Source organism: Callionymus lyra, chromosome 12 (assembly GCF_982586985.1).
Source record: "Callionymus lyra chromosome 12, fCalLyr1.hap1.1, whole genome shotgun sequence".
In the NCBI taxonomy this organism is placed as follows: Eukaryota; Metazoa; Chordata; class Actinopteri; order Syngnathiformes; family Callionymidae; genus Callionymus; species Callionymus lyra.
The window spans coordinates 4,159,599-4,302,156 of record NC_141829.1 but is presented as its reverse complement, the minus strand read 5'-3'; the positions used below and the strand labels follow the sequence as shown (position 1 = coordinate 4,302,156).

The 142,558-nt window shown below is 42.0% G+C and overlaps 10 protein-coding genes and 1 pseudogene across 21 annotated transcripts in view; 5 read left to right on the top strand and 6 right to left on the bottom strand.

The window, feature by feature from the left end:
* Positions 1-7,921: 7,921 nt before the first annotated feature.
* dnajb2 (DnaJ heat shock protein family (Hsp40) member B2) lies at positions 7,922-21,149 on the bottom strand. Of its 3 annotated transcripts, none has more exons than XR_015713157.1 (11): positions 20,955-21,149; positions 20,721-20,894; positions 14,655-14,735; positions 14,423-14,532; positions 14,314-14,367; positions 13,272-13,385; positions 13,138-13,209; positions 12,911-13,043; positions 12,726-12,796; positions 8,095-10,549; positions 7,922-8,028 (listed from the first exon to the last, which is right to left on the bottom strand). XR_015713157.1 is itself a non-coding variant. In XM_087803607.1 (11 exons), exons 2-10 carry the CDS (start codon positions 14,717-14,719, stop codon positions 8,141-8,143), a joined length of 909 nt encoding a protein of 302 aa, XP_087659733.1. In that variant the 5' UTR covers positions 14,720-14,735; positions 20,721-21,149; the 3' UTR covers positions 7,922-8,028; positions 8,095-8,140. The 3 variants fall into 3 exon arrangements, 1 of the variants encoding a protein (XP_087659733.1); XM_087803607.1 differs by having other exon boundaries at positions 8,095-8,169; positions 10,289-10,549; positions 20,721-21,149; XR_015713156.1 differs by having other exon boundaries at positions 20,721-21,149.
* Positions 21,150-21,726: 577 nt separating this feature from the next.
* Positions 21,727-24,942, bottom strand: LOC148068020 (tubulin alpha chain-like). The gene is made up of 4 exons (XM_087803608.1): positions 24,911-24,942; positions 24,091-24,310; positions 22,873-23,021; positions 21,727-22,804 (listed from the first exon to the last, which is right to left on the bottom strand). Exons 1-4 carry the CDS (start codon positions 24,911-24,913, stop codon positions 21,827-21,829), a joined length of 1,350 nt encoding a protein of 449 aa, XP_087659734.1. The 5' UTR covers positions 24,914-24,942; the 3' UTR covers positions 21,727-21,826.
* Positions 24,943-41,739: 16,797 nt separating this feature from the next.
* Positions 41,740-55,385, top strand: LOC148068019 (tubulin alpha chain-like). Of its 2 annotated transcripts, XR_015713194.1 has the most exons (5): positions 41,740-41,769; positions 48,869-49,085; positions 50,446-50,594; positions 50,854-51,855; positions 55,368-55,385. XR_015713194.1 is itself a non-coding variant. In XM_087804359.1 (4 exons), the coding sequence occupies exons 1-4, from the start codon at positions 41,752-41,754 to the stop codon at positions 51,793-51,795; spliced, it is 1,326 nt and encodes a 441-aa protein (XP_087660485.1). In that variant the 5' UTR covers positions 41,740-41,751; the 3' UTR covers positions 51,796-52,052. The 2 variants fall into 2 exon arrangements, 1 of the variants encoding a protein (XP_087660485.1); XM_087804359.1 differs by lacking the exon at positions 55,368-55,385 and having other exon boundaries at positions 50,854-52,052.
* Positions 55,386-67,282: 11,897 nt separating this feature from the next.
* Positions 67,283-77,362, top strand: LOC148068018 (tubulin alpha chain-like). The gene is made up of 4 exons (XM_087803603.1): positions 67,283-67,315; positions 70,265-70,481; positions 75,900-76,048; positions 76,309-77,362. The coding sequence occupies exons 1-4, from the start codon at positions 67,298-67,300 to the stop codon at positions 77,272-77,274; spliced, it is 1,350 nt and encodes a 449-aa protein (XP_087659729.1). The 5' UTR covers positions 67,283-67,297; the 3' UTR covers positions 77,275-77,362.
* A 2,273-nt stretch (positions 77,363-79,635) lies between these two features.
* LOC148068012 (tubulin alpha chain-like) lies at positions 79,636-129,006 on the bottom strand. 2 transcript variants are annotated; one of them, XM_087803604.1, is made up of 4 exons: positions 87,007-87,486; positions 85,521-85,734; positions 80,956-81,104; positions 79,636-80,695 (listed from the first exon to the last, which is right to left on the bottom strand). In XM_087803604.1, exons 1-4 carry the CDS (start codon positions 87,010-87,012, stop codon positions 79,724-79,726), a joined length of 1,341 nt encoding a protein of 446 aa, XP_087659730.1. In that variant the 5' UTR covers positions 87,013-87,486; the 3' UTR covers positions 79,636-79,723. The 2 variants fall into 2 exon arrangements, with proteins under 2 accessions (XP_087659730.1, XP_087659731.1); XM_087803605.1 differs by lacking the exons at positions 85,521-85,734; positions 87,007-87,486 and adding an exon at positions 127,075-129,006.
* On the bottom strand, positions 92,600-97,319 carry LOC148068017 (tubulin alpha chain). Its single transcript, XM_087803602.1, has 4 exons — positions 97,201-97,319; positions 93,996-94,218; positions 93,764-93,912; positions 92,600-93,672 (listed from the first exon to the last, which is right to left on the bottom strand). Exons 1-4 carry the CDS (start codon positions 97,201-97,203, stop codon positions 92,695-92,697), a joined length of 1,353 nt encoding a protein of 450 aa, XP_087659728.1. The 5' UTR covers positions 97,204-97,319; the 3' UTR covers positions 92,600-92,694.
* LOC148068016 (tubulin alpha chain pseudogene) lies at positions 99,108-100,459 on the bottom strand (annotated as a pseudogene). The gene is made up of 2 exons (XR_015713155.1): positions 100,311-100,459; positions 99,108-100,079 (listed from the first exon to the last, which is right to left on the bottom strand). The product of XR_015713155.1 is annotated as a tubulin alpha chain pseudogene (transcript).
* On the top strand, positions 105,772-110,019 carry LOC148068015 (tubulin alpha chain-like). The gene is made up of 4 exons (XM_087803599.1): positions 105,772-105,908; positions 108,113-108,341; positions 108,416-108,564; positions 108,920-110,019. The coding sequence occupies exons 1-4, from the start codon at positions 105,906-105,908 to the stop codon at positions 109,895-109,897; spliced, it is 1,359 nt and encodes a 452-aa protein (XP_087659725.1). The 5' UTR covers positions 105,772-105,905; the 3' UTR covers positions 109,898-110,019.
* LOC148068014 (uncharacterized) lies at positions 110,553-117,816 on the top strand. Of its 6 annotated transcripts, none has more exons than XM_087803592.1 (9): positions 110,553-110,701; positions 111,152-111,297; positions 111,363-111,432; positions 111,987-112,044; positions 113,338-114,063; positions 114,964-115,171; positions 116,160-116,282; positions 116,350-116,399; positions 117,766-117,816. In XM_087803592.1, the coding sequence occupies exons 1-9, from the start codon at positions 110,631-110,633 to the stop codon at positions 117,799-117,801; spliced, it is 1,488 nt and encodes a 495-aa protein (XP_087659718.1). In that variant the 5' UTR covers positions 110,553-110,630; the 3' UTR covers positions 117,802-117,816. The 6 variants fall into 6 exon arrangements, with proteins under 6 accessions (XP_087659718.1, XP_087659717.1, XP_087659719.1 ...); XM_087803591.1 differs by lacking the exon at positions 117,766-117,816 and adding an exon at positions 116,446-116,549 and having other exon boundaries at positions 116,350-116,378; XM_087803593.1 differs by lacking the exon at positions 117,766-117,816 and adding an exon at positions 116,449-116,549 and having other exon boundaries at positions 116,350-116,382.
* LOC148068013 (uncharacterized) lies at positions 117,567-122,282 on the bottom strand. Of its 2 annotated transcripts, XM_087803613.1 has the most exons (8): positions 122,183-122,282; positions 121,809-121,861; positions 120,507-120,769; positions 120,351-120,430; positions 119,884-119,902; positions 119,495-119,782; positions 118,669-118,855; positions 117,567-118,357 (listed from the first exon to the last, which is right to left on the bottom strand). In XM_087803613.1, the coding sequence occupies exons 3-8, from the start codon at positions 120,537-120,539 to the stop codon at positions 118,263-118,265; spliced, it is 702 nt and encodes a 233-aa protein (XP_087659739.1). In that variant the 5' UTR covers positions 120,540-120,769; positions 121,809-121,861; positions 122,183-122,282; the 3' UTR covers positions 117,567-118,262. The 2 variants fall into 2 exon arrangements, with proteins under 2 accessions (XP_087659739.1, XP_087659740.1); XM_087803614.1 differs by lacking the exon at positions 118,669-118,855.
* Positions 129,007-139,974: 10,968 nt separating the features above from the next.
* The window catches only part of pofut2 (protein O-fucosyltransferase 2), a 12,686-nt gene continuing 10,102 nt past the window's right edge, over positions 139,975-142,558 (top strand). Inside the window, exons 1-4 of the mRNA XM_087804056.1 lie at positions 139,975-140,141; positions 141,043-141,296; positions 141,365-141,509; positions 142,375-142,485. Coding sequence (XP_087660182.1) covers positions 139,975-140,141; positions 141,043-141,296; positions 141,365-141,509; positions 142,375-142,485 — 677 coding nt within the window. The remainder of the gene's footprint in view (positions 140,142-141,042; positions 141,297-141,364; positions 141,510-142,374; positions 142,486-142,558) is intronic.

Genomic DNA, 142,558 nt, shown 5'->3' with positions numbered 1-142,558 from the left:
GGTAATGCCACTGAACGTTCCCCCTGAAAGGAGGGCTGCAACTGTCCCCTGTATGGAGCCAGTCGGTCTCTGTGTAGGACCACCTTTCTGCCTTTAGGGGGTAACTGCACTCGATAGACCACCTCCCCCACCCTCTCTAGGACTCTACAAGGACCAACCCAGTGACTGTCGAATTTGGGGCACCGACCCTTCTTTCTTCTGGGACTGAAAACCCACACCAGCACGTCAGAACAGAAATGTCTCCCTTTAGTGGTCAGGTCATAGTTCCTCTTTTGGCGTATTCCCGCCTTCTCCAACTGGTTCCTTGCGAACGTATGAGCCGTCTCCATACGGTCCTGTAGTTTCCGGGCGTAGTCAGGACCGGGTGCTGCAACTGGTGTTTCTGGTGGCACCTGGAATGCCAGTTCTGCCGGTGTCCTCAGCTCTCGACCCAGCATCAGCAGTGCCGGTGTGCAAGCTGTGGAATCTTGTACAGCAGAACGGTAGGCCAAGAGGACGAGAGGTAGGTGCACATCCCAGTCACGCTGATGCTCCGCAGTAAGAATGGCCAGCTGTTGAGCCAGAGTCCTGTTGAACCTTTCCACAAGGCCATCACTCTGGGGGTGCAGGGGTGTAGTATGAGTTTTTTGTATCCCCAGGCGTTCGCACATGGCAGCAAATGCCCGAGACTTGAAATTTCTACCCTGATCACTGTGCAACGTGGCCGCAGTCCCAAATCGGCTAAACATGCCTTCTACCAAGGCATCCGCCACTGTCTCTGCCTCTTGGTCCGGGATGGCGTATGCCTCCGGCCACTTGGTGAAATAGTCCATCGCTGCTAGGACGTAGCGGTTGCCCCGTTCTGAGCGAGGAAAGGGGCCCATGATGTCTACTGCTACCCTTTCCATCTTTCAGCCACAACGAGTCAAACTTAGACCACAGTCCTTTGGTGGCAGTAGAGAGCCCAGATATATCATCCCATGACGGCTTCTGACTGACCGTGCACCACTGAAGCACTGGCTGTAAATCTGGATCTTCTTCCTGCCTTGTTCTCCACTCAAGTGCTTCAACAACTTGCAGGGCCCTGCATGAGAATTGTCCAGTACTCTCTGCCTGTGTAAGCTCCTTCTCTTTCACCTCTCGCTTATCACAGTAGCGACAGCCTTCTGAGGCACATGGTCGACGGGACAGTCCATCTGCATTTGAGTGTTGTGTACCTGCCCTGTGTGCTACCGTAAAGTCGAAGAAGGTCTGCAGCTCCTCCAACCAACGAGCAACCTGTCCCTCGGGCTCCCTGAACGACATCAACCACTGTAGAGCAGCATGATCAGTTCGAACGACAAATGGTGTTCCACAGAGGTAATATTTGAAGTGTTTTACAGCCATCACAACAGCCAACAGTTCTCTTCGAGTCACACAGTAGCGGCGCTCACTTTTGTTGAGTATCCGACTGAAGTACGCCACTACTTTCTCTCCGTCCGGTCCAACCTGAGACAGCACAGCTCCTACTCCAACATTACTGGCATCTGTATCCAGAACAAAAGGCAGAGCAGGATCAGGTGGGGCGAGGACCGGCGATTCAGTCAGGGCTTTCCTCAGGTTGTCAAATGCATGCTGGCATTCCTGGTTCCAAGAGAAAACAGAGTCTTTCTGTAGCAGTTGAAACAGTGGGGCTGCAATGGAAGAAAATCCCTGAACAAACTTCCTGTAATAAGAAGCCAAGCCAAGGAAGCTCTTAAGATCAGTCTGATCCACAGGGATTTGACAGTCTTTAATGGCAGCGACCTTCTCCTCCAGCGTCCCTATGCCCTCACAGTCCAGTTTGTGTCCTAGGAACTCTACCTCTCGCCTTAAGAAGTGACACTTGTCAGGGTGCAGCTTCAAACCCGCAGCAGCCACTCTGCTCAGCACTAGTCGTAGGGAGTTAAGAGCTTCTTCACACGATGCCCCATGAATTAGAAGGTCATCTAAATACACAAGGCACTGTTGACGCGGGACACCAGCTAGCATGCCATCCATTAGTCTCTCAAAGATGGCGCTGCACGAGCAGCAGCTGGTTACAACAGCTCCCTCTTTCTTCTTACTTTTTATCACACTTTTTCCATTTTTTTGGCGTCTTTTTAATTTTTTCTTTAGAATGGTCGGATCTTGTTGCCGTTGTGCACAAAATGAGACCACATTCACAACTTTTGCCTACAGTTTTCTACTACTTTCATCACTTTTGGGAACTCCGTCGACAGACACGCTCAGCGGGTCTATTGTTTACACAAGGGATCAGCTGTTGGGGTTGCGCAATACCGCTCTCCGCCCGTATTACATCCCGAGGGAGTTCTCACATGTGATTGTGTTCACTGTTTACATTCCTCCCTCTGTGGACGCAGCCGCAGCGAGCGAGAGGCTGAGCGCCTCAGTGTCTGACCTGCAGCTCAAACACCCGAACTCTCTCCTGCTCATAAACGGGGATTTTAACTATGCCTCTCTTTCCTCCATTTTTCCCACCTTCACACAATACGTGAAGTGCCACACCCGGGAGGACAAGACTCTGGACCTTTTGTATGCAAATGCAAAAGGTGCTTACACCTCCACCCCCCTACCCTCCCTCGGCCGCTCTGATCACAACCTGATACGTCTGCGACCTGAATACACTCCCATGGTGAGGAGGCAGCCTGCACAGAAAATAACTGTTAAGATGTGGAATTATGAAGCCAAAGAGAGGCTGAGAGACTGCTTTGAGTCTACAGACTGGAGCGTGTTCTCTCATGGTGATGACATCGACACCTTCAATGGCCATTCCACGGATTACATAAAGTTCTGTGAGGGCAACGTCACGCCAACCCGCAAGGTGCGGTGCTTTGCCAACACCAAGCCATGGGTTACCCCTCAACTTCAAGTTCTGCTGAACAAGAAGAAGAAGGTGTTTGCTTCAGGGAGCAGAGAGGAGCTTAAAGAGGTCCAGCGAGAGATCAAGAAGGCGATCAGGATGGCCAAGGAGGAGTACAAGAGGAAACTGGAGGAGCAACTGGCGCAGGGCAACACAAGGGATGTGTGGAAAGGCCTGAAGAACATCTCAGGTCATGGCCAGAGTGGAGCCAGAGCCACAGCAGGGGGAGACCAAGGATGGGCCACTGAACCTAACCAGTATTTCAACCGGTTTGATCAGGGCCCCCCTCCCCCCTCCACCTCTGCCCCCCACTCTTCACAAAGCTGCTTCTCCTCTGCTTCAGCCCCCTCCCCCCAACTGTTCTCACCCCCAAGCCCCCCCCCCCAACATGCCCTACTGCCTCAGCTGCCCAAACCCCCACAGCCACCTCTCTCTGTTACATCTGAACAGGTGAGGAGAGAATTAAGGCGACTGAAGATCAGGAAAGCTGCTGGACCAGATGGACTCAGCCCCAGACTGCTCAGGGACTGTGCTGATCAACTCTGTGAGCTGGTCACACACACTTCTCAAACTGGAGAAGGTCCCGGTCCAGTGGAAGACCTCCTGTGTGGTTCCGGTTCCCAAGGCGGTGCAAGCGAAGGAGCCAAGCCACTTCAGACCAGTCGCCCTGACCTCCCATCTGATGAAGACCTTGGAGAGGCTGGTACTCCGCCATCTACGCACGACGGTGAGCTCTGCGTTGGATCCGCTGCAGTTCGCCTACAGGCCAAAGATTAGGGTGGATGACGCCGTCATCTACCTGCAGCACCGGGCACTGACTCATCTGGAAGCCGCCGGTAGCACTGTGAGAGTCATGTTTTTTGACTTCTCAAATGCTTTCAACACCATCCAGCCGGCGCTGCTAAGGAAGAAGATGGAGGACGCAGGAGTTGGGACACAGCTGACAGCATGGACGATGGACTACCTCACCAACAGGCCGCAGTATGTGAGGCTGCAGGACTGCAGGTCTGAGGTGACCATCTGCAGCACCGGGGTGCCTCAAGGGACAGTGCTGTCACCTTTCCTCTTTTCCCTCTACACGGCGGACTTTACCTATGACTCCAGCAGCTGTCACCTCCAGAAGTTTTCTGACGACTCGGCCATTGTGGGCTGCGTGTCTGGGGGGGGGGCGAGCTGGAGTACAGGTCAGTCATCAAGGACTTTGTCGACTGGTGTGAGAGCAACTACCTATGCTTAAACACCGGTAAGACAAGGGAGATGGTGATTGACTTCAGGAAAAAGTCCCCACCACATCAACCGGTGAGCATCCAGGGCTCGGACATTGAGCTGGTGGACAGCTTCAAATACCTGGATGTTCACCTCAACAATAAACTGAACTGGTCTACACATATCAACGCCGTGTACAAGAAGGGCCGAAGTCGCCTCCACCTCCTGGGGAGACTGAGGTCCTTCGGAGTGTGCAGACCACTATTAAGGACCTTCTATGACTCCGTGGTAGCCTCTGCTATCCACTACGCTGTGGTCTGCTGGGGAGCAGGCAGCACGGACCGGGACAGGAAGAGACTGAACAGGCTGGTCACGAGGGCCGGCTCTGTCCTGGGCCGCTCGCTGGACTCGGTGGAGGAGGTGGGAGAGAGGAGGACACTCTCCAGACTATCCTCCATTAGGGACAACACTCTCCACCCACTGCACCTGACCGTGGAGGAGCTGGCCAGCTCCTTCAGTGGCAGGCTCAGGCACCCCCAGTGTAGGACGGAGCATTATAGAAGGTCCTTCATAACGCATTCACCAACTGGTGTCAGGATATTTAACTCTTTACTTTAAATATCCTGATGCTAATCCGTAGTGTGTTTTCCTTCTCGTGTGTTTTCATTTTTTGTTTTTATCTTATTTTTTTTTATTTTATTTTATTTTATTTTATTTTACTTTATTTTATTTTATTTTATTTTATTTTATTTTATTTTATTTTATTTTATTTTACTTTATTTTATTTTACGTTATTTTATTCTGTTAATAGTGCTAATTTTCTAATACTGTAAATAATTTGTATATTTTTAAGATCGTTTTATTTTATTTTATTTTATTATCTCTTGGCCGTGGGCACAGGTGCTCTCGAATGCATGGGAAGGGATGTTAACGGTAAACACTGCCCTCCCGGAAATGCCAGGGAACTATTCCCCAAGTTCAGGATGCATCCCACCGTGCGTAAGAAGTCCAACCCGAGGATGCAGGCATCTTGTATATCAGCCACCCAGGCTGTAAAAGGAACAGTCAGGTCCCCCACCTTGAACTGGAACACACACTTTCCCTTCATTGGAGCCAAGTCGCCAGTCACTGTCCTCAGACACACCGTCGTTGCCTCCAGTGAAGCCCCTGCAGGGACTATGTCGGGTCGCACCAGCGTTGCGTTAGACCCAGTGTCCACCAGAGCCGTGCAGGATGTTCCCTCTACCGTCACTGGAACATGGCAAACTCCCCAACTTGGGTCCAACCCACTGCGATGACTTGGCTTGAGGGGGTTGTTGATGGTGTGTGGGTGGTTGCGCTTTGGGCTACTGTGTCCCCACTTACACAGGCCCTTGGCCGTTTCCCTGCTGTGTAGCGAACCTGGGGCATTGTCTGAGTAGGTGTCCAGGTTGTCCACACCCCCAGCAGTTCTGTAGTCGACAGCGGGGACGCAGAGTAGAACCTCCAGCCTGCAGAGCTGCTGCTTGGATCACCTCCTGCTGCCATTCTCGGTCCTCAATCTCTCTGCCCGGCACTGCCAGCATTCTTACTGATGTTGACCCATTCGTCTCGTCAAAATCTTTGCCTAGCATCTCTCTCTCCACAGCTAATTCCAGAGCTTCATTCAGCGTGGCAGGACGAGTAAGAAGCGTGTGGATCTGCAGCTCTTTAGGACTGAGAGCCTGCAGGAACTGATCTCTTGCCCGCTCTTTCTGAACCGCTGGCGGCATGGCATCATAGGCGCGCTTGCACATATACTCAATGTCACTTGCAAGGATTGGGAGGGGTTCACCAGGTCGTCTGCGTCGGTTATGAAACTCCGAACGCAGGAGAACTGACTGTCCATGTTGTCCAAACCGCCTCTGTAGCGCCCCCACTAGGGCACACTAGTCGTCTCTCTCCTCACGACTCAGCAGCAGCAGACATGAAGCAGCATCCTCCGTCAGACACAAGGCAAGCTGAAGTGCTCTGTGTTCAATGTTCCACCCAGCAGCGTCAGCAAGCAGTTCAAACTCGGCTTTGAACACCTCCCATGGTGTTTTCCCATTAAATGTAGGCGTTTTGACGTTTATCGGAGACGTTTAAAATGGAGCAGCGTCTCCCATGTTGAAATCACGTGACATACCGGGTCCACGTGGAGAAGAACTCACGTTTCTCGCCGAGCCCGGAGAAAAACCAGCTTCTTCTGAGAGTTGTAATACAGCGTCTCTTAACTGTTGAGCATGGTCCCGTCATCTCGCACCAACGTCCATCTCCTCTTTCTCGCTCTTCACTTTTCCGTACATACCGGAGGCGTTCAATGTTCGTTAGCAAAGTTCGTTGCTAATAGCCGTTAGCTTCGCCTCAGGAGCAGGTTCGAAAAAGTCGCTTCTGACACCAATGTAACGTTTGATCCTCTACACAATGACCAGACGGTTGTCTTGCACAGATATTGATTCTTTATTCGCTGTACTCACAGAGAGGTTATTGTTTCGGCCACAACCAACGCCGCCAGTTCTTCACACACAAGTTGAACGCGAACTCTCTCTAACAACATCTGCGCATGCGCAGACTCACCTTCTTAAAGTGCCCGCTACATTAATGAACAGAACATACAGGATCGTTACAGTATTATGAAATATCGTTGAAAACAATCCTTAATTAGCGTCGAATTAAACATTGTTTTTATGTGCAAGAAATAATACTTTTCACATTAAATACACAAACAATAGCATCTTTACTGTTTCTCTTAAACGTTTTTTTTAACATGAAATATCATTGAAAACAATGCTTAATAAGCGTTGAATTAAAAACGTTTTTTATATGCAATAAATAATACTTTTCACAGTAAATACACAAACAATAGCATCTTCACTGTTACTCTTAAACGTGAATTATGAAATATCGTTGAACATAATGCTTAATTAGCGTTGAATTAAACATCGTTTTTTATATGCAAGAAATAATACCTTTCACATGAAATACACAAGAAACTAACGTCTTCACTGTTAAAAGTTAACTTAAAAGTTTATAAGCATGAAATATCGTCGAAATAATACATACTCAAGAGTTTATTAACAAACAATTGCTAACGTGCTTCACCGTTGTTTATATTTTATCAACATGGAATATCAGTAAAAACAATGCTTTCACATGGATTTTATGAAGAAACACTAGTTTTAATGCAAGAATACTCACATTTATGTACTGTGTCGCTCGCCATTGTTCTCTCCGTCAGCACTCGGTTGCGAAGTGTGCCTCCGACATCACTACCTCTTGTAGGGAGACCTGGCACTACCTTGAACACTATCCCTACGCCGAAAGTAGAATTGGCCCAATTCTATTTTCGGCGTAAAACACACCAACTAAAAGACACACAGATACACTCACATCACAACAACTAAAACACACACAGATACACTCACATCACAACAACTAAAAGACACACAGATACACTCACATCACAACAACTAAAACACACACAGATACACTCACATCACAACAACTAAAAGACACACAGATACACTCACATCACAACAACTAAAACACACACAGATACACTCACATCACAACAACTAAAACACAGATACACTCACATCACAACAACTAAAACACAGATACACTAACATCACAACAACTAAAACACACACAGATACACTCACATCACAACAACTAAAACACACACAGATACACTCACATCACAACAACTAAAACACAGATACACTCACATCACAACAACTAAAACACACACAGATACATTCACATTACATCAACTAAAACACAAACAGAAAGATACACATGGTCGTCAGTCAAGGCTGAAGGGGGCGTGGCCAACACAAAAACAAACACCAACTATAAACTTAACTCTTTATTTCTCATATATTCTCTCATAAATACTTAAATACATCAAAGTGTCTCGTAGCGACTGAAGCAGCTCGTCCTGTCACAGGTTGACCTTTGACCTGTCGACAAAGAAGAAAGCGTTTGGCGGACACGTCAAGGTGTTTCACGGCTTTCCATTGGTTTACCTCAGGAAGGGGGCGGGACTAAGAGCCGCACGAGCCAATCAGGTCATTAGCTTGTGTAGGCTTCAAAGTCTGAATCTGCAACAGGAAGAAGATTTTATTAAGATCAACAAGGAAGTTATAATTATTAGTTTTAATTTGACGATTCAGATGTTTATAAATAAAATTAAACTGTACAAATAAATTATTATTAAAATAATTACAATGATTATCAAAATAATGTCATTTAACATCAAGTTTTGAACAAAAATAAAACAAAAATGTGAAGAAAAAGAACTTACATTAAAAAAGTCAAATATACCAACATGAATTTTAACTTGTTTTTATTAACAATTATTAACACAAATGTACAAAAACTAGTTTAAGAGTGAAAAACCTGTGACAAACGTCGTAAACAAACACTTGTTTGTAAACAAACACACGTCAGTTTTGTTGTTTTGGCAAAAACGAAGCTTCAGACACGAGTTCAACACGTTTGACTTGGTTGGTTCTACTTAATTTGATGCGAAGCCCTCTCACCGCTTCGCTATTTGTTAGAGGGCTTCGCATCAATTCGTAGAACCTGAGACTATGATCAGAACTCAGGGCTTTGTCACTTGTTCAATCTCACTTTTTATTCAAGAAATAACAAAAATAAAGTGAAAATACTGATCAAATAACAAGTTCGATCAATTGATCAAGAAAATGTTTTAATTCTCGTGATAGTTAGAATGAAAATCATTATTCATCGATTATTTGTCTTTAAAACACAAAAACAAAATTGTTTGAATCAAGGTGGAGATATTTAGGAACACGTCAGTGTCATCACAATATTTCATGGTCACAGCAAATATTTGAAACTTTATTGATATGTTGCCGTTTTACAGGCATTTACGTTTTTTGCATTAAACTGAAATTAATAATTTCTACATTGAATTCGTTTTTAACGAATGATTACATTTTAAAAATTCAAAGTGAATGAATGTTTTTACACATAGTTTGATATATTCCAATAACTTAAAAATAAATTCTGTAAATTCAATATTTTCTAAAAAATAGTCACTTAAATTCAATATATAAATGTTATAAAGTCTCCCGACTAAAGCAACAGAGCTCAGAGCTACTGATAAAACTCTCGGCCAATCACACGACGCACAGACGATCACGTGACTGTTTGAAGTTTCAAACTTTTATACAAACATTTTCATATTGAATTTAAAGACCTATGAATTAAAAAATATTGAATTTAGAAAGTGTATTTTTGAATTATTGGAACAAGAATATTAAACCCAGTTGTAAAATAATAATTCTGAAATATTTTTTTTTGTACTATTATTAAATTATTTTCAAAAGAATAAAACCTTTATTATAGAAATAAGTTACTTTAAAATTAACGTAATATTCTGACGACACTGACGAGTCAAGGTTTGAACCATTAACATACAAAAGTACTTGTTACTACTTCTGTGTCGTTTTCATCAAGAAGTTTTATTACCATTTATTTAAATGAGGTCATAATGTGAAGGTTGTTCAATGATCTGCTGTCAATCACAGCCGTCAGTCATATTTCAAATGCTCAAAAAGCATTGAATGAAATAAATACAATCAATTAATATTAAATACAATTAAATATGTGAGCAGAAATGAGTGACTTTTAATACTAACGTTTTATTTTACGACCCACGATATAGATATAACTATGTTAAGATTCATGAAATATAAATATGTTAATATTATTAAATAGGTTAAGATTTTAAAAAGTTATAAACAGTCCGACACATGGAGGATGATTTGAGTTTTTTTTTACTTAATTGTTACGTAAAAATAGATAAAAATGACAAATATTATTAAAATAGTTTTGAGTTTGTAAGTAGTAAAGTTTAAAAATCAACTAACTGTCATTAGTTTCTGGCGGTTTGTTAGCATTAGCTTTAGCATTAGCATTAGCATTAGCTTTAGCTCAGCGTGCAGAAACACATGTTCCTCGACTTCCTGTCTGTGTCGTCAGAGTCGAGGTCATGTGACCGTCTGTGTGGCGTCTCATTGGCTGTTGTGTGTGAAGTAGATGTGGACCCTGGCTCCCTGTTTGGATGTTTGTCCTTGCTCTTCCCACCCAACACCTGCTTCTCAGGGCCCCTGACTGTGTCTGTGTGGACCCCGGACCCGGACCCAGACCCGGACCCAGACCCGGTCCTGGTGGTGTCCCCTCCCGCAGCACCTGGTATGAAGTCGGCCGCAGCCGTTCTCATGCTTTCTGCCAGCGCCGCCTGAATGTCCTCGTTCTCGTCGTCGTCGATGCTGCCGCTGTAGCCGTAGAAGGGGGCGGAGCTAAAGGAGCGAGGCGTGCCGGCGCCGTGAGGGTTCGTCCGAGGCCGCTCGGGACCCGTCGACAGTCGGTCCAAGGGTGGCGCCCTCTGCTGGCCGGGCTGACTTTCTCGTTTACTCAGCTCTATGGCCAGAGCCATCTCGTCCTCGACACCTGCAGACACACACAACACAACTATATCTCAAGTAACACAATGATATCACACACGACACAACTATATCTCAAGTAACACAATGATATCACACACGACACAACTATATCTCAAGTAACACAATCATATCACACACGACACAACTATATCTCAAGTAACACAATCATATCACACACGACACAACTATATCTCAAGTAACACAATCATATCACACACGACACAACTATATCTCAAGTAACACAATCATATCACAAACAACACAACTTTATCTCAAGTAACACAATGATATCACAAACAACACAACTGTATCTCAAGTAACACAATTATGTCACAAACAACACAACCATATCTCAAGTCACACAATCATATCACACACGACACAACTATATCTCAAGTAACACAATCATATCACAAACAACACAACTATATCTCAAGTAACACAATCATATCACAAACAACACAACAATATCGCAAGTAACACAATTATATCACAAACAACACAACTGTATCTCAAGTAACACAATTATATCCCAAACAACACAACTATATCTCAAGTAACACAATCATATCACACACAACACAACTATATCTCAAGTAACACAATCATATCACAAACAACACAACTCTATCTCAAGTAACACAATTATATCCCAAACAACACAACTATATCTCAAGTAACACAATCATATCACAAACAACAAAACTATATCTCAAGTAACACAATTATATCACAAACAACACAACTATATCGCAAGTAACACTATGATATCACACACAACACAACTATATCTCAAGTAACACAATCATATCACAAACAACACAACTGTAACTAAAGTAACACAATTATATCACAAACAACACAACTATATTTCAAGTAACCCAATTATATCACAAACAACACAACTATATATCAAGTAACACAATCATATCACAAACAACACAACTATATTTCAAGTAACCCAATTATATCACAAACAACACAACTATATCTCAAGTAACACAATTATATCACAAACAACACAACTATATATCAAGTAACACAATTATATCACAAACAACACAACTATATTTCAAGTAACCCAATTATATCACAAACAACACAACTATATATCAAGTAACACAATCATATCACAAACAACACAACTATATCTCAAGTAACACAATCATATCACAAACAACATAACTATATATCTAGTAACACAATCATATCAAAAACAACACAACTATATCTCAAGTAACACAATCATATCACTAACAACACAACTATATCTCAAGTAACACAATTATATCACAAACAACACAACTATATCTCAAGTAACACAATTATATCACAAACAACACAACTATATTGCAAGTAACACAATGATATCACACACAACACAACTATATCTCAAGTAACACAATCATATCACAAACAACACAGCTGTATCTCAATTAACACAATTATATCACAAACAACACAACTATATCTCAAGTAACACAATTATATCACAAACAACACAACTATATATCTAGTAACACAATCATATCACAAACAACACAACTATATATCTAGTAACACAATCATATCAAAAACAACACAACTATATCTCAAGTAACACAATGATATCACAAACAACACAACTATATCTCAAGTCACACAATCATATCACAAACAACACAACTGTATCTCAAGTCACACAATCATATCACAAACAACACAACTATATATCTAGTAACACAATCATATCAAAAACAAAACAACTATATCTCAAGTAACACAATCATATCACAAACAACACAACTATATCTCAAGTCAAACAATCATATCAAAAACAACACAACTATATCTCAAGAAATACAATCATATCACAAACAACACAACTATATCTCAAGTAACACAATCATATCACAAACAACACAACTGTATCTCAAGTAACAATAATAATAATAGTATCAATACAAATATGTAATAATAATTATAATAACAATAATAATAATAATAATATAAATAACAACAACAACAATATTTAATAATAATAATGAAAATAATCATAATAATGATAACAATAACAATAACAATAAAAATATATAATAATAGTAATAACAATAACAATAACAATAACAATAAAAATATAATAATAGTAATAATAATAATAATAATAATAATAATATTAATTAATGATACTTCTCTCTTACCGTTGATCAGAACAGTCTTCAAGACTCCGTCCTCCTCGATCTCTGTTCTTTCCTGACCGTTCTCTTTAATCCTAGAAAAACAAATGAACAAAAACGTCATAGTTTCTCGTACCACAGGAAACTGAGATCCGGACAGGAAGTGACACGAAGGACCAATGAGAGACGAGCATGAAAACCGGACCCACTTTTTCGTCGTGGTGCGTCTGCCATTGACCACTTGAGTGCTGGTCGACACGGATCTGACGCCGGATCCGCCGCCGCCGCCGCCGCCGTAGCTCCCGGAGAAGCTGCAGATGTTGGAGAAGCTGGTGAAGTCGTCTGGAGAGAACGACATGGATTAGTCGTGTCTGGATCCACCTGTGATCTGGATCCACCTGTGATCTGGATCCACCTGTGATCTGGATCCACTCACTTCGTGCTGCAGGGAAGGAGAAGAAGCGACTCGGGCCCTGACGAGAGGACGTTCCGAACGATGAGAAATCATCTGAGGAAACACGCCATCACTCGTCGCCGACTCATAACACGCGTCACAAACGCACAACTCACCGAAGCCGAACATGTTGGCGAACGGCTCCTGGTCGAAGAAGTCCCTGAACACGTCCTCTGGGCTGCGGAATGTGAAGTTGAAGCCCGGGAAGTCTGAGGGGAAGTCGGAGCTTCCTGGAGGGTTTGGGAGAAGATCAGGAAATTATATTATTTATTTATTTATTTATTATATCACAAAAAACACAACTATATCTCAAGTAATACAATTCTATCACAAAAAACACAACTATATCTCAAGTACCACAAATATATTACAAACAACACAACTATATCTCAGTAACACAATCATATCACAAACAACACAACTATATATCAAGTAACACAAGTATATCACAAACAACACATATCAAGTAAAACAATCATATCACAAACAACACAACTTTATCTCAAGTAACACAATCATATCACAAACAACACAACTATATATCTAGTAACACAATCATATCACAAACAACACAACTATATCTCAAGTAACACAATCATATCACAAACAACACAACTTTATCTCAAGTAACACAATCATATCACAAACAACACAACTATATCTCAAGTAACACAATTATATCACAAACAACACAACTATATATCTAGTAGCACAATCATATCACAAACAACACAACTATATCTCAAGTAACACAATTATATCACAAACAACACAACTATATATCTAGTAACACAATCATATCACAAACAACACAACTATACAGTATATCTAGTAACACAATCATATCAAAAACAACACAACTATATCTCAAGTAACACAATCATATCACAAACAACACAACTATATCTCAAGTAACACAATCATATCACAAACAACACAACTATATCTCAAGTAACACAATTATATCACAAACAACACAACTATATCTCAAGTAACACAATGATATCACAAACAACACAACTATATATCTAGTAACACAATCATATCACAAACAACACAACTATTTATCTAGTAACACAATCATATCACAAGCAACACAATCTTTTCACAAACAAGAGCGGATCAGGAAGTGACATCATCAAAGATGGACGCTCTCACCCGCTTGTCTGCTTCTGTCGCTGCCGAACCTGTCGTACGCGTCACGCTTGTCGCCTGCAAACACAGGAAGTCAAAGCAGGAAGTGACGAGAGCAACGACGCCTTCTTACTGTCGGACAGAACTTCGTACGCTTCGGCCACTTCCTTGAACCTTCTCTCCGCCTCCTCCTTGTTGTCCGGGTTCTTGTCCGGATGCCACTTCAGCGCCAGTTTTCTGTAGCTGCGACACGAACGCACACAACGTCAGCAACACAACGTCAGCAACACAACGTCAGCAACACAACGTCAGCGACACAACGTCAGCGACACAAAAGAAAGACACACAACAGAACACACACTCACGCCTTCTTGATCTGGTCCGGCGTGGACGCTCTGGACACGCCCAGGACGTCGTAGTAGTCGACCATCGTCGTGTCTTCACACCTGAGACGTGAACATGTTGTCGTCAACATAACGACACAAACTATTGTCATCATCAGATACACAACTCAAATAGAAGTAAACACAAGTTTGACTAGAATTATACTCAGTTTAATATTATTATGATCATCATCACTTGATACTTACAGAAGTTTGTACCAATAGTTAGTAATGTTACTTCCATGTAACTTTATTATTACTATTATTACAATAGTTAGTAATGTTACTTCCATGTTACTTTATTATTACTATTATTACAATAGTTAGTAATGTTACTTCCATGTAACTTTATTATTACTAGTATTACAATGGTTCGAAATGTTACTTCCATGTAACTTTATTATTACTAATATTACAATAGTAAGTAATGTTACTTCCATGTAACTTTATTATTACTAGTATTACAATAGTTCGAAATGTTACTTCCATGTAACTTTATTATTACTAATATTACAATAGTTAGTAATGTTACTTCCATGTAACTTTATTATTACTAGTATTACAATAGTTCGAAATGTTACTTCCATGTAACTTTATTATTACTAATATTACAATAGTTAGTAATGTTACTTCCATGTAACTTTATTATTACTAGTATTACAATAGTTCGAAATGTTACTTCCATGTAACTTTATTATTACTAGTATTACAATGGTTCGAAATGTTACTTCCATGTAACTTTATTATTACTAATATTACAATAGTTAGTAATGTTACTTCCATGTAACTTTATTATTACTAGTATTACAATGGTTCTAAATGTTACTTCCATGTAACTTTATTATTACTATTATTACAATAGTTGGTAATGTTACTTCCATGTAACTTTATTATTACTATTATTACAATAGTTAGTAATGTTACTTCCATGTAACTGTATTATTACTAGTATTACAATAGTTAGTAATGTTACTTCCATGTAACTTTATTATTACTAGTATTACAATAGTTTGAAATGTTACTTCCATGTAACTTTATTATTACTAGTATTACAATAGTTCGAAATGTTACTTCCATGTAACTTTATTATTACTAGTATTACAATAGTTAGTAATGTTACTTCCATGTAACTTTATTATTACTAGTATTCATGTTACTTCCATGTAACTTTATTACTACTATTATTACAATAGTTAGTAATGTTACTTCCATGTAACTTTATTATTACTAGTATTACAATGGTTCGAAATGTTACTTCCATGTAACTTTATTATTACTAGTATTACAATAGTTAGTAATGTTACTTCCATGTAACTTTATTATTACTAGTATTACAATGGTTCGAAATGTTACTTCCATGTAACTTTATTATTACTAGTATTACAATAGTTAGTAATGTTACTTCCATGTAACTTTATTATTACTATTATTACAATAGTTAGTAATGTTACTTCCATGTAACTTTATTATTACTAGTATTACAATAGTTAGTAATGTTACTTCCATGTAACTTTATTATTACTAGTATTACAATAGTTCGAAATGTTACTTCCATGTAACTTTATTATTACTAGTATTACAATAGTTCGAAATGTTACTTCCATGTAACTTTATTATTACTAGTATTACAATAGTTAGTAATGTTACTTCCATGTAACTTTATTATTACCAGTATTACAATAGTTCGTAATGTTACTTCCATGTAACTTTATTATTACTATTATTACAATAGTTCGAAATGTTACTTCCATATAACTTTATTATTACTAGTATTACAATTGATCTTAATGTTACTTCCATGTAACTTTATTATTACTAGTATTACAATTGATCGTAATGTTACTTCCATGTAACTTTATTATTACTAGTATTACAATAGCTAGTAATGTTTCTTCCATGTAACTTTATTATTACTAGTATTACAATTGATCGTAATGTTACTTCCATGTTACTTTATTATTACTAGTATTTCAATAGTTGGTAATGTTACTTCCATGTTATTTTATTATTACTAGTATTACAATAGTTAGTAATGTTACTTCCATGTTGCTTTATTATTACTAGTATTACAATAGTTAGTAATGTTACATCCATGTTACTTTATTATTACTAGTATTACAATTGATCGTAATTACTAGTATTACAATAGTTCGTAATGTAACTTCCATGTTACTTTATTATTACTAGTATTACAATTGATCGTAATGATACTTCCATGTAACTTTATTATTACTAGTATTACAATTGATCGTAATGTTAATTCCATGTAACTTTATTATTACTAGTATTACAATTGATAGTATTGTAACTTCCATGTTACTTTATTATTACTAGTATTACAATTGATCGTAATGTTACCTCCATGTTACTTTATTATTACTAGTATTACAATAGTTAGTAATGTTACTTCCATGTTGCTTTATTATTACTAGTATTACAATAGTTAGTAATGTTACATCCATGTTACTTTATTATTACTAGTATTACAATTGATCGTAATGTAACTTCCATGTTACTTTATTATTACTAGTATTACAATTGATCGTAACGTTACTTCCATGTAACTTTATTATTACTAGTATTACAATTGATCGTAATGTTACTTCCATGTTACTTTATTATTACTAGTATTACAATTGATCGTAATGTTACTTCCATGTAACTTTATTATTACTAGTATTACAATTGATCGTAATGTTACTTCCATGTTACTTTATTATTACTAGTATTACAATTGATCGTAATGTTACTTCCATGTAACTTTATTATTACTAGTATTACAATTGATCGTAATGTTACTTCCATGTAACTTTATTATTACTAGTATTACAATAGTTCGTAATGTTACTTCCATGTTACTTTATTATTACTAGTATTACTAATTATTATGAATAAAGATTTTCTATTCTATTACAATAGTTAGTAATGTTACTTCCATGTAACTTTATTATTACTAGTATTACAATAGTTCGTAATGTTACTTTCATGTAACTTTATTATTACTAGTATTACAATAGTTTGTAATGTTACTTCTATGTAACTTTATTATTACTAATATTACAATAGTTCGAAATGTTACTTCCATGTAACTTTATTATTACTAGTATTACAATAGTTCGTAATGTTACTTCCATGTAACTTTATTATTACCAGTATTACAATTGATCGTAATGTTACTTCCATGTAACTTTATTATTACTACTAGTATTACAATTGATCTTAATGTTACTTCCATGTTACTTTATTATTACTAGTATTACAATTGATCGTAATGTTACTTCCATGTAACTTTATTATTACTAGTATTACAATTGATCTTAATGTTACTTCCATGTTACTTTATTATTACTAGTATTACAATTGATCGTAATGTTACTTCCATGTAACTTTATTATTACTAGTATTACAATTGATCGTAATGTTACTTCCATGTTACTTTAATATTACTAGTATTACAATTGATCGTAATGTTACTTCCATGTAACTTTATTATTACTAGTATTACAATAGTTAGTAATGTTACTTCCATGTTACTTTATTATTACTAGTATTACTAATTATTATGAATAAAGATTTTCTATTCTATTACAATAGTTAGTAATGTTACTTCCATGTAACTTTATTATTACTAGTATTACAATAGTTCGTAATGTTACTTCCATGTAACTTTATTATTACTAGTATTACAATAGTTTGTAATGTTACTTCCATGTAACTTTATTATTACTAATATTACAATAGTTTGAAACGTAACTTCCATGTAACTTTATTATTACTAGTATTACAATAGTTCGTAATGTTACTTCCATGTAACTTTATTATTACTAGTATCACAATTGATCGTAATGTTACTTCCATGTTACTTTATTATTACTAGTATTACAATTGATCGTAATGTTACTTCCATGTAACTTTATTATTACTTGTATTACAATAGCTAGTAATGTTACTTCCATGTAACTTTATTATTACTAGTATTACAATAGTTAGTAATGTTACTTCCATGTAACTTTATTATTACTAGTATTACAATAGTTTGTAATGTTACTTCCATGTAACTTTATTATTACTAGTATTACAATAGGTCGAAATGTTACTTCCATGTAACTTTATTATTACTAGTATTACAATTGATCGTAATGTTACTTCCATGTAACTTTATTATTACTAGTATTACAATAATTTGAAATGTTACTTCCATGTAACTTTATTATTACTAGTATTACAATTGATCATAATGTTACTTCCATGTTACTTTATTATTACTAGTATTACAATTGATCGTAATGTTACTTCCATGTTACTTTATTATTACTAGTATTACAATAGCTAGTAATGTTACTTCCATGTTATTTTATTATTACTAGTATTACAATAGATCGTTTTGTTACTTCCATGTTACTTTATTATTACTAGTATTTCAATAGTTGGTAATGTTACTTCCATGTTATTTTATTATTACTAGTATTACAATAGTTAGTAATGTTACTTCCATGTTACTTTATTATTACTAGTATTACAATAGATCGTTTTGTTAATTCCATGTTACTTTATTATTACTAGTATTTCAATAGGTGTTAATGTTACTTCCATGTTATTTTATTATTACTAGTATTACAATAGTTTGTAATGTTACTTCCATGTAACTTTATTATTACTAGTATTACTATTAAATGTTTAACAATGACTGGTATTATTTTATTATTTGCATTATTATTGTTATCATTTGAATTATGAGTAACAGTATTAGTATCATTTTGAAATGGATTATTATCTTTATCACATTAAATATAACTTATGATTTAGCAACAGCTTCTTTCCTCTGGACAATGACTGGTGAATGAAAATATGACTAGAGCTATGTACTATTTAAAATATGATGTATTTATTCTATTTATAACTTATTAGCCCTATTGTTAACTTATTTGTATTTATACTTGAATATACATTAATTATTATAGCAATATTTATAATTGTATTTATTTATTCTGTTTAAACTATATTGTACTATTTTTAATTTATTATTATTTATATTTATACTTTTTATATATATATCTCTCTGCTGTGTTTTTTAATGGTTGCCAAGCAACGGAATTTCGTTGCCAGTTTCACTTCTGTTTTCTGTGCAATGACAATAAAAGAAAGTCTAAAGTCTAAATCTATAAGTAGCACCAGTATTAAGTATTATTATTGTTAAAATATTGTTTTCATCATTTATTTAAATATTTATTATTAGAATTACTTACTTATTTTTATGAATAATATTATTAACTAAAATTAGCAGCAGTAGTAGTATTGAGTAGTTGTATTTTATTAGCAGTAGTAGTTGTTGTTGAAGTAGTATTAGTACAGTTTAAATTATTGGTGGTAGTAGTAGCATTTTTATTATTAGTATTAGTTGTAGTAATAGTATAGTTTTAAGTATTGGTGGAAGTATTGGTATTTTATTAGCAGTAGTAGTTGTTGTTCAAGTAGTAGTAGTAAAGTTTAAATGTTAAATGTTATATTAATAATAATATTATTGTTGTTTAATGGATTTCTTTCTGTGTCACTTTACCTCAGTAAAAAAAAAATTTAAGTAAAACATTAAATTAAATGATACTAAAAACTGAAGATCGATCAGTAAACTATACTGTAGTAAAGTAGTAATATGTAGTATATACTGTGAGTTTTTATCGTGTAAATATGCTCTAAACTGACCTGTGACGTCACTCTGTGTCTCTTCTCCGTGTCAACATGAAACACTAACACTGACTCAGTTTGTCTCTAAATATAAACACAGCGTGACGTTGGTGACGTCACGGATGGTTGTTTGCAAACGTCATGTGATTATTAAAGATTTGGGGTTTTCCGGGGCTCGGGTGTAATCCTGAACTCGACCTTCAGGGGACAGCAGTGGGCGCCGTTACTTATTTATATATGTGACACTATTTACAAGTTTTTCTGTTAGTTACACGTTTGTAGAGCCGCGTTACCTGGAGCGATGACGTCATAATCAATTCAACAAAACGAACCGTCTTCAATGTTGACGAAGTGAAAAGTCGGTACCTTCAGAACCAGAACTCTGCGCGGGGATCCAGTCGTCGTCGCTCCGCCTCTACGTCACCAGCAGATATTTTTATTTATTTATTATTAATTATTTTATTTCAGTCCGTGCGCGTCTCTGCTGCGCGTCCGTGTCTCCGGGCCGGACTGTCGGGCCCTCGGGCCGGTACCGCGGGTCTGTGGACGTGTGACGTCACCGCCAGAAAATAGAGCGTCCAGAACTTGCTCGCGTCCTACGTCATCAGACCCCGCCCGTCACTCAGCGCGCCTGCTCCGCTCGAGCCGAGGCTCCGGTGGTCCAGAGGTTCGTGCTCGTCACGGGAACGGAACCGAACCAGAAACTCTTGTTTTACTGTGAATTGTCTCGACTTTTACACAACCTGCTGCGTTCAGTGCAACACAGCTCAGCACTGACACCTGCCGGCCGGAAGATGCAACTGCATGTTTTAATCCATCGCAGCCTGTAATGGATTCTTTTTTTAATCGAATATTTAGAAGGTACAAGTACTTTTAAAGAGTGAGCACCAATAAAGGCTTTTATCACTTTATGCTATACAAATAAAAATGACTGATTCAAGATGAGCTTTCAAAGGGACGTCTGAATATAAGGTTAATGTCTTTCAAGTATTTGCTTGGGACAGATCAAAGGTCTATAAAAAACCATTACCAGTGATCCAGAATTATATAGTAGAGGTTTATTGAATAGTGCAACATTAGAGTATTATAATTTCCATCATTTGAGAGCCACATTACTAGGGAATTAAACACATTCTTTACCATTTGTAGATACTTAAGAGTAAGAAAGTTCAGTAAATAAAAGTCCCTTTCCAATTCTGAGCAGTTTTACTTTTGATAGTTTTATTGTATTTTTATATACATCCTTTGATCCAGATAATCAGAAAGACTGGATCATGAGGTTTACTCCTGAAATTAACCAACCATCAACTGAATAGACACTGCTCTGGTATGATTACTTCTTTCGTCAAATTCAGGAGGAGAAACACGAAGATATTTTGCAAAAATCTTTATTTTTGACATTAATACTGAAAACCATGTGACCAGAACGTGGCACTTTAACGACATGTTTCCGCGTTACTTCTACGCCGGGGTCAGTACTCCTCGCCCTCTTCGTCCTCCTCTCCGACGGTGTCGGTACCGACTTCCTCGTAATCCTTCTCCAGCGCCGCCATGTCTTCCCTGGCCTCGGAGAACTCGCCCTCCTCCATCCCCTCGCCCACATACCAGTGGACGAAGGCCCTCTTGGCGTACATGAGGTCGAACTTGTGGTCCAGGCGAGCCCAGGCCTCAGCGATGGCGGTGGTGTTGCTCAGCATGCACACCGCCCTCTGCACCTTGGCCAGGTCTCCTCCCGGAACCACAGTGGGGGGCTGGTAGTTGATGCCCACCTTGAAGCCGGTGGGGCACCAGTCCACGAACTGGATGGTGCGTCTGGTTTTGATGGCGGCGATGGCCGAGTTGACGTCCTTGGGCACGACGTCTCCGCGATACAGAAGACAGCAGGCCATGTATTTACCGTGACGAGGGTCACACTTCACCATCTGGTTGGCGGGCTCGAAGCAGGCGTTGGTGATGTCGGCCACGGACAGCTGCTCGTGGTAGGCCTTCTCTGCGGAGATGACGGGGGCGTAGGTGGCCAGAGGGAAGTGGATACGAGGGTAAGGCACCAGATTGGTCTGGAACTCGGTGAGATCCACATTCAGGGCTCCGTCAAAGCGAAGAGAAGCCGTGATCGAAGACACGATTTGTCCGATGAGCCTGTTCAGGTTGGTGTACGAGGGCCTGTCGATGTCCAGGTTCCTGCGGCAGATGTCGTAGATGGCTTCGTTGTCCACCATGAAGGCGCAGTCGGAGTGCTCCAGGGTGGTGTGGGTGGTCAGGATGGAGTTGTAGGGCTCCACCACGGCCGTGGACACCTGGGGAGCTGGGTACACTGCGAACTCGAGCTTGGACTTCTTGCCATAGTCGACAGAGAGTCGCTCCATCAGCAGGGACGTGAATCCAGAACCAGTGCCTCCACCGAAGGAGTGGAAGATCAGGAACCCCTGCAGTCCAGTACACTGGTCCGCCTGTGGGAGAGTCAAACGTTTAGAACTTGTTGAAGTACACGACCCAACGCCATTTTGTCCTCCTTTACCAATTTACGAGTCCGGTCCAAAACTGTGTCGATGATCTCCTTCCCGATGGTGTAGTGACCGCGAGCGTAGTTGTTAGCAGCGTCTTCTTTCCCCGTGATCAGCTGCTCAGGGTGGAACAGTTGACGGTAGGTTCCTGTACGCACCTCATCTGGAGGAAACATGAAAACAGATTGATGAAGGTGTGTGTTCAAGTATACATGTGTAGTATTGTCCAGTACTTGACTCTGGTGTTGTGATAGTGTAGTAACAAGTATACATGTGTAGTATTGTCCAGGACTCTGGTGTTGTAGTATTTGCAGACCACATGACTCTTGACAAAGTCGTTACTGCTTTCATACTAAAATATGTCCAGATATCAGCTTTAAAAGCCGCTGGAGTCACTGTATCCCCTCGTCCCCAGTCACCTAGAACTAGCGAGATTTCATTCTGGGCTGCGCAGGTACTGTATGCGTATAAGTCCTACAGGTTGGAAACGAGTCTGACCTACAAATATTTGCCAAGTGTGGTGTTTATAACTGCAAGTGCTTTTATTGTGAAGTGCCAATGATCAAGATCTGAAACTTAACTTTGCGTTACAATCTTTACACTTCATTATATACCGAGATACATACCATTAACTTGAAGGAATTCAATTAATAACGCGGTTTAAATAAAGTCTAGTGTATTAAAAAAGGCGACATTTAAGTGCATCAATATTTTCTCATATGCCAAGTTTCAAGTGAGTCAAGGTAGAAACAAGTGCTGTCTCAAACACACTTCTCAGTGCACTGGTTAGTGTGCATCAGGATAGTGTACATACTAACTAGTAACCATTTCTCTACAGTACGTAGCAGCTGAGTTTGATACGAGTCACACTAACAGGAAATGAAGCAACAGCTTCTACTACCATTTAAGGATAATTTCAACCAGCTGTAAGAACACCATCGCCACCTGCTGGCAGCACATTTGTATCAAGCAATATGAGAAATATTGGAGAGAAATTTACGCTGGTATCTTACATCAAGGTCACTAAGATGGAGTCGTTTAGTGTAGAAAGTGTCCATCGATCCATACTCAGTTTTGTGGGCGTTTAAGTTTAAGTTTAGTGTGTATGGAGCACTACATTTACATACTAAGAATTGAGACACACTTATGCACTAAACATACTAAGTTTAAGTACACAAGTATGTGATTTGAGACACACTAAGGCCTCGTCACCTCCTCATCTACGGACCGACCTATGACTGTGGGCTCCAGGTCCACAAAGATGGCTCTGGGGACATGTTTCCCGGCTCCGGTCTCACTGAAGAAGGTGTTGAAGGAGTCGTCTCCTCCTCCGACCTTATCCGACGGCATCTGTCCATCCGGCTGGATCCCGTGTTCCAGGCAGTACAGCTCCCAGCATGCATTGCCCATCTGGGCGCCGGCCTGGCCAACATGCATGGAAATACACTCGCGCTGCAAAAAATACAAGACAAACTTTAGGTTTTTAAACGTGTGACTAAGATAAAGGTAATTAAAAGATAACACCGAGAAAAAACACCGGAGTACCAGAAAAATTATAGATTATTTTTACTCTTTTATCAGGAATTATGAATTAAAATAGTTTTTAATTGATACATTTAGCCATCATTAGATTCATCTTTAAAACACTTTTATTAACTCATCTGCTCTCAGGATCAATTTATTTTAAATTACAAATAAAAAAAAATTAAAAAAAATGGGTTTCACTCAAATTTATCAAACTATTCCGAGAGGATGATAAACACACAAGCGAACACAATACACGACACACTCGATGGATGTAAATGAGTGATGCTAACGTGTAAATGATGCAGTTTAATCCGACTGAGGCCTGATGAAAACCTCACACCTGACCCAGATTATCAGGCTCGAGTTAACGGAAACCAAACCGTTAACCTCGATTTAACGCCGCGTTCAAAACTTCCAGCACGTTTAACTCAACGGCGTACATTTCTTTAAACATGCAAACGTTTGAAAAAATCATGGAATCCATCACCAGATTACGTCATTGAAAGCGAGGAATTTTTTACTCACCATTTTGTCTGCTGGTCCTTCGACACGTGAGGAGGAATCAGACTGTAGAGCGGGAGGAAGAGGCGGAGCTTATATATGGCGGGAAGGGGCGGAAGGGGCGGGGCCGGAAACCGCTTCGAGGCTGCAGAGAGCGCGGGCGGGAGAGACGAGAAGGGACCAAATCAGAGTGTTTAGAACTGCGTGGATGACTCCTCCCCCTTATGAACACCTGCTGGAAAGTTTTTCTAGACATTTTGTTTGCGGATTAAATGTATGTAAATTACTTCATATATAACGTAAATGGACATTTAATTATTATTATTATATATATATATATTTTTAAACAAACTTGATTAAGTTCTGAATGAAACACTCGAGTAAGTAAGTTATTTATATTTATATAGTGCTTTTCTAGACCAGGGTCACAAAGCGCTTAAACAATCAAAAAATACTCAATAAAATAAATACTTAAAAGGTCGAGATAACACAGAGACAAACACAAGCGTCCCAGAAAATCGAGTAAATACTTTTTGCAAAACATTACATTTTCACAATCTAAAAGAAAAGTTGATTCATACAAGTTTGAACACCCTACTACCCTTTTCTTAAAAAAATAAAAGTTTTTAGGACACAACAACCTCCTTCACAAACAGCAAAAAAAAAAATGAGAAAATACAACATATTCCATAAAAATATTGTCGACAACAATAAGCATGTGAAAAGGTACAATAATTGCAATATAATGATATTAAAAATATGAGAATATTATTATATTATGTATTCTGTTTACACTATATTGCACTGTTTCTAACTTATTAATATTTATATTTATACTTATACTTATATACATTCACTCTGCTGTGAGCAGTATTTAACTCAGTGGAAAAAACAGTTCACTTCAGCAGGTGTTTGTTTGTTGCACTGATGTACATCAATGTTAAGGAGGAGCTTCATTCTCTTTCAAACTTGTTTGTTCAATTTTAAAGAGACATTGTTATCGATTTCCATTTGTATAGAAGGATTCAACAAGAGACAGCTACGACAGAAGATGTCGCCATCTTGATCCGCCGGACAAAGACATTTGTTTGAGTATAAATGGAGGCGACAGCTGCAGCTGCTATCAAAATATCAAATGCGACTCAAGTCCAACTATGGATTCCAGGAGACCTAGAACTCTTTTGCATTCAGACCCGTTTAATAAGGGCATTAAAATAATTCACAGACCTTTAGATCAGTAAATAGTTTTTCATTTATTTTGATGAGTTTACAGGTTTATTATTCGAGTAAACGTGACTGAAACAAGTGTCTTGACATGTCAAGATGTGAAAGACTAATGTTACTTCAGAGAAAGTACCATCTTTTTTCAAAACAAAAGTAAGTAATTTGTATTTTTAGAGCACTTTTCCAGACCAGGGTCACAAATCGCTTAACCAATCAAAACAAAATTCAAAAAAGGATATACTTTAAAGTTCAAGATAATACTGATAACAACACAGGAGTTCCAGAAAATCAAGGAAAAGCCTGAACAAATAACGTCTTAAGATGTTTCTTGAAGGAGTCAGTAGATCATCAAACACAGATGTTTCTTGAAGGAGTCAGTAGATCATCAAACACAGATGTTTCTTGAAGGAGTCAGTAGATCATCAAACACAGATGTTTCTTGAAGGAGTCAGTAGATCATCAAACACACATGTTTCTTGAAGGAGTCAGTAGATCATCGAACACAGATGTTTCTTGAAGGAGTCAGTAGATCATCAAACACAGATGTTTCTTGAAGGAGTCAGTAGATCATCAAACACAGATGTTTCTTGAAGGAGTCAGTAGATCATCAAACACAGATGTTTCTTGAAGGAGTCAGTAGATCATCAAACACAGATGTTTCTTGAAGGAGTCAGTAGATCATCAAACACAGATGTTTCTTGAAGGAGTCAGTAGATCATCAAACACACATGTTTCTTGAAGGAGTCAGTAGATCATGAATTCAATTCAATTCAATTCAATTGAATTTTATTTAAAGTGTCTTATCATAACAAAGTTATCTCAAGACACTATACAGTTGAAATAGGACTACAGTTAATTAAGGAAAAATAGATCCCAGCAATTCAGCAAAGAGCAAGAAACAAAACACTGTACAGTGAGCGATGGCGAGGAAAAACTTCCTTTTAGAAGGCAGAAACCTCGAGCGGAACCAGACTCATTGTTGACGGCCTGCCGCTTTGACCGGCTGGGAGGAAGAATGGGGGGGTAGACAGATGGATAAGGAGAGGAGTGAGGGAGAATATAGTGAGAGAGAAGAGGAGAGTGTAGGAGAGTCCAAAGGGGTGCTGGAGAGAACTCGGGATCTGATGACGTGGTGAAGATCCTGGATCAGCAGCAGCTCCGGAGGTGGATCGCTGGATCAGCAGCGGCTCTGAAGGTGGATCCCTGGATCAGCAGCAGCTCTGGATCAGCAGCAGTTTCGGAGGTGGATCCCTGGGGCTCCGGGAGAGAAATAAGAAGGTGTGGGTTTGGGACAAATGTATACAATACACAGGTATACAGACTGCGGTGACGGGTGAAGATATATAGAGGGGAGAGGGGGGGTGGGGGGGGTTGAAATAGCAAGGCCAGAGGGCACATACCTAGCACAGCACGATCCAGACATGGGGCCCAAGCCGCAGCAGGAACCCGCTGGAGACCAGGACCCGGCAGGCGAGAAACCACCAGACCCCAGACACCGGGGAGAAGGCGGACCACCACCGGAGGCGCGAGAGGGCAGGCACAGGCGAGGACGACCGAGGAAGCAGAGAGGGGGAGGCACCAGGCGCAGGCACGGAGGCAGAGGGACAGCCAGAAAAAACAGTCAGGGGATAGGGCCCCGGGGCCAGGCCGGGCCCCGGAAGACCACCAGACCGTCAGGCCGCCACCAAGCCAGCGGCAGGGGACCGCGAGAGGACAAGCCAAGGTGATAAGGGTCCACCGCAGCAGCGGCCGCGGACCCCCCGCCAACACTCTGCGGGCACGGCCAGCGGCCGGGGAGAGTGCCACCACATGACCCCAGGGGAACAGTGGCCAGGCATAGGCTCAGGTCCTCCGGTGGGAGTCCCCCGGGTCACGGGGGGGCCACGGTTTTGCGGGCAGGGCAGGGGTGATGGGGCTGCAGCCGTCCGGGAACGGCCCCAGTCTTCAAACTGTAGACCGTCCCCAAACGCCACAGCCCAGGGGGGCCAGCAGTATTTCATGGGCGGTCCACGGTCTCTAAGGTGCAGAGGACCCGCCCATCATACGTACTGACCCCGCCCCCACCCACCATGCAGCACCCAGGGGGACAGCATCACCTGCATGGGCGGTACATGGTCTCTGCGCTAACATGGGTCCGCCCAATGGCTCCGCCGTCCCCCCAGTGTGGCCCCCCCCACCCGGGAATCCCCCGGAAGACCGGCCACGAACCCCCGGGATCAAGGGTGACAAACCCCCCGACCCCGGCACATGCCACACAGGGCGGGCAGAGGACCACAGCCACCGCCGCAGCAGACACCCACCCCAAGGCAGGCCCCCACAGCCCCCCACCACGGACCAGGTGGAGCCATCGGGGCCGGATGGCCATCCGGAACACCCGGCCAGCCCCGGCCCCCACCCCTAACGGATCATCAAACACAGATGTTTCTTGAAGGAGTCAGAAGATCATCAAACACAGGTGTTTCTTGAAGGAGGTAGTAGATCATCAAACACAGATGTTTCTTGAAGGAGTCAGTAGATCATCAAACACAGATGTTTCTTGAAGGAGTCAGAAGATCATCAAACACAGATGTTTCTTGAAGGAGTCAGTAGATCATCAAACACAGATATTTCTTGAAGGAGTCAAAAGATCATCAAACACAGGTGTTTCTTGAAGGAGTCAGTAGATCATCAAACACAGATGTTTCTTGAAGGAGTCAGTAGATCATCAAATACAGATGTTTCTTGAAGGAGTCAGTAGATCATCAAACACAGATGTTTCTTGAAGGAGTCAGTAGATCATCAAACACATATGTTTCTTGAAGGAGTCAGTAGATCATCAAACACAGATGTTTCTTGAAGGAGTCAGTAGATCATCAAACACAGATGTTTCTTGAAGGAGTCAGTAGATCATCAAACACAGATGTTTCTTGAAGGAGTCAGTAGATCATCAAACACAGAGATGGTTCCAAAGCTTAGGAGCAACAGTCTGGAAGGATTTCTCTCCTCTGGTCCGGAAGTTCAGGAACCATCAGTAGATTCTGATCCACAGACCTCAGAGCCCGAGCTGGGGGGTAAGTCTGGATCAGATCACTGATGGAAGGTCTGACCATGAATAGATCTGAAAGTAAGAACCAGAATTTTAAAATGATCCTGAAAGAAACTGGCGTTAGTTAATTCTGTAGGCGCTGGTCGGTGTCACGGGTGGTCAAGACCTCGCAGGCCGACTGTCCAACCTTTTGCTTCCCGTCCTGATGGCTGGAGCGAAGGGCAGTTATGCTGAAGTTCGCCAGAAAAGCACTTTCAGTCTCGGGTGTTTGGCTGAAGCAGAAGGTCCCATGTTGACCTTGTATCCTTTAAAAGAAGTGTCAGAAGAACTCCAGAACCTCCTGAGCGCTGCTAAGGAAGAAGATGGAGGACGCAGGAGTTGGGACACAGCTGGCAGCATGGACGATGGACTACCTCACCAACAGGCCGCAGTATGTGAGGCTGCAGGACTGCAGGTCTGAGGTGACCATCTGCAGCACCGGGGTGCCTCAAGGGACAGTGCTGTCACCTTTCCTTTTTTCCCTCTACACGGTGGACTTTACCTATGACTCCAGCAGCTGTCACCTCCAGAAGTTTTCCGACGACTCGGCCATTGTGGGCTGCGTGTCTGGGGGGGACGAGCTGGAGTACAGGTCAGTCATCAAGGACTTTGTTGACTGGTGTGAGAGCAACTACCTTTGCTTAAACACCGGTAAGACAAGGGAGATGGTGATTGACTTCAGGAAAAAGTCCACATCAACCGGTGAGCATCCAGGGCTCGGACATTGAGCTGGTGGACAGCTTCAAATACCTGGTGTTCACCTCAACAATAAACTGAACTGGACGGCTGCGGCCCCACTGCCCCCGCCCTGCCCGCACAACCGTGGCCCCCCTGTGACCCGGGGGACCTGGGCCGGTGCCTGGCCATTGCTCCCCCGGGCTCATGCGGTGGCACTCAACCCGGCTACTGGCCGTGTCCGCAGGGTATTGGGGGGGTTCCGCCGCCGCTGCTGTGGTGGGTCCCCATCTCCTTGACTCGGTCCCCTGCTATGGACTTGTTGGCGGCCTGACGGGCTGGGGGTCCTCCGTCGCCCGGCCTGGCCCCGGGGCCCTATCCCCTGACTGGTTCTTCTGGCTGCCCCTCTGCCCCGGTGCCTGCGCCTGGTGCCTCCCCCTCTCTGCTTCCTCGGTCGTCCTCGCCTGTGCCCGTCCTCTCGCGCCCCCGGTGGTGGTCCGCCTTCTCGCTGGTGTTTGGGGTCGGCTCTGGTGGTTATCTCGCCTGCCGGGTCCTGGTCTCCCGCGGGTTCCTGCCGCGGCTTGGGCCCCTGTATCTGGATCTGCTGTGCTAGGTATGTGCCCTCTGGCCTGGCTATTTTAACCCCCCCCCTCTCTCCCCTCTATATATCTTCACCCGTCACCGGAGTCTGTATACCTGTGTATTGTCTACATTTGTCCCAAACCCACACCTTTTTATTTCTCTCCCAGAGCCCCAGGGATCCACCTCCAGAGCTGCTGCTGATCCAGGGGTCCACCTCCAGAGCTGTTGCTGTTTAGAACCTTCTTATGCTCCACACAACCTTTATTGTTTTTGCTGTTCTTGATTCCTCTCGGTAAAATCATTCAGAGATTTCCAGATGTTTCTTATCACATTTTTGCTGTTGACATCCAGCTCTACTGCTCTGTTGATCCAACTGAGCCCCAGAGGCTGAACTTAGTCAATTGTTTGCTAGAAATCAAACAATGAGTGAAAACACTTTGCTGCTAAATGTGGACAAAACTGAAACTCTGGTGATTGTTGATGATAAGGTTCCAGGGTTGAGTCAGTACTTGGGTCATTTTGCAAACTGAGCCTGAGAAACCTGGGTGTTGTATTTGATAAAGACATGTCTCTTGTTCAACACTGAACAAAACTGGCCAGAAACTGTTTCCTTCAACTGATAAAAATCTCTAAACTTAGGAAAATGTTGTCACAACATGATCTGGATCTTATAATCCATGCGTTTGTCATTTAGACTATTGTAACAGTTTGTTTTTTAATGTCTTAATGTTACGGCCCCATGCAGGGTTATGTTTTGTGTTTCAGGATTGGCTGTTGGGAGACGAGGCTGATTGGTGATTGATGGCAGCTGCCATGATTCACTCCTTCTTCATAAAGCTGGGCCAGTCTGTGTCCCTGCGGGCCTCGGATAGCATGTAGTGTTCTCGGGTCACACATGTTGATCATTCCTGCTTGTGGTAGTTTAGGTACATTTTTGTTCAATAAATGTACTTTGGTTCTCCAAGCTGTGTGTGGCTGCTGCCTTTGTTGTGGTCCGAGAGCCGACCATAACAAATTGGGGGCTCGTCCAAACTAGGAGTAAAGAGTGTGGTAGACCCGAACGGGTCCACGAAAGGTGAGTGTTGACCGTTAAATGCGCACATGTTGGCCTCTATTGAGGTCCTCTGTAGGAGTAGTGATGGGTCGATGAGGCGTCATGAAATGTTTCAACACACAGCAACACTGTACTGAGACTGTGCCGATACTGTGTCACTGAATACTGACATCTGCTGGACGTAATGAATCATTACAAGCAACCTAGTTGAGAGGCTCAACTGAGACTGATTTGATCACACGTATACAATAATATAATTGAAGTCATTGTATTTCACATTGCATCTTTTTGATAAACTAAATATAAATATGTATATAAATATGTATATAATGTAAACATGCAAGTTGCTTGTGCACATATTTTTGTGTTTTACATTTTCTTTTCAAAAAAAGAAGCTTCTTCAGTCATGATGAATTTCAGCAGAGCCTCATCCTGCACCTGCTTCCTGGAAGCTTGATGGTTAAAATGAGACAATAAAGTAATATATGTTGACTATGAATGAAGCAATCTTGAATGTTTTGTACAGTGGCTTTGTACCCGAGTTCGTCTGGACGTTTGTGGGACGTTGCACATTTTCGTGCCTGGCCCGATAGTGCCTCTGAGGAGGTGGATTTATTCAAATACGTAAATACGACAATTCTGTCGAACAGATTCGAAACATAACCTACCGGGGGAAAAAAAATGAATAGTTGGTGTTGACCATTAAAAGTGCACATGTTGGCCTCTATTGAGGTCCTCTGTAGGAGTAGCGCGTTTCCCCTTTGGGATTCGTTGGCGGGTGATTGTAGTGTGAGGTGAAAGCTGTTCCAGCAATTGTCTCGGGAGGACTCCATAGACTCGGAGGGGTTGCCAGCTTGCTGGTCACTTTTGCCACTCTACTGATTTACAGTGCGTAAATACCTGCCGTCAGTAGCCCCTGAAGACTAGTGTGCACTGTAGTTAGGTTGGGTAGTTGGAGGGATATTTGACTAAGAGGTGGTTTTCGGAGCAAGTGCTGCATTTTTGCTCAATACGGTGCAGTTTTGTGATTCCGTTTGTTGGTTTATGTTCACGTGCAAAATGAGTATTGATGAAGCTTTCTATGAGGCTCCGTCAGAGGAGCTGCTGGAGCAGTGCACACGAGAACACTTGGTTAAAATAGAACATTTTGACATTTCTGTGGGTGATAAACGGTTTAAAGATAATGTTAAGGATATTATTAAGTCAAACTTGTGGGAAATGAAGGTTTTGAAATCATCTGTGATGCCACTCCCACCTGTTTGTCCAACTGAGTTTTGAGCAGCAGAAGGAGTTATTGTGTCTACGCATGCAGATGGAAACTGAGAAGGTTACTCTTGAGAAGTTGAGACGGTGGACTGAATTGGCTAACTTGGAGGTAGAAACTGAGAAGTTAAAGTTAATGAAAGAAGGAATATTGGGTGACAAAATGGGGACGAGGGAAGGCTCGCCGGATGACGAGGGTGCCCGTGATATTCTGAGAAGTCTCAGTTTAGTGCCTCAATTTAATGAGCGGGAGATTGAGATTTTTTTTTTCTTTATTCAAACGAGTGGCAGACGCGAGGGGTTGGATGGACTCCGACCGCACACTTTTGTTGCAGTGTGTTTTCACAGAGCGCGCTCAGGAGGCTTTGTCGTCGTTGTCAGACCTTCCTTCATGATCTGATCCAGACTTACACCCCAGCTCGGGCTCTGAGGTCTGTGGATCAGAATCTACTGATGGTTCCTCGCACACGGTTCAGGACCAGAGGAGAGAAATCCTTCCAGACTGTTGCTCCTAAGCTTTGGAACGATCTTCTCTCTCTTTGCGCTTGATGGATCTACTGACTCCTTCAAGAAACATCTTAAGAAGTTACTTTTTGTTCAGGCTTTTCCTTGAGTTTCTGGAACTTCTGTGTTGTTCTCAGTATTATTTTGATCTTTAAAGTATATGCTTTATTGAATATTGTTGAAGCGCTTTGTGAACCTGGTCTGGAAAAGCGCTCTATAAATACAAATTACTTATGTTTTGAAAAAAGATGGTATTTTCTCTGAAGTAACATTAGTCTGTTAGTTGAAAAAAAAATGAAGCTCCTCCTTAACATTGATGTACATCAGTGCAACAAACAAACACCAACTGAAGTGAACTGTTTTTTCCACTGAGTTAAATACTGCTTTCTTGGTTCTTTTCTGTGTGTGAAAAGTCATTTGCACTGTGATATATTGTTTTTCCTTTATCTCTGTCGTCGTTTACTATGTTCTTTATATTAGACTTTAAGACTTTCTTTTATTGTCATTGCACAGAAAACACAGTGAAACTGGCAACAGAATTGTGTCGCTTGCTTGGCAAACAAACACAGCAGAGTGAAGGTATATACAAAAGTATAAATATTAACAAGTTAGAAATAGTGCAATATAGTACAAACAGAATAAATAAATAAATAAATAAAGCTTTAAATATTGCATAGAATTACTGTATATAAAAGTATAAATATTAACACGTTTAAAATGGTCCAATATGGTATTAATAGAATAAATACAAAATATAATAATTTAATATTTTAAATATTATATTGGAGTTATAATACCTTTTCAGATACTTATTGTTGTCGACTATTTTTAATGCAATATGTTGTATTTTTGTTTGCTCATTTTTTCTAGAGGATGATTCAAAAAAGTCAATTTTTCAATGTGTACATTGCTGTTTGTTAAGGATCTTGTTGTGTGGTATAATTTTTTAAGGGTATTAAGGTCTTTAAATTTGTATTACTAAACTTTACTTTTAGATTGTAAAAATAAAGTATTTACTCGATTTTCTGAGACACTGTCTCGGTGTTATCTCGACCTAAAAAAAAGTAAATAATAATTAAATGTCAATTTACGGTGTGTGTGTGTGTATATATATATATATATATACAATCTGCAAACAAAATGTCTAGAAAACCTTTCCAGCAGGTGTTCATAAGGGGGAGGAGTCATCCACGCAGTTCTTTTTTTTTTTTTTTTTAACTTGTTTATTGTCAATTAACATCAATCATAGATATACATACAAGTTACTCCTATTAAAGTCACCCATCGGCTGGATATAAGAACAGTAATACAAAGGCGAATCAAACGAAAGAAAAATAAATAAAATAAATATTAGAATACAAAAAAAACAAAAAAAAAACACAAAACAAAAAACAACAACCTTTACCTTGAGACAAATTAAGATAGAGCTAAACATTCAGTTCGACAGTATCTGTATTCAGATTGGGCATCTCAGTTATACTTTTAGTTCTTCAGAACTGAACCAAAAGAAGGGGTGAAGAGGAAGAGAAGTAAAGGCAAATCACAACTGTATTACAATACTATTACAACAGTAATTGCTCACCAACCAACCAGTTCTTGACTGTAATAATGAATGACAGGAGACCATCTTTTTTCAAACAAAGGGACCTTAAGTTGCAGTTGGTCAGTCATTTTTTTACATCTGGTAAACTTTAGTTTCTGTTTCCATTGATCCAATGTTGGCCGGTTTATTTTCATCCAGTGAATTGTGATCATTTTTCTTGCAGTTAACAACAGTATGTGTAGTAAGTAAAGTTGGTCTTTGGTATACAAATATTCTTTTGATACATCCAGAAGATACAGTAGAGGGTCCAGAGGAATGTCTTTTGCCATGATAGTCTTGATCTCGCCCCCAATATTTGTCCAAAATGCCCGTATGTTTGGACAGTCCCAAAATATGTGAGTGATCACCAACCATTCCACACTTCCTCCAACACATGTCATTGGTTCCATCTTTAAACTTACTGGACACTAACGGAGTTCGAAAGAACCTCATTTTTATTTTCCAACCAAATTCTTTCCATATTTGGCTTCCGATTCCTTTATGGCAGCCTGCAACCTTATTTTCCCAAATGTCATCTTCCAAAATAGTATTCAATTCAATTTCCCATTGCTGTTTAATGTGAAGAGTGTTATCTGTTGTATCAGATGGTAGTCTTTTATAGATCTGAGATGCAAGCTTTTTTGGTGGTAGAACTTGTTTGAATACCAAAGAAAATAAATTTTTAATACTCGTCATTTCTCCATGATATTCCCCAGATCTTTGTTTTGTCATAATTTCTTATCTGCAAGTAACGGAAAAAGTCACTATTTTGTAAATTATGTTTGTTGTTTAGCTGTTCCAAGGATTTAAAATAATTTCCTTCATAAAGTTGGTCAATTATTATCAATCCTTTTTCTGCCCATTTTCTGAAAGTGTCATCATTGATGGATGGTGAAAATTCTATATTAACTATTGGCATAGATCTAGTTAGTCCCATGACTCCTCTCACCTGCTTTTGAACTGCTTTCCATATTTTTATTGTATATTTGAGCCACACATGGTCTATTTTAAGTTTCTTTTGGTCTGTTGGCTCAAAAAAGGTAGAGTTGACAAAGACACCTGGAGTATTGAGCTTTGTTCGATCAACACCCAGTCTATTTCAGGTCTTTAACCACCCAGCAGTAAAGTTTTAGATCGGGTAGGCCAAGTCTTCCTTTATCTTTTGGTGACATCAATATTTTTAATCTAATTCTTGGTCTTTTGTTTTGCCAGATAAATTGTGATATGAGTTTGTTGATTGAATTAAACGTGGTGCTTGGGACAATTATTGGGAGAGATTGAAATAAGAACAGGAATCGAGGGAGAATGTTCATTCTTTTGGTCTCGATTCTGCCAAACATTGACAACGGTAGCATGTTCCATCTGTTAATGTCCTTTTTATTTCCTTTATTAAAGTGTCATAGTTGGAGGAGAATAGTTGCAAAAATCTTTGAGATAGATTAACTCCAAGATATTTGAAACCATTTCCAGGCTGTTTAAATGAAACCATGTTATCAAGTTGTGTTGGCCATTCACCCTTAATCATCATCAATTCAGACTCATATTATTAAATAAATTCATATTAATCTTATATCCTGAGATGGAGCTGTATTGGTCTAGATTTTGTAATAATGCAGGGCTTGATGTACTCGGTTCCTCTAGAAATAATAAATCATCTGCGAAAAGTGCAAGTTTATGTTCTTTGTGTCCGTTATCCAATATTCCTTTTATAGTGGGGTTACATCTGATCAGCTCAGCCAATGGTTCGATGCTGATGGCGAATAATGTTGGAGAAAGGGCGTCTCCCTGACCTGTACCACGACCCAAGGGGAAAAACTTGGAGCAATGCCCATTAACCCCAACTCTTGATTCAGGATTTTTGTAGAAAACTTGAATCGACTTTCTGAATGTTTCATTGAAGCCCATATGCTTTAAGGTATGTTGGAGAAACACCCAGTCAACCCGGTCTAAGGCCTTTTCTGCGTCTAAGGAACATTGACGTAGTTTCTCTTTTGTATACGGTTGACTGCAAGTTAAGAGCTTTTCTGACGTTGTCAGTACCTTGTCTGTTTTTAATAAAGCCTGTCTTATCTGGTTTTATTAATTTATGAATATAGTTCTGTATCCTGTTTGATATAATAGATGTCAGAATTTTAAGATCAACACAGAGGAGGCTAATAGGTCGATATGAGGCACATAAAGTTGGGTCTTTATTTTCCTTGTAAATTACGCTTATTAATGCCTCTGACCATGAACCTGGTGGATCTCCCTTGGTCAGGGCATAGTTATAGATTCGGCAGAGAACTGGACATAACTCGCTGATAAATGTTTTATAGTATTCGGCAGGGAAGCCATCAGTACCTGGTGCTTTGTTGTTTTTAAGTTTAAGAATGGTGTTTTTGATTTCCTCTTATCGGTGAGATGATCATATCAGCCTCCTGTTGTCAAACTGTTTAGTTTCACTGATTCAAAAAAGGCTTCAATATTTTGTATTTTGTCGGGTCCTTCATGCCCTTTGTATAATGTGTCATAGTAAGAAGCAAATGCATCTATAATTTGCAAAACAAATAGACTGAGGGACTCATTCATCCCTCGTGCTATTAAATTCTACAATTCTGAGTTTGGGGGCAGGAGTGTATGTTCTGTTCTATGTTAATCTTTGTATCCTTTGTTGTTTTTCTTTGACATAAGTTCTTTGTCTTTATCTTTATACTTAGATTGTATCATCTTGCTCTTCCTCATATGTTCTTTACTTATTTTATTTTTTATTTATTATTTTTTGTTTATGAAAAATTGCTGGCTACTGGAAAAAACAATTTCCAGCAGCCGAGACAGAGACCTCCTGAGGGATTAATAAAGTTTTACCTTACCTTAATTTCTTTAGGTTGTAGTAGCATCTGATTATTTTAGGACCTTTTAATTTTGTGCACTACTCTACTGGCCTGAGCTTTACGTAACTGGTAGGCCAGCAGGCGGCCTGCTCTGTTACCCATCTCATAGTATTTTCTACTTGCAAATCGAAGTACTACTGCTTTAATCAGTAATCAGATTTTTTTGATCGTTGATATTCTATCTCTAATTTCTTTCTCTAATTGCAATTGTTCATTTAGCTTCTTTTTTCTAGATGAGATGGCAATAATATTGCCCCTCATTACTGCTTTAGCGCCATCCCATAGTGTAGATAGTGACACCATATTATTGTCATTAATAGTAAAGTATTCAGAGAGTTGTTGGGCAATGTCGTTTCTGATAGTTTCGTCGTTAAGTAATGACACATTTAATCTCCAATATTTTGTTCCATCACTTTGCCCTACTTGTAAATGTAGTGTGACTGGGGCGTGATCAGATATGGTTATGAGTTCTATAGTGCATTCAACAGCTCTATACGCGTCAGAACTTGAAATGAGAAACATATCCAGTCTTGTATAGCTGCCATGAACCTGTGACATAAAAGTAAAGTCCTTTACTCTAGGATATATTTCAACTAAAGTTCTTTAATCATACACTTCAGGGCACGTGATTTCTTGGTTAATGGTCCTGCGGGAAGTCGGTCCAAGTTCTGTCTCAAAACACTATTGAAATCACCTCCAATTAAAATAATTCCTTCTGCATGTTTAGCTAGTAATAATGAAATATTTGTATAGAAGTCTGCAGCGTCATTTGGGCCATATATGTTAACAAGTGTTATTTTTATGCCGCTTATGAATCCGATGACCATCACATATCTCCCCTGCTCATCTTCTATTGTAGTTTCATGTTTGAAGTATGCCAGTTTGCCTATAAGAACGGCAACTCCTCTCTTTTTACCATGTTTAAAGGAAGCACTAAATGCCTGATCAACCCATTCTTTTCAATTTTGTATGTTCATTTGTGTCTAATAATAATGAAGTTTCAACACGGTCTCAAGGTAGAACAAAACAAACACAAAAACTATATAAACAAGATTCAAAAATAACTTCCACATACCCGACTGGAACCTTAGTTGTGTTATGCAGAAGCAATTACATTTTCTAACCTGATAGAGCCAGTTGCCCGATGAGTCCTGGGCAGAGGATGGAGACACTTCCTCCCGGGGTTCACACACCCAGTGTGAGTCTGCAGCTGTTGTCAGGTGTGAGTCTGCAGCTGTTGTCAGGTGTGAGTCTATAAACGTCAAAGTCATCCTAACTATATCACAGTGAACTCCAAAAGTTTTTGAAACTCGGCAAATCCGTTTTGAGGAAAGTGTGATCACTCCTGGAACAAGGCTTTAATATCCGTGCTCGTCAGCTCCTCGTCTCCTCCCGCCTCTGCTCCTCGTCTCCTCCCGCCTCTGCTCCTCGTCTCCTCCCGCCTCTGCTCCTCGTCTCCTCCCGCCTCTGCTCCTCGTCTCCTCCCGCCTCTGCTCCTCGTCTCCTCCCGCCTCTGCTCCTCGTCTCCTCCCGGCTCTGCTCCTCGTCTCCTCCCGCCTCTGCTCCTCGTCTCCTCCCGCCTCTGCTCCTCGTCTCCTCCCGCCTCAGCTCCTCGTCTCCTCCCGCCTCTGCTCCTCGTCTCCTCCCGCCTCTGCTCCTCGTCTCCTCCCGCCTCTGCTCCTCGTCTCCTCCCGGCTCTGCTCCTCGTCTCCTCCCGCCTCTGCTCCTCGTCTCCTCCCGCCTCTGCTCCTCGTCTCCTCCCGCCTCTGCTCCTCGTCTCCTCCCGCCTCTGCTCCTCGTCTCCTCCCGCCTCTGCTCCACGTATGGCCGCCGCTCAGCTCCCGCTCCACCCGTTTATCTTCTCGCACCTGAATGTCAAGTTCTTGCAGCGCTGGCATCGGTGAGTGAAGGGAAAACTTTGTCGCCGTTCTCTGTTGACCTCTCCAGCTGTGCAGGTAGATGCACCTGCTGTGATGTTGTTGAGCTTCAGCTGTTTGATCACCGCTCGCACCTGAGCTCGCCTTCGCTGCACCTCCGGCGAATAATCGTGGTCAAAGAAGATCGGCTTGTTGTTGTACAGGACTCGTCTTTGACTCCATGCATGTTTCATGACAACTTCTTTGGTAGCGAAGTCCAGAAACCTTTGGTAGAAAAGTCCAGAAACCTTTGGTAGTGAAGTCCAGAAACCTTTGGTAGAAAAGTCCAGAAACCTTTGGTAGAGAAGTCCAGAAACCTTTGGTAGATAAGTCCAGAAACCTTTGGTAGAGAAGTCCAGAAACCTTTGGTAGAAAAGTCCAGAAACCTTTGGTAGATAAGTCCAGAAACCTTTGGTAGATAAGTCCAGAAACCTTTGGTAGATAAGTCCAGAAACCTCACCACTATCGATCTCGGTGCAGCTTCAGGGTCGCTCTCTCCATTTGAAAGTTAATGCTGGTAGTTGATGGATGGTCGACTTCAACATTTGTTGCAGAAAACTTTTCATGGTCTCACCCTCAGACCCTTCTGGAACTTGGTATATCCGCAGGTTGTTGCGTTGCGACCTATTTTCCAGGTCCTCACTCCAGGCCGTCAGGCTCGCTTCTCGCTGCAGAAGATAACGAAGGAAGGTTCGTCCGTGTAGCTTCTGCGTCTCTTCGCCACTTATTCTCTTTCTGTTGTCGCTCCTCCAGCTGCTTGATGCCTTGAGTTCTTGAAGTGAAGTCTCCAGTTCAGACCCGGCTGCAGAAAAACATTGAAGGGGGGGCATTACATTTTTTTTTCAGGGGGGCAAACTTTTCAACCTAAAAACGTATTGGCTTCAGGCTGAACAATGGCTCTGGGTCGACTCGCACAGTACAGAGAAATAATTAAATAACTAAAAAGTGACGGTTGATCCCAAAGTTAAAAAAACAACTTACAACCAACAACAAGCCCAGTTGCTGAAATTTTTTTTTTTAAAGGCACCAAATGACCAGAGCCTTGTTTTAAAAAGGTACAATTAAAACACTGAACTCTGAGTCCAAGGCCGGTGTCTTGGTGAGTTCAAGTGAAGGCTTTGGTGAAGGACATCTCAGGACCAGAGGAGAGAAATCTTTTCAGACTGTTGCTCCCAAGCTTTGGAACGATCTTCTCCCTCTTTGCGCTTGATGATCTACTGACTCCTTTAAGAAACATCTTAAGACGTTTCTATTTGTTCAGGCTTTTCCTTGATTTTCTGGAACTCCTGTGTTGTTCTCAGTATTATCTTGATCTTTATATACTTTTTTGAGTATTGTTTTGATTGTTAAAGTGCTTTGTGACACTGGTCTGGAAAAGCGCCATATAAATAAATCTTACTTACTTACTTACTTTAGCTGCAGCTACTCTCTCAGTTTGAATGTTCACTCAGTTTGAAGGTTCACTCCAGGGTTCAGGTTGACTTCAGTGTGTTTTCAGAAGACATGGATGAAGCTGCTTCCTGTTGCTCTCCTTGTTACTTTTTCTTGTCAGGGTATTATGGATGTTCATAGTAAAAACCAAAACCAATGACTGACTCTATAAGCAATTGTAACCATTAATGTCAAACGATATCAATAACTGTAGTGGAACCTAATGACCACTTGGGTGCGCTGTTCTCTTGACATTGATGGATGTGTGTTGAGATCGAAGAAGATAATAAACGAACATATTTTGAATCCCGGATTGTTAGCGTTGTGTGTTCTCACATGACAGTAACTACAGAGTTGAGCTACAACATTGTACATTTACATCACCTGTAATGGGCGTGACTCTGGCCTTCTCTCTTCACGGAGGCTCGTTAGCTCCGCCATTAGCCTCGACTCCGGCTCACCTGTTATTTTCCATTTCTTGTCCAATTTGTCTTGTCGACTCGTTCCCTTTCCTCTGGATGAGGTTGCCATGTTGTTCTTGTCTTTTTTCCGTAAATTCAGTTTAGTTAAGACGTTTTCTTGGTTTTAACGACGGAGCTCGTCTGGTTTCCGGCCCCGCCCCTTGCGCCGCATCCCGCAGTATAAAAGCTCTAACTCCTCCTCCCGCAGTTAGTGCTTACTTCGGATTCCTCGCATTACGATGGAGCCTCAGACTATGGTAAGAAAAGCAATCCCTCGCTTTCAATGCCGTCATCTGGTGATGGATTCGATGTTTTTTTTAAACGTTTGAATGTTTAAAGAAATGTACTTCGTTGAGTTAAAGTTATTAGTTTTGAACGCGGCGTTATATCCAACCGTTAGCTTAAGTTTAGCTTAGCTTAAGTAAAGTTGGCTAAGGTGTTGAATTACAAATAATTAATATTAAAACGTTATTGATCCCTCAGGAGGTCTCCTTCTGGAAATTGTTTTTTCCAGTAGCCAGCAATTTTTCATAAACAATAAAATAATACATAAAAAATAAAATGAGAAAAGAACAAGATGCCACAATCTAAGTATAAAGATAAAGACAAAGAACAAAAGTCAAAGAAAAACAACAAAGACAAATGATACAAAGACTAACATGGAACAGAACATCCAGATACTTTCACTCCACTCCTGCCCCCGAACTCAGAATTGTACAATTTAATAGCCCGAGGGATGAATGAGTCCCTGAGTCTATTTGTTTTGCACCTGGGTAGGAGCATTCGTGCACTCATTCTGCTTCTCTGCTCACTGATGACGGTGCTGAGAGGATGACTGTCATCGTCCATGATGGACAGTAGTTTGTTCAATGATCTCCTCTCAGCAACTGTCACCAGTGAGTCCAGCTTCATTCCAACCACAGAGCCAGCCTTCCTGATCAACCTGTCCAGCCTGTTGACACTCCTCTTGGACACATTTCCACCCCAACACACACCAACGTAGAACATGACACTGGCCACCACAGACTGGTAGAACATGCAGAGGAGCTTCTTGTAGATGTTAAATGATCGAAGCCTCCTCCGAAAGTACAGTCTACTCTGAACTTTCTTCTATACATGGTCTGTATTGCAGGACCAGTCCAGTTTACTGTCCATCCACACACGAGGTACTTATAGTTGTCCACTATCTCCACCTCGTCGCCTCTGATGGACACTGGACGTGGCTTTGTCCTGGACCTCCCGAAGTCCAAGACCAGCTCCTTGGTCTTTGAGGTGTTCAGCTGCAAGTTGTTCCTCTCACTCCAGTCCACAAAGTCACTTATCAGACTCCTATACTCGTCTTCGCTGTTGTCCCTGATGCATCCAACAATGGCAGTGTCGTCAGCATACTTCTGGACGAGACTCAGCTCTGAGTTGTAGCAGAAGTCTGAAGTGTAGATGGTGAAGAGGAGAGGGGCCAGTACTGTCCCCTGAGGTGCTCCTGTACTGCACACCACAGTGTCAGACTTGATATCCTTCAGCCTGACATACTGTGGTTGATCAGTAAGATGGTCCGTAATCCAGGAGACCAGACCAGGGTCCACATGCATCTTAGTCAGTTTGTCCTGCAGCAGAGTGGGTTGGATAGTGTTGAAGGCACTAGAAAAGTCCAGGAACAGGATTCACACTGAACCACTTCCTTGATCCAAGTGGGAGTACGTCCGATGCAGGAGGTGAAGGATGGCATCTTCCACACCAACTGCTGGCTGGTAGGCAAACTGCAGGGGGTCTTGCACGTGCTGGACTTGTGGCCTGAGATGTTTGAGGACCAGCCGCTCCAGTGTCCTCATCAGCTGCGAAGTCAGTGCCACTGGTCCGTAATCGTTCAGCACACTTGGTCGGATCTTTTTAGGGACTGGAACGGTACAGGAAGTCTTCCACAGAGTTGGTAGTTTCCCCAGCCGTAGACTGAGGTTGAAGACATGCTGGAGTGGCTCAGCTAGTTCAGCAGCGCAGGTCTTTAGCAGTCGAGCAGACACCTTATCAGGGCCAGCAGCCTTCCCTGGAAGAATCCTCCGAAGTACATCCTGTACCTGGAGTGAGGTGAAGCTGGGAAGTGGTTGTGTGGAGCTGAGGGGGGCACAAGAAGGTGGGGCAGGTCCTGAGGCGGGCAGCAGTGAGGGTGAGGTGACCTGCTCAAACCTGTTGAAAAAGTTGTTCAGTCCATTTGCCTCCTCCACCGTGTCCACTGCAGTCAGAGAGGCCTTGGTCTTGTGTCCAGTGATGGTTTTAACACCATCCCAGACCTCACTTATTTCTTCTCGGCTCAGCTTCTCCTCCAACCTCCTCCTGTAGGTGTCCTTTGCCTCCCTCAAGCATCGCTTCAGCTCCTGCTGAGCTGATCTCATGGTGTCCCTGCTCCTGAAAGCCACTTTCTTCCTGTTAATTCAATTCAATTTTATTTAAAGTGTCATATCATAACAAAGTTATCTCAAGACACTATACAGTTGAAATAAGACTACAGTTGATTAAGGAAAAATAGATCCCAGCAATTCAACAAAGAGCAAGAAACAAAACGCTGGGAGGAAGGATGGGGGGGTAGACGGATGGATAAGGAGAGGAGTGAGGGAGGATATAGTGAGAGAAAAGAGGAGAGTGTAGGAGGGTCCATGGGGGTGCTGGAGAGAACTCGGGATCTGATGACGTGGTGAAGATCCTGGATCAGCAGCTGCTCTGGAGGTGGACCCCTGGATCAGCAACAGCTCTGGAGGTGGACCCCTGGATCAGCAGCAGCTCTGGAGGTGGATCCCTGGGGCTCCGGGAGAGAAATAAAAAGGTGTGGGTTTGGGACAAATGTAGACAATACACAGGTATACAGACTCCGGTGACGGGTGAAGATATATAGAGGGGAGAGGGGGGGGGGTTGAAATAGCCAGGCCAGAGGGCACATACCTAGCACAGCAGATCCAGACACAGGGGCCCAAGCCGCGGCAGGAACCCGCGGGAGACCAGGAACCGGCAGGCGAGATAACCACCTGAGCCGACCCCAAACACCAGCGAGAAGGCGGACCACCACCGGGGGCGCGAGAGGACGGGCACAGGCGAGGACGACCGAGGAAGCAGAGAGGGGGAGGCACCAGGCACAGGCAGAGGGGCAGCCAGAAGAACCAGTCAGGGGATAGGGCCCCGGGGCCAGGCCGGGCGACGGAGGACCCCCAGCCCGTCAGGCCGCCAACAAGTCCATAGCAGGGGACCGAGTCAAGGAGATGGGGACCCACCACAGCAGCGGCGGCGGAACCCCCCCAATACCCTGCGGACACGGCCAGTAGCCGGGTAGAGTGCCACCGCATGAGCCCGGGGGAGCAATGGCCAGGCACCGGCCCAGGTCCCCCGGGTCACAGGGGGGCCACGGTTGTGCGGGCAGGGCGGGGGCAGTGGGGCCGCAGCCGTCCGGGAACGGCCCCCAGTCTTTGAACTGTAGACCGTCCCCAACAGCCGCAGCCCACCTCCCCATGAGGGAAGTTTGGGGGGCCAGCAGTATTCGATGGGCAGTCCACGGTCTCTAAGGTGCCGAGGCCCCGCCCATCACACGTACTGACCCCCAGCCACCGCCCCCACCCACCATGCACCACCCAGGGGGACAGCAGCACTTGCATGGGCGGTACATGGTCACTACGGTAACATGGGTCCGCCCAATGCCTCCGCCGTCCCCCCAATGCGCCCCCCCCCCCCCCACCCGGGAAGCCCCCGAAAGACCGACCAGCCCGGCCACGAACCCCCAGGACCAAGGGCGACAAACCCCCCGACCACGGCACATGCCACACAGGGCGGGTAGAGGACCACAGCCACCGCCGCAGCAGACACCCACCCCAAGACAGGCCCCCCACCACAGACCAGGCGAAGCCATCGGGGCCGGAAGGTCATCCAGAACACCCGGCCAGCCCCAGTCCCACCCCCGACGGCTCACCCGCCCCCACGCACCATCAAAAACCCCCCGGGAGCGGGCCACCCCCCCCGCCGGCGCACGGGGCCATCGCGGCACCAGCGGTGACCACCACCAGGCCCAAGGCACCCACAGGCCCCACCCGCCGGACCCCCACACCCGAACCAGCCAAACCAGAACGGCCCCGGTGAGAAAAGAAGGATATACAGAGCTCGGTGTCTAAAACTAAAACTCCTCCAGCATTCTCAGCCTATAGCAGCTAAGATAAACAGTTTTGTTAGTTATGACAGCTAGAGATAAACAGTCAAGTTAATTATAGGCTTTATCGAAAAGTAAGGTTTTAAGATTATTTTTAAACATAGAGAGGGTGTCTGCCCTCCAGACTGAAGCCGGTAGTTTGTTCCACAGTAGAGGGGCTTGAAAACTAAAGGCGCTGGCTCCGAATCTACATTTAGAGATTTGTGGTATAACTAGTAGATCAGAGTTTAGGGATCGTAAGGTCCTTGAGGGTTGGTAAGTTTGGATTAAATCTTTAATGTATGTTGGTGCTAGACCATGTAAGGCTTTATAGGTTAGGAGAAGGATTTTAAATTGTATTCTAAATTCTACAGGAAGCCAATGTAGGGAAGACAGTACAGGGGAAATGTGTTCGCGCCTCTTAGTCTTAGTCAGGACACGAGCTGCAGAGTTCTGAATGAGCTGAAGAGTTCTGAGAGACTTTTTAGAACAGCCTGACAGAAGAGAGTTACAATAGTCCAGCCTGGAGGTAACAAAAGCATGGAAGAGCTTCTCAGCAGCATCTAAAGGAAGGAAATGCCTAATTTTTGAAATGTTACGAAGGTGGAAATAAGCAGTCCGTGAGATTTGTTTTATGTGTGAGTTAAATGATAAGTCCTTGTCAAAGCATACACCCAGATTCTTTACAGTGGTGCTAGTAGCAGGAGCAAGTCCATTTTGTAAAGCTAGATCATTAGTTAATAATTGTCTGAGATGTTGCGGACCAACTAGTAAAACCTCAGTCTTTTCCGAGTTCAGTAGGAGGAAGTTCTTGGTCATCCATGACTTGATATCTGTGATACAGGTCTGTAATTGTGTTGGCTGAATTCTTTCATCTGGCTTCATGGACAGGTAAAGTTGGGTGTCATCAGCATAACAGTGAAAATGTATAGAGTGTCTTCTAATCAAGTCCCCTAGTGGGAGCGTATAGATTGTGAATAGTATTGGACCAAGAACAGAACCTTGTGGGACACCATAGCTGACCTTAGTGTGTGTCGATGAGAGGTGGTTGACATGTACATAGTGCGTTCTATCCGACAGGTAAGATTTAAACCAGTTAAGAGCAGTTCCACGAATGCCTAAATGGTTTTCTAGCCTCTGTAGAAGGATTTGGTGGTCGACAGTGTCAAATGCAGCACTGAGATCTAGAAGAACAAGAACTGAAACATGGCCCTGATCAGAGGCCATCAGTAGGTCGTTACTTACTTTTACCAGGGCGGTCTCTGTGCTGTGGTGTTCCCTAAAACCAGACTGAAACACCTCAAATTGATCATTGTCCTGGAGATAATCACAGAGCTGACTCGTTACCACTTTCTCCAGAAGTTTTGAAATGAACACTAGATTAGAGATAGGCCTGTAGTTAGTGAGGACCTCTGGATCGAGAGTGGGTTTTTTAAGCAGAGGTTTAATTACTGCAACTTTAAAAATCTGAGGCACATAGCCGGATGTTATTGACAGGTTAATAATGTCAAGTATGAAAGTGCTAAGTAAGGGGAACAGTTCTTTAAGTAGCCATGTGGGAATAGGATCGAGAAGACATGTTGTGGACTTTGAGGAGGAAACAACCTGGGACAGCTGTCGAGGACTCACTGGTAGAAAGGAGTCAAAGTATGTATCAGGACATCCTTGACCTCCATTGCTACCCACGGTTTATTATTAGGGTAACAGCGGACGGTCTTAGTAGGGGCGACAACGTCCAAGCAGAAATTTAAATAATCTGTTAGAGAGTGTGTCTGACCCTCGATGTCCTCACCATGAGACCTCAGCAGCACATACCAGTCTGTTGTTTCAAAGCAGTCCCTGATGGCGTCCTCCACAGCTGGTGTCCACTTTCTGATTGTCTTAGTGGTCACAGTCTGTCTCTGCACCAGAGGAATGTACTGTGACTGAAGGTGGACCAGGTTATGATCAGACCTTCCAAGTGGAGGAAGAGGTTTGGCTCTGTAGGCATCCTTCAAGTTGGAATAAAGAAGGTCAATTGTCCTGTTATTCCTGGTGGGACAATCCACAGCCTGATGGAAAGTAGGCAGAGTAGAGTCCAGGTTGGCATGATTAAAGTCTCCAGAGATGATGATAAATGCGTCAGGATGTTGATTCTGAAGTCGAGCTGTCATTGTGTGCATCTTCTCACAGGCAGATGCAGTCGCAGCGCTCGGAGGAATGTAAACACACAGCGCGATCACATGACTGAACTCAGGCGGTAGATAATATGGACGCATGCTGACAGCCAACAGTTCTAAATCTTGACAACACGAGACTTTTTTCACAGTAACGTGTCCCGGACTACACCAGCGTTTATTCACGTACATGATCAGACCTCCTCCTCTGCGCTTCCCACAGGCGTCTGCGTCTCTGTCCGCTCTGACGGAGCTGAAACCCGGCAGCTCCACGTGTGCGTCGGGAGTCAGTTGAGTGAGCCACGTCTCCATGAAGATCAACAAGCTGCTCTCTCTGAAGATCCGCTGATTGTTGAGGGCAGACAGCTCGTCGATCTTATTCGTCAGTGAATTGACGTTCCCCATCGTGATCGTTGGGATCGTTGGTCTGTGACGTCTCCGATTGTCCGTTAGCTTAGCCTTTAGCCTCTTGCCTGCCCGACAGCCACGATACCGGCGCTGAAGTTCAATCGGGATCTCGTGGCGATCTCCAGCCCGTGCCATTGACTTCAGCGATAGAGCGCAAAGATCGAATCTGTCAATATCGAGCCAACTTTACTTAAATTAACCGTGAACGGTTTTCATCAGGCCTCAGTCGGATTAAACTACAGCTGTGCAGCATTGACACGTTAGCATCACTAGTTTACATCCTTCAAGTGTGTTGTGTTCACTTGTGTGTTTATCATCAATAGTTTGATTCATTTGTTTGAAACCTTTTTTTTAAATTAGTAATTTAAAATAAATTGATTGCTTAAATATATCAATCATCAATTTAAAACTATCTAGATTCATAATTCCTGATAGTAAATAAGATCAATAATTCTGCTTTGATTTTTCTGGGACTACTGTGTTTTTTTTTCTCAGTGTTATCTTGATCTTTTAAGTGTATTTTTATTAAAATCTTTTAAGCACTTAGTGACAGGTCTAGAAAAGCGCTCTACAAATATAAATATTTAAAAAGTCTTTCGTTTAAAAGCTAAACTTTTTCCTCGTGTTTTGCAGCGTGAGTGTATTTCCATCCATGTTGGCCAAGCCGGGGTCAACATGGGCAGTGCATGCTGGGAGCTGTACTGCCTCGAACATGGAGTCCACCCTGACGGGCAGACGTGGTCCAGGGACAAGGGACTGAATGATAACTATGCACGTTTTTTCAATGAGACCGAGGCCGGGAAACCTGCCCCGAGAGCCATCTTTGTGGACCTGGACCCCACAGTCGTAGGTCAGTCCATAGATGAGGAGGTGACGAGGCCTTAGTGTGTCTCAAATCACATACTTGTGTACTTAAACTTAGTATGTTTAGTGCATAAGTGTGTCTCAGTTCTTAGTATGTAAATGTAGTGCTCCATACACACTAAATTTAAACTTTAACGCCCACAAAACTGAGTATGGATCGATGGACTCTTTCTACACTAAACGACTCCATCTTAGTGACGTTGACGTTGTAAACGAATTTTTATATATTTATTATCATTATATGTTCATATACTCACAGGTGTATTTTCAGCAGCAGGAGGATTCTTGAAACCAAACGTGCTGCCAGCAGATGGCGCTAGTGTTCCTACAGCTGGTTGAAATCATCGTTAAATTACTACTAAATACTATGTAAGTAAGTAATATTTATTTATATAGCGCTTTTCGAGACCAGGGTCACAAAGCGCTTAGACAATCAAAACAATACTCAAAAAAGTACATACTTTAAAGATCAAGATAATACTGAGAACAACACAGGAGTACTGGACAATACTACACATAAGGTAAAGGTAAAGGTAAGGTAATACTTTATTGATCCCTCAGGAGGTCTCCTTCGGGAAATAGTTTTTTTCCAGTAGCCAGCAATTTTTCATAAACAATAAAAAAAATAATGCATGAAAAATAAAATAAGAAAAGAACATAAGAGGAAGAACAAGATGATACAATCTAAGTATAAAGACAAAGAAAATAGGTCAAAGAAGAACAACAAAGACAAAGGATACAAAGACTAACATGGAACAGAACATCCAGATACTCTCACTCCACTCCTGCCCCCGAACTCAGAATTGTACAATTTAATAGGGTTTTCTTGAGCTGTATGCCAAAATCATCAGTGTTAAAACGACAAAAGACCTGAAATATTTCAGTTGGTGTGTAATGAATCTAAAATATATGAAATTTCAATTATCATTAAATTATGGAAAATAATCAACTTTATCACAATATGCTAATTTTTTGAGAAGGACCTGTATATCCTTGTTACTTCACTATCACAACACCAGAATCAAGTACTGGACAATACTACACATGTACAGTATACTTGTTACTACACTATCACAGCACCAAAGTCAAGTACTGGACAATACTACACATGTATACTTGTTACTACAGTATCACAACACCAGAATCAAGTACTTGACAATACTACACATATACAGTATACTTGTTACTACACTATCACAACACCAAAGTCAAGTACTGGACAATACTACACATATATCCTTGTTAATACACCATCTCTATATATCGTATCGTTGGCCCTGTATCGTGATGCGTATCAACAGATTCTTGAACACACGCCTCCATCAATCTGTTCATGTTCCCTCCAGATGAGTTGCGTACAGGAAAGTACCGTAGACTGTTCCACCCTGACCAGCTGATCACAGGGAATCGAGACTTTGCTAATAACTACGCTCGAGGTCGCTACACCATCGGGAAGGAGATCATCGAGACCGTTCTGCACCAGACTTCTAAATTGGTAAGAGGTCAAAATGGTGTTGGATTGTGTACTTCAACAAGTTCTAAACGTTTGATTCTCCCATAGAGTTGGGTTAAGGTTAGGGTTAGGATAACAAGACAGCTACAGTTACTATACTGTTTCATTGTTTATGAAGGGTTACTTCTTATTCTTGGTATTCTATTATGACAAAAAAGGTACTAAAGAAGAATAGCATTTGATGGCCCAGTTTAGACATCACAAAGCAAAAGCAATTGATAACTCTACTTTCTCCTTGTAGGCGGAGCAGTGTACTGGACTGCAAGGGTTCCTGATCTTCCACTCCTTCGGTGGAGGCATGGGTTCTGGGTTCACGTCCCTGCTAATGGAGCGACTCACTGACGATTATGGCAAGAAGCCCAAGCTCAACTTCGCAGTGTACCCACCTCATGAGTCGTTCAACCGAGCATTGGAGCCCTACAACTCCATCCTGACCACCCACGCCACCATGGACCACTTCGACTGCACCTTCATGGTGGACAACGAAGCCATCTACGACATCTGCCACAGGAACCTGGACATCCACAGCCCCTGGTACGACAACGTGAACAGGCTCATCGGACAAATCGTGTCTTCGATCACCGCTTCTCTGCGCTTCGGTGGAGACCTGAATGGGCATCTCACCGATTTTCAGACCAATCTGGTGCCTTTCCCTCGTATCCACTTCCCTCTGGTCGCCTACGCCCCCATCATCTCCGAGGAGAAGGCCTACCACGAGCTGGTGTCCGTGGCCGACATCACCAACGCCTGCTTCGAGCCCGCCAGCCAGATGCTGATGTGTGACCTTCGTCACGGTAAATGCATGGCCTGCTGTCTTGTGTATCGTGGAGACGTCGTGCCCAATGACGTCGACTCCGCCATCGCCTCCATCAAAGCCAGACGCAGCATCCAGGACTGGTGCCCCAACGGCTTCAAGGTGGGCATCAACTCCCAGCCCCCCACCGTGGTTCCAGGAGGAGACCTGGCCAAGATGGCGAGGGCAGTGTGCATGCTGAGCAACACCTCCGCCATCATCGAGGCCTGGACTCGCCTGGACCACATTTTCGACCTCATGTACGCCAAGAGGGCCTACGTCCACTGTTACGTGGAAGAGGGGATGGATGAGCGCGAGTTCATCGACGCCAGAGAAGACATGGCGGCGCTGGAGAAGGAATACCAGGACCTCTGTGCCAACCCTGTCTGAGGGGGGGCGGAGGGGAGCGTTGAGTTCTAACAGCGTAGAAGCTGTTAGCTGCTGAAACATGTAAGTAAAAGTAAAACTGCTTGGAATAGGAAATGGACTTTTAGTTGCTTTATTTACTGAACTTTCTTACTCTTAAGTATCTACAAATGGTAAAGAATGTGTTTAATTCCCTGGTAATGTGGCTCTCAAATGATGGAAATTAACCATTACTGGTATAATACACTTTACACTATTCATTAAACCTCTATAATTCTGGATCACTGGTAATATTTGGTATTGGTAATTTGTATTTTTATTTTTTATTTTTCATGAAAAATTGCTGTATTTTCTGAGGCTATTGGGAAAAAACAACAATTTAATTTTTAAAAGCAAATACTTGAAAGACATTAACCTTATATTCAGAAAGTCACTTTGAAAGCTTGTCTAAAATCAAAGTGATAAAAGCAGCCTTTATTGGTGGTAAATATTCGATTAAAAAAAAACATTACAGTCTGCGATGGATCGAATGGATGAATCTAAAAACAACTTACTTTTGCCTATGGCATTAGACTGCAAAAATGACTGCAGTATTCGGAACCTTCTGAGTAAAAGGCCTGCAGAGCTCCCCTTTTTCCGGTCCCAGTGTAACCTATGGAAATGAATATAAAGGTTATCCATTTTTATGTTCAAAGAATGACCTTAATGTACATGTATGAGTGAATATAAGCCATATAATTGAACACGTTGTACCTGGTAAACTGTTTTTGAATTCCAGGCCACACCCTTTGCAGGAGTCGATCGTGTACATCCTGTAGAACTCTTTTCTAAAGGATGCAGAGTTTGTGCTCCAGGTATTAATGCCTCAGGAAATATGTAAAAAAGAAAAGTCGTAAGAAAAAGGAGTTGGATAGGATTTGTGAATACATGCATGTTGTACTTACTATCAAGCCACTGAAAATGTGCCCGTATTCTGAAGAAATCTGCAGAAACGGTGTCTCTGAAAGTGGTCACACCAGGCTCAATGTAAGGTATGCACCATCTCCCACCAGTAGGATAACCTCAAGGAGGATTTCTGAGAGGATCTCCTTTGGCAACTGCAAAATAATGGTTAGATGCAATCCAGAGATTGAATGTTATTGAAAATATTTTTTAAAAATTACATGAAACAAATATGTTTTTGACATGAAGCATCAACTATGTTTTTTTCTTTGCAATTCCTGTTTTTCAGAGCAACATAATATGAATTACAATTACCTCCAGTATGAGACACCTGTCAGCCTTTTCAGTCCGAACCTTTAAACAATAACAGTTTTAGTGAATCAATGTGCAGAAAAACAAAAGTTGAATGCAAGTCACTTTTCCATTATCTTGCTTACCATGTGCATCTTCTTTTGGGACTTAGGGACCCTGTATATTGGTTTCAGTGTCCCTTGAAGCAGAACTCTGGCTTCATTGGTCCAGTAGAAAAGTCTCCGTCCATGGCTTTAAATTTTGATAGAGAGCAGCGATAGTGTAAATAGGGTTCATTTATTGAAATCTTAGGAAAAAAAGTTATTCAGTCTTACCCTTCAGTCTCAAATCTTTGCATCAGAGTTATACACCACCACTTTCTGATACGTGGTATGTCATCCTATTAATATAACATTTTTGTTATACCCATTACATGTTCAGTACTAATCATTTTAATATCATATTTTATACATAAGATGCTGACCTCATTAAACCAGAATGGAGATCCGGTGGTTAGATGGAGTGTGTACTGTGAAGATAATAAGTCAAGTTTCTGATAATCCAAAAAATAAAATAGTGATACTAGTTTACCACCAACATGAAAATTCAACAGGAATTCCCAGACGTTTGTCGAGGAAAGCCCTGTGAGACAATACATTAAAAATTGAGTGCTGTTGTTAGGGGTTATAAAATAAAATACTAGTGACAGAAGAAATGCACCTCTAGGTCTCGTCCAAACTATGTTGTCCACTGGCCAGGAGCAATGTGTTGAGCAAGGTAACTGTAATTATTACAAGAAATAAAAGTTATAAAATAGTCAATAGAATGCAAAAAATATAACAAACAACTTATGTAAGCCTTTCAAACGAGGCAAACGCCTTTCAAACGAGGCATCTATTAAGGACAGGGCAGTATTTATCCTATGTATGACTTTATATTTATAAAGTTATGAATTATTTTAATTCTTTAAAATTGACATGCAAAGCAAGCCACTGAACATGGCTTTAGTAAATTTACGAAACCTAATAATGCTCTGGTAGGAACTGTCAACAAACCCATCAAGTTTAATGGAGTCAAGAAAGAAAATCTCTTTCTTTGCTGGGTTCAGGACCTGAAATCATTGTGAGAAACAAATGGAATGTCATGCATTCTGAAGCATTTAGGTAGTATTTAGCAAGTAATAAGTATAGCAGGATTACAATAAGATTAATTAATATATTTTTTAATTGACTCACTGCGAGCAAATAGTGATCTGCTCTCCCTGTCTGTCGGCTCCAGGCAGGAATGACAATCATATCTTTTAAAGACAGATCATCCTATAATTGTAAACAACAGAATTAGATATATCATGTCACAGGTAAAAACAGGACTGTGGATAACTTACAGGAAATGTACTTTTTCCTATGTTCATTGTTGGCACCACATACAAATCCATAACATGGATATGTTTCCCCTGTTGATTAAACACACATTCAGTATTTATGCTGCTTAAAAAATAAAAATAAGAAATCCGAAAGGAGAAAAGTATTAAGTGACTTATGTCTTTCTCAATAAGAGTGTAAAAACCTACATGACGTCGAGCAGCTTCCTCAACAAGCTTAAAGCATGCATTTCCAATCTGTCACAGGGTAAAGAAGAAACAAGTGATGCATTTGTCAAGAATGCAATACAATTTTAAAGTTCACTTACATTGGCTTCCAAACATTTAGGAAGGCCCAAGTTCCAAAAGTCCTCTCTGGTAAGGCACACGGATTGGTCCTTTACAATGATCTCCGCGGGTGGTCTGAGCTCGTCCAGCACGTAGTCAAGAAATAATAGTTTAGGGGAAAAAAATCACACATACATCACGATATAGGTATATTGCAATTGTAACATTTTTATACATACCAGCAGGACTTGGTCAGGTTGCATCTCTCTTAAATATCCAACACCTGACCAGTAATCATGGCCATGCATTGAACCTGGTGATGGCTAATGCTCCGATGTGGATACTTTTGAACAAATCAAAATATAGCAAATATTTGTTATTCCATATTCTTTACATACATCATCTCACCTAACCAATACATAAAAATGTATTAGTTAATCTTATTGTAACCATTGTTAACTTGCTTTTCTTATTACTTGCTACATATTAGCTAAATGCTTCAGTATGCATGAAATTCCATTCTATTAAAGGTAAACTTTTATAAATGTACCTTGTATGCTGTTCTCTCTGTTGTTAATGGATGCTGCGGACAAAAAGACATCAGGTCAATATGTAAATATAATTCAGACTGTAACTACTCTTGTAATAAAGAAAATACTTCTGCCTCTGGTCTGATGAAGGGTTTGAGCTGGGAAATGTTAACACTGTGTTTCAGGAGAGATCCTGCCGTGTTCGCCAGCATTGCCACACCTTTCCCTGAAATGGAGGCAATGACATAGGGTCCAGACCAGTTGCACTCCAAACACCCTCCTTTGCGGCCTTCCTTCCTCTTGTTCGCCTTAAGGACCTCATCGCCGACGTCGAATTGGAAAGACTTCGCGTTTCTTCCTTTCCGAGCCTCATATGCCTTCTTTTGGCTCTCTTGGGCTGTCTTGATGTTTTGGTAGATCTAAAAAAAACATACAAAACCAAATGTTATTGGATACTTGACATTCTTTGCTTCAATGCATGAAGTTTTCAGATGATCATTACAATAACCTTGGCATGTAACTCTGCAACTGTTGCCATTAATTACACCTGGAGTACGGGGGTGTCTTCCAAACAGAGCGTAAAACGGTGTGTACTTGATTGACTGCTATAAAAAAAAACCATTTGATCTATTTAGATTTTGTTTTTGTCCACCAGAGTACTTTGTGGCATGTTACCTGTTTGGACGTGTTAATGCTTGCAACAACTCCCCGAAGATGAACATCCCAGTCATCTCCACAGTATTTGGCCAGTTTTTATGTTTTTGTTTGTCCTCTCATCCTGACCATTGGCTTGTGGATGGTAGGCAGAGGTGATGCAGTGCTTCACGCCAAGAGCCTTAAAAACACTGCTGTTGAGCTGAACACAGATAGACATAGAAAGATTGTAGGGATGATCCATTACTCACATAAATTGCCATATATATATATCACGTACTTCATTGACGAATTCTCGGCCTTGGTCGGTAATAATCTTTTCAACAAGTCCAAATTCAAGAAGAATGTTCACAATCTTCTTGGACACTTCATGGGCACTTTTAGTATAAAGTGTTTTAGCCACCACCTACTTGGTGAATAAATCTGTGGCCGTCAATATGAACCTACAAGATAAATCAAACATTTTTAGTAAGACACGCTGAAGGTCGTATGGCAATTACTCTTATTTGTAAGTATCAGTTTATCGTTTTCCCTTTGCGGTGGTTGGGAGGGGACCAATCAAGTCTATCCCAAGAACAGTCCAGCCTCCTTTACTTCAATGGGATGAAGTACTGGAGCAACAGTCTTCAAAACCTCATGATGCTGGCAGCGGGGACACTCATCGACCTTTGGAAAAATATATTACAGACCTATCTTATGTTGACTAAAATGTCACCAATTCTCAAAAAATCTCACCCATTTGTCCACATCTTGTCGAAGATTATTCCAGTGATATGATGCCGTAACCTTTTCATAAGTTCGGCGTTTACCTGCGTGATCAGATCATTGGGTGTCATTAGTACGAGAGTTAGGCATGTTGGAGAAATACAGAAGGAGTGGAGTAAGAAAAACAATTAGGTTAAACAATATTGGACATACAAAAGAATAAGAACAAAATATTTACCTGGGTGACCCCCGGTACCAAGGTCGTCATGGCACATCTTCAAGACTTCACACACCTGGTCCCGTGTGAACAATACCAGGCGTAGAACATCATTGAAGCAGTTATACAACTGGCCATCTTTTAGATAAAAATAGATAGTAAATTAGTTAAGGTGAATATTAACAAATGTCCCCATTTTCTCATACATATACAATAAAAAAAGCAATCAGATACAACTTTTGGAGTGAACACAGATGTTTCTTGAAGGAGTCAGTAGATCATCAAACGCAGATGTTTCTTGAAGGAGTCAGTAGATCATCAAACACAGATGTTTCTTGAAGGAGTCAGTAGATCATCAAACACAGATGTTTCTTGAAGGAGTCAGAAGATCATCAAACACAGATGTTTCTTGAAGGAGTCAGTAGATCATCAAACACAGAGATGTTTCTTGAAGGAGTCAGTAGATCATCAAACACAGATGTTTCTTGAAGGAGTCAGTAGATCATCAAACACAGATGTTTCTTGAAGGAGTCAGTAGATCATCAAACACAGATGTTTCTTGAAGGAGTCAGTAGATCATCAAACACAGAGATGGTTCCAAAGCTTAGGAGCAACAGTCTGGAAGGATTTCTCTCCTCTGGTCCGGAAGTTCAGGAACCATCAGTAGATTCTGATCCACAGACCTCAGAGCCCGAGCTGGGGGGTACGTCTGGATCAGATCACTGATGGAAGGTCTGACCATGAATAGATCTGAAAGTAAGAACCAGAATTTTAAAATGATCCTGAAAGAAACTGGCGTTAGTTAATTCTGTAGGGGCTGGTCGGTGTCACGGGTGGTCGAGACCTCGCAGGCCGACTGTCCAACCTTTTGCTTCCCGTCCTGATGGCTGGAGTGAAGGGCAGTTATGCTGAAGTTCGCCAGAAAAGCACTTTCAGTCTCGGGTGTTTGGCTGAAGCAGCAGGTCCCATGTTGACCTTGTATCCTTTAAAAGAAGTGTCAGAAGAACTCCAGAACCTCCTGAGCGCTGCTAAGGAAGAAGATGGAGGACGCAGGAGTTGGGACACAGCTGGCAGCATGGACGATGGACTACCTCACCAACAGGCCGCAGTATGTGAGGCTGCAGGACTGCAGGTCTGAGGTGACCATCTGCAGCACCGGGGTGCCTCAAGGGACAGTGCTGTCACCTTTCCTTTTTTCCCTCTACACGGCGGACTTTACCTATGACTCCAGCAGCTGTCACCTCCAGAAGTTTTCCGGCGACTCGGCCATTGTGGGCTGCGTGTCTGGGGGGGGCGAGCTGGAGTACAGGTCAGTCATCAAGGACTTTGTTGACTGGTGTGAGAGCAACTACCTTTGCTTAAACACCGGTAAGACAAGGGAGATGGTGATTGACTTCAGGAAAAAGTCCACATCAACCGGTGAGCATCCAGGGCTCGGACATTGAGCTGGTGGACAGCTTCAAATACCTGGTGTTCACCTCAACAATAAACTGAACTGGTCTACACATATCAACGCCGTGTATAAGAAGGGCTGAAGTCGCCTCCACCTCCTGGGGAGACTGAGGTCCTTCGGAGTGTGCAGACCACTTTTAAGGACCTTCTATGACTCAGTGGTAGCCTCTGCTATCCACTACCTGTGGTCTGCTGGGGAGCAGCAGCACGGACCGGGACAGTAAGAGACTGAACAGGCTGGTCACGAGGGCCGGCTCTGTCCTGGGCCGCTCGCTGGACTCGGTGGAGGAGGTGGGAGAGGAGGACACTCTCCAGACTATCCTACATCAGGGACAATGCTCGTCACCCACTGCACCTGACCGTGGAGGAGCAGCTCCTTCAGTGGCTCAGGCCCCCCAGTGTAGGAGTGTTATAGAAGGTCCTTCATCCCAACTGGTGTCAGGATATTTAACTCTCTACTTTAAATATCCTGATGCTAATCCGTAGTGTGTTTTATTTTTATTTTTTGTTTTATTTTATTTTATTTTATTTTATTTTATTTTATTTTATTTTATTAATGGTGTTAAATGTCTAACATTGTTAATAATCTGTATATTTTTATGATCGTTTTATTTTTATTTTGTTATTTCTTTTTTCCCTTGCACTTTATTTTTTTCAACTGAGCAACTTTCAACTGAAAAGTGTGTTTCCCCTCTGGGGATGAATAAACATTTTCTATTCTATTCTATTCTAACAAGTGCTTGTTCCTTGATGAGCTCCAGAGAGTACCCCATGATGCTGTCAGTGTTCTCCAGCATGCTGGCCAGAGAGTCAGACCTGCAGGTGATTGACAGCGTGTGTGCTGCTCTCTGCAGAATCATCATCAGCCGTGTGGAAGTGGTCCCTCTGGAGCATGTGTGTGGAACCCAAGCTGTTTCTGCTCTCAAGTCAACTTATACATGTGTTCACTCGCAGGTTCTATGTCATTGCTGCTCCGCCCTCCAACGGCTTCGCTATGGGTTTACCCCGAGGCACCGCCTCGTCTCTGAGAAAGCTTAATGAACTCGCCACCCAGCAGGGGGCAGTCCACTCCCTATAAAGGCGGGAAGCACCCGCCGCACTTTCTCCATTTTCAACTCAGCGAGAAAGCTCCTGGATACAGCATGGCGGACGTGAGCATGAACGTGGAAGTAGATGTGTCTTTGTGCTTAACGTGTGACACCCCCCTGGGGAGGGGGGACACACACGCTCTCTGCTTCGTCTGTCTAGGCCCAGATCACGCGTTTGCGGATTGTGGGGCCTGCCGTATGCTTCCCGAGGAGGTCCGGAAGAGACGGGGAGCATACGAGGCCCGTCGGCGCACGCCGCGTCCTCCAGCCAGGTCGTGGGCCGACTACGACGAGGAGGACGACCGGCGGTGTTATGAGGCGGATCCGAGCACCCTGTTCGGTTCCGAGCCGGGGGACGTCGAAGCGGTCGGGGGAGCCGGGCCGGTTCCTCGCTACCCGCTTGACGTCCTGCCGCGCATATTCACCGCCGCGGCGAACCGCATGGAGGTTGAGCTCCCCCCCGCACCTCCACTCGCGCCACCACCGTTTACATGCGGAGTGAAGGTCGGGCGGAACGAAGCGCGCAGGCCTGCGGTTCCGGGGGTTATTTGTCCTAAGCTGGACAAGATCTGGGGCTACGCGCGGCGTGGGTCTGCCTCTCCCATGGCTTCAGGGCCTCCCGTAGGATCCTACGGACCCTATTGCCGTGTGGACGGGGTGGACTGGCGGCGCGGTGTCCCGGAGCCCTCGGATACGGTACGTGCCGCCCTCGACCCGGGAGCTCGACTGTGGCCAGGTCGCCCTGTAGCTCTGCCTAGAGCTGAAGACAGGTTGACGGCAATGTTGTTTAACCGATCCTACAAGGGGGGGACGCAGGTGGTCTCCCCCGCGAACAACATGGCTCTCCTGTGCGGTGCGCTCGACAGGCTCACCGTGGACCGAGACGACCTTGGACCTTCGGAGTTGGAGGAAGTCAAGGACTCGGTGGCTGCGCTCCTCCGGATGTCGCAGGCGTACGCGATCCTGGGAGGGGGACTACGCGACGCTGGACAGCTGGGCCACCGGCACCTGTGGCTAGACCTGGCCACAGCGCTGCCGGAGAGAGACCGGAGGCTCCTCCTGGACGGACCAATAACGGAGGACTCCCTGTTCGGTCCGGAGCGCAGCAGCAGCAGGAGTCAGCGCTGCTCCGCCATCACCTGCATGGGCGTGAGGACGAGGCGCGACGGGGGTCCGGCGCTCGGAGACGGAGAGCCCGTTCGTCGGCCCCATCAGCTGGTGCGGGGGGAAAGCGTCACCAGAGCCAGCCGCCCCAGCAGCACCAGCAGCAACGGCAACAGCCGTGGCGGGCGACGAGCGAGCGTCGCCGGGTTCCTCAGCAGGAGCCGGGGAGCCTGCAGCGGAGCAAGCAGCCGCAGCGGAGCCAGCGGAGGAGGGACCCGCAGCGGCGAGGACGCAGGGGCGTCGAGGCTTCGTCTCGGGGGAGCCCTCCTCCCCCCTACTCTTTCAAAGGGCTCTATGTAAATAAAAACAAAAGAACGTATGACGTTTCTGTGGTTCGTTCTGAGAGAGATGTTGGTAGCGTGCATGTGTTTCCGCCTGTGAGTGTGACGTATTCACAGGCGTCATTAGAAACTTTCGCCGCTAATGCTAAGCTAACATGCTCCGCCGGTCATAGACGGCGTGATTTTCCTCTCATAACACAGTCCGAAGGAGGTTTTAAACCCCTTCGTCCGGGTCATACCGAGACTGCAATAACGGAGTCTGTCCACACGAATGAGGGGCAGACTCCAACCACATGTGTTTTGTTTACAGACGAGCAGAGGTCCGCGAGACCGGCTGAGTCATCTGTGTTTACTTCCGCGTCGACCAGCGCTCGTGCCCGACAGAGCGTGACAGCTGATGAGGTGAGTGGAACTAGTCCGGACATGTCTATGTTGACCGGAGGTTGTTCCTTCCCCCACAGCGCTGTCTACAAACACTGGCACCGTGGAGGACGTCACGTTGGCGGCAGAGAAGCGCCATGGAACTGACACAACCTGGTGTTTTTACGCGCAAGTTTTTTCGCCGTTCTGAGACCAGGCGAGGGCGAGGAACTTCCGTCCCGTCTGGTCGATCAACTGGAGAGGTGCGTGGCGGTCGGATCTCACGAGTGACGAACAGGTCGGGACCGCCAGCGGGGCTGGAGAATGTACGGGACCGGGTGAGTGATGCGGTGCCGACGCGCGCGCGACCTAACTCACTTCAGCTCCGGGTTAATTCTCCAGCGCATTCCTCCACATCGCGGGTTTTGTCAGCTCCGGTGACACTAAGAAGTGCTCAGGGAGTTGGGAAGACTTCCGGGGGGGGAAGGGAACACGCACGACGCGCATCTGAGGTGTCTCACGCGCACTTGCGCGCTTCTCCCACAGAGCCGGTTTTTATGTATGAGAGTGGGGGTTCTAGTGAATCCAACTCGAGTACATGCTCTGTGGATTCAAGAGATAGAGACGCGGCTTGTGTGATGCCCTTTCGTCTACGGCCCGTCCTTGGGGGGCGGGCCGGAGGACTACCCAAGGTTCGCCAGGGCTGCGGTTCTGACAGAACATTATTCGGCTTGGAGTCGCCTGGTTTTACTTCTAGGACCCACTTGGCTGGGGGGAGTAATCAGGCGGGGCTATGCGCTACAGTTTGCCCGTCAACCCCCGCGTTTTTCAGGGATTCTCTGGACGCGTATGGCGGAGCAGGAGAAACTATCCTGTTTGAGAAATGAGGTGTCTACTCTGCTGCAGAAGGAGGTCGTAGAACTGGTCCCTGCAGCCGAGATGATGACAGGGTTTTACTCCCGGTACTTCCTCGTGGCGAAGAAGACCGGGGGTTGGAGGCCCATTCTGGACCTCAGCTATTTGAACAAGTTCATAGCTACCCGCCCGTTTCGCATGTTGACGGTCAAGAAACTGCTTTCAGGTGTATGTCCAGGAGATTGGATGACATCTATCGACCTGACCGACGCGTACTTTCACATACCGATAGTCAAGAGACATCGAAAGTACTTGCGTTTCGCCCTCGAGGGTCGGGTGTTTCAGTACACTCGACTCTCGTTCGGCTACTCTCTAGCACCCAGGACCTCCCGGACGTGCGTATCCAGCCCATTCTCCGACTGACAACACAGTTGCTGGAAGCTCGGTGTCACGTGACAACAGCAGGCACTGTTATGTCCCTCCTGGGGCTCATGGCGGCAGCCCACACGGTTGTTCGGCTGGGCTTGCTGCACATGAGGGAGCTTCAGAGATGGTTTGGTCGTCTCAAGCTAGACCTCAAGCGGGAAAGAGGTCGGAAAGTGCGCCTTCCCGCTCGGGTTTTGCAGGACATCCAGTTTTGGAACTCTCACGCCAACCTCAGGCGGAGAGTTCCATTGGGTTGCGTCCTTCGTTACACTCAAGTGTTTACAGACGCTTCTCTGACAGGTTGGGGAGGCACCTCGGGTCAGGCCTACGCCAGTGGGGTCTGGAGCAGTCTGGTGCTCAGACACATAAACTGGCTAGAGCTGAAGGCGATTCACAATGTCCTGCTTCACCTCTCTCCCCAACTGTCACGGTCCAACGTCCTAGTACTATCAGACAGCTCCACCGCCGTGGCGTACGTAAATCGCCAAGGTGGAGTCAGATCCCCAGCCCTTCTGAGTGTGGCAAGGAAGATTTGGCTGTGGGCGGACTGTCACCTGCTTTCGCTCAGAGCCCAGCACGTCCCGGGCGAGCTGAATGCAGTAGCGGACAGACTGTCGAGGGGGGCCGTCCAGGACGAATGGGGTCTGTCCGAGGCAGTGGCAAGCGAGATCTGGTCTCGATTCGGTCACCCGGTTGCAGACCTCTTCGCCAGCAAGGAGAACTTCAAATGCCCTCATTGGTTCTCCCTCAGGGCTTCGGATTGCCCCGTGGACGCTTTAGCCCATTCGAGGTGGCCGGTCGGTCTGCTGTTCGCCTTCCCTCCTCCGCGGCTCCTTCTCCCCTTGATTCGGAGGACGAGGCGGGGGGGGCTGAGGTTAATTCTAGTGGCACCAGACTCCCGGGGGCGCTCTGGTTCCCAGAGCTGGTGCGCATGGCGGTCGGGGCCCCGTGGGCCATCCCTTGGGGCCCCACTGCCCTGTGTCAGGCGGGGGGGACTCTGACAGCGCCCCCGGTGCTGGGCCGGCCTCTCAAGGTGTGGCTCCTGCACGGGACGAGCTGATCGGGACTTTGGACCCGGACGTTCTCCACACACTGGAGAACGCCCGGGCCCCATCAACACGTAGGCTTTATGCCTCAAAGTGGGGGATATTCTCCCGCTGGTGTTCAGACAGGTCCTTGGACCCCAGCTCTTGTTTGGTCTCCGCTATCCTGTCTTTCCTGCAACATTTGCTGGATAACGGGCGGACTGTGGCGACACTGAGAGTGTTCGCATCAGCCATAGCGACAAGGCATGTCGGTTTTGAGGGTGCTTCGGTTCGCGCCCACCCCTTGGTGGCGCGTTTCCTGCGGGGTGCCTGCAGGCTTCGACCTCCTGCAAGGCCTTCCAGCCCTCAGTGGGATCTCCAGTTGGTACTGGACTCTCTCACAGGCCCGACCTTCGAGCCTCTTGACCAAGTCCCACTGGATATCTTGTCTTTCAAGGTATCGCTCCTTCTGGCACTAACAACCACGAAGAGAGCAAGTGAGCTTTGTGCCCTCTCCATTAGCCCTGAGTGTCTTTCCTTTGGCGTCGAGGAGTCTTCGGTGTCTTTGCGTCCTAACCCAGCGTTCCGCCCGAAGATTCTGAGTTCCTTGTTCCGGGCGACGACCTTCACGCTGCGGGCCTTTCACCCGCCGCCTCACTCGGACCCGGGTCAGGAACGTCTCCACCTGTTGTGTCCAGTGAGGGCGTTGGCCTGGTACTTGCGGCGGGTGGCCGAGTTTAGGCGCTCTGATGCCCTTTTTGTCTGCCACGGTAGATGCCGGCGGGGAGAGGCGGTCTCCCCCTAGAGGTTCTCTCATTGGGTGAGATCGGCCATTATCCGGGCCTACCGAGCAGCGGGTGGATCCACTCCTAGCGGTCTGAGGGCACATTCCACCCGTGGCGTGGCAGCCTCAGTGGCTCTTTTGCGGGGTGTGGCAGTAGAGGATATCTGCTCTGCTGCCTCTTGGGCGTCCACGTCTACCTTCGCTAAGGCCTATCTCCTCGACGTAACGGCGGGATCAGTAGCTCATACTGTTTTGAGCGCTGTTGTGCCCCCCTCAGGGCCCACGGCTCAAGTGGGTTTGGACCCTGGGCCGGCGGGGCCCTAGTGATGCTGCTCCAGGAGCGGCGTCCAGCTGGGGGTACATTTATCCCGTCAGGCTTCGCCTTTCGGGTAAACCCATAGCGAAGCCGTTGGAGGGCGGAGCACCAATGACGTAGAACCCCTGAGTTATCTATCATAACCTCAGGTTCTACGAGTTGGTGCGAAGCCCTCCAACCTCGTCGCCCAGCGGCCGCCCTTTTCGCTGAGTTTTCAGTTGGAGAAAGTGCGGCGGGTGCTTCCCGCCTTTATAGGAAGTGGACTGCCCCCTGCTGGCTGGCGAGTTCATTAAGCTTTCTCAGAGACGAGGCGGTGCCTCGGGGTAAACCCATAGCGAAGCCGTTGGAGGGCTTCGCACCAACTCGTAGAACCTGAGGTTATGATAGATAACTCAGGGGTTGTTCCAGCTATTGTCACACGTCTTCCTCTTCAAAAAGAGCTAAAGGAGAACAAGACTGTGTTCCGCTGCGCGCGCACACACACACACACACACACACACACACACACACACACACACACACACACACACACCCCGTTTGTAATTATTTGTTAAATCTATTTCTTTTTTTGATCCTTTCCTTAATGTTCAACAACAGTTTAGAACCTTCTTATGCTCCACACAACCTTTATTGTTTTTGCTGTACTTGATTCCCCTCTGTAAAATCATTCAGAGATTTCCAGATGTTTATCATCACATTTTTGCTGATGACATCCAGCTCTACTGCTCTGTTGATCCAACTGAGCCCCAGAGGCTGAACTTAGTCAATTGTTTGCTAGAAATCAAACAATGAGTGAAAACACTTTGCTGCTAAATGTGGACAAAACTGAAACTCTGGTGATTGTTGATGATAAGGTTCCAGGGTTGAGTCAGTACTTGGGTCATTTTGCAAACTGAGCCTGAGAAACCTGGGTGTTGTATTTGATAAAGACATGTCTCTTGTTAAACACTGAACAAAACTGACCAGAAACGGTTTCCTTCAACTGAGAAAAATCTCTAAACTTGTTGTCACAACATGATCTGGATCTTATAATCCATGCGTTTGTCATTTAGACTATTGTAACAGTTTGTTTTTTAATGTCTTAATGTTACGGCCCCATGCAGGGTTATGTTTTGTGTTTCAGGATTGGCTGTTGGGAGACGAAGCTGATTGGTGATAGATGGCAGCTGCCATGATTCACTCCTTCTTCATAAAGCTGGGCCAGTCTGTGTCCCTGCGGGCCTCGGATAGCATGTAGTGTTCTCGGGTCACACATGTTGATCATTCCTGCTTGTGGTAGTTTAGGTACATTTTTGTTCAATAAACGTACTTTGGTTCTCCAAGCTGTGTGTGGCTGCTGCATTTGTTGTGGTCCGAGAGCCGACCATAACAAATTGGGGGCTCGTCCAAACTAGGAGTAAAGAGTGTGGTAGACCCGAACGGGTCCACGAAAGGTGAGTGTTGACCAATAAATGCGCACATGTTGGCCTCTATTGAGGTCCTCTGTAGGAGTAGTGATGGGTCGATGAGGCGTCATGAAATGTTTCAACACACAGCAACACTGTATTGATACTGTGTCACTGAATACTGACATCTGCTGGACGTAATGAATCATTACAAGCAACCTAGTTGAGAGGCTCAACTGAGACTGATTTGATCACATGTATACAATAATATAATTGAAGTCATTGTATTTCACATTGCATCTTTTTGATAAACTAAATATAAATATGTATATAAATATGTATATGTCATAGCTCGGGCTCTGAGGTCTGTGGATCAGAATCTACTTATGGTTCCTCGCACACGGTTCAGGACCAGAGGAGAGAAATCTTTTCAGGCTGTTGCTCCCAAGCTTTGGAACGATCTTCTCTCTCTTTGCTCTTGATGATCTACTGACTCCTTTAAGAAACATCTTAAGACGTTTCTATTTGTTCAGGCTTTTCCTTGATTTTCTGGAACTCCTGTGTTGTTCTCAGTATTATCTTGATCTTTATATACTTTTTTGAGTATTGTTTTGACTGTTAAAGTGCTTTGTGACACTGGTCTGGAAAAGCGCCATATAAATAAATCTTACTTACTTACTTACTTTAGCTGCAGCTACTCTCAGTTTGAATGTTCACTCAGTTTGAAGGTTCACTCCAGGGTTCAGGTTGACTTCAGTGTGTTTTCAGTAGACATGGATGAAGCTGCTTCCTGTTGCTCTCCTTGTTACTTTTTCTTGTCAGGGTATTACTGATGTTCATAGTAAAAACCAAAACCAATGACTGACTCTATAAGCAACTGTAACCATTAATGTCAAACGATATCAATAACTGTAGTGGAACCTAATGACCACTTGGGTGCGCTGTTCTCTTGACATTGATGGATGTGTGTTGAGATCGAAGAAGATAATAAACGAACATATTTTGAATCCCGGATTGTTAGCGTTGTGTGTTCTCACATGACAGTAACTACAGAGTTGAGCTACAACATTGTACATTTACATCACCTGTAATGGGCGTGACTCTGGCCTTCTCTCTTCACGGAGGCTCGTTAGCTCCGCCATTAGCCTCGACAGCGACATCACCTGTTATTTTCCATTTCTTCTCCAATTTGTCTTGTCGACTCGTTCCCTTTCCTCTGGATGAGGTTGCCATGTTGTTCTTGTCTTTTTTCCCGTAAATTCAGTTTAGTTAAGACGTTTTCTTGGTTTTAACGACGGAGCTCGTCTGGTTTCTGGCCCCGCCCCTTGCGCCGCATCCCGCAGTATAAAAGCTCTAACTCCTCCTCCCGCAGTTAGTGCTTACTTCGGATTCCTCGCATTACGATGGAGCCTCAGACTATGGTAAGAAAAGCAATCCCTCGCTTTCAATGCCGTCATCTGGTGATGGATTCGATGTTTTTTTTTAACGTTTGAATGTTTAAAGAAATGTACTTCGTTGAGTTAAAGTTATTAGTTTTGAACGCGGCGTTATATCAAGTAATTATAGCTTAAGTAAAGTTGGCTAAGGTGTTGAATTACAAACAATTAATATTAAAACTTTATTGATCCCTCAGGAGGTCTCCTTCTGGAAATTGTTTTTTCCAGTAGCTAGCAATTTTTCATAAACAATAAAATAATGCATAAAAAATAAAATAAGAAAAGGACATAAGAGGAAGAACAAGATGATACAATCTAAGTATAAAGATAAAGACAAAGAACAAAAGTCAAAGAAAAACAACAAAGACAAAGGATACAAAGACTAACATGGAACAGAACATCCAGATACTTTCACTCCACTCCTGCCCCCAAACTCAGAATTGTACAATTGTACACACCACAGTGTCAGACTTGATATCCTTCAGCCTGACACACTGTGGTTGATCAGTAAGATGGTCCGTAATCCAGGAGACCAGACCAGGGTCCACATGCATCTTAGTCAGTTTGTCCTGCAGCAGAGTGGGTTGGATAGTGTTGAAGGCACTAGAAAAGTCCAGGAACAGGATTCTCTCTGAACCACTTCCTTTATCCAAGTGGGAGTAGGTCCGATGCAGGAGGTGAAGGATGGCATCTTCCACACCAACTGCTGGCTGGTAGGCAAACTGCAGGGGGTCTTGCGCGTGCTGGACTTGTGGCCTGAGATGTTTGAGGACCAGCCGCTCCAGTGACTTCATCAGCTGCGAAGTCAGTGCCACTGGTCCATAATCGTTCAGCACACTTGGTCGGATCTTTTTAGGGACTGGAACGATACAGGAAGTCTTCCACAGATTTGGTAGTTTCCCCAGCCGTAGACTGAGGTTGAAGACATGCTGGAGTGGCTCAGCTAGTTCAGCAGCGCAGGTCTTTAGCAGTCGAGCAGACACCTTATCAGGGCCAGCAGCCTTCCCTGGAAGAATCCTCCGAAGTACATCCTGTACCTGGAGTGAGGTGAAGCTGGGAAGTGGTTGTGTGGAGCTGAGGGAGGCACAAGAAGGTGGGGCAGGTCCTGAGGCGGGCAGCAGTGAGGGTGAGGTGACCTGCTCAAACCTGTTGAAAAAGTTGTTCAGTCCATTTGCCTCCTCCACCGTGTCCACTGCAGTCAGAGAGGCCTTGGTCTTGTGTCCAGTGATGGTTTTAACACCATCCCAGACCTCACTTATTTCTTCTCGACTCAGCTTCTCCTCCAACCTCCTCCTGTAGGTGTCCTTTGCCTCCTTCAAGCATCGCTTCACCTCCTGCTGAGCTGATCTGATGGCGTCCCTGCTCCTGAAAGCCACTTTCTTCCTGTTAAGGACATCCTTGACCTCCATTGTTACCCACGGTTTATTATTAGGGTAACAGCGGACAGTCTTAGTAGGGGCGACAACGTCCAAGCAGAAATTTAAATAATCTGTTAGACAGTGTGTCTGACCCTCGATGTCCTCACCATGAGACCTCAGCAGCACATCCCAGTCTGTTGTTTCAAAGCAGTCCCTGATGGCGTCCTCCACAGCTGGTGTCCACTTTCTGATTGTCTTAGTGGTCACAGTCTGTCTCTGCACCAGAGGAATGTACTGTGACTGAAGGTGGACCAGGTTATGATCAGACCTTCCAAGTGGAGGAAGAGGTTTGGCTCTGTAGGCGTCCTTCAAGTTGGAATAAAGAAGGTCAATTGTCCTGTTATTCCTGGTGGGACAATCCACAGCCTGATGGAAAGTAGGCAGAGTAGAGTCCAGGTTGGCATGATTAAAGTCTCCAGAGATGATGATAAACGCGTCAGGATGTTGATTCTGAAGTCGAGCTGTCATTGTGTGCATCTTCTCACAGGCAGATGCAGTCGCAGCGCTCGGAGGAATGTAGACACACAGCGCGATCACATGACTGAACTCAGGCGGTAGATAATATGGACGCATGCTGACAGCCAACAGTTCTAAATCTTGACAACACGAGACTTTCTTCACAGTAACGTGTCCCGGACTACACCAGCGTTTATTCACGTACATGATCAGACCTCCTCCTCTGCGCTTCCCACAGGCGTCTGCGTCTCTGTCCGCTCTGACGGAGCTGAAACCCGGCAGCTCCACGTGTGCGTCGGGAGTCAGTGAGTGAGCCACGTCTCCGTGAAGATCAACAAGCTGCTCTCTCTGTAGATCCGCTGATTGTTGAGGGCAGACAGCTCGTCGATCTTATTCGTCAGTGAATTGACGTTCCCCATCGTGATCGTTGGGATCGTTGGTCTGTGACGTCTCCGATTGTCCGTTAGCTTAGCCTTTAGCCTCTTGCCTGCCCGACAGCCACGATACCGGCGCTGAAGTTCAATCGGGATCTCGTGGCGATCTCCAGCCCGTGCCATTGACTTCAGCGATAGAGCGCAAAGATCGAATCTGTCAATATCGAGCCAACTTTACTTAAGTTAACCGTGAACGGTTTTCATCAGGCCTCAGTCGGATTAAACTACAGCTGTGCAGCATTGACACGTTAGCATCACTAGTTTACATCCTTCAAGTGTGTTGTGTTCACTTGTGTGTTTATCATCCTCTCGGAATAGTTTGATTCATTTGTTTGAAACCTTTTTTTTTAATTAGTAATTTAAAATAAATTGATTGCTTAAATATATCAATCATCAATTTAAAACTATCTAGATTCATAATTCCTGATAGTAAATAAGATCAATAATTCTGCTTTGATTTTTCTGGGACTACTGTGTTTTTTTTTCTCTGTTATCTTGATCTTTTAAGTGTATTTTTATTACAATCTTTTAAGCACTTAGTGACAGGTCTAGAAAAGCGCTCTACAAATATAAATATTTAAAAAGTCTTTCGTTTAAAACCTAAACTTTTTCCTCGTGTTTTGCAGCGCGAGTGTATTTCCATCCATGTTGGCCAAGCCGGGGTCAACATGGGCAGTGCATGCTGGGAGCTGTACTGCCTCGAACATGGAGTCCACCCTGACGGGCAGACGTGGTCCAGGGACAAGGGACTGAATGATAACTATGCACATTTTTTCAATGAGACCGAGGCCGGGAAACCTGCCCCGAGAGCCATCTTTGTGGACCTGGACCCCACAGTCATAGGTCGGTCCGTAGATGAGGAGGTGACGAGGCCTTAGTGTGTCTCAAATCACATACTTGTGTACTTCAACTTAGTATGTTTAGTGCATAAGTGTGTCTCAGTTCTTGGTATGTAAATGTAGTGCTCCATACACACTAAATTTAAACTTAAAGGCCCACAAAACTGAGTATGGATCGATGGACTCTTTCTACACTAAATGACTCCATCTTAGTGACGTTGACGTTGTGAACAAAGTTTTATATATTTATTATCATTATATGTTCATATACTCACAGGTGTATTTTCAGCAGCAGGAGGATTCTTGAAACCAAACGTGCTGCCAGCAGATGGCGCTAGTGTTCCTACAGCTGGTTGAAATCGTCGTTAAATAACTACTAAATACTATGTATACTTGTTACTAGACTATAAAAACACCAGAGTCAAGTACTGGACAATACTACACATATAAGGTAAAGGTAAGGTAATACTTTATTGATCCCTCAGGAGGTCTCCTTCGGGAAATTGTTTTTTTCCAGTAGCCAGCAATTTTTCATAAACAATAAAAAAAATAATACATGAAAATAAAATAAGAAAAGAACATAAGAGGAAGAACAAGATGATACAATCTAAGTATAAAGACAAAGAACATAGGTCAAAGAAAAACAACAAAGACAAAGGATACAAAGACTAACAGAACAGAACATCCAGATACTTTCACTCCACTCCTGCCCCCGAACTCAGAATTGTACAATTTAATAGCCCGAGGGATGAATGAGTCCCTGAGTCTATTTGTTTTGCACCTGGGTAGGAGCATTCGTGCACTCATTCTGCTTCTCTGTTCACTGATGACAGTGTTCAGAGGATGACTGTCATCATCCATGATGGACAGTAGTTTGTTCAATGATCTCCTCTCAGCAACTGTCACCAGTGAGTCCAGCTTCATTCCAACCACAGAGCCAGCCCTCCTGATCAACCTGTCCAACCTGTTGACACTCCTCTTGGACACATTTCCACCCCAACACACCACAGCATAGAACATGACACTGGCCACCACAGACTGGTAGAACATGCAGAGGAGCTTCTTGCAGATGTTAAATGATCGAAGCCTCCTCAGAAAGTACAGTCTGAGGAGGCTATATATACTTGTTACTACAGTATCACAACACCAGAGTCAAGTACTGGACAATACTACACATGTATACTTGTTACTACACTATCACAACACCAGAGTCAAGTACTGGACAATACTATACATATACAGTGCCTTGCGAAAGTATTCGGCCCCCTTGAACCTTTCAACATTTCGCCACATTTCAGGCTTCAAACATAAAGATATAAAATTTAAATTTTTTGTCATGAATCAACAACAAGTGACACAATCGTGAAATGGAACAAAATTTATTGGATAATTTAAACTTTTTTAACAAATAAAAAACTGAAAAGTGGGGCGTGCAATATTATTCGGCCCCTTTACTTTCAGTGCAGCAAACTCACTCCAGAAGTTCAGTGAGGATCTTTGAATGATCCAATGTTGTCCTAAATGACTGATGATGATAAATAGAATGCACCTGTGTGTAATCAAGTCTCCGTATAAATGCACCTGCTCTTTGATAGTCTCAGGGTTCTGTTTAAAGCGCAGAGAGAACCATGAAGACAAAGGAACACACCAGGCAGGTCCGAGATACTGTTGTGGAGAAGTTTAAAGCCGGATTTGGATACAAAAAGATTTCCCAAGCTTTAAACATCTCAAGGAGCACTGTGCAAGCAATTATATTGAAATGGAAGGAGTATCAGACCACTGCAAATCTACCAAGACCCGGCCGTCCCTCCAAACTTTCATCTCAAACAAGGAGAAGACTGATCAGAGATGCAGCCAAGAGGCCCATGATCACTCTGGATGAACTTCAGATAACTACAGCTGAGGTGGGAGAGTCTGTCCATAGGACAACAATCAGTCGTGCACTGCACAAATCTGGCCTTTATGGAAGAGTGGCAAGAAGAAAGCCATTTCTCAAAGATATCCATAAAATGTCTCGTTTAAAGTTTGCCACAAGCCACCTGGGAGACACACCAAACATGTGGAAGAAGGTGCTCTGGTCAGATGAAACCAAAATCGAACTTTTTTGCCACAATGCAAAACGATATGTTTGGCGTAAAAGCAACACAGCTCATCACCCTGAACACACCATCCCCACTGTCAAACATGGTGGTGGCAGCATCATGGTTTGGGCCTGCTTTTCTTCAGCAGGGACAGGGAAGCTGGCTAAAATTGATGGGAAGATGGATGGAGGCAAATACAGGACCATTCTGGAAGAAAACCTGTTGGAGTCTGCAAAAGACCTGAGACTGGGACGGAGGTTTATCTTCCAACAGGACAATGATCCAAAACATAAAGCCAAATCTACAATGGAATGGTTCACAAATAGACGTATCCAGGTGTTAGAATGGCCAAGTCAAAGTCCAGACCTGAATCCAATCGAGAATCTGTGGAAAGAGCTGAAGACTGCTGTTCACAAACGCTCTCCATCCAACCTCACTGAGCTCGAGCTGTTTTGCAAGGAAGAATGGGCAAGAATTCCAGTCTCTCGATGTGCAAAACTGATAGAGACATACCCCAAGAGACTTGCAGCTGTAATTGCAGCAAAAGGTGGCGCTACAAAGTATTAGCGCAAGGGGGCCGAATAATATTGCACGCCCCACTTTTCAGTTTTTTATTTGTTAAAAAAGTTTTAATTATCCAATAAATTTCGTTCCACTTCACGATTGTGTCCCACTTGTTGTTGATTCTTGACAAAAAATTAAAATTTTATATCTTTATGTTTGAAGCCTGAAATGTGAAGAAATGTTTAAAGGTTCAAGGGGGCCGAATACTTTCGCAAGGCACTGTATACTTGTTACTACACAATCACAACACCAGAGTCAAGTACTGGACAATACATGTATATTATACTTGTTACTACACTATCACAACACCAGAGTCAAGTACTGGACAATACTACATGTATATTACACTTGTTACTACACTATTACAACACCAGAGTCACGTACTGGACAATACTACATGTATATTATACTTGTTCCTACACTATCACAACACCAGAATCAAGTACTGGACAATACTACATGTATATTACACTTGTTACTACACTATCACAACACCAGAGTCAAGTACTGGACAATACTACACATATATACTTGTTACTACACTATCACAACACCAGAGTCACGTACTGGACAATACTACACGTATATCCTTGTTACTACACTATCACAACACCAGAGTCAAGTACTGGACAATACTACACATATATTCTTGTTACTACACTATCACAACACCAGAGTCAAGTACTGGACAATACTACACATATATTCTTGTTACTACACTATCACAACACCAGAGTCAAGTAAGTAAGTAAGTAATATTTATTTATATAGCGCTTTTCCAGACCAGGGTCACAAAGTGTTTAAACAATCAAAACAAAATTCAAAAAAGTACATACTTTAAAGATCAAGATAAAACTGAGAACAACACAGGAGTTCCAGAAAATCAAGGAAAAGCCTGAACAAATTGAAACGTCTTAAGATGTTTCTTAAAGGAGTCAGTAGATCCATCAAGCTACACATACAAAATTAGCATATTGTGATAAAGTTGATTATTTTACATAATGTAATGATAATAATTGGACTTTCATATATTTTAGATTCTCTATGGGGTTCAGGTCAGGAGAGTTGGCAGGCCAATTGAGCACAGTAATACAATGGTCAGTAAACCATTTCAAGTGGTTTTGGCACTGTGAGCAGGTGCCAGGTCTTGTTGAAAAATGAAATCTTCATCTCCATAAAGCTTTTCAGCAGATGGAAGCATGAAGTGCTCCAAAATCTCCTAATAGCTGCATTGACCCTGCCTTTGATAAAACACAGTGGGCCAACACCAGCAGCTGACTGTGGGTACTTGATACTGGACTTCAGGCATTTTGGTATTTCCTTCTCCCCAGACTCTGGCATCTTGATTTCCGAATGACATGCAAAATTTGCTTTAATCCCAAAAAAGTACTTTGGACCACTGAGCAACGGTCCAGTGCTGCTTCTATGTAGCCCAGGTCAGGCGCTTCTGCCGCTGTTTCTGGTTCAAAAGTGGCTTGACCTGGGGAATGCGGCACCTTTAGCCCATTTCCTGCACACGCTTGTGCACGGTGGCTCTGGATGTTTCAGTCCACTGCTTCCGCAGGTCCCCCAAGGTCTGGAATCGGCCCTTCTCCACAATCCTCCTCAGGGTCCGGTCACCTCTTCTGGTTGTGCAGCGTCTGCCACACTTTTTCCTTCCCACAGACTTCCCACTGAGGTGCCTTGATACAGCACTCTGGGAACATTCTTTCTGTGTCTGACCCTCTTGCTTGAGGGTCAACGATGGCCTTCTGGACAGCAGTCAGGTCGGCAGTCTTGCCCATGATTGCAGTTTTGAGTAATGAAGCAGGCTGGGAGTTTTTAAAAGCCTCAGGAATCTTTTGCAGGTGTTTAGAGTTCATTAGTTGATTCAGATGATTAGGTTAAGAGCTCGTTTAGAGTATCTTTTCATGATATGCTAATTTTTTGAGGAATTTGGGGTTTTCTTGAGCTGTATGCCAAAATCATCAGTGTTAAAACGACAAAAGACCTGAAATATTTCAGTTGGTGTGCAATGAATCTAAAATATATGAAATTTCAATTATCATTAAATTATGGAAAATAATCAACTTTATCACAATATGCTAATTTTTTGAGAAGGACCTGTATATCCTTGTTACTTCACTATCACAACACCAGAATCAAGTACTGGACAATACTACACATATACAGTATACTTGTTACTACACTATCACAGCACCAGAATCAAGTACTGGACAATACTACACATACAGTATAGTTGTTACTACACTATCACAACACCAAAGTCAAGTACTGGACAATACTACACTTATACAGTATACTTGTTACTACACTATCACAACACCAGAATCAAGTACTGGACAATACTACACATACAGTATAGTTGTTACTACACTATCACAACACCAAAGTCAAGTACTGGACAATACTACACATATATACTTGTTACTACAGTATCACAAAATCAGAATCAAGTACTGGACAATACTACACATATACAGTATACTTGTTACTACACTATCACAGCACCAAAGTCAAGTACTGGACAATACTACACATGTATACTTGTTACTACAGTATCACAACATCAGAATCAAGTACTGGACAATACTACACATATACAGTATACTTGTTACTACACTATCACAACACCAAAGTCAAGTACTGGACAATACTACACATATATCCTTGTTAATACACTATCTCTATATATCGTATCGTTGGCCCTGTATCGTGATGCGTATCAACAGATTCTTGAACACACGCCTCCATCAATCTGTTCATGTTCCCTCCAGATGAGGTGCGTACAGGAAAGTACCGTAGACTGTTCCACCCTGACCAGCTGATCACAGGGAATCAAGACACTTCTAATAACTACGCTCGAGGTCGCTACACCGCCGGGAAGGAGATCATCGACACCGTTCTGCACCAGACTTCTAAATTGGTAAGAGGTCAAAATGGTGTTGGATTGTGTACTTCAACAAGTTCTAAACGTTTGATTCTCCCATAGGGTTGGGTTAAGGGTAGGGGTTAGGGTTAGGATAACAAGACAGCTACAGTTACTATACTGTTTCATTGTTTATGAAGGGTTACGTCTTATTCTTGGTATTCTATTATGACAAAAAAGGTACTAAAGAAGAATAGCATTTGATGGCCCAGTTTAGACATCACAAAGCAATTGATAGCTTTACTTTCTCCTTGTAGGCGGAGCAGTGTACTGGACTGCAAGGGTTCCTGATCTCCCACTCCTTCGGTGGAGGCACTGGTTCTGGGTTCACGTCCCTGCTAATGGAGCGACTCACTGACGATTATGGCAAGAAGCCCAAGCTCAACTTCGCAGTGTACCCATCTCCCGAGATGTCCGACCCTTTGGAGCCCTACAACTCCATTCTGACCACCCACGCCACCATGGACCACTTCGACTGCACCTTCATGGTGGACAACGAAGCCATCTTTGACATCTGCCGCAGGAACCTGGACATCCACAGCCCCTGGTACGACAACGTGAACAGGCTCATCGGACAAATCGTGTCTTCGATCACCGCTTCTCTGCGCTTCGATGGAGCCCTGAATGGGCATCTCACCGATTTTCAGACCAATCTGGTGCCTTTCCCTCGTATCCACTTCCCTCTAGTCGCCTACGCCCCCGCCATCTCTGAGGAGAAGGCCTACCACGAGCTGGTGTACGTGGCCGACATCACCAACGCCTGCTTCGAGCCCGCCAACCAGATGCTGACGTGTGACCCTAGTCACGGTAAATACATGGCCTGCTGTCTTCTGTATCGTGGAGACGTCGTGCCCAATGACGTCGACTCCGCCATCGCCTCCATCAAAGCCAGACGCAGCATCCAGGACTGGTGCCCCAAAAGCTTCAAGGTGGGCATCAACTCCCAGCCCCCCACCGTGGTTCCAGGAGGAGACCTGGCCAAGATGAGGAGGGCAGTGTGCATGCTGAGCAACACCACTGCCATCGCCGAGGCCTGGACTCGCCTGGACCACAAGTTCGACCTCATGTACGCCAAGAGGTTCTTCGTCCACTGGTATGTGGGCGAGGGGATGGATGAGCGCGAGTTCTTTGAGGCCAGAGAAGACATGACTGCGCTGGAGAAGGAATACGAGGAACTCTGTGCCGACCCTGTCGAGGGGGCGGAGGGGGGTGATGAGTTCTAACAGCGTAGAAGCTGTTAGCTGCTGAAACATGTTAAAGTGCCACGTTCTGGTCACATGGTTTTCAAAAAATAAAGATTTTTGAAAAATATCTTCGTGTCCATCTCCTCCTGAACTTACCAAATGAAAAGTAATCTTACCGGAGCAGCGGCCATCATTCAGTTGATGGTTGGGTGATCAGTCTTGCTGGTAATCTAGATCAAAGGATGTATATGAAAATACAATAAAACTATCAAAAGTAAAACTGCTTGGAATTGGAAATGGACTTTTAGTTGCTTTATTTACTTAACTTTCTTACTCTTAAGTATCTACAAATGGTAAAGAATGTGTTTAATTCCCTGGTAATGTGGCTCTCAAATGATGGAAATTAACCATTACTGGTATAATACACTAATGTTACACTATTCATTAAACCTCTATAATTCTGGATCGCTGGTAATATTTCGTATTGGTAATTTGTATTTTTATTTTTTATTTTTCATGAAAAATTGCTGTATTTTCTGAGGCTATTGGAAAAAAACAATTAACAATTAAATTTTCAAAATCAAATGACTTGAAAGACATTAACCTTATATTCAGAAAGTCACTTTGAAAGCTTGTCTTAAATCAAAGTGATAAAAGCAGCCTTTATTGGTGGTAAATATTCGATTAAAAAAAACCATTACAGTCTGCGATGGATTAAAACATGCAGTTACATCTTCCAGCCGGCAGGTGTCAGTGCTGAGCTGTGTTGCACTGAACGCAGCAGGTTGTGTAAAAGTCGAGACAATTCACAGTAAAACGAGAGTTTCTGGTTCGGTTCCGTTCCCGTTGTAGGTACAATTTAGTCCCCCCTACAATATCGGTCCCTCCACTTCCTACGTGATGACGTCACACGCGTCATATGCGAACGTCTCTTTAAAATATTTTTTATGGGTTAAAGAAACGTCAACAGAAGGTTTACATGATACTTTTAACCACATAAAACATTTATATTGACAAAAAGACGATCTTCGTCAACATAATCACTTTCCGTTCTTTCATTTCCTGGTCTGACGACACACGTGACTTTGACACCAAGAGGAAGTGACCGCGCTACATGTGACGAAGCCGCTGATTGGCTGAAGCTGTTTTACTAATAATAAAGCACAACTGTACAATGAAATAAAAATCATTCGAATCTGAAATAATTAACTTAATTATTAATTTATTATTATTAATAATCAACTGCTAGACGTGAGAATGTCGCTGATTGGCCACTTTAATGTTACAATTAAGACCATAAACCCTAATATATTACCACCGTTTTTCAATAATATGACAACAAATCTTAATAGTATGAAAATTAGAAAATGTTTATTGCCAGTAGTGTTAAAAAAAGACGATTTTTTTTGTAGTGCATAAATTATACAAATATGACAATTTAAAAAAAGGACTCGTTCAATAAAGTGGGCATATGTACATTTAATAATTGATTTAATTGATTTAAAAAAAAAATCGAAACCTAAATAATTACCGAGGTGTTTATGATCCGAACTACAGACAAGTTATTGAAAGAGGAATATTCTAACATTTTTTTTATTTGAAAAGCGAATTATTTCGGAACTCGAATGATTTTTATTTCATTGTAAAGTTGTGTGTTATTATTAGTAAAACAGCTTCAGCCAATCAGCGGCTTCGTCACATGTAGCGCGGACCCTTCCGTTGGTCTCAAAGTCACGTGTGTCGTCAGACCAGGAAATGAAAGAACGGAAAGTGATTATGTTGACGAAGATCGTTTTTTTGTCAATATAAATGTTTTATGTGTGGTTAAAAGTATCATGTAAACCTTCTGTTGACGTTATTTTAACCCATAAAAAATATTTTAAAGAGACGTTCGCATATGACGCGTGTGACGTCATCACGTAGGAAGTGGAGGGACCGATATTGTAGGGGGACCGAAATTGTACCTACAACGGGAACGGAACCGAACCAGAAACTCTCGTTTTACTGTGAATTGTCTCGACTTTTACACAACCTGCTGCGTTCAGTGCAACACAGCTCAGCACTGACACCTGCCGGCTGGAAGATGTAACTGCATGTTTTAATCCATCGCAGACTGTAATGGTTTTTTTAATCGAATATTTACCACCAATAAAGGCTGCTTTTATCACTTTGATTTAAGACAAGCTTTGACTTTCTGAATATAAGGTTAATGTCTTTCAAGTCATTTGATTTTGAAAATTTAATTGTTAATTGTTTTTTTCCAATAGCCTCAGAAAATACAGCAATTTTTCATGAAAAATAAAAAATAAAAATACAAATTACCAATACCAAATATTACCAGTGATCCAGAATTATAGAGGTTTAATGAATAGTGTAAGGAGATGGAGATGGACACGAAGATATTTTTCAAAAATCTTTATTATTTGAAAACCATGTGACCAGAACGTGGCACTTTAACATGTTTCAGCAGCTAACAGCTTCTACGCTGTTAGAGCTGCTCGCCCCCCTCCGCCCCCTCGACAGGGTCGGCACAGAGTTCCTCGTATTCCTTCTCCAGCGCCGTCATGTCTTCTCTGGCCTCGGTGAACTCGCTCTCATCCATCCCCTCGCCCACGTACCCGTTGACGAAGGCCCTCTTGGCGTACATGAGGTCGAACTTGTGGTCCATGCGAGTCCAGGCCTCGATGATGGCGGAGTTGTTGCTCAGCGTGCACACTGTCCTCGCCATCTTGGCCAGGTCTCCTCCTGGAACCACGGTGGGGGGCTGGTAGTTGACGCCCACCTTGAAGCCGGACGGGCACCAGTCCACGAACTGGATGCTGCGTCTGTCTTTGATGGCGGCGATGGTGGAGTTCACGTCATTGGGCAAGAACTCTCCACGATACAGGAGACAGCAGGCCATGTATTTACCGTGACGAGGGTCACACGTCAGCATCTGGTTGGCGGGCTCGAAGCAGGCGTTGGTGATGTCGGCCACGGACAGCAGCTCGTGGTCGGCCTCCTCGGAGATGACGGGGGCGTAGGCGACCAGAGGGAAGTGGATACGAGGGAAAGGCACCAGATTGGTCTGGAACTCTGTGAGATCCACATGCAGGGCTCCATCGAAGCGAAGAGAAGCGGTGATCGAAGACACGATTTGTGCGATGAGCCTGTTCACGTTGGTGTACGAGGACCTGTTGATGTCCAGGTTCCTGTGGCAGATGTCGTAGATGGCTTCGTTGTCCACCATGAAGGTGCAGTCGAAGTGCTCCATGGTGGCGTGGGTGGTCAGGATGGAGTTGTAGGGCTCCAACACGTTAAAGGACACCTCGGGAGATGGGTACACTGCGAAGTTGATCTTGGACTTCTTGCCATAATTGTCAGCGAGTCGCTCCATCAGCAGGGACGTGAACCCAGAACCAGTGCCTCCACCGAAGGAGTGGAAGATCATGAACCCTTGCAGTCCAGTACACTGCTCCGCCTACAAGGAGAAAGTAAAGTTATCAATTGCTTTGTGATGTCTAAACTGGGCCATCAAATGCTATTGTTCTTTAGTACCTTTTTTGTCATAATAGAATACCAAGAATAAGAAGTAACCCTTCATTAACAATGAAACAGTATAGTAACTGTAACTGTCTTGTTATCCTAACCCTAACCCCTACCCTTACCCCAACCCTATGGGAGAGTCAAACGTTTAGAACTTGTTGAAGTACACGATCCAACACCATTTTGAGCTCTTACCAATATAGAAGTCTGGTCCAGAACGGTGTCGATGATCTCCTTCCCGACGGTGTAGCGACCTTGAGCATACATATTAGCAGTGCCTTGATTCCCTGTGATCAGCTGGTCAGGGGGGAACAGTTGACGGTAGGTTCCTGTACGCAACTCATCTGGAGGGAACATGAACAGATTAATGGAGGCGTGTGTTCAAGAATCTGTTGATACGCATCACGATACAGGGCCAACGATACGATATATAGAGATGGTGTATTATGTGTAGTATTGTCCAGTACTTGACTCTGGTGTTGTGATAGTGTATTAACAAGTATACTGTATATGTGTAGTATTGTCCATTACTTGACTCTGGTGTTGTGATAGTGTAGTAACAAGGATATATGTGTAGTATTGTCCAGTACTTGACTTTGGTGTTGTGATAGAGTAGTAACAAGTATATATGTGTAGTATTGTCCAGTACTTGACTTTGGTGTTGTGATAGTGTAGTAACAAGGATATATGTGTAGTATTGTCCAGTACTTGACTTTGGTGTTGTGATAGTGTATTAACAAGTATACTGTATATGTGTAGTATTGTCCAGTACTTGACTCTGGTGTTGTGATAGTGTAGTAACAGGTATATGTGTAGTATTGACCAGTACTTGACTTTGGTGTTGTGATAGTGTAGTAACAAGTATATATGTGTAGTATTGTCCAGTACTTGACTTTGGTGTTGTGATAGTGTAGTAACAAGTATATATTTGTAGTATTGTCGAGTACTTGACTCTGCTGTTGTTATAGTGTAGTAACAAGTATATATGTGTAGTATTGTCCAGTACTTGACTCTGGTGTTGTGATAGTGTAGTAACAAGGATATATGTGTTGTATTGTCCAGTACTTGACTTTGGTGTTGTGATAGTGTAGTAACAAGTATATATGTGTAGTATTGTCCAGTACTTGACTTTGGTGTTGTGATAGTGTAGTAACAAGGATATATGTGTAGTATTGTCCAGTACCTGACTCTGGTGTTGTGATAGTGTAGTAACAAGTATAATATACATGTAGTATTGTCCAGTACTTGACTCTGGTGTTGTGATAGTGTAGGAGGGAGTATATATGTGTAGTATTGTCCATTACTTGACTCTGGTGTTGTGATAGTGTAGTAACAATTATATATGTGTAGTATTGTCCAGTACTTGACTCTGGTGTTGTGATAGTGTAGTAACAAGTATATATGTGTAGTATTGTCCAGTACTTGACTCTGGTGTTGTGATAGTGTAGTAACAAGTATATATGTGTAGTATTGTCCAGTACTTGACTCTGGTGTTGTGATAGTGTAGTAACAAGGATATATGTGTAGTATTGTCCAGTACTTGACTCTGGTTTTGTGATAGTGTAGTAACAAGTATAATATACATGTAGTATTGTCCAGTACTTGACTCTGGTGTTGTGATAGTGTAGGAACAAGTATATATGTGTAGTATTGTCGAGTACTTGACTCTGGTTTTGTGATAGTGTAGTAACAAGTATAATATATATGTAGTATTGTCCAGTACTTGACTCAGGTGTTGTGATAGTGTAGGAACAAGTATATATGTGTAGTATTGTCCAGTACTTGACTCTGGTGTTGTGATAGTGTAGTAACAATTATATATGTGTAGTATTGTCCAGTACTTGACTCTGGTGTTGTGATAGTGTAGTAACAAGTATATATGTGTAGTATTGTCCAGTACTTGACTCTGGTGTTGTGATAGTGTAGGAACAAGTATATATGTGTAGTATTGTCGAGTACTTTACTCTGGTTTTGTGATAGTGTAGTAACAAGTATAATATATATGTAGTATTGTCCAGTACTTGACTCAGGTGTTGTGATAGTGTAGGAACAAGTATATATGTGTAGTATTGTCCAGTACTTGACTCTGGTGTTGTGATAGTGTAGTAACAATTATATATGTGTAGTATTGTCCAGTACTTGACTCTGGTGTTGTGATAGTGTAGTAACAAGTATATATGTGTAGTATTGTCCAGTACTTGACTCTGGTGTTGTGATAGTGTAGTAACAAGTATATATGTGTAGTATTGTCCAGTACTTGACTCTGGTGTTGTGATAGTGTAGGAACAAGTATATATGTGTAGTATTGTCCAGTACTTGTCTCTGGTGTTGTGATAGTGTAGGAACAAGTATATATGTGTAGTATTGTCCAGTACTTGACTTTGGTGTTGTGATAGTGTAGTAACAAGTATATTTTTGTAGTATTGTCCAGTACTTGACTTTGGTGTTGTGATAGTGTAGTAACAAGGATATATATGTAGTATTGTCCAGTACTTGACTTTGGTGTTGTGATAGTGTATTAACAAGTATACTGTATATGTGTAGTATTGTCCAGTACTTGACTCTGGTGTTGTGATAGTGTAGTAACAATTATATATGTGTAGTATTGTCCAGTACTTGACTCTGGTGTTGTGATAGTGTAGTAACAAGGATATATGTGCAGTATTGTCCAGTACTTGACTTTGGTGTTGTGATAGTGTATTAACAAGTATACTGTATATGTGTAGTATTGTCCAGTACTTGACTCTGGTGTTGTGATAGTGTAGTAACAAGTATATATGTGTAGTATTGTCCAGTACTTGACTTTGGTGTTGTGATAGTGTAGTAACAAGTATGTATGTGTAGTATTGTCGAGTACTTGACTCTGGTGTTGTTATAGTGTAGTAACAAGTATATATGTGTAGTATTGTCCAGTACTTGACTCTGGTGTTGTGATAGTGTAGTAACAAGGATATATGTGTAGTATTGTCCAGTACTTGACTTTGGTGTTGTGATAGTGTAGTAACAAGTATATATGTGTAGTATTGTCCAGTACTTGACTCTGGTGTTGTGATAGTGTATTAACAAGTATACTGTATATGTGTAGTATTGTCCAGTACTTGACTCTGGTGTTGTGATAGTGTAGTAACAAGGATATATGTGTAGTATTGTCCAGTACTTGACTTTGGTGTTGTGATAGTGTAGTAACAAGTATATATGTGTAGTATTGTCCAGTACTTGACTTTGGTGTTGTGATAGTCTAGTAACAAGGATATATATGTAGTATTGTCCAGTACTTGACTTTGGTGTTGTGATAGTGTATTAACAAGTATACTGTATATGTGTAGTATTGTCCAGTGCTTGACTCTGGTGTTGTGATAGTGTAGTAACAAGGATATATGTGTAGTATTGTCCAGTACTTGACTTTGGTGTTGTGATAGTGTAGTAACAAGTATATATGTGTAGTATTGTCCAGTACTTGACTCTGGTGTTGTGATAGTGTATTAACAAGTATACTGTATATGTGTAGTATTGTCCAGTACTTGACTCTGGTGTTGTGATAGTGTAGTAACAATTATATATGTGTAGTATTGTCCAGTACTTGACTCTGGTGTTGTGATAGTGTAGTAACAAGGATATATGTGCAGTATTGTCCAGTACTTGACTTTGGTGTTGTGATAGTGTAGTAACAAGGATATATATGTAGTATTGTCCAGTACTTGACTTTGGTGTTGTGATAGTGTATTAACAAGTATACTGTATATGTGTAGTATTGTCCAGTGCTTGACTCTGGTGTTGTGATAGTGTAGTAACAAGTATATATGTGTAGCATGTCCAGTACTTGACTTTGGTGTTGTGATAGTGTAGTAACAAGTGTATATGTGTAGTATTGTCCAGTACTTGACTCTGGTGTTTTGATAGTGTAGTAACAATTATATATGTGTAGTATTGTCCAGTACTTGACTCTGGTGTTCTGATAGTGTAGTAACAAGTATATATGTGTAGTATTGTCCAGTACTTGACTTTGGTGTTGTGATAGTGTAGTAACAAGTATATATTTGTAGTATTGTCCAGTACTTGACTCTGGTGTTGTGACAGTGTAGGAACAAGTATATATGTGTAGTATTGTCCAGTACTTGACACTGGTGTTGTGATAGTGTAGTAACAATTATACATGTGTAGTATTGTCCAGTACTTGACTCTGGTGTTGTGATAGTGTAGTAACAAGTATATATGTGTAGTATTGTCCAGTACTTGACTCTGATGTTGTGATAGTGTAGTAACAAGTATATATGTGTAGTAGTGTCCAGTACTTGACTCTGGTGTTGTGATAGTGTAGTAACAAGAATATATGTGTAGTATTGTCCAGTACTTGACTCTGGCGTTGTGATAGTGTAGTAACAAGTATACATAGTATTTAGTAGTTATTTAACAACGATTTCAACCAGCTGTAGGAATACTAGCGCCATCTGCTGGCAGCACGTTTGGTTTCAAGAATCCTCCTGCTGCTGAAAATACACCTGTGAGTATATGAACATATAATGATAATAAATATATAAAACTTTGTTCACAACGTTAACGTCACTAAGATGGAGTCATTTAGTGTAGAAAGAGTCCATCGATCCATACTCAGTTTAGTGACAGTTTAGTGTGTATGGAGCACTACATTTACATACTAAGAATTGAGACGCACTTATGCACTAAACATACTAAGTTGAAGTACACAAGTATGTGATTTGAGACACACTAAGGCCTCGTCACCTCCTCATCTATGGACTGACCTACGACTGTGGGGTCCAGGTCCACAAAGATGGCTCTCGGGGCAGGTTTCCCGGCTCCGGTCTCATTAAAAAAATTACTGTAGTAATCTTCTTTAACGTTCCTGGACCACGTCTGCCCGTCAGTCTGGACCCCATGTTCCAGGCAGTACAGCTCCCAGCATGCAGTGCCCATGTTGATGCCGGCTTGGCCAACATGTATCGAAATACACTCACGCTGCAAAACACGAGGAAAAAGTTTAGGTTTTTAAACGAGAGAATTTTTAAATATTTATTTATTATTATTATTTATTAATATTATTAATTTATTTGTAGAGCGCTTTTCTAGACCTGTCACTAAGTGCCTAAAAGATTTTAATAAAAATACACTTAAAAGATCAAGATAACACTGAGAGAAAAAAACACAGTAGTCCCAGAAAAATCAAAGCAGAATTATTGATCATTTTTACTCTCACAGGAATTATGTATCTAGATAGTTTTAAATTGATGATACATTTAAGCAATCAATTTATTTTAAATTACTAATTTAAAAAAAAGGTTTCAAACAAATGAATCAAACTATTCCGAGAGGATGATAAACACACAAGTGAACACAACACACTTGAAGGATGTAAACTAGTGATGCTAACGTGTCAATGCTGCACAGCTGTAGTTTAATCCGACTGAGGCCTGATGAAAACCGTTCACGGTTAACTTAAGTAAAGTTGGCTCGATATTGACAGATTCTATCTTTTTCACTCTAATACCTCTTTATACGAGTTATTAAAAATAACAAAGCCCGATGTATTTTGATCACTGTTACACTAGCTATGTACTACACCCTCATTTTTGAAGAAAACATCTGTTGATCGCATATAAACAGCAACAATAGCGTGATATATGACCATTTCTGTCTAATATTTCCACATACATTTTGTAATAGCTTATGAATTTGGTGACCAGAGTTGTAATTAAAGCTATTACAAAACGTATGAAATATTGCATGAAAATATTGATTTAAAGAAGAAATTAAAACATCTAATGTGTAGTAACATATATATGGAGGCCCTTCTTTAATCACATGAACATGGTGACCATAAAAACTAAAATTAAGGAGTTATAAAGACGGGAATTATAAGAAGTCAACCCTTTTTCGGTGTTCGTTTATTGGAGGACCTTATACGCCGCCTCACTTGCTGCCTGCATAGAGATCCGTGTATTTTATCAGGACAATATGACGAAATATTAACGTACATTTTAACTCTGATTAGAAAAAGATAATATTTGTAATTCAACACCTTAGCGTTCCCGAGTTATTACCGCACAAAGATCGAATCTGCCAAAATCGCGCCAACTTTACTGAAGCTAACGGTTTGATTTAACGCCGCGTTCAAAACTTCTAACAACTTTAACTCAACGAAGTACATTTCTTTAAACATTCAAACGTTTAAAAATACATTGAATCCATCACCAGATGACGTCATCGAAAGCGAGGGATTATTTTTCTTACCACCATCGTAACGCGAGGAATCAGACGCAACCTCGTCCAGAGGAAAGGGAACGAGTCAACAAGACAAATTGGACAAGAACTTGAAAATAACAGATGATATCGCTGACGAGCCGGAGTCGACGCTAATGGCGGAGCTAACGAGCCTCCGTGAAGAGAGAAGGCCAGAGTCACACCAGACAGACTCTGACTAAGGTAAGGTAAGGTAAGGTAAAACTTTATTGATCCCTCAGGAGGTCTCCTTCGGGAAATTGTTTTTCCAGTAGCTAGCAATTTTTCATAAACAATAAAAAATAATACATGAAAAATAAAATAAGAACAAGAACATAAAGAGAAAGAACAAGATGACACAATCTAAGTATAAAGATAAAGACAAAGAACATAGGTCAAGGAATGAAAAACAACAAAGACAAAGGATACAAAGACTAACATAGAACAGAACATTCAGATACTTTCACTCCACTCCTGCCCCCGAACTCAGAATTGTACAATTTAATAGCCCGAGGGATGAATGAGTCCCTGAGTCTATTTGTGTTGCACCTGGGTAGGAGCATTCGTGCACTCATTCTGCTTCTCTGTTCACTGATGACAGTGCTGAGAGGATGACTGTCATCATCATGATGGACAGTAGTTTGTTCAATGATCTCCTCTCAGCAACTGTCACCAGTGAGTCCAGCTTCATTCCAACCACAGAGCCAGCCCTCCTGATCAACCTGTCCAACCTGTTGACACTCCTCTTGACACATTTCCACCCCAACACACCACAGCATAGAACATGACACTGGCTACCATAGACTGGTAGAACATGCAGAGGAGCTTCTTGCAGATGTTAAATGATCGAAGCCTCCTCAGAAAGTACTCTACTCTACTCTGAACCTTCTTATATACCTGGTCTGTGTTGCAGGACCAGTCCAGTTTACTGTCCATCCACACACCGAGGTACTTATAGTTGTCCACTATCTTCACCTCGTCACCTCTGATGGACACTGGACGTGGCTTTGTCCTGGACCTCCCGAAGTCCAAGACCAGCTCCTTGGTGTTCAGCTGCAATTGGTTCCTCTCACTCCAGTCCACAAAGTCCTGTACTCGTCTTCGCTGTTGTCCCTGATGCATCCAACAATGGCAGTGTCGTCAGCATACTTCTGGACGAGACTCAGCTCTGAGTTGTAGCAGAAGTCTGAGGTGTAGATGGTGAAGAGGAGAGGGGCCAGTACTGTCCCCTGAGGTGCTCCTGTACTGCACACCACAGTGTCAGACTTGATATCCTTCAGCCTGACATACTGTGGTCGATCAGTAAGATAGTCCGTAATCCAGGAGACCAGACCAGGGTCCACATGCATCTTAGTCAGTTTGTCCTGCAGCAGAGTGGGTTGGATAGTGTTGAAGGCTCTAGAAAAGTCCAGGAACAGGATTCTCACTGAACCGCTTCCTTTATCCAAGTGGGAGTAGGTCCGATGGAGGAGGTGAAGGATGGCATCTTCCACACCAACTGCTTGCGCGTGCTGGACTTGTGGCCTGAGATGTTTGAGGACCAGCCGCTCCAGTGTCTTCATCAGCTGCGAAGTCAGTGCCACCGGTCTGTAATCATTCAGCTCGGTCGGATCTTATTCTGGACTGGAACAATACAGGAAGTCTTCCACAGAGTTGGTACTTTCCCCACCGTAGACTGAGGTTGAGGACATGCTGGAGTGGCTCAGCTAGTTCAACAGCGCAGGTCTTTAGCAGTCGAGGTCTTTAGTATAATAGTATATTGTAATATTGTTAGTATGATAACAACACAGGAGTTCCAGCGCTAGGAGAGAGGAAGATCGTTCCAAAGCTTGGGAGAAACAGTCTGGAAGGATTTCTCATTTTTGCTGATGACATCCAGCTCTACTGCTCTTTTGACCCAACTGAGCCCCAGAGGCTGAACTTGGTCAATTGTTTGCTAGAAATCTAACAATGGCTGAGTGAAAACACTTTACAGCTAAATGTGGACAAAACTGAAACTCTAGTTATTGCTCCTGATGATAAGGTTCCAGGGTTGAGTCAGTACTTGGGTGACTTAGGTCAGTCTGTCAAACTGAGCCTCAGAAACCTGGGTGTTGTATTTGATAAAGACATGTCTCTTGTTCAACACTGAAGAAAACTGACCAGAAACTGTTTCCTTCAACTGAGAAAAATCTCTTAGGAACTTAGGAAAATGTTGTCGGTGTAGGTACAAATTTTATTTTATTTAATTATTAGTAAAACAGCTTCAGCCAATCACCGGCTTCGTCACATGTAGCGCGGACCCTTCCATTGGTCTCAAAGTCACGTGTGTCGTCAGACCAGGAAATGAAAGAACGGAAAGTGATTGTGTTGACGAAGATCGTCTTTTTGTCAATATAAATGTTTTATGTAGTTAAAAGTATCATGTAAACGTTCTGTTGACGTTTCTTTAACCCATAAAAAATATTTTAAAGAGACGTTCGCATATGACGCGTGTGACGTCATCACGTAGGAAGTGGGGGGACCGATATTGTAGGGGGGACTAAATTGTACCTACACCGGCAGGAATGTGTGGCCTGGTTGGTAGGCAACGCAGGAGACATTTAAATAGACGATTTTTTACTTGTTTGATTTTTATTTTAAACAAAGAGTTTGATATTCTTATTCAAATAATTCAAAAATATATTTACTCAGTATTTTTTAATTCATACTCTTTAAAATTCATAATCTTATCTTAAATCATGAAATATCTAAATCTTCAAATTTGAGTTTCCTTCGTTAAGACGGTTGTTCCTTAAAATGTGTTTCAGGTTCAATTTTAAATCAGATTTCACGAGGATATTTTATGCAAACATCTGTATTTTAATAGTTTTCCATGTGCTACACAGATGTATAAAGACATGTTTGCTTATTTTTGCTTCTCTTGTTCCTTGAAGGCATCATGTAGAAGGTTTTTGTAGTTTTAACATCAAAACAAAAGATACGATCATCTTTTCTAGCTCTGTGATGTTTTTTAATGATTCTATTCTTATTCTTTCAGATGTCAAGATGTGCTCAAAATTAATTTGCTCCAGTGATTTCTAAAGTATAAAGGTCTGGATAAATTAAACTTTATTGTCTGCAGATGATATATTTACGTTCACTTTAATATTTGCAGCTTTTCAACATTTTTTAAAGCACTAGATATATTTTATTGTATTATATGATTTTATTGTACTTTGAGATTTGACTGTGAAGCGACCTTGGGTCTGTTGAAAGACACTTTTAAATAAAATGTATTTTTTTTCATTATTTTTTTTATAAATACTAAACAAGTATGTTCAAATACAGCAAAAGTAAAATGAATAAATAAAAAATACTTAATAATAATAATAATAATAATAATAATAATAATAATAAATAATAATAATTGTAAATTTTCCCCTTGTGGGACAATGTAGGAAAATCTATCTAAATCTATCTAATAAATGAAAAATGTACGAAACATTTAAACCAAATGGATCAATACGTTTAATCAATAGTGTTCATCAGTGTCGTCTTTCTTCAGAGACAACAGCGTCTCTTCTGTGATTCTTGACGTCACAGATCTGCTGGAAGAAGAGCAAATATAAAAGACAAAAGGCTCAGAAATATCAAATTCACCTGAGCCCGAGCTGGGGTGTAAGTCTGGGTCATATCTGATGGAAGGTCTGACCATGAATAGATCTGAAACTAATAACCAGAATTTTAAAATGATCCTGAAAGAAACTGGCAGCCAGTGAAGAGTTTGAAGGAGAAATGTGAGTTCTTCTACTAGAGCGGCTCAGAATTCTGGCTGCAGAGTTTTGTATGAATTGCAGGCGAGACACATCCTTCTTGTTAAGACATGCAAATAAACTGTTACAATAGTCCAGGCGAGAAGATACAAACGCATGGATTACAAGCTGCAGATCATGCACAACATTTTCCTAAGTTAAGAGATTTTTCTCAGTTGAAGGAAACAGTTTCTGGTCAGTTTTTCTGCAGTTTTGAACAAGAGACATTTCTTTGATAAATACAACACCCAGGTTTCTCAGGCTCAGTTTCGCAGACTGACCTAAGTCACCCAAGTACTGACTCCACCCTGGAACCTTATCATAAACAATCAATTGTCCAGATTTAGCTGCAAAGTGTTTTCACTCATTGTTTGATTTCTAGCAATCAATTGACTAAGTTCAGCCTCCGGAGCTCAGTTGGATCAACAGAGCAGTAGAGCTGGATGTCATCAGCAAAAATGTGATAAGAAACATCAGGAAATCTCTGAATGATTTTACAGAGAGGAATCAAGTACAGCAAAAACAATAAAGGACCCAGAACAGAACCTTGAGGCACTCCACACAACAAATCTACCGATTCAGACCTCATTTGATTGGCAGATACACTGAAACTGCGCCAAGAAAGATATGATGAGAACCACTGTAACATAGACCCAGACAGTCCCACTTCATCCCTCAGTCTTCTCAACAGGATCTGGGGATCAACTGTGTCAAAGGCTGAGGACAGATCCAAAAGAACCAGAACAGTGAATTTACTAGAGTCAGCCGACATCATGATGTCACTGGACACTTTCAATAAAGCCGTCTCCGTAGAGTGATGTTTACAGAATCCAGACTGAAACTTCTCATGGATGTCGCTCTGATCCAGGAACAAAGACAGCTGCTCAGACACCACCTTCTCCAAGATCTTGGACAAGAAAGGGAGCTTAGAAATAGGCCTAAAATTACTGAGGTCAGTTGGGTCTGAGCCTGTTTTTTTGAGCAGAGGCTCCACAATGGCATGTTTAAATGCATTGGGAAAAACCCCTGTGGAAAGGGAGAGGTTCACCATATTGGTAACCCAGGGCCCGATTACATCAAATACTTTGATAAAAAGCCTACAAGGAAGGACGTCATCTGAGCAAGAGGAGGGTTTCATCTTGTTCACTAGTGCTGAATTATCACCCAGAGATCCAGCAGTGAAGGAAGACCAAGAGGAGGAAAGGGGCTCAGAGACAGTAGGGGTTCAAAACAAAAGAGAGCTTTTCTCTTTGATCAATTTAATTTTGTCAATGAAGAATCTCAACAATGCATTGCTGTCAGCTTCACAGAAAACAGGCGTGTTTTTAGGAACAGGAGACACGAGAGATTTAATTGTGTCAAATAACACTTTAGGGTTTTTCTTATTTGCTGCTACCAGTAACACACACAGACGGTTAGTAAAACATTTTCAGACGGTTGAGAATAAGGAAATAACCAAAGTTAGTCTTTCTGTGGAACCTGGTAAACGCTTTATGGACCCGTGTTGGTTCCTGGACAAGGGTTTGGTACGACTGCACTTCATTTGCAGCCACATTTGAATAAGTGATTAATTTTACCAAGAATTACAAGATCAAAATAATTACTTCTGAAGAGTACCAGTTAAAAATGAGACTTTCAAACAAAATAGCATCACACTTTAAGTTATGTTTGTTTAAAAAAAGTTTCGACAGCAATTTAATCCCAGTGTTGGTCTATAAATTATCTTCATGACAGGGAACCTAACAAAAGTTTTTCAGGGTCAAATTCATTTTTCCTTACATTGCATAGTGATATTCATCAGGTTAACGGTAGAAATGGGGACCGACACGATGACTGGTTCAAAATCTTTATTGTTGACGTAAATACTTGAACCCATGTGACCAGAATGTTGCACTTTAACAACAGACATGTTACTTCTATGCCGGGGTTAGTACTCCTCGCCCTCTTCATCCTCCTCTCCAACACTGTCGGTGCCAACTTCTTCGTAATCTTTCTCCAGCGCCGCCATGTCTTCTCTGGCCTCGGAGAACTCGCCCTCCTCCATCCCCTCGCCCACGTACCAGTGGACGAAGGCCCTCTTTGCGTACATGAGGTCGAACTTGTGGTCCAGGCGAGCCCAGGCCTCGGCGATGGCAGTGGTGTTGCTCAGCATGCACACTGCCCTCTGCACCTTGGCCAGGTCTCCTCCTGGAACCACGGTGGGGGGCTGGTAGTTGATGCCCACCTTGAAGCCGGTGGGGCACCAGTCCACGAACTGGATGGTGCGTTTGGTTTTGATGGCGGCGATGGCGGAGTTGACGTCTTTGGGCACGACGTCTCCACGATACAGCAGACAGCAGGCCATGTATTTACCGTGACGAGGGTCACACTTCACCATCTGGTTGGCGGGCTCGAAGCAGGCGTTGGTGATGTCGGCCACGGACAGCTGCTCGTGGTAGGCCTTCTCTGCGGAGATGACGGGGGCGTAGGTGGCCAGAGGGAAGTGGATACGAGGGTAAGGCACCAGATTGGTCTGGAACTCGGTGAGATCCACATTCAGGGCTCCATCGAAGCGAAGAGAAGCCGTGATCGAAGACACGATCTGTCCGATGAGCCTGTTCAGGTTGGTGTACGAGGGCCTTTCGATGTCCAGGTTCCTGCGGCAGATGTCGTAGATGGCTTCGTTGTCCACCATGAAGGCGCAGTCGGAGTGCTCCAGGGTGGTGTGGGTGGTCAGGATGGAGTTGTAGGGCTCCACCACGGCGGTGGACACCTGGGGAGCTGGGTACACTGCAAACTCGAGCTTGGACTTCTTGCCATAGTCGACAGAGAGTCGCTCCATCAGCAGGGACGTGAATCCAGAACCAGTGCCTCCACCGAAGGAGTGGAAGATCAGGAACCCTTGCAGTCCAGTACACTGGTCAGCCTGTTAAAACGAAACACCATGACACGTCAAACAAGTCATTCACAGGATCAACTTTCATTAGATAGTTTCACTAGAATCATCATAAACTCACAAGTTTACGGGTCCGGTCCAACACCAGATCGATGATCTCCTTCCCGATGGTGTAGTGGCCGCGAGCGTAGTTATTAGCAGCGTCTTCTTTCCCCGTGATCAGCTGCTCAGGGTGGAACAGTTGACGGTAGGTTCCTGTACGCACCTCATCTGGAGGGAACATAAAAACAGTTTTGAGTGAGTGCAGGTAGAGACAAGGACTCGTCACGTCACCTCCTCATCTACGGACCGACCTATCACTGTGGGCTCCAGGTCCACAAAGATGGCTCTGGGGACATGTTTCCCGGCTCCGGTCTCACTGAAGAAGGTGTTGAAGGAGTCGTCTCCGCCTCCAATCGTCTTGTCAGAAGGCATCTGTCCATCAGGCTGGATCCCATGTTCCAGGCAGTACAGCTCCCAGCATGCATTGCCCATCTGGGCGCCGGCTTGGCCAACATGCATAGAAATACACTCACGCTACAAAACACAAGGACAAACTTTAGACAAGTTTTTTTTTCCATAAAACACAAAAACATCCAGTCATATGGCCTGGTATCGAGCTCTGGTTATTTTGTGGAACAAACTAATTCTGCTGGAGAATCAAGTAATGAACAGCTTTTGTCCTTGGTGACAAGTTTCATTGCCAACGTTTGAGCTTTCATTCCTGAAGAACCACTGAAAAGTGCATTATTATTATTAATATTATTATTATTAAAAGTGACAGAGGCTGTGAACATTCAGGTTGATTTCAGAATTGTTAACAAACGTCATTTTTTCCACTGGAGATTTTATATTTACATTTTCTGTATGAAAACAGCTTGAAAAATAAATGAACAAAATAAAACTCAAGATTTCTACAATGCGTCACATGTCATTTTCTTTTTATAAGGATGAGGTAAGTTATAAAAAGGGAAAAAGTATTCCTCACGAACTAGAAACTTTATTCTTGGTTCCAAATGAAACGTATGCGTCATTCAAGTGGCCTCAAAACTGTAGATTAAGGCTGCAGATATCGAAATAATATTGATATTGCGATATTGGCAAGTGTGATTATTTATAATTTTTTATTGTATAAATCAAGCATTTCTTAAATGTGCAATTCGACGAATCAGTGTCACATTCTGTAAAGTTGTCAATTTGTACTTCTATGTCTCGTTGTTGTTTACGTCTCCGTCCGTCTGTGAACTGTGCGGCGCAGCTTGCTAGGCCCGGTTGCTATGGCGACCGCAAGACTCCCGACTACGTAATACTATGGAGCCTTGAGGCACCTGGTTGTAAGTTTACAAACATTGTTAATGAACTGTTTGTACTGTCTACCACATTGGTTTGAGGTCAGCAAGTACAACAAGAACCCACACAAACACACAAGTGCTTTATAGTCTAAGAAATTGAGCCTTGAAGATAGAAAATATGAAGATTAGACCGACTTCCTGTTCGGTGATTATACATTTTTGTTCAGCCCGGTTAAATATTATGTCTCCTTGTATGATGGAGTTTGACGGATGTGATCTGTGACTGACATATTTATCATGAGTCGGACTTGACCTCGACACCCGTGACTCTGCGCTGCGATCCATTTTCTTTCCAATTAAATAAACCGACCACGGTAAAAAAAAAAAAACACCATCCCAAACGAAAGCTTTGCCGCCCAGGTGCCTTCTAAACTCAATAAATTCTATTTATACATCCGTCATATAATGAATAATGCAATATTTAAAACATTATTTATTCCATTTAAACTATATTGCACTATTTTTAACTTTATTTATATGTATTCTTTTTATATACACACATTTTTTTTATTTCCCTCTGTTCTTGTTTTTATGAATAATCGTCTGTATTGCTGTGTCTAATTGGAAAAGCAACTTTCCGAAGGAGACGTCCTGAGGATCAATAAAGTTCTACCTAATTCATTCTATGTTGTGTTTGCGTTGCCAAGCAACGAAATTCTATAGCCAGTTTCACTTCGGTGTTTTTCTTGCAACGAAAATAAAAGGAAATCTAAGTCTAGTCTACATTTCCTGCTCTCATCTCGTCAATATGTTTGCTAGATCCGCCTCTGACGGAGGATTCACTCATTCCTGGGATGAAGCGACGCTCCTTCCTTAAGGATAATACTTTATTTAATAGAAGAAAAATATATAACTTTGACGCCTACTGGTTTCATTTCAATCACTTCAGAGGATCCAAGTCACTGTGGAGAGTTTATGGATCAAGAGTCAAACAGGAAATGAGTCAAAACATACATCATTTAGTTGAATTGATCTGAAACATAAATACTGCATTAGAAAGGAAAAACTCCCTGCGTCAGCAGTAAATCCTTCATTCTGTCCTCACCCTCCTCCTCCCATTTCTCCTCCCTCCTCCTCCCTCTCCTCTCCTCCTCCTCCCATGTCTCCTCTCCTCCTCCCTCTACCTTCTCTCCTCCTCCTCCCTCCTCCTTCTCTCCTCTCCTCCTCCCATCTCTCCTCTCCTCCTCCTCCCATGTCTCCTCTCCTCCTCCCTCCTCCTACTCTCCTCTCCTCCTCCCATCTCTCCTCCCCTCCCTCCTCCTCTCCTCCTCCTCATCTCCTCTCCTCCTTCTATCCTCTCCTCCTCCCATCTCTCCTCCCCTCCCTCCTCCTCCCTCTTCCTTCTCTCCTCTCCTCCTCCTCATCTCCTCTCCTCCTCCTCCCATGTCTCCTCTCCTCCTCCCTCCTCCTTCTATCCTCTCCTCCTCCCATCTCTCCTCCCCTCCCTCCTCCTCCCTCTTCCTTCTCTCCTCTCCTCCTCCTCATCTCCTCTCCTCCTCCTCCCATGTCTCCTCTCCTCCTCCCTCCTCCTTCTATCCTCTCCTCCTCCCATCTCTCCTCCCCTCCCTCCTCCCTCTTCCTCCCCTCCCTCTTCCTTCTCTCCTCTCCTCCTCCCTCTTTCTTCTCTCCTCCTCCTCCTCCCTTCACTTCTGAAGCAACAGTGCACCTCCCTCTTCATCACCAGCGGAAAAGTCTTTATTGAACGAAAATGGCTGCCGGGTCCGTCATGTTGCGCAGACCACTCCTCTTTTCTCTCCATCCCTCCATCCCTCCATCCCTCCCCCACTGCCACGATGACTCTCACATAAAACCCTTAAAAAATGACACCCGCGGTGACGTCACCCTTGAGGGGTGTTAGCTAGTCATGCTAACGGTGTCAGTGCTGCACAGATGCGGGGTTTAATCCAGCGAGCGAGGCCTGATGAAATAAATAAATAAATAAATAAATAAATACAAATAAACTCGTATCTGACCCAGAATATCTCGCACCGTGTTAGCGGGATTTAAAGTTTAAAAGTTTTACCACTTACAACTCAACGATGTATATTTAAAAATAAATTAAACTGGTTTTAATCCAGCGCAAGAGAATATAAAAAATAAACTATAGACTGCATCGTCACCATCTTCATCATCATCTTCATGGTGATGAAGAGAGAATTTTACTCACCATTTTGTCTGCTTGTCCTTCGTCACGTGAGCAGGAATCAGACTCAAGACAGTAGTGCAGTGACGCCGGAGGGGCGGAGCTTATATAGTCCGGGATGAGCAGGGCAGGGCGTGACCGGAAGTGCCGTCAAACAGCTGCAGAGAGACGGGAAGGGACCAAACACGAGTGTTTTTAAAGTGCGTGGATGACTCCTCCCCCTCGTGAACACCTGCTGTCTGGAAAGGTTTTCGAGGATAAACACTATATTGTGTACTTAATCTAAGCAGCGAGTCACAGGTTTTATCTGTAGCTTTTATTTTGTATTTATTGTTGTTTGAACTTCCTGAAGTTTAGGACTTTTTACCATTTTTGTCTTTGTCCTTTTGTTCAATGATTCTCTGAGTAATTTGAGTGAATATTGAGATTTAATGTGTTTTAAAAAATATATTATTTTATTTTAATGAAAGGTTCATAAATATATTATTGGTATAGTAGGTTTTTTTTTGCATCTTTTCCAAACAATACACACATTTACAACAGATCATGTTTCTGAACTAGTGGACGATTGTCTGCTGGATCAAAGTTGGCATCGATGTTACCTTTATTCATAGTTTAGTTTAATTTTAAAATAAATAACTTGAGGTGAATTTAAGAAATGCTGTTCTACTATTTTCATTTTAATTAATATATCTTTTGATTGTTAGGTTAGGTGTGAATGTCTATTTTGTCATTTGAAATTGTTAATTATGTTCATAATACTTTTTCTATTTTTTTAATTTGTTTAAATACAAAATCATACAAATCATATAGTATTTTTAATTCATATCTAAGTGTTTAGAATGTATTTATATTGGGATGTGATATTTAAAAAAATGTATTTATGTTTAATTTAAACATTTTCATACGGTTTGAGCAGGTTCTTTCCTCCTCGTAATTTATTAAAGGGTGCCATAATTATTTATTATTATTATTATTACTATGTTTATCTTTCTTTATATATTAAAAAAAAAAAAAAATCAATCCTAATAATAGTTGTATATAATCCTTTAAGTGTTTATCATTTTGTGATGTAAAATTTTGATTTGTTTAATAAGTACTTTTCATAATTATTTCCCATATTCTTGCCACGTATATTTTCTTCAATAAATATAATAATAAAAAATGCACAGTGATGTTTTTAATTTCTTTGTTTGAAACAGGTGCAGCACTCTTGCTAATTCCTTTTATAAGATATGTAAATATAGATAATTCTCCATCTATATTGGTAATTTTAAATGCTTTTTTCCCTCATTTATATCTTGAGTTTTTACTAGTTGTCAACTCAGCTTCTGGATTTGCTTTAATTTGTGTTTTCTTATTCTAGGACAATATAATGGCGTCAGTTTTATCTTTTTATTAACTACTTACTAACATTTTTCTCTCCCCAGCACAGGCACATGTTTCCTATTGTTTTCTTGATTTCCATCTCAAATAATCTGATAAAAAATACTTCATTATTCACGTGTGAAGACACGATCTGCTGGTTTAATCTCACAGTGTTGTCACAGCTTCAATCTGACCACAGACTCTGTGATTCAGGGGAGACTGGGATCCTTTTGTCTGAGCGAGCGGCACAAACGACGCCAGTCCGGTCGCTCTTTTTTTTCGCCCTCGTTCTGACAGCTCGACGCTCACGTCGTGGACATAGTCGCTCTTTCATAAGTCACATTCCACACGTAACGGGATAGTGGGGGGAGGTGCTGGCCGAGGGCGGGGTCTGCCTGGACAAAGAAGAGATGTCATGAGGATTGAACCGACGCTGTGTTGACAGACTTTTGTGACTTTCAGGGGAATCTTGTCACATTTACAGAAAATACTGAGTCAAATATTGTCACCGATTCTTTAATTTTCACATTTTTCAAGTCATCTACATCCATTAATTATTCATTTCAGTATTCGTCTCCTTCGTCCTCCTCCACGTAATCAGTTCCCACTTCTTCGTAATCCTTCTCCAGCGCCGCCATGTCTTCTCTGGCCTCGGAGAACTCGCCCTCCTCCATCCCCTCGCCCACGTACCAGTGCACGAAGGCCCTCTTGGCGTACATGAGGTCGAACTTGTGGTCCAGGCGAGCCCAGGCCTCGGCGATGGCGGTGGTGTTGCTCAGCATGCACACCGCCCTCTGCACCTTGGCCAGGTCTCCTCCTGGAACCACGGTGGGGGGCTGGTAGTTGATGCCCACCTTGAAGCCGGTGGGGCACCAGTCCACGAACTGGATGCTGCGTTTGGTTTTGATGGCGGCGATGGCCGAGTTGACGTCCTTGGGCACGACGTCTCCACGATACAGCAGACAGCAGGCCATGTATTTACCGTGACGAGGGTCACACTTCACCATCTGGTTGGCGGGCTCGAAGCAGGCGTTGGTGATGTCGGCCACGGACAGCTGCTCGTGGTAGGCCTTCTCTGCGGAGATGACGGGGGCGTAGGTGGCCAGAGGGAAGTGGATACGAGGGTAAGGCACCAGATTGGTCTGGAACTCGGTGAGATCCACATTCAGGGCTCCGTCAAAGCGAAGAGAAGCCGTGATCGAAGACACGATCTGTCCGATGAGCCTGTTCAGGTTGGTGTACGAGGGCCTGTCGATGTCCAGATTCCTGCGGCAGATGTCGTAGATGGCTTCGTTGTCCACCATGAACGCGCAGTCGGAGTGCTCCAGGGTGGTGTGGGTGGTCAGGATGGAGTTGTAGGGCTCCACCACGGCGGTGGACACCTGGGGAGCTGGGTACACTGCAAATTCGAGCTTGGACTTCTTGCCATAGTCGACAGAGAGTCGCTCCATCAGCAGGGAAGTGAACCCAGAACCAGTGCCTCCACCGAAGGAGTGAAAGATCAGGAACCCTTGCAGTCCAGTACACTGGTCCGACTACAATGAGAAAGTAAAGTTATCAATTGCCTGATCAATGACTTTTTTGTTATAATAGAATACGAAGAATAAGAAGTAACCCTTCATAAACAATGAAACAGTAGAGTAACTGTCTTGTTATCCTAACCCTAACCCTAACCCTAACCCTTACTCTTACCCTAACCCTGTGTGAGAATGAATGTTTAGAACTTGTTGAAGTACACAATCCAACACCATTTTGTCCTCCTTTACCAATTTACGAGTCCGGTCCAAAACCGAGTCGATGATCTCCTTCCCGATGGTGTAGTGACCGCGAGCGTAGTTGTTAGCAGCGTCTTCTTTCCCCGTGATCAGCTGCTCAGGGTGGAACAGTTGACGGTAGGTTCCTGTACGCACCTCATCTGGAGGACGAGATCAATGGTCAGTCAAACTAACTGTTAGAGACACGAAACGATTTGTGTCTGGAGAACCACTTGAAAGCTCAGCAGGTGGTTCCTCCTACTCCTAGTACATTCATACGCTTGATTTACCGTCTCATCTCTTGACGTTGCAGTAGTGTTTGGGTTTTGCGTCTGTTTTTATTCGTAAGGTTTTTTACTTTAATAAACTTTCATTGGGACTCTAATTATTTTGTTTAGTTTTTATTGATATACGGATCTACCAAGTGACTGGAATACTAACTTTTGTTGAGTATATACTTCAAGATAATCTCTAAAGTGGTTCTAAAGGCACTGCGTATTAAATTAGTCTTCTCCAAAGAAGCACACAAAAGTAATATGAAGACATGATGGATATCTTAGGTCTATTAGGTACGGTTAATATTTTAGCAACCTGTCGGTTTGGAGCCAAAGCAGATCTCTGGACTTTGTTTTAGCCCATCATAGAGCCACCAAGATAAACAAGATAATCTAGTTAATAGTCTGGATTATTTCATTAATACAATCTTTGATGCGTCAGGTTCCCCAGGCAGGACAGTATCCCAGCCCGGAGGAAATAGTTATCGCAAGACCACAAAGTATTTCCAGGGCCAAAGGTGGGACCCTCACTCTAAAAAGGTTTAACAAGAGTGACACCGACCTATGACTGTGGGCTCCAGGTCCACAAAGATGGCTCTCGGGACATGTTTCCCGGCTCCGGTCTCGCTGAAGAAGGTGTTGAAGGCGTCATCCCCTCCACCGACAGCCTTGTCCGAGGGCACCTGTCCGTCAGGCTGGATCCCATGTTCCAGGCAGTAAAGCTCCCAGCATGCATTTCCAATCTGGGCGCCGGCCTGGCCGACATGAATGGAGATACACTCGCGCTGTGGAAAGTGAGCAGATCGGTTACACGAGTGATCTGATGGAAAACACACTTCATTAAACATCTCAAGCTAGTGTAAGTTCTCACCATCGTCTCTAGTCCAGGGTTCACGGACGGAAAGAAGACGTCGTGGCGAGCGTGGTGTCGTCCCTGCTCTTTTATACATGCTCACGACAGTGATTTGATCCGAGCTGTAATCTGAGGAGTCGCCGAGGGAACCGCGATAAAATCCAAAGTCAGACAATGCAGAAGGAGGTCACCACCCTAGTCATTGTATCTCAGTGTGTACCTGTGTGTAGTGCTGCCACTCAATCCTCGCCAAGATGGCCGACCATTGTGTTCCATCATCAGTGGTTCTTTGGAGACGGTTTACACTCGGAACATCTTCATGAACTGACCACGTCAAGTCAAAGGAAATACATTTTCTTGAGGCTTGAATTGTTGCAGTGCATTATGGATTCTGTAGAAGAAGTTATTCATGTTTTTTCATTCATGGTTTAATAGTTATAATCGTCAAATGATATAGTGAATTATATGTGTCCAACTCTCCCGTTAGATGGTTGTCTTAAATCAAAGTAGATTATTGACCTTTAAAGATTATCTCTGCAGGCAGAATTCTGAGCCGCTCTAGTAGAAGAACTCACATTTCTCCGATCTTTCAAACTCTTCACTGGCTGCCAGTTTCTTTCAGGATCATTTTAAAATTCTGGTTCTTACTTTCAGATCTATTCATGGTCAGACCTTCCATCAGTGATCTGATCCAGACTTACACCCCAGCTCGGGCTCTGAGGTCTGTGGATCAGAATCTACTGATGGTTCCTGAACTTCCGAAACAGAGGAGAGAAATCCTTCCAGACTGTTGCTCCTAAGCTTTGGAACCATCTCTGTGTTTGATGATCTACTGACTCCTTCAAGAAACATCTGTGTTTGATAATCTACTGACTCCTTCAAGAACCATCTGTGTTTGATGATCTACTGACTCCTTCAAGAACCATCTGCGTTTGATGATCTACTGACTCCTTCAAGAAACATCTGTGTTTGATGATCTACTGACTCCTTCAAGAAACATCTGTGTTTGATGATCTACTGACTCCTTCAAGAAACATCTGTGTTTGATGATCTACTGACTCCTTCAAGAAACATCTGTGTTTGATGATCTACTGACTCCTTCAAGAAACATCTGTGTTTGATGATCTACTGACTCCTTCAAGAAACATCTGTGTTTGATGATCTACTGACTCCTTCAAGAAACATCTGTGTTTGATGATCTACTGACTCCTTCAAGAAACATCTGTGTTTGATGATCTACTGACTCCTTCAAGAAACATGTGTGTTTGATGATCTACTGACTCCTTCAAGAAACATGTGTGTTTGATGATCTACTGACTCCTTCAAGAAACATCTCTGTGTTTGATGATCTACTGACTCCTTCAAGAAACATCTGTGTTTGATGATCTACTGACTCCTTCAAGAACCATCTGTGTTTGATGATCTACTGACTCCTTCAAGAACCATCTGTGTTTGATGATCTACTGACTCCTTCAAGAACCATCTGTGTTTGATGATCTACTGACTCCTTCAAGAACCATCTGTGTTTGATGATCTACTGACTCCTTCAAGAACCACCTGTGTTTGATGATCTACTGACTCCTTCAAGAAACATCTGTGTTTGATGATCTACTGACTCCTTCAAGAAACATCTGTGTTTGATGATCTACTGACTCCTTCAAGAAACATCTGTGTTTGATGATCTACTGACTCCTTCAAGAAACATCTGTGTTTGATGATCTACTGACTCCTTCAAGAACCATCTGTGTTTGATGATCTACTGACTCCTTCAAGAAACATCTGTGTTTGATGATCTACTGACTCCTTCAAGAAACATCTGTGTTTGATGATCTACTGACTCCTTCAAGAAACATCTGTGTTTGATGATCTACTGACTCCTTCAAGAAACATCTCTGTGTTTGATGATCTACTGACTCCTTCAAGAAACATCTGTGTTTGATGATCTACTGACTCCTTCAAGAAACATCTGTGTTTGATGATCTACTGACTCCTTCAAGAAACATCTGTGTTTGATGATCTACTGACTCCTTCAAGAAACATGTGTTTGATGATCTACTGACTCCTTCAAGAAACATCTCAAGACACTTTTATTTGAGCTTTTCCTTGATTCTCTGAGACTCTTGTGTTTGTCTCTGTGTTATCTTGACCTTTTTAAGTTTATATTTTATTGTGTATTGTTTTGATTGTTTAAGCGCTTTGTGACCCTGGTCTAAAAAAGGGCTTTACAAATATTACTTACTTCATTATTTAAATTTTCTTTGTTTTAATGTACTTTCTTTTTTCGTTAATTCATTAATTCTATGCAATTTTATGGTAATGTCTCTTAATGCATTTTGATTTATTGTATTTTTTTTCTTCATTTAATTCCATTTAATTTGTGTTATTTGATTATTTTATTCTGTAACGTTACCACAATATTAGGAATATTCCTGTGTTGTGTTGAGTGTTGAGTTTCTGATTCTGATCATACATACATTTTATTTTATTTTATTTTTTTTATACTGTAAAAATTCTGTTATCAAGTAAAAACGAAATATATATTTTTAAATGAAGTGAAGTGAACCCTGTGTGTATTTCTCTTTTCTCTGTATATGTGCATTTGTTGACCTTCTATGTTCCTTATCTTATCTTAAACACCACAGAAACTGACTCCAAAGGCCAGGTCTCTGCAGTAGACACATGTGCTAAAGACCTTGAAACTATACAGTGTGATTTCTAAAAAAGAACAGAATAATTTCACATATAAACCCAGGATTTATTTATACAGAATTAAATATAAATCTGGGTTTTTCCAGTCTTAAGAAGAGACTTTCACGGTGTCACGTCACATGGAAACAGTGGAAAGTGTCAACGAAGCAACAGGTCGACTCATCGTCGTCTGAACCCTGTGTCAGGTGGTTTGAACGCCGTGTTTGTCTTAAAGTGTGAAACGTTCCTGAGCGTGTTTTACTGCCGTGTCTAAAGTAAACAGCTGAGAAAAGCCCATCAACACTCTCTTAAACAAGTGGAACCAAACTCTCGACAAGCAGGTCATGATTCGGATCCATACGTCGTGTCCTGTTTCCTATTGTGAGGCTGGAGCCCGAGGGAGATCACGGCTCGTAACAAATGTGTTTTTCTACTGTGATTATGTCGGGCGACCTGCAGAGTTTGACCCCATTTCTGGTCAAATGGATTCAGAGGAGGATGAAGGATTAAAGTGACACGAGGATATTTCTCTGTGTCCTACGTCAGTTTAGACGTTTATCTCTTGATGCAGAACAGAAGATTGATTGATCCCTCAATGAAATTAAAAGTATGTTAAAAAACATGGACACCATGAGCTATTTTAATTCTGAAACATCATTTTTGTCTGATAATTATGTATTTTAAGGTTGTTTTTTTTCCACATACATTCATTTTTGTATCTATTTTTATATTTATAGTTATTTGTAGATATTAATAGATTTTTTGTTTAAAACAAAGCATTTAAACGTAATTTAATCTTTATATTTCCTCCAGTTAATCCCATTTAATTCGCACTTGTATTTCAACGTTGTTTTGCTCAAAACACGCTGACACTGGCAGAAACTCACCGGAAAACACTAAAGAAACCTTCAAAATAAAATCACGTGAATATCTTGACAAACTTCCTGAATGTTCTCGTTCATGTGATGAACGTTTGAGGGCTCGTGCGCAACATGCGTTAAGAAGAAATAACTAAATGTTCTTCTATAAGCCCTTAAACCATCTTTTATCTCGTAAAATAGTTTATAATTTGACGCAAACACGACTATAACAATACTTTAGGAAGTTTAAACAACATGTTTTTTATGCTGATCACTGATGGTTTTAACTTAAATAACAGCGTCATCTAGAGGCAAAATGTTTAACTTACATATCCGTGTTGAACAGCGAAATGATTCAATGACTTTATTGTTATTTAACCCGGTAAGAATGAAGGCAAAAACTGTTTATTGATGGTAAATATCGATTAGAAAATAGTAAAAATCAAGTTATAAAAAACTTAATAAGATGTTTTGGCGAAAAAATAACTCAATTAAAAAAATATTATTCATCTGAAACTCACATTATTCCACATCTTATTGTACACGATTATTACATTTTTATTATCTGTATTTCATTTTTATATTTGGATTTTTATGCGCATTTTTTAATTTGACATAGAACCTTCAACACTATAAAGTCAATAATATATATATATTTTTTTAATTACGTTGAATAATTGTTTCTTAAATTAAATGTGACGTAAGGCGCGACATATTTTCACGGTGACGTGCGCGCTCCGGCCGCGCGCTCCCGACACTGAAATGGGGGCGTGTCCTGCCGCTGAAAAAGCGTTTGACAGTTGACGTGCGACTGACAGACTTTCTCTCTCGCACCACATTGTCGGTCGAAGCGCAAGAAAGGAGACACAAAAACACACTTTTATTCTCTTCAATCAACCTTTTTACTTTTTTCCTCAGCTCAACTGACGTCATGGTGAGTATAACTTTATTTATACTGCTTTTCTCTCTGTGTCAGCTGTTTTCTTTATGACACTATGTCAGCAAATATTTAATCTGGCCTCTCCTTATGTTCCTGTAGACTTAGCCTGACACCAAAACTTAAAATAAACGTGTGCAGGTAATTAGTTGAGATATTTTTGAAACTGAAATTGAGGTCATTTGACGTAAAGTCCTTAAAAAAAACATTTATCTAATAAAGAAGTGGCTCTTATTACATAGTAAATGCAGATGGAATAAAATACATCAGGTGTGTTGGGCAATTTCTATTAAAACTGTAACATTTGACCTCATTTGCAAACATGTTAGTTTAAATAATAAGTTATTACAGGTGTTTTAGCCGTAACACGTACACGCTCACTTCCTGCCAACAGGCCCAGGATCTATTAATCCAGACACGCCAAAGAATTCCAGTCCAACTTGTTCTGAGGATGTCGCAGCATGTTCGTTTTTCCTGAGTGTTTTCCTCCGTCGTGGAGATGATTTCGTAATCTGAAGGAATGACGTTGGGGATGGACACGGTTCAGAACCGTCACCCGGTGTCAGGTTAGCTCCAGGAATAGCTGCTTCGACAGACACACCGACGACCTCTGGGATGTTGACGTGAAGTCAGTGACTTTACCGACGAGTCCTGGAGCGAAGGATGAGTGGAATACGACAGATTAAATCACCAGATCATCCAGAACCTTCACAGGCATGTGGTGACGCCTGAGGGAGGCGACGGTGAAAGTGATTCAGGACGAGTAAAGGGCCGCCATTCTTGAGCAAACAGATGCACGAAACTGGTCTTGTTTGCTCGTCGAAGCTGTTTCAACATGTAGACCAGTCGCAGAACAGGAAGCCGGACTCGTGAATCGTGTTTTCCTTCCATTGTCGTAGGAAAAAGAAGTCAAACTGGACACGCATGCTCACGTCAACAGACGCTGTTTGGTTTGGCAACTTAAGAAAGAACTTTATTGATCATTTGGGAAAGTTCCCGTGGGAACAAACACAGCATCTGACTGAAGAACACACAGATAAACAAGAGCTTTATTAACAAACAGACAGACAGAAACATTTTACAAGTCAAAAGAATATAAAGTATAAACAAGTAATAATAACTACAAACCAAGAACGATATCTTGCCAATCAGGAACCATCTTTATTCATTCTATGAAGTACAAACTAGACAAAAACACTCAACAAGTGCAGACCTCTGCCAAGCAGCTATTGCTTAATTTTATCCCCCAAGATTGACTAAAAGTTATAGTTCACCCAACATGTATAATTCATTTTCTACTCACTCTCAAGTCGACTACGTTTCGCGGATTATTTTCAGAGTAATCTTTTCTTTTTAGAGTTATAGACAAAAATGTTTGTTTATTTTAATGTAGCGACAAGAGCTCAGTTGTCTTCGTTTTCATCTTCGTCCAAAAAGACATTTCAAAACATCCAAATACCTCCATACAAATATATATTACTTACTTACTTACTTACTTATTGCTATTGTTTCGGAAACACCTTTAAAAAGTAAATATTTCAAGAATGTTTGTAGCAGGTGTTTTAAGAATGACGTGCTACACAAACAGGAAATACTTGTGGGAAAATATCACAAGAGCTTCCAGAGCACACACTCGGAGTACTTACTGTTGGTGTAGCAATATACGTGTTATTCCTTAACTGAGCTCCAGTCGCTCACATTAAAATGAACAACCATTTTTGTGTATATGTCTAATAAGGAAAGATTACTCTGAAAGTAATCCCAAAATTAGGCGACATTAGAGTATTTTGATGCTTTTTAAGCATTTGAAATTACATTGAGCTCCAGAACACAATTTTTTTGGGTTGTGCTGTTGACAGGCAGGTAAAGATGTTTTCTTTAAAGGTGTGTTAATTTTGAGTCAATATATCTGTGTCTCGGCCAAACCCTTTATTGACACATGGAACTAGTTAGTAATACATACATGCACTTGTGGTGACATAAGGTGCAATGCTGTGTGTAAAGTTTGTTCTAGCGTATGCTTGGTGAATACAGAACATCCATTAAGGTTGAGTCACGTCTGAATGTCTTTCAGCACAAAAGGGAGGAGCCTTGTTAAACAGGTTGCTATTAAGTGTTATTAGAGTTATTTGATGAGGACGGTTTGGTCAAGGTTATGAACGTATCAAATGAACTCTATCCGTACCATCTCTACCCTCCAGCGTGAATGTATCTCAGTCCACGTCGGCCAGGCCGGCGTCCAAATGGGCAACACCTGCTGGGAGCTCTACTGTCTGGAGCACGGCATCCAGCCTGACGGACAGATGTCGGGCGTCAAGGAACCACAGATTAGTTCAAACGACGACTCCTTCACCACCTTCTTCAGTGAAACCGGCGCGAAGAAGTACGTCCCGAGAGCCATCTTCGTTGACCTGGAGCCTACAGTCATCGGTCAGTGCTCAAATTCAAATACTCAAACACTTGTCTTAAATATCCAAGCTTGAGTCTATCTAATGAATCCTCAGACGAGGTCCGCACCGGAACCTACCGCCGGCTCTTCCACCCGGAGCAGTTGATCAGTGGAAAGGAGGACGCGGCCAACAACTACGCCCGTGGACACTACACCATCGGCAGAGAGATCATCGACAACGTGCTCGACAAGATCCGCAAACTGGTGAGAAAATAACTCACAAGCACAAGAATGACATGAAGAATATTTTTCATTTATCCATTATTTTGATTTACATGCAATTCCAGTTAAGTTTAGCTTTTGGTTTAGAGTTAGGGTTAGGGTAAGGGCTAGGGCTAGGGCTAGGGTAAGGGTAAGGGTAAGGGTAAGGGTAAGGGTTAGGGTTAGGGTTAGGTTTAGGGTAACAAGACTGTTACTATACGGTTTCATTGTTGTTGTCACGGTTACTTCTTATTCTTCGTATTCTATTATGACAAAAAAGGTAATAAAGAAGTATAGCATTTGATGGCCCAGTTTAGCCCTCGACAAAGCAATTGATAACTTTACTTTCTCCTTCTAGTCGGACCAGTGTACTGGACTGCAAGGGTTCCTGGTCTTCCACTCTTTCGGTGGAGGCACTGGTTCTGGATTCACCTCATTACTCATGGAGCGACTCTCTGTCGATTATGGCAAGAAGTCCAAGCTTGAGTTCGCAGTGTACCCAGCTCCCCAGGTGTCCACCGCAGTGGTGGAGCCCTACAACGCCATCCTGACCACCCACACCACCCTGGAGCACTCTGACTGTGCTTTCATGGTGGACAACGAAGCCATCTACGACATCTGCCGCAGGAACCTGGACATTGAGCGCCCTTCTTATACCAACCTCAACCGCCTGATCAGCCAGATCGTGTCTTCGATCACGGCTTCTCTTCGCTTCGATGGAGCCCTGAATGTGGATCTCACCGAGTTCCAGACCAATCTGGTGCCTTACCCTCGTATCCACTTCCCTCTGGCCACCTACGCCCCCGTCATCTCCGCAGAGAAGGCCTACCACGAGCAGCTGTCCGTGGCAGAGATCACCAACGCCTGCTTCGAGCCCGCCAACCAGATGGTGAAGTGTGACCCTCGTCACGGTAAATACATGGCCTGCTGTCTGCTGTATCGCGGAGACGTCGTGCCCAAAGACGTCAACACTGCCATCGCCGCCATCAAAACCAAACGCAGCATCCAGTTCGTGGACTGGTGCCCCACCGGCTTCAAGGTGGGCATCAACTACCAGCCCCCCACCGTGGTTCCAGGAGGAGACCTGGCCAAGGTGCAGAGAGCGGTGTGCATGCTGAGCAACACCACCGCCATCGCCGAGGCCTGGGCTCGCCTGGACCACAAGTTCGACCTCATGTACGCCAAGAGGGCCTTCGTCCACTGGTACGTGGGCGAGGGGATGGAGGAGGGCGAGTTCTCCGAGGCCAGAGAAGACATGGCGGCGCTGGAGAAGGATTACGAAGAAGTTGGACAAGAGAGCCTGGATGATGAGGATGAAAATGATGAGGAGTACTAATGAGGCCATGCTTGGATTTGTAAGATTTTATTTTATTTTCATTTGTCTGCCGTCAGATTAAATGATTTGTGCAATGTATGGATTGATGTTCACTTTTGCTCAATAAATCTTATTTCCATGTACTTTTTTTTTTATTTAAAACTACAAGTTCACCGGAACAAGGTTTATACATGGTTGACTCAAGGTACTGAATTGGATGTAATTTCTATAAAACAGAACATCACTCCAGTAGGCTCCATGCTGGGGGGTTCCATTGCCAGACATCCAGTTCAATGGTAGGCCACGCTAACGTTAACGTCACTAACGTTTTCTGCGCCTGTCAATCAGTCCTTCACGCAGATTCAAGATCAGGGCCAATGCTGGTTCACTTCACATCTTGGATTCTTGAGGAAATGGACTTTCCCAGGACAGAGACTATAGTCTGAAGACGTCCTCCAAGTACCTAAAAGGCTGCGGGTTTTAACTCTGAAACCCGGGTCAGTGTGCTTTGAGTTTAGTGGACATTATAGCACACTGCTTAACCCAAACATCTATGATACCATTAAAGTCTCACAATACTTTATTATGTTTGTCACATCAAAGAGTTGTTGTCATAGAGATTGTTATGACTTGAAATAGACAAATCTCTCTGAAAGCTCCCTCAGAAGAACAATGCAACAGTGTTTCTCTCATTGAATTAAATAAAACCAGATGTGGATTATTTAAGGTAAAGGGACTGATTGAAAGAGTTGAGATGCATCAACAGCAGAATATGTACCAGGCAAGAATCAGACGACTGACCCAGGAAAGTAATCGCCGCAAGAGGTACGTTTTTGTCAGAGTAATTTATTTTCTTCCATCATTCTGATCATAATAATGAAAATAATGGTTGTTAGCATCTGTTAGCATGCAATTGCACAAAGAGTGGTTAGAGTTAGGGTTAAAGGTAGGTTAAGAGTTAGTTTTCCAGGCTTAGGTTTAGCTTTTGGTTCAGAGTTAGGGTTAGGGTTAGGGTTAGGGTTAGAGGTAGGGGTATGGGTAGGGGTAGGGGTAGGGGAAGGGGATGGGGATGGGGAAGAGGATGGGGTTGAGTTACAGTTAGCGTTAAAGGGTGTTAGCATCTGTAAATTTGTAATACTTCTAAGGCTATAAACACAGTATTTAAAGTTGTCAAGTCAGGATCCCTCTATGGTTTTCAATGTACAAAAAGTACATTTAAGTATTAGACTTAATAGAAAGAGTAAATCATGTCAACATCGTCATTCATGAGAAAAGGGAAAAGGAAAAGAAGATGAAAGAGCGTGACCTGCAGGAGCAACAGCGACGAGAAAAAATCTTACAGCAACGTCGGCGACACCTTCAAGAGGCGACCGAGCGCTTCCAGAGATCTCACCTCCCTTCGACCGACAGACGCAGAGAAAGTTGGTGGAATCGTTTACCTGTCGTCGCTCCTGCTACAAGATGAGACTCTAAAATGTTGTTGTAGCCTTTAGGAGGAAGATCCCAACGATGGAAGAAGCTCTCAATGAAATTCAAAACAACTGGAGCTCCTTCAGGTAAAACTTTGATAGTAACAAACACACGATAACGTCAAACTGTTTTCCATGATATAAGTTTCGGTTCATGACAACAATGTGTTTTCTGAACAAGAATGTACATGTTTGTTAAAGCAAGGTATGCTAACGGACAGAATATAGATGGTACACATTGAAATGTAGTTTTATCTTGATCTTTAGAGTATATACTTTATTGAATATTGTTTTGATGTTTAAGCGCTTTGTGACCCTGTTATAATGAGTATGTTTTGGTTTTCGACACTTTTTACAAACTCTTAAACATGTAGAGTGAACAACGAAAACACATTATGTGTACGTAATGGTATGACCTTCCTGAATCTGGACCATCATCTGGATCGTCACCGATGTCAAATCACGTTCAATCAAATCAACTATCATGAAAATGTGATGTACGTTTTGGATCCGTGGTCCTTATAAACAAACAGTAGAAACAGTAACTTCTTAAGTGTTGGAACAAATACGATGTGTTTCCTGATTGATGTTTGGATTATTATGATCTATTGTCTTCTTATTTCTCTCATTTCTTTTCATAGAAAAGGACCTTCATTTGAACCGTTGTTGGCGTCTCAATCGTCTCGACATCGCTATCAGGTGAGACTATTTGAACATTTTAGAAGCAAATCCATTATTCGCTCACTGATGGAATAGATGTACGATTTAATCCAGCGTCATTTTTTTCTATTGATATGTTGAATAAACCTCATGAAACAGTTGATACAGTGTCTACATTTTTAAAGGCTTAAAGATGTTACTGTCAGTTTGAAATTACGTCGTGTTTTATTGAATATTTAGTTAAGAACGAAGGCTTATAAAGCAGACAGTGACACTTTAGACACTGTATCATGATACAGCATCAACTGTATCATGATACAGAGTCTCATTAACACATCAGATCTTTTTCATTAACACATCACATTTTTATTGATAAGTCTCTAAAGGAACTCAAATCTCTTTCCTGTCTAATGAGTTCTGCGCATTCGTTTGATCCAAGGAAGAGTGACATTTTAGAATTAAGACAGTCAATTTATTAATAACAAAGTATGATTACCAAAGTAGGCCTTACAAGACCTTAAATACAACAGTTAAACAAAGAAATGCAAATTATTCAAATTGTTCAGAAATACCACAGTTCCAGCGCTTGGTCCAGTCTCTGTCAGGCATCCTGGCTCACCCAGGTCCTCCCAGAGAGTGGCCCTTAATCTTTAGATCGCCTCGTCTTTTAAAGCCCTCAAGACACTCAAGACACTCCCATCATAAGTTAAGTTCCCCAAATCTGACTCTATAATGAACAACAGATGTTGTTTGATCTGATCACTAATCTAAACAAAGAATCTCCTTCACACCTGTTATCTCCAACCAGGTTCGTGGACCATAAATTCTGTGTCTTGATACTTCAAAAGTCGGGAACATCCTTGTCTAAACAATCACCCCAATACATACAGTATGTTATCTTCACAGTCAGCACTTCTAACAAAATGGCACCAAGGTCCATAAAAGTTAAGACACGGATGGCCAGAGCCCCTGAGCCCTGGACCCCTGCTGTGGGAAGGGAGCTGTTGTAAAACATAATACAGGATGTTTAAGATCTGAACAAGAGATGACATTATCAATGTTTAACAATTGATTACACAAAGGACATACATTCAACTCATCAATGGATACACCTATAGGGAAGTAATTTAGAATATGTCTTCATCTCCAAATACTATTCTATGATTCATGTAATTTGATTTGTTTCAGTGAAATGTCGTTTTTATTAGGCAATTGAAGACGTATGAACCTCATTTTTAATACCTGGATCTGAATGACAAAAATGTTTCATTAAACTTGTTTGAAACGAAATATAAAAGCTTTTCAATTCATTTGCTTTTGTTTGTGTATCAGGACGGTCGTTCCTCAGTTTGCTCCGTCTCGTCCAGCCTGTCGAGCAAAGACAGTCTGGACGACCAAACAACCAAACGCAGAAGCAGACTCTGCTCGAGGGCGAGGACGTCGCACCATCATCCTCCCACGACGCTGAACAACTTCCTGTACTCGCAGAGCCAGGCCAGCGTCACGCCCGTCGTGCATCTCAGCAACAACCTGAACCTCACGAGCGAACACCTGAGCCGGACGGCGTCTCCGGCTCCGACGATGACGGGAAAAGAAAATCGTTTGGTTCAAGATTCCAAGAACCATCGTGGAGACTTTTCCAAGAAACTCATCAACACACTGAGAATCCAGGAGCAGCGTCTTCAACCGGAAACTCTGGACGATCCCACGACTTCAGAAGGAACTTCTCACTTCAAAACCTTTCCTTCTGTGCAGCTGAGACACGTTCACCGGGATGAAAACAGAGTTTTTTATCAAACTACCAAACTAGCTTCGGCCACCAAAGACAGCGTCGAGCTGACGAGGAAAAAAGCCCAAAAAGACGTCCCGACGCTCAACAAGAAGCTTCGCTGGGACGATGACGTGGAGAGCAAATACAAACAGAGACGAGCAGAGACCGGCAGTTCAAGGTCGTTCAAACATGGTCGCAGCAGGATCCCTGTGCGAGCCCAGGTTCATACTCCGGTGAAGGAAGGCTGGACGAGTGTCGGGGTGAAGGACCTCATGACTCCACATCAGGTACATGAAGCCATCAAGTACTATGACATATATCAGTGACACCAGATTATATCATTTAAAACTTTTTTCTTTTTTATTCAATAATCTGTGGAATATATGGATTCATGTTCACTTTTTCTCGATCATTTTAATTAATGTCTGAATAAAGCTAGAGTTTAATTGAATAATTTAATTCAATTATTTGTATAATTTAAGGTTTATTTAGTTTTCTTTTAATAATAGATGAAAAAAAAATTCCAACATTTTTCAAAATGAGTTTATTTTTCTTTACACAAAGTTTGAGTTTCAAATTCTTAAACCAATAAATTAAAAATAAATTGTCTAGATTTAATATTCTTTGTAGTTGTAGCCTTTTAAATTCAATATAAAATATTGGTTAAATACCAGTTAAAAATTGGTTAAATAGTACCGCCAGAAAATATTAAAAATGCAGTAAAAAGTAAAAAGGATTAATTCACGTAATTGTTTGTTATTATTATTGGAATTATAATATCCAACTCTATATTTAAAAAATATGTTAACAAAATATTCAATCTTTTATCCCTTGTGTTATCTCTGGGTCAAGGTGACCCGAAGGCAGGAAGAAAAACAAACGTGTTGCTTTTGGGTAAAGGTGAAAAAATGACTTTAATAAATACACATGCAGTGGTGAAGGTCGCTCGCCGTGACCCAGAAGCAACACAAGGGATACAAAAAAACACATTTGTTTTCCTGCCTTCGGGTCACCTTGACCCTGAGATAACACAAGGGATAAAATTAAATTGAAAAAAAAACAACCAAATACACCCTTTCAATATGAAAAGGATTGAATTCAAAAAAGAACTAATTTCAATAAAAATAAAATGTTCAACATTTGAAATTGATAAAATATTTTGATTTGACTGACATTCATCTAAACAGCACGACTGGAGTGTGAGTCACAGAGTCGGATCCAAAGACTCGTCAGTGAAGACCACCAGGAGGACTCACCACCAAGTCCAACCTTCACATCAGGACAGTGTCGGCAGGACGGTGGAGGACAGAAGAACCATCCGTGTGGATCACACTCCGACGGACGAGGAGATCTCGCAGCTCTGGCTCTGTGTCCGCAGTGCATTAACCAAGGATGGTAGGTCTGACCAGTGGATAATAATAATGCTGGAGGCACCATTGAGATCCTGATCTTCTCTTCACATGTTTTTATTTGACTTCTTCTGAACTACACTTTGTACCTCGTCTCCTCGTACAAGTTTTATCCAATTTGAAACATTCCAACTTTTATCAATTCGTCTCGTTCCTGAAATGTGAGCTCTGTTCTATTTTTCTTTTATCTCTTCAACTCTTTTATTCTTCTACCCTTTTTTTCCCCATTCACTTGACCTTTGACCTTCTGGTTAATTAATCTACTCACACCAAGAAAATTCATTCAACTTTAAAAACACTTTGTCTACTTACTACTACTATCAATACTACTGCTACTACTTTGACTTCTACTTTTAATACTTCTACTACTAATTCTACTACTACTTTTAATCTTTAAACTACTAATTATACTTATACTTTTACTACTAATTCTGCTACTACTTTTAATACTTCTACTACTACTACTAATTCTACTATTGCTTCTACTAATTCTACTACTGCTTCTACTAATTCTACTACTGCTTCTATTACTTATACTTTTACTACTAATCCTATTTGTACTTTTACTACTAATCCTATTTTTACTTTTACTACTAATTCAACTACTGATTTTACTACATGCACATATACTACTACTTCTGCTACTTCTAGTTTTACTGCTAATTCTACTACTACTTTACCTACTTCTACTTGTACTACTACTTGTACTTGTACTTTTTATTAGATATACTAAGAATTTTAATACTTCTCATTCAACTTTTCTCTTTTTGTTTTTCTTCTTAAATTTTTTTTCAGTTCTTTTCAAATTTTTCACATCAGCCTTTTTCCTTTATGTGATCATTTCCACATTTTCTACTCATTTTTAATTTTCGTCTTACAGATTCAGCAGATTCAGTATTGACATTACATTTTCTTCTGGAATGCACATTTTCGAGCTTATCTTTAAATGTGGCTCACAGGTGTTGTGCCTGCAGGTGTGTTGAGTAAACAAGAAGAACGAGCAGGAGTCGTGGCTGAGAGACGAGCGTTCACTCAGATGTCTTTAGAAGAGAAGAAGATTCTTCTTTCCCTGGAGAGACTGGACCAGCAGCTGCACTGTGAGCTCCACCTGGACGTCATCCTTGTGTATTTAAACATGTTTATATATATATTTACTCTGTACAGGTGTGCAAGGAACTGCTGCTGCGACCACTGTAGGTAACATGTGTTCACAGGTGATATTTCTGAGCCTTTTGTCTTTTATTTTTGATCTTTTTCCAGCAGATCTGTGACGTCAAGAATCACAGAAGAGACGCTGTTGTCTCTGAAGAAAGACGACACTGATGAACACTATTGATTAAACGTATTGATCCATTTGGTTTAAATGTTTTGTACATTTTTCATTTATTAGATAGATTTCCTTCATTGTCCCACAAGGGGAAAATTTACAATTATTATTATTATTATCATTATTACTAAGTAATTTTTATGTATTCATTTTACTTTTGTTGCATTTGAACATACTTGTTTAGTATTTATAAAAAAAATATAAAAAATTAAATACATTTTATTTAAAAGTGTCTTTCAACAGACCTAAGGTCGCTTCACAGTCAAATCTCAAAGTACAATAAAATCATGTAATACAATAAAATATATCTAGTGCTTTAAAATTTTTGAAAAGCTGCAAATATTAAAGTGAATGTAAATATATCTGCAGACAATATAGTTGAATTTATCCAGACCTTTATACTTTAGAAATCACTGGAGCAAATTAATTTTGAGCACATCTTGAAATCTGAAAGAATAAGAATAGAATCATTAAAAAACATCATGGCGAACATCGTCTTCTTGTCAATACAAATGTTTTATGTGGTAAAAAGTATCATGTAAACCTTCTGTTGACGTTTCTTTAACCCATAAAAAATATTTTAAAGAGACGTTCGCGTATGCCGCGTGTGACGTCATCACGTAGGAAATGGGGGGACCGATATTGTAGCTACACCGGTGTAGGTACAAATTTTGTCCCCCCTACAAATTTTTCACATGTACTTTTTATGAAGAAACACTAGTTTTAAAGCAAGAATACTCACATTTATGTACTGTGTTGCTCGCCATTGTTCTCTCCGTCAGCACTCGGTTGCGAAGTGTGCCTCCGACATCACAACCTCTTGTAGGGAGACCTGGCACTACCTTGAACACTATCCCTACGCCGAAAGTAGAATCGGGTAGTGATGGCGAGATGAAGCCTCATGAAGCACTGAAGCCTCCCAGCAGAGAAGTTCATCTTTGTAGCAAAGCCTCGTGAGGCTTCATTTGCACGACCATGCCATCTTGTGGACAATTGGGAGCATTGCATCTTTGTGCGCAAATGATTCTGATATAAAAAAATGTACTTGACAACCTTGTTTTTTTTAAATAATTATTCATTTTTATTTAAAAGCCTTAGGCCTAATACACTTGCGCTGCAAAACACGAGGAAAAAGTTTAGGTTTTTAAATATTTATATTGCTAACTATAACTAACTATAGAACTAACTATAACTCTTCACTGGCTTCCAGTTTCTTTCAGGATCAACTTTAAAATTCTGGTTCTTACTTTCAGATCTATTCATGGTCAGGCTCCTCCTTACATCACTGATCTGATCCAGCCTTACACCCCAGCTCGGTCTCTGAGGTCTGTGGATCAGAATCTACTTATGGTTCCACGCACACGGCTCAGGACCAGAGGAGAGAAATCTTTTCAGGCTGTTGCTCCCAAGCTTTGGAACGATCTTCTCTCTCTTTGCTCTTGATGGATCTACTGACTCCTTTAAGAAACATCTTAAGACGTTTCTATTTGTTCAGGCTTTTCCTTGAATTTCTCGAACTTCTGTGTTGTTCTCAGTATTATCTTGATCTTTGAAGTATGTACTGTTTTGAGTATTGTTTTGATTGTTAAAGCGCTTTGTGACCCTGGTCTCGAAAAGCGCTATATAAATAAATATTACTTACTTATATTTGTAGAGCGCTTAGTACAGCAGTACAGGTTTCCCGGCCTCGGTCTCATTAAAAAAATTACTGTAGTAATCTTCTTTAACGTTCCTGGACCACGTCTGCCCGTCAGGCTGGACCCCATGTTCCAGGCAGTACAACTCCCAGCATGCAGTGCCCATGTTGACGCCGGCTTGGCCAACATGCATAGAAATACACTCGCGCTGCAAAACACGAGGAAAAAGTTTAGGTTTTTAAACAAGAGACTTTTTAAATATTTATATTGCAACAACACATCATCAGTAGGTTAAAACTAACCTGTCTCACGACGGTCTAATCCCAGCTCACGTTCCCCATTAGTGGGTGAACAATCCAACGCTTGGTGAATTCTGCTTCACAATGATAGGAAAAAGTTTAGGTTTTTAAACGAGAGACTTTTTAAATATTTATATTTGTAGAGCGCTTTTCTAGACCTGGGTCACTAAGTGCTTAAAAGAGTTTAATAAAAATACACTAGGCCTCGTCACCTCCTCACCTACGGACCGACCTTTGACTGTGGGCTCCAGGTCCACAAAGATGGCTCTGGGGGTCGGTTTCCCGGCCTCGGTCTCATTAAACAAATTTCCATAATTGTCCTTTAGGCCACCGTCCCTGGACAGCTCCCAGCATGCATTGCCCATCTGGACGCCGGCTTGACCAACATGCATAGAAATACACTCGCGCTGCAAAACACGAGGAAAAAGTTTAGGTTTTTAAATATTTATATTTGTAAAGCGCTTTTCTAGACCTGGGTCACTAAGTGCTTTATTTTTTTTATTATTGCACCGAAATAAAATTAAAATATCAACTTAAATATGCAAACAAAAAGAAAATAAATAGCTTAAATAAAACAAAACAAATATTAAATGAAGAGCCAGAAATGGCAACATTAAATCAACAATTTCTGTGCCCTACATTTAAAAAGAAAATATCAACTTAAATATGCAATCAAACAAAAAATAAATAGCTTAAATACAAAAATAAATATGAAAATCAAGAAACTAAACGCACACACACAGCAAAAGTGTCAAACAAGGGAAAGATTGTCCTTGCATATTTGTTCTCTCTTTTCACCCAAAGATCTACTCCAGATTTGCATTTAAAAATACCAGCTGGCTGACTTTTGATGGACTGAGCCGATTTCGTCTCACTGATATTATTTGCCCCGTCTTGCCAAAAATTCTCTCCCATGGAACAGATGTGGCCACAATACAGAGTCTTCTATTCATTATTTCGGACAGCGTTGGATAGACCGCGCCTCTATTTTGCCACCATGTGAGAGGGTTTGAAAGTATAAGAGGCTCCTGCACAAAAGCACGGACCTTCAGTACTGCATCCGACACTGGATTTCGGCTGTTGGTCACAAGCCCAGAGACATGCTTATCACAAATTAAACCGTCCTGACTGGAACTTGGTCGTTGTGCTGCTGCTCCTTCTTCTTCAGCCTGCTGGTTGGGGAGGTTCACCTTTGCAGCAGCATTGCTGAGATGATGATAGACCCCATCTGCATCCTCATCCCTGCCAAAGGCCTTCCTTTTGAACCTGGGATCCAGTGCTGCTGCTTCGGATAGCAAAACATGTACCTCAATTTTGTGGAACCTGTGAGCCATCTGGGAACAAATGGTGTCCACCATTACTTTCACAGGATCCATCAGGTTCACATCCTTTTGCATGTTTTTGGCCGTCTTCTGTAATCCTCTTGAAGAATTACCTTTGACGCAGTGACATATCTGAGAGACAGAAAAAAAAAGGTTTGTTCCTGATAGTAACAACAACAATGATAATAATGTATAATGTTATTGTAAACATATTTCATAATATTATTACTAATAGTAATAATACTTGTGCAATTAACAACCCTTTGCTCGAAAACTTAATGGCTAAAATGAGTTCTAGTTAACTTTTTTTTCTTTTTAAGTGACACTGATCTAAGGTAAGGTAAAACTTTATTGATCTCACAGCCTCACCGAGTGTTGAAGCCTTGACTGAAGCACCTCTACAGTCAAGTTTCCATGGCAATGACCTCGGTCAAGGTCTAGGTCAAGCCAGACAAGGAGGAGCCTAAAGCTTGATTGACAGTTTTACGACTTTGTTTTGATGCAACTGTGGTAGTTAAAAAAGAAGCCCTTAAATTCACAGTAGCATCAGAACACTGCAATAATAAAATCATATACACACCCCTCTCCACTCATCTCAACGGTGACCTCCTCAAAGGGTTTTAACACCTCACAGGCCTGCTGGAGTTCCTCCCACTCCTCCTGTGTTAGGGTGGGTAGTCTTGGGTTTGTAAGGGCCAGAGTTGTGATTACTGCGTCCTTATTTTTAAGGACCCACCTTTAGTAGAGCGCTTTGCAAATGTTGCAACATGCCGCCGTATTGGAAATGAAACCAAATTGTGTCCAGATAACACTTTCTTTAGGTCCACAAAGATGGCTCTCGGGACAGGTTTCCCTGCCTCGGTCTCGTTGAAAAAGTTTCTGTGGTAATCATCTCCTCTTCCGTCCCTGGACCAAGGCATCTGTCCATCAGTACAGCTCCCAGCATGCATTGCCCATCTGGACGCCGGCTTGGCCAACATGCATAGAAATACACTCGCGCTGCAAAACACGAGGAAAAAGTTTAGGTTTTTAAACGAGAGACTTTTAAATATTTATATTTGTAGAGCGCTTTTCTAGACCTGGGTCACTAAGTGCTTAAAAGAGTTTAATAAAAATACACTTAAAAGATCAAGATAACACTGAGAAAAAAAACACAGTAGTCCCAGAAAAATCAAAGCAGAATTATTGATCATTTTTACTCTATCAGGAATTATGAATCTAGATAGTTTTAAATTGATGATTGATACATTTAAGTAATACATTTATTTTAAATTACCAAGTTGAAATGAATCAAACTATTCCGAGAGGATGATAAACACACAAGTGAACACAATACACGACACACTTGAAGGATGTAAACTAGTGATGCTAACGTGTCAATGCTGCACAGCTGTAGTTTAATCCGACTGAGGCCTGATGAAAACCGTTCACGGTTAACTTAAGTAAAGTTGGCTCGATATTGACAGATTCGATCTTTGCGCTCTAATACCTCTTTATACGAGTTATTAAAAATAACAAAGCCCGATGTATTTTGATCACTGTTACACTAGCTGTGTACTACACCCTCATTTTGAAGAAAACATGTGTTGATCGCACGTAAACAGCAACAATAGCGTGATATATGACCATTTCTGTCTAATATTTCCACAAACATTTTGTAATAGCTTTGTAATTACAACTCCGATGGTCACCAAATTCATGTCACTTATGGAGTTCCTTCATATCAAGTTACTACACCCATTCGTTTTTATTTAATTTTAATTTAAAGAAAAAAAACAAAAACTAATGAGTGTAGTAACTTGACATGAAGGTACTTCATAAGTGACATGAATTTGGTGACCATCACAATTGTAATTAAAGCCATTACAAAATGTATGTGAAATATTGCATGAAAATATTGATTTAAAAAAGAAATTAAAAAATCTAATGTGTAGTAACATATACAGTATATGGAGGCCCTTCTTTAATCACATGAACATGGTGACCATAAAAACTAAAATTAAGGAGTTATAAAGACGGGAATTAAAAGAAGTCAAACCTTTTTCGGTGTTTATTGGAGGACGGTCCCTTATACGCCGCCTCACTTGCCGCCTGCATAGAGATCCGTGTATTTTATCAGGACAATATGACGAAATATAAAGGTTCAAACGCGCTTGTAGTCAATACAGCAGGTGACTGATTAGAAAAAGATAAGATTTGTAATTCAACACCTTAGCGTTCCTGAGTTATTACCGCGCAAAGATCGAATCTGCCAAAATCGCGCCAACTTTACTTAAGCTAAGCTAAGCTAACTGTTTGATTTAACGCCACGTTCAAAACTTCCAACAACTTTGACTCAACGACGTACATTTCTTTAAACATCGAATCCATCACCAGATGACGTCATTGAAAGCGAGGGATTATTTTTCTTACCATAGTCTGAGGCTCCATCTTAACGCGAGGAATCAGCCGTTAGCACTAAGTGCGGGAGGAAGAGGCGGAGCTTCATAGACGGCGGGACGCGGCGGAAGGTGCGGGACTTCCGGTGACGCCATGACACAGCAAAAAGCGTAGAAGTTAAGCTCCGTCTTTAAAACTAAGAAAACGTCTTAACTAAACTGAATTTACTCGAAAAAAAAGAAAAAAAAAGACAAGAACAACATGGCAACCTCATCCAGAGGAAAGGGAACGAGTCGACAAGACAAATTGGACAAGAAATGGAAAATAACAGGTGATGTCGCTGTCGAGGCTAATGGCGGAGCTAACGAGCCTCCGTGAAGAGAGAAGGCCAGAGTCACGCCCATTACAGGTGATGTAAATGTACAATGTTGTAGCTCAACTCTGTAGTTACTGTCATGTGAGAACACACAACGCTAACAATCCGGGATTCAAAATATGTTCGTTTATTATCTTCTTCGATCTCAACACACATCCATCAATGTCAAGAGAACAGCGCACCCAAGTGGTCATTAGGTTCCACTACAGTTATTGATATCGTTTGACATTAATGGTTACAATTGCTTATAGAGTCAGTCATTTGTTTTGGTTTTTACTATGAACATCCATAATACCCTGACAAGAAAAAGTAACAAGGAGAGCGAGCAGGAAGCAGCTTCATCCATGTCTACTGAAAACACACTGAAGTCACTGGAGTGAACATTCAAACTGAGAGAGTAGCTGCAGCTAAAGCCTTCACTTGAACTCACCAAGACACCTGCCTTGGGCTCAGTTCAGTGTTTTTATTGTACCTTTTAAAAACAAGGCTCTGGTCATTTGGTGCCCTTTAAAAAAAAAAAACATTTTTCATCAAGTATCAAACAGATCACACCTAACATGATTTTGTTCAATGAGATGAAAAATTATTTAATTGTTCAATCCAGTGTTCAGGTTGACTTCAGTGCTTATGTTTTTAGTAGAAGTGAAGCTGTTGTGCTTTAGTTTAATAAATGGACACAGCACTAAACTTTGTTGTTGGTTGCAAGTTTTTTTTTTAACTTTGGGGTCAACCGTCACTTTTTAGTTATTTAATTATTTCTCTGTACTGTGCGAGTCGACCCAGAGCCATTGTTCAGCCTGAAGCCAATACGTTTTTAGGTTGAAAAGTTTGCCCCCCTGAAAAAAAATGTAATGCCCCCCCTTCAATGTTTTTCTGCAGCCGGGTCTGAACTGGAGACTTCACTTCAAGAACTCAAGGTATCAAGCAGCTGGAGGAGCGACAACAGAAACAGAATAAGTGGCAAAGAGACACAGAAGCTACACGGACGAACCTTCCTTCGTTATCTTCTGCAGCGAGAAGCGAGCCTGACGGCCCGGAGTGAGGACCTGGAAAATAGGTCGCAATGCAACAACCTGCGGATATATCAAGTTCCAGAAGGGTCTGAGGGTGAGAACATGAAAAGTTTTCTGCAACAAATGTTGAAGTCGACCATCCATCAACTGCCAGCATTAACTTTCAAATGGAGAGAGCGACCCTGAAGCTGCACCGAGATCGATAGTGGTGAGGTTTCTGGACTTCTCTACCAAAGGTTTCTGGACTTCTCTACCAAAGGTTTCTGGACTTCTCTACCAAAGGTTTCTGGACTTCTCTACCAAAGAAGTTGTCATGAAACATGCATGGAGTCAAAGACGAGTCCTGTACAACAACAAGCCGATCTTCTTTGACCACGATTATTCGCCGGAGGTGCAGCGAAGGCGAGCTCAGGTGCGAGCGGTGATCAAACAGCTGAAGCTCAACAACATCACAGCAGGTGCATCTACCTGCACAGCTGGAGAGGTCAACAGAGAACGGCGAGAAAGTTTTCCCTTCACTCACCGATGCCAGCGCTGCAAGAACTTGACATTCAGGTGCGAGAAGATGAACGGGTGGAGCGGGAGCTGAGCGGCGGCCATACGTGGAGCAGAGGCGGGAGGAGACGAGGAGCAGAGGCGGGAGGAGACGAGGAGCAGAGGCGGGAGGAGACGTGGAGCAGAGGCGGGAGGAGACAAGGAGCAGAGGCAGAGGAGACGAGGAGCAGAGGCGGGAGGAGACGTGGAGCAGAGGCGGGAGGAGACGAGGAGCAGAGGCGGGAGGAGACGAGGAGCAGAGGCGGGAGGAGACGAGGAGCAGAGGCGGGAGGAGACGAGGAGCAGAGCCGGGAGGAGACGAGGAGCAGAGCCGGGAGGAGACGAGGAGCAGAGGCGGGAGGAGACGAGGAGCTGACGAGCACGGATGTTAAAGCCTTGTTCCAGGAGTGATCACACTTTCCTCAAAACGGATATGCCGAGTTTCAAAAACTTTTGGAGTTCACTGTGATATAGTTAGGATGACTTTGACGTTTATAGACTCACACCTGACAACAGCTGCAGACTCACACCTGACTACAGCTGCAGACTCACACTGGGTGTGTGAACCCCGGGAGGAAGTGTCACCATCCTCTGCCCAGGACTCATCGGGCAACTGGCTCCATCAGGTTAGAAAATGTAATTGCTTCTGCATAACACAACTAAGGTTCCAGTCGGGTATGTGGAAGTTATTTTTGAATCTTGTTTAGTTTGTGTGTGTTTTGTTCTACCTTGAGACCGTGTTGAAACTTATTATCCTGGGTTTTCTGTTTGTTTTCAGCAATGGAAGATTTCGGGAAATGTTTACAATGTGGAGGGTTTTTGAGAGGAAGGGAATGACGAGTTTACTTATTCACTAACTTATGAACAAGTTAAAGTTTGTGACTTACAATGTAAAGGGAATAAATAATCCTATAAAGCGGAAAAAAAATACTAATTCAACTTAAACAAATGCACTGTTCTATAGCAATGATCCAGGACACTCATTTAGACACAAATGAACATAAAACATTGAAAAGAATGGGTTGATCAGGTATTTAGTGCTTCCTTTAAACATGGTAAAAAGAGAGGAGTTGCCGTTCTTATAGGCAAACTGGCATACTTCAAACATGAAACTACAATAGAAGATGAGCAGGGGAGATATGTGATGGTCATCGGATTCATAAGCGGCATAAAAATAACACTTGTTAACATACATGTCTCAAATGACGCTGCAGACTTCTATACAAATATTTAATTATTACTAGCTAAACATGCAGAAGTAATTATTTTAATTGGAGGTGATTTCAATAGTGTTTTGAGACAGAACTTGGACCGACTTCCTGCAGGACCATTAACCAAGAAATCACGTGCCCTGAAGTGTATGTTTGAAGAACTTTAGTTGATATATATCCTAGAGTAAAGGACTTGGGCTGTGGTACAGGTCAGGGAGACGCCCTTTCTCCAACATTATTCGCCATCAGCATCGAACCATTGGCTGAGCTGATCAGATGTAACTCCACTATAAAAGGAATATTGGATAACGGAAACAAAGAACATAAACTTGCACTTTTCGCAGATGATACATTATTATTTCTAGAGGAACCGAGTACATAAAGCCCTGCATTATTACAAAATCTAGACCAATACAGCTCCATATTCTGGAAATGGTTTCAAATATCTTGGAGTTAATCTATCTCAGAGATTTTCGCAACTATTCTCCTCCAACTATGACACTTTAATAAAGGAAATAAAAAGGACATTAACAGATGGAACAAGCTACCGTTGTCAATGTTTGGCAGAATCGAGACCATAAGAATGAACATTCTCCCTCGATTCCTGTTCTTATTTCAATCTCTCCCAATAATTGCCCCAAGCACCACGTTTAATTCGATCAACAAACTCGTATCACAATTTATCCGGCAAAACAAAAGACCAAGAATTCGATTAAAAATATTGATGTCACCAAAAGATAAAGGAGGACTTGGCCTACCCGATCTAAAACTTTACTACTGGGCAGTGCAGCTTAGAGCCTTGGTGGCCTGGGTGGTTAAAGACCTGAAATAGACTGGGTGTTGATCGAACAAAGCTCAATACCCCAGGTGTCTTTGTCAACTCTACCTTTTTTGAGCCAACAGACCCAAAAGAAACTTAAAATAGACAATGTGTGGCTCAAATATACAATAAAAATAAGGAAAGCAGTTCAAAAGCAGTTGAGGGGAGTCATGGGACTAACTAGATCTATGCCAATAGTTAATATAGAATTTTCACCATCCATCAATGATAACACTTTCAGAAAATGGGCAGAAAAAGGATTGAAAATAATGGACCAGTTTATGAATGAAATGATTTAAAATCCTCCTCATCTTCACGGTTTATATTTTATCAACATGGAATATCAGTAAAAACAATGCTTTCACATGGATTTAATGAAGAAACACTAGTTTTAATGCAAGAATACACATTTATGTACTGTGTTGCTCGCCATTGTTCCCTCTCCGTCAGCACTCGGTTGCGAAGTGTGCCTCCGACATCACTACCTCTTGTAGGGAGACCTGGCACTACCTTGAACACTATCCCTACGCCGAAAGTAGAATTTGGAATCCACTACACGTTGCGGGCACGCGCAAACGTAGTGTTAGGGCCTAGTGGTAGTGCTCAAACGGAGAATTGGAATCGGGGGCTCCAGGTCCACAAAGATGGCTCTCGGGGCAGGTTTCCCGGCCTCGGTCTCATTGAAAAAATTACTGTGGCAGTCCGTTTGACCGCCATCCCTGGACCACGTCTGCCCGTCAGGGTGGACTCCATGTTCGAGGCAGTACAGCTCCCAGCATGCACTGCCCATGTTGACCCCGGCTTGGCCAACATGCATAGAAACACACTCGCACTGCAAAACACGAGGAAAAAGTTTAGATTTTTAAATATTTATATTTGTAGAGCGCTTTTCTAGACCTGGGTCACTAAGTGCTTAAAAGATTTTAATAAAAATACATTAGGCCTTGTCACCTCCTCACCTACGGAGCGACCTTTGACTGTGGGCTCCAGGTCCACAAAGATGGCTCTCGGGGCAGGTTTCCCGGCCTCATCGAAAAAATTATTGTGGCAGTCCGTTTGACCGCCGTCCCTGGACCACGTCTGCCCGTCAGGGCGGACTCCATGTTCGAGGCAGTACAACTCCCAGCATGCAGTGCCCATGTTGACCCCGGCTTGGTCAACATGGATTGAAATACACTCGCGCTGCAAAACATGAGGAAAAAGTTGCACTGCATCCTTATTTTTAAGGATACTCTGGACCACGTAAAATGTAGAGTTCCATCTTGTAGGGCAGTCTTGCTTTAGACGAGCTTCTGGCAAGCCTAGCGGTTTTTGGGTGGCCCGTAGTTTTTCTGTGGAAACTGTGCTCCTGTTCCACAATAACCTTCACTTTGTCAAGATTTTTTTTTTTTTGTTGTTTTTGTTTTTTTTAATCGGAGTCATGCCACCGCTTACATTTAAGTTGAGGGTGTGGGCAAAGCGGAACAGGTGAGGCCAACCTGTGTTCTGAATTGCTTTCACCACATTTGAAGCATTGTCAGACACACAGGCTCCCACTCCCTTGCAACTCCAATAAGCTGCTCTGATAGGTCGTCTGCTGTGTGCCTCTCACTCATTTGGAAGCAGTCCAGCAGGACCGAGACAATCTTCTATTGATCTATAAAATGGCATGTCACCGACATAAATGATGTTGCTGTTCGTGATGTCCAGCAGTCTGTGGTCAGACAGACAGCTTTGGCTTCTTTAACCTTTTCTTTGATTTGTTTGGGTGTTTGGTTCTTTAATGCTGGAAAAGGTAGAGAGCTTTGCTTTGCAAATGTTGCAACATGTCACCGTATTGGAAATGAAACCAAATTGTGTCCAGATAGCACTTTTTCTTCAGGTCCACAAAGATGGCTCTCGGGACAGGTTTCCTGGCTCTGGTCTGATTAAAAAAATTACTGTAGTACTCCGTTTGACCGCCGTCCCTGGACCACGTCTGCCCGTCAGGGTGGACTCCATGTTCAGGGAGCACAGCTCCCAGCATGCACTGCCCATGTTGACCCCGGCTTCGCCAACATGCATAGAAATACACTCGCGCTGATCGAACAAAGCTCAATACCCCAGGTGTCTTTGTCAACTCTCCCTTTTTTGAGCCAACAGACCCAAAAGAAAATTAAAATAGACAATGTGTGGCTCAAATATACAATAAAAATATGGAAAGCAGTTCAATAGCAGGTGAGAGGAGTCATGGGACTAACTAGATCTATGCCAATAGTTAATATAGAATTTTCACCATCCATCAATGATAACACTTTCAGAAAATGGGCAGAAAAAGGATTCCTTCGAACAGCTAAACAACAAACATAATTTACAAAATAGTGACTTTTTCCGTTACTTGCAGATAAGAAATTATATGACAAAACATAAAGATCTGGGAAATGTCATGAGGGAAATGACGAGTATTGAAAATGTATTTTCTTTGGTATTCAAACAAGTTCTACCACCAAAAAAGCTTATATCTCAGATCTATAAAAGACTACTGACTGATACAACAGATAACACTCTTCACATTAAACAGCAATGGGAACTTTTTGAATATTGAAAATTGAATACTATTTTGGAAGATGACATTTGGGAAAATAAGGTTGCAGGCTGCCATAAAGGAATCGGAAGCCAAATTTGGAAAGAATTCGATTGGAAAATAAAAATGAGGTTCTTTCGAACTCTGTTAGTGTCCAGTAAGTTTAAAGATGGAACCAATGACATGTGTTGGAGGAAGTGTGGAATGGTTGGTGATCACTCACATATTTTGGGACTGTCCAAACATACGGGCATTTTGGACAAATATTGGGGGCGAGATCAAGACTATCATGGCAAAAGACATTCCTCTGGACCCTCTACTGTATCTTCTGGATGTATCAAAAGAACATTTGTATACCAAAGACCAACTCTATTTACTACACATACTGTTGTTAAGGTAAGGTAAGGTAAGGTAAGGTAAAACTTTATTGATCCCTCAGGAGGTCTCCTTTGGGAAATTGTTTTTTACCAATAGCCAGCAATTTTTCATAAACAATAAAAAATAATACATAAAAAATAAAGTAAGAAGAACATAAAGAGGAAGAACAAGATGACACAATCTAAGTCTAAAGACAAAGACAAAGAACATAGGTCAAGGAAAAAAAACAAAAAAACAACAAAGACAAAGATACAAAGACTAACATGGAACAGAACATCCAGATACTTTCACTCCACTCCTGCCCCCGAACTCAGAATTGTACAATTTAATAGCCCGAGGGATGAATGAGTCCCTGAGTCTATTTGTTTTGCACCTGGGTAGGAGCATTCGTGCACTCATTCTGCTTCTCTGCTCACTGATGACAGTGTTCAGAGGATGACTGTCATCATCCATGATGGACAGTAGTTTGTTCAATGATATCCTCTCAGCAACTGTCACCAGTGAGTCCAGCTTCATTCCAACCACAGAACCAGCCCTCCTGATCAACCTGTCCAACCTGTTGACACTCCTCTTGGACACATTTCCACCCCAACACACCACAGCATAGAACAGGACACTGGCCACCACAGACTGGTAGAACATGCAGAGGAGCTTCTTGCAGATGTTAAATGATCGAAGCCTCCTCAGAAAGTACAGTCTACTCTGAACCTTCTTATACACATGGTCTGTGTTGCAGGACCAGTCCAGTTTACTGTCCATCCACACACCGAGGTACCTATAGTTGTCCACTATCTCCACCTCGTCGCCTCTGATGGACACTGGACGTGGCTTTGTCCTGGACCTCCCGAAATCCAAGACCAACTCCTTGGTTTTTGAGGTGTTCAGCTGCAAGTGGTTCCTCTCACTCCAGTCCACAAAGTCCTGTACTCGTCTTCGCTGTTGTCCCTGATGCATCCAACAATGGCAGTGTCGTCAGCATACTTCTGGACGAGACTCAGCTCTGAGTTGTAGCAGAAGTCTGAAGTGTAGATGGTGAAGAGGAGAGGGGCCAGTACTGTCCCCTGAGGTGCTCCTGTACTGCACACCATAGTGTCAGACTTGATGTCCTTCAGCCTGACATACTGTGGTCGATCAGTAAGGTAGTCCGTAATCCAGGAGACCAGACCAGGGTCCACATGCATCTTAGTCAGTTTGTCCTGCAGCAGAGTGGGTTGGATAGTGTTGAAGGCACTAGAAAAGTCCAGGAACAGGATTCTCACTGAACCGCTTCCTTTATCCAAGTGGGAGTAGGTCCGATGCAGGAGGTGAAGGATGGCATCTTCCACACCAACTGCTGGCTGGTAGGCAAACTGCAGGGGGTCTTGCGCGTGCTGGACTTGTGGCGTGAGATGTTTGAGGACCAGCCGCTCCAGTGTCTTCATCAGCTGCGAAGTCAGTGCCACCGGTCTGTAATCGTTCAGCACACTCGGTCGGATCTTTTTAGGGACTGGAACGATACAGGAAGTCTTCCACAGAGTTGGTACTTTCCCCAGCCGTAGACTGAGGTTGAAGACATGCTGGAGTGGCTCAGCTAGTTCAGCAGCGCAGGTCTTTAGCAGTCGAGCAGACACCTTATCAGGACCAGCAGCCTTCCCTGGACGAATCCTCCGAAGTACATCCTGTACCTGGAGTGAGGTGAAGCTGGGAAGTGGTTCTGTGGAGCTGGGGGGGGCACAAGAAGGTGGGGCAGGTCCTGAGGCGGGCAGCAGTGAGGGTGAGGTGACCTGCTCAAACCTGTTGAAAAAGTTGTTCAGTCCATTTGCCTCATCCACCGTGTCCACTGCAGTCAGAGAGGCCTTGGTCTTGTGTCCAGTGATGGTTTTAACACCATCCCAGACCTCTCTTATTTCTTCTCGGCTCAGCTTCTCCTCCAACCTCCTCCTGTAGGTGTCCTTTGCCTCCTTCAAGCATCGCTTCACCTCCTGCTGAGCTGACCTCATGGCGTCCCTGTCTCTGCTCCTGAATGCCACTTTCTTCCTGTTAAGGACATCCTTGACCTCCTTTGTTACCCACGGTTTATTATTAGGGTAACAGCGGACAGTCTTAGTAGGGGCGACAACGTCCAAGCAGAAATTTAAATAATCTGTTAGACAGTGTGTCTGTCCCTCGATGTCCTCACCATGAGACCTCAGCAGCACATCCCAGTCTGTTGTTTCAAAGCACTCTCTGATGGCGTCCTCCACAGCTGGTGTCCACTTTCTGATTGTCTTAGTGGTCACAGTCTGTCTCTGCACCAGAGGAGTGTACTGTGACTGAAGGTGGACCAGGTTGTGATCGGACCTTCCAAGTGGAGGAAGAGGTTTGGCTCTGTAGGCGTCCTTCAAGTTGGAATAAAGAAGGTCAATTGTCCTGTTATTCCTGGTGGGACAATCCACAGCCTGATGGAAAGTAGGCAGAGTAGAGTCCAGGTTGGCGTGATTAAAGTGTCCAGAGATGATGATAAACGCGTCAGGATGTTGATTCTGAAGTCGAGCTGTCATTGTGTGGATCTTCTCACAGGCAGATGCAGTCGCAGCGCTCGGAGGAATGTAAACACACAGCGCGATCACATGACTGAACTCACGCGGTAGATAATATGGACGCATGCTGACAGCCAACAGTTCTAAATCTTGACAACAAGAGACTTTCTTCACAGTAACGTGTCCAGGACTACACCAGCGTTTATTCACGTACATGATCAGACCTCCTCCTCTGCGCTTCCCACAGGCGTCTGCGTCTCTGTCCGCTCTGACGGAGCTGAAACCAGGCAGCTCCACATGTGAGTCCGTGGAGCTGCCTGGTGTTAACTGCAAGAAAAATGATCACAATTCACTGGATGAAAATAAATCTGCCAACATTGGATCAATGGAAACAGAATCTAAAGCATGTTTATCAGATGGAAAAAAATGACTGGACCAACTGCAACTTAAGGTCCCTTTGCTTGAAAAAAGATGGTCTCCTGTCATTCATTATTACAGTCAAGAACTGGTTGGTTGGTGAGCAATTAATGTTGTAATAGTATTGTAATACAGTTGTGATTTGTTTTTATGGATTTGTCTTTACTTCTCTTCCTCTTCACCCCTTCTTTTGTTTCAGTTCTGAAGAACTAAAAGTATAACTGAGATGCCCAATCTGAATACAGATACTGTCGAACTGAATGTTTAGTTCCATCTTAATTTGTCTCAAGGTAAAGGTTGTTGATGTTTTTTTTGTGGTTTTTATTTTTTTTGTATTCTAATATTTATTTTATTTATTTTTCTTTCGTTTGATTCGCCTTTGTATTACTGTTCTTATATCCAACTGATGGGTGACTTTAATAGGAGTAACTTGTATGTATATCTATCTACATCTATGATTGATGTCAATTGACAATAAACAAGTTAAAAAAAAGAACCTGCTGGAAAGGTTTTCTAGACATTTTGTTTGCACACACACACACACACACACACACACACACACACACACACACACACACACACACACACACACACACACACACACACACACACACACACACACACACACACACACACACACACACACACACACACACACACACACACACACACACACACACACACACACACACACACACACACACACACACACACACACACACACACACACACACACACACACACACACACACACACACACACACACACACACACAGAGTAATACAAATTTAAAGACCTTACTACCCTTAAAAAAAATTAATACCACACAACAACGTCCTTCACAAACAGCAATGTACACATTGAAAAATGTACTTTTTTTGAATCATCCTCTAGGAAAAATGAGCAAACAAAAATACAACATATTGCATTAAAAATAGTCGACAACAATAAAGTATCTGAAAAGGTATTATAACTCCAATGTAATAGTATTTAAAATATTAAATTATTATATTTTGTATTCATTCAATTAATACCATATTGCACTATTTTTAACTTGTTAATATTTATACTTTTATATACAGTAATTCTATGCAATATTTAATTTATTCTGTTTGTACTATATTGCACCATTTCTAACTTGTTAATATTTATACTTTTGTATATACCTTCACTCTGCTGTGTTTGTTTGCCAAGCAAGCGACACAATTCTGTTGCCAGTTTCACTTTCTTTTATTGTCATTGCACAGAAAACAGTCTTAAAGTCTAATATAAAGAACATAGTAAACGACGACAGAGATAAAGGAAAAACAATATATCACACAATGCAAATGACTTTTCACACACAGAAAAGAACCAAGAAAGCAGTATTTAACTCAGTGGAAAAAACAGTTCACTTCAGTTGGTGTTTGTTTGTTGCACTGATGTACATCAATGTTAAGGAGGAGCTTCATTTTTGTTTCAACTAAGAGACTAATGTTACTTCAGAGAAAATACCATCTTTTTTCAAAACATAAGTAATTTGTATTTATAGAGCGTTTTTCCAGACCAGGGCCTGAACAAATAAAAACTTCTTAAGATGTTTCTTGAAGGAGTCAGTAGATCATCAAGCGCAAAAAGAGAGAAGATCGTTCCAAAGCTTAGGAGCAACAGTCTGGAAGGATTTCTCTCCTCTGGTCCTGAACCGTGTGCGAGGAACCATCAGTAGATTCTGATCCACAGACCTCAGAGCCCGAGCTGGGGTGCAAGTCTGGATCAGATCACTGATGGAAGGTCTGACAACGACGACAAAGCCTCCTGAGCGCGCTCTGTGAAAACACACTGCAACAAAAGTGTGCGGTCGGAGTCCATCCAACCCCTCGCGTCTGCCACTCGTTCGAATAAAGAAAAAAAAATCTCAATCTCCCGCTCATTAAATTGAGGCACTAAACTGAGACTTCTCAGAATATCACGGGCACCCTCGTCATCCGGCGAGCCTTCCCTCGTCCCCATTTTGTCACCCAATATTCCTTTCATTAACTTTAACTTCTCAGTTTCTACCTCCAAGTTAGCCAATTCAGTCCACCGTCTCAACTTCTCAAGAGTAACCTTCTCAGTTTCCATCTGCATGCGTAGACACAATAATTCCTTCTGCTGCTCAAAACTCAGTTGGACAAACAGGTGGGAGTGGCATCACAGATGATTTCAAAACCTTCATTTCCCACAAGTTTGACTTAATAATATCCTTAACATTTTCTTTAAACCGTTTATCACCCACAGAAATGTCAAAATGTTCTATTTTAACCAAGTGTTCTCGTGTGCACTGCTCCAGCAGCTCCTCCGACGGAGCCTCATAGAAAGCTTCATCAATACTCATTTTGCACGTGAACATAAACCAACAAACGGAATCACAAAAATGCAACGTATTGAGCAGAAATGCAGCACTTGCTCCGAAAACCACCTCTTAGTCAAATATCCCTCCAACTACCCAACCTAACTAAAGTGCACACTAGTCTTCAGGGGCTACTGACGGCAGGTATTTACTCACTGTAAATCAGTAGAGTGGCAAAAACAACCAGCAAGCTGGCAACCCCTCCGAGTCTATGGAGTCCTCCCGAGACAATTGCTCGAACCACTTTCACCTCACACTACAATCACAGGTACAAAGCCACTGTACAAAACATTCAAGATTGCTTCATTCATAGTCAACATATATTACTTTATTGTCTCATTTTAACCATCAAGCTTCCAGGAAGCAGGTGCGGGATGAGGCTCTGCTGAAATTCATCATGACTGAAGAAGCTTCTTTTTTTGAAAAAAAAATGTAAAACACAAAAATATGTGCACAAGCAACTTGCATGTTTACATTATATACATATTTATATTTAGTTTATCAAAAAGATGCAATGTGAAATACAATGACTTCAATTATATTATTGTATACGTGTGATCAAATCAGTCTCAGTTGAGCCTCTCAACTAGGTTGCTTGTAATGATTCATTACGTCCAGCAGATGTCAGTATTCAGTGACACAGTATCGGCACAGTATCAGTACAGTGTTGCTGTGTGTTGAAACATTTCATGACGCCTCATCGACCCATCACTACTCCTACAGAGGACCTCAATAGAGGCCAAAATGTGCGCATTTATTGGTCAACACTCACCTTTCGTGGACCCGTTCGGGTCTACCACACTCTTTACTCCTAGTTTGGACGAGCCCCCAATTTGTTATGGTCGGCTCTCGGACCACAACAAAGGCAGCAGCCACACACAGCTTGGAGAACCAAAGTACATTTAATGAACAAAAATGAACCAAAACTACCACAAGCAGGAATGATCAACATGTGTGACCCGAGAACACTACATGCTATCCGAGGCCCGCAGGGACACAGACTGGCCCAGCTTTATGAAGAAGGAGTGAATCATGGCAGCTGCCATCAATCACCAATCAGCCTCGTCTCCCAACAGCCAATCCTGAAACACAAAACATAACCCTGCATGGGGCCGTAACATTAAGACATTAAAAAACAAACTGTTACAATAGTCTAAATGACAAACGCATGGATTATAAGATCCAGATCATGTTGTGACAACAAGTTTAGAGATTTTTCTCAGTTGAAGGAAACAGTTTCTGGCCAGTTTTGTTCAGTGTTTAACAAGAGACATGTCTTTATCAAATACAACACCCAGGTTTCTCAGGCTCAGTTTGCAAAATGACCCAAGTACTGACTCAACCCTGGAACCTTATCATCAACAATCACCAGAGTTTCAGTTTTGTCCACATTTAGCAGCAAAGTGTTTTCACTCATTGTTTGATTTCTAGCAAACAATTGACTAAGTTCAGCCTCTGGGGCTCAGTTGGATCAACAGAGCAGTAGAGCTGGATGTCATCAGCAAAAATTTGATGATAAACATCTGGAAATCTCTGAATGATTTTACCGAGGGGAATCAAGTACAGCAAAAACAATAAAGGTTGTGTGGAGCATAAGAAGGTTCTAAACTGTTGTTGAACATTAAGGAAAGGATCAAAAAAAGAAATTGATTTAACAAATAATTACAAACGATCACACACCTGGCAGTGTGTGTGTGGGTGTGTGTGTGTGTGTGTGTGTCATCGTCAGGCAGCGGAACACAGTCTTGTTCTCCTTCACCTCTTTTTGAAGAGGAAGACGTGTGACAACAGCTGGAACAACCTGCGAGTGAACACATGTATAAGTTGACTTGAGAGCAGAAACAGCTTGGGTTCCACACACCTGCTCCAGAGGGACCACTTCCACACGGCTGATGATGATTCTGCAGAGAGCAGCGTCACACGTTGTCAATCACCTGCAGGTCTGCCTCTCTGGCCAGCATGCTGGAGAACACTGACAGCATCATGGGGTACTCTCTGGAGCTCATCAGTTTAGGAACAAGCACTTGTTCTCAGGAGGTTCTGGAGTTCATCTGACACTTCTTTTAAAGGATAGAAGGTCAACATGGGACCTGCTGCTTCAGCCAAACACCCGAGACTGAAAGTGCTTTTGTGGCGAACTTCAGCATCACTGCCCTTCACTCCAGCCATCAGGACGGGAAGCAAAAGGTTGGACAGTCGGCCTGCGAGGTCTCGACCACCCGTGACACCGACCAGCGCCTCCAGAATTAGACCGATGGTGTCATGTTTATGTTCTTCCCGTTTTATTTTGAAGGTGGTTTTCCGTTTGTATTGTGTCCTGTGTTTTCCTTTGACAGACGCTGGCAGGTGCGCGGCTGGTGATGATCGAGTGGCGGGTTCTTCTTATTGATAAGGAGCATCTCTACCCGGAAGAACTCGCCAGAGTATTGCGTTTCCAGACCAGGTTGGCTATCCCTTCGATCTCGCTCCTCGCCTTTGAATCAGAACTTTGATAATCCTTTGGAGACTCCTGACGTTGTCAGCACTTTTATTTACTCACGTGAGTCCTTTTGTCTTTTTTGTTTTAGTTGCTGTTGGGACCCCGATCTCCAGGAGGACCAAGAGGAGGAGAGGGGCTCAGAGACAGTAGGGGTTCCAAATAAAGGGGGAGAGATTTTCTCTTTGATCAATATAATTTTGTCAATGAAAAATCTCAACAATGCATTGCTGTCAGCTTCACAGAAGACAGGCGTGATTTGAGGAGCAGGAGACACAAGAGAATTAATCGCGTCAAACAAAACTTTGGAGTTTTTCCTATTTGCTGCTACCAGTTTGCTGATGTAATCAGATCTAGCAGTTTCTACCATCACATTGTAAGAAGTCATCAGATCCCTGAGGTGAAGTCTGTGCACCTCAAGTTTAGTGGACTTCCAGAGAAGCTCAGTCTTTCGACAAAGTCTCTTCAGACTCAGGAGATCTTCATTTGTCCAAGGGCACCGTTTTTTCTGAATTTTCAAGTTCGATTTAACAGGTACCACTTGATCCAGTATTTCAACACAATGATCAGTGAATCAAACTGTCCACGTCTGGGCAGTCATCAAAGGAAAGAGGGTCAAACATAGCAGAAAAACTGTCTGCAGTATCGGCTGAGATGACACGCCTCTGAGACCTAACTTTCAAAGGCTTAGGTTCAGGGATGAAATCCAGGTTAAACAAGACAAGAGAATGATCACTCGGATGGAGATCATGTACAGATACATTAGAAATGTCCAGGCCAAGAGTAAAAAGTCTAAAATGTGGCCTTTTTGACGAGTGGGTTCAGAAACATGTTGCTCAAAATTAAAGGCTTCTGTTAAAGTTAAAAGTTCTTTAGCAGAGCAAGATGTGACGTCATCAACATGAAGATTAAAGTCTCCAAGAATAAGGACAGATTCCATTTGAATAATGGAAGATAAGAAGTCACTGAAGTCTTTCAAGAACACTGAAGGACCAGGCGGGCGGTAGATTGACACACAATAGAAAGGTCTTGTAGAACCAACCATCATCTGAGACTCAAAAGAAGTTCATTCCTGTGTCTGAATCACTTTCCCAGGACAGCGCTCCCCAGAGTTCGTTCAGATGAATAAACTCTTTCTCTCTCTGCCAAGTCTCAGAAAGACATAATACATCCAAATTAAAGATCATTAAGAATAAAGGATTTATTAGTAATGGAGCGAACATTTAGAAATCCTACATTCCAACACGTCCTCACACCCAAGGCGTCACACCGTCCTACGCCATGCAATGTCCCCCTGGCGTCACTAAGGTAACGTTACAGGGGGGACAAAAACGTCGGTATTCGCCTACACGGGTCACCCAGTAATAAACAGAGCACTCCCCGACGTCGGATTCAAACGACCCGGGTTACATTTGACGCGTCGCCCACCTCTGCGTTGCCATGGTTACGTGACGTGACGTGACGCTGTTGTCCTTTAGCTACCGTAATTCTACAACTATGAAGTGCACTTGAAATGTTTAATGTCAACAGTGCGATTCTAACCCCGATTGTGCTTAACGACCTCAAACCACTTTGAGGAGGTACAGAGTGAATATAAATCGGTAAAAATGCTTAATTTTAATTTTTTGAAGCTTGGATTGTTCATGCATCGTGGAAGTCAAGAGGCTCTCGCGGATTAATACATGCTTAAAAGGTCCTGTAAAAGTGACTATATTGTATATTTGTAGGTGTTTCAACTCCATAATGTTGACATTGTTTTATGAATGAGTAAAATAAAGTCTGTGTTATTTCACTTGATCCTCTTTATAATCCGGTGCGCTTTCCTATGAAAATAGAACCTTTCATTGAGATTGCGTTTATGGACATATGTTTTCTTTTTATTTAGCTTTAGTTTATTGAGCGTCTACGTGACGTTTGTCAACAGTAATCGCGATCCTGCAGAGGTGACGTCACACACGCTAATAAACGCCACTTCCTCCAAACCACAACATATATACATACATACATATATATTTAAACATGTTTATATATATATTTACTCTGTACAGCTGTGCAAGGAACTGCGACCACTGTAGGTAACATGTGTTCACAGGTGATATTTCTGAGCCTTTTGTCTTTTATTTTTGATCTCTTTCCAGCAGATCTGTGACATCAAGAATCACAGAAGAGACGCTGTTGTCTCTGAAGAAAGACGACACTGATGAACACTATTGATTAAATGTATTGATCCATTTGGTTTAAATGTTTCGTACATTTTTCATTTATTAGATAGATTTAGATAGATTTCCTTCCATTGTCCCACAAGGGGAAAATTTACAATTATTATTATTATTATTATTATCATCATTATTATTAAGTATTTTTTATTTATTCATTTTACTTTTGTTGCATTTGAACATACTTGTTTAGTATTTATAAAAAAATAAAAATAAAAAAAAATACATTTTATTTAAAAGTGTCTTTCAACAGACCTAAGGTCGCTTCACAGTCAAATCTCAAAGTACAATAAAATCATATAATACAATAAAATATATCTAGTGCTTTAAAATTTTTGAAAAGCTGCAAATATCAAAGTGAACGTAAATATATCATCTGCAGACAATAAAGTTTAATTTATCCAGACCTTTATACTTTAGAAATCACTGGAGCAAATTAATTTTGAGCACATCTTGACATCTGAAAGAATAAGAATAGAATCATTAAAAAACATCACAGAGCTAGAAAAGATGATCGTATCTTTTGTTTTGATGTTAAAACTACAAAAACCTTCTACATGATGCCTTCAAGGAACAAGAGTCGTTTTCAAACCACTTGAAAATAGGCAAACATGTCTTTATACATCTGTGTAACACATGGAAAACTATACAATTTAATTATTAAAATTAAATATCCTCTTGAAATCTGATTTAAAATTGAACCTGAAACACATTTTAAGGAACAACCGTCTTAACGAAGGAAACTCAAATTAGAAGATTTAGATATTTCATGATTTATGATAAGATTATGAATTTTAAAGAGTATGAATTAAAAAATACCGAGAAAATATATTTTTGAATTATTTGAATACGAATATCAAACTCTTTGTTTAAAACAAATCAAACAAGTAAAAAAAATCATCTATTTAAATGTCTCCTGCGTTGCCTAGCAACCAGGCCACACATTCCTGCCGGAAGTGCGTGTCTCGGAGGAAACATGGCGCGGAGGGTCGCGTCGCTTCCACTGATGCTTTGCGCTCGAGTTCGCGTCACTTTCCTCTCGCTGTGGTTCGCATTCGCAGCTTTTGCATCCGTGGAAAGTGAAAGTGTTTTCAGTGCCAGTCGTTTGGCCTCAGTGTCCGCGTCCGCCGCCAGAGACCTGCGGTGAGTGACGAGCTAACGATGCTAACGATGCTAACTAGCCAGCTAACCCCGGTTAGCTTCACATACGTCACGTATTAGAGAAATATTTACGTTTAACAAGGAGAATACTTTGACCTTTGAACTCCGGGTTTGCGTCTGTGTTATTGTTATTATAATAATATCAATAATGTGTAACTTGTATCATTTTATTCACATTTATATCAAACGTATTTGTGAGACGTTATTTTTTATTTATAGTAACTCACACAATGTTATTGTTTTATTATTTTAAACGCTTATATTATCTTATTTTGCTCTAAATTACATTTTCTAACTTTATTTAATTTTTTACTCCCTTCATATTGATAAATCAAACACAAACTATTTTTTTTTTCAACATTTCACTTTGCTTGAATAATTTGACAAATTTATAATGACAATAATTATAACGAATAATTAATACGTTATAATAAAAACACTTTAGCCTGTTTATCATACAGGTTTTCCTGCAGAGCATTACATTTATGAATCTAAAACATCTAAAATCTAAAAGAAAAGAAGGCCCTAACTGGCAACAAAATGTCTCAAATCAAATTTAATTAAAAAAAAAAATGTAAACACGTGATAAGAAAGATTTGACGTTAGTTTTAAATCATGAAATATTTGGTAACATGCTTTAAAAATAAATAAAATCACATACAATTTGCAAATCAGCTCGATGGGATTTAAGGAAAATATTTAAATGGACTAAAAAGTAATGTTTATTTTATGTTTCAATAAAAATTCAGGTAAATTGTACATAAACCTATTTAGTTTATGTCTTAGTTGGTCTTAATTCTATTTGCAAAATATAAAAAAGTCTTGAATTTAAGTTAAGATTAAACCCTGTAGTATTTAATATTGAACATTTTGAATATTCTAGATATCTCTTGTACGACGTGAACCCTCCGGAGGGTTTCAATCTGCGGAGGGACGTCTACATCCGAATGGCATCTCTGGTCAAGTCCCTGAGGAAAGAGGGCGACGACTGGGTGCTGGTGTTACCCCCCTGGGGTCGTCTCTATCACTGGCAAAGTCCAAACGTCCATCAGATCCGCATTCCCTGGGGAGAGTTCTTCAGCCTGACGAGTCTCCAGGCCAACGTTCCTGTCGTCGAGTACGAGGAGTTTGTTGCTGGTGAGATACAGATTTTAATTGAATTAGAAAGAAATTGTTATATTTATTTCTGCTCTCTCTGTTGTTAGAGAACGGTGGTCCGTTCATAGACCAGGTCCTGGTTCTGCAGAACTATGCGGAAGGATGGACGGATGGGAAATGGGAGGAGAAGGTGGACGAGCGTCCCTGCGTGGAAAAGAAAATGTACACCAAAGACAAACAGGGTTACTACAGGTAAAGTAGGATCACAAGTGAATTTATTATTATTATTTATTTGTTTATCATTACAAGAGCCCAGAGGGGAAAACTATTTTCTTTTTACTATGTACTTTAATATTTAAACTTGTTTTAGATTTGATATTGCACAACATTCTTACTTCTTATCTTTACATTTAGAATAACTGTTTACTTTAGTTTGGTTTCCTCTCCCTGTCGTTATACTTGTTTTCGTAGCACTGTTTTAGAACAATCTCTATACGCTTTAAGAATTGACAATAAACTGACTTGTTCCTTGGCCTTAAAAAACATTTCAAACTTCAAATAATGATTTGCTAAATTAACATTTTTCAGACACATCAAGCGTCCAGAAAAGGATGGTTGTCACTGACGTAAATTCATCAAATTGTGTTAAAATTCCTTTTTCAATTTGAACTCTTTTAGGTTTTTCAGTTTTCTATTAAGTCAAGAACAACATTTTTTTTTAGCTTTTGCCACTTTCTAAACATTATTTTTTGCACCTGAAACAATAATTACGTATATATAATAATTTAATTCTTAAAGGTGTTTTAAAGCAATATATATACACAGTTCCCCCCAAAAGAAATTTGAGGTAAAATTGGTATTAAACAGTTCTAACAATTAACTTAATTTTTTGTGCACAGATTTTTTTTTTTTATAGATTTAGGATTTCGTAAAAAAAATAAAATGAATAGACATTTCTTCTGACGGCCAGTAGATGGCAGTGTTCAACGATTAATTGGCCGACGGAAGAGTTTATTGTCACGTCGCTTTATCATGGATTTTGCGAAGATATTTAGAAAAAATAAGATTATTAGATTTATCGAGGTCATGTCCGTGAAGAACTCTGGTTTCTTCTCAGAGGCTGGTTCTGGGGCTTTGAGGAAACGAGAGCTCGAAACGTGACCTGTCTGTCGGCTCAAGGTCACGCCTCCATCATGGTCGACACTCTCCAGAAGAACATCACAGCGACGTAAGTATGGAAATGATTAAAAGCTGCTGTGTTTGACCCTCTGGTTTCCTCTCGCGTGGAACCTCTGATGTTG

What these genes read in the sequence shown, in the direction of transcription:
- dnajb2 (XM_087803607.1), bottom strand. Translation starts at nt 14,719, where the DNA reads ATGGTCGACTACTACGACGTCCTGGGCGTGTCCAGAGCGTCCACGCCG. An exon ending in GAAGACTGTTCTGATCAACG is followed by an intron (nt 10,550 to 12,725) that starts GTAAGAGAGAAG and finishes GTGTGTCTGCAG; the next exon opens with GTGTCGAGGACGAGATGGCT. An exon ending in TGCGGCCGACTTCATACCAG is followed by an intron (nt 8,170 to 10,288) that starts GTGCTGCGGGAG and finishes TTCCTGTTGCAG; the next exon opens with ATTCAGACTTTGAAGCCTAC.
- LOC148068020 (XM_087803608.1), bottom strand. An exon ending in CCTGGAGCCCACAGTCATAG is followed by an intron (nt 23,022 to 24,090) that starts GTCGGTCCGTAG and finishes TGTTTCCTCCAG; the next exon opens with ATGAGGTGCGTACAGGAACC. An exon ending in TGGACCGGACTCGTAAATTG is followed by an intron (nt 22,805 to 22,872) that starts GTAAAGGAGGAC and finishes ACTCTCCCACAG; the next exon opens with GCGGACCAGTGTACTGGACT.
- LOC148068019 (XM_087804359.1), top strand. An exon ending in CCTGGACCCCACAGTCGTAG is followed by an intron (nt 49,086 to 50,445) that starts GTCAGTCCATAG and finishes TGTTCCCTCCAG; the next exon opens with ATGAGTTGCGTACAGGAAAG. An exon ending in TGCACCAGACTTCTAAATTG is followed by an intron (nt 50,595 to 50,853) that starts GTAAGAGGTCAA and finishes TTCTCCTTGTAG; the next exon opens with GCGGAGCAGTGTACTGGACT.
- LOC148068018 (XM_087803603.1), top strand. An exon ending in CCTGGACCCCACAGTCATAG is followed by an intron (nt 70,482 to 75,899) that starts GTCGGTCCGTAG and finishes TGTTCCCTCCAG; the next exon opens with ATGAGGTGCGTACAGGAAAG. An exon ending in TGCACCAGACTTCTAAATTG is followed by an intron (nt 76,049 to 76,308) that starts GTAAGAGGTCAA and finishes TTCTCCTTGTAG; the next exon opens with GCGGAGCAGTGTACTGGACT.
- LOC148068012 (XM_087803604.1), bottom strand. An exon ending in CCTGGACCCCACAGTCGTAG is followed by an intron (nt 81,105 to 85,520) that starts GTCAGTCCATAG and finishes TGTTCCCTCCAG; the next exon opens with ATGAGTTGCGTACAGGAACC. An exon ending in TGGACCAGACTTCTATATTG is followed by an intron (nt 80,696 to 80,955) that starts GTAAGAGCTCAA and finishes TTCTCCTTGTAG; the next exon opens with GCGGAGCAGTGTACTGGACT.
- LOC148068017 (XM_087803602.1), bottom strand. An exon ending in CCTGGAGCCCACAGTGATAG is followed by an intron (nt 93,913 to 93,995) that starts GTCGGTCCGTAG and finishes TGTTCCCTCCAG; the next exon opens with ATGAGGTGCGTACAGGAACC. An exon ending in TGGACCGGACCCGTAAACTT is followed by an intron (nt 93,673 to 93,763) that starts GTGAGTTTATGA and finishes TCGTTTTAACAG; the next exon opens with GCTGACCAGTGTACTGGACT.
- LOC148068015 (XM_087803599.1), top strand. An exon ending in CCTGGAGCCTACAGTCATCG is followed by an intron (nt 108,342 to 108,415) that starts GTCAGTGCTCAA and finishes ATGAATCCTCAG; the next exon opens with ACGAGGTCCGCACCGGAACC. An exon ending in TCGACAAGATCCGCAAACTG is followed by an intron (nt 108,565 to 108,919) that starts GTGAGAAAATAA and finishes TTCTCCTTCTAG; the next exon opens with TCGGACCAGTGTACTGGACT.
- LOC148068014 (XM_087803589.1), top strand. Translation starts at nt 110,631, where the DNA reads ATGCATCAACAGCAGAATATGTACCAGGCAAGAATCAGACGACTGACC. An exon ending in GACCGACAGACGCAGAGAAA is followed by an intron (nt 111,298 to 111,362) that starts GTTGGTGGAATC and finishes ATGTTGTTGTAG; the next exon opens with CCTTTAGGAGGAAGATCCCA. An exon ending in CGTCTCGACATCGCTATCAG is followed by an intron (nt 112,045 to 113,337) that starts GTGAGACTATTT and finishes TTTGTGTATCAG; the next exon opens with GACGGTCGTTCCTCAGTTTG.
- LOC148068013 (XM_087803613.1), bottom strand. Translation starts at nt 120,539, where the DNA reads ATGTTGCAACATTTGCAAAGCGCTCTACTAAAG. An exon ending in TGCAAAGCGCTCTACTAAAG is followed by an intron (nt 120,431 to 120,506) that starts GTGGGTCCTTAA and finishes ACCCTAACACAG; the next exon opens with GAGGAGTGGGAGGAACTCCA. An exon ending in TGTCGGATGCAGTACTGAAG is followed by an intron (nt 118,856 to 119,494) that starts GTCCGTGCTTTT and finishes CGTGTTTTGCAG; the next exon opens with CGCGAGTGTATTTCTATGCA.